This window comes from Ambystoma mexicanum, chromosome 12 (assembly GCF_040938575.1).
Source record: "Ambystoma mexicanum isolate Mex_15411 chromosome 12, UKY_AmexF1_1, whole genome shotgun sequence".
Lineage (NCBI taxonomy): Eukaryota > Metazoa > Chordata > Amphibia > Caudata > Ambystomatidae > Ambystoma > Ambystoma mexicanum.
In genome coordinates, this window is record NC_090936.1 from 835128745 (window position 1) to 835272923 (window position 144179).

Below are 144179 nucleotides of genomic sequence, written 5' to 3' on the forward strand. Positions count from 1 at the left end.
GGGGACATCAAGAGTGATCTTTGGGAAGACAACGAGAGTGGGGAAGGTGGGTTGACACTCAATTCCACAGGTGGTTAATTCCTCTTCTCCTTTGCAGAAGAATATTCCTGCGAGCCAGACAAACTAGGCTGAGTGGGCCAGTCCAGTCAGTCATCACGGCGCTACACGTCACGCTGGTGGAAACAACAGCGGCCCAGTTCCGGTCGACACCCCCGTGGGAACCAGGTGAGCGTAACATCATGGGAGGTGAAAGGGCATGTGGTGAGGCAGCCCATACCCAGCTTGTGGCAAATTACTTCACCTAAAATCCTACCCCTGCGGAGTGCACACAGCCCTGGCACATACCAGCTGACAATCATTGATGATGGCGAAAGGGACAGTCAACTGTCACAACCATACCAGCCTGAGATTGTTCACCTTGAAGTGTTACATTGTTTTCATCCCTAGCTACTTAAAGACACCCAATGCTGTGTTACAAAAAGACACACATTCATGCAGCATGAACGACTACCCCCTTGCTAAATACCACATCAAAATAGTGCCATGTCACCCTACCCCTCCCCATCTCACCTACCCAACACACCATGGCATGGCATGCAATGTGAAAGCAACCAAATGAATCCAAAACACATGACACAAGTGTCACAAAGTGCACTGTCCCTAATGGAAACAGGACACAGACAATATGCTCTCAGTAATCAATAAGAAACAGCACACATGAACAAATACTTACCAGCAACACAAAACATCAGTACAAGATGAAACAGTGCCAATATATGACAGTAAAAAATTAAAGTAGTGCAAGTGTCACAACCTGACTAAGGCAGCACATCGACCCCTTCCAACTGCAGAGTGTTGCTGTCAGGCAAATGTGTCAGTGTACTGCATACAACATGAACTGCATCTGCACAGGAGATGGGCTTATGAACACATGAAGAAGCTTCATATATATGAGGATAAACACATGGATGCACAAGCAAATATCAATCCACCATGCAGTGGACAATCGGACAACAATCCCCACTAGGGATGTACACACCGTTTTGACTATAGACTGGCCACACAACTCATAGGAGCCCAATGTCACTGTGTAAGTCACTGTCACTTGGTCACACCCTTTGCAAGCCCATGTAAAGGGGAAGCAGGAGGGGTGTGTGTGTCAGGAACCCAAGCATCTAATACAAAGACAGGACAAGCCTGCATGTTCCCAGCTGGAATACACAGTGGATGCCTATGGGAGCCACACAAAGCAACACACTGTAAAATGGCCATGTGTGGACCTAGGGGGGAGGCCACCCAGGAGGGATGAGGGACAGGGTGCACCCCAACACCCACATGCGTGGAAGTTGAGAGAAAAAAAAAACCTCCATGGGCTAATGGCCTGCACGGCTACACTACAGTGGGAGAACTGTCGTCGCTTTCATCACCCTCTGCTGCTATATCAGGAGGTGGCCGTGATATGGGAGGCAGACCACGCAAAGCCTGGTATGGTCCTCCATGGCAGCAAACATGCAGATCTGAAAGGTTTGGTTCTGGAGGATAATGCTACAGAGATCCCCATGCAGCACCTCACGGGTAGCACGCATTTCTGCCTGCATGGCCTCACATGATGCCCGGATCGCCTGACGGGTTGCCTGGAGCTCAGCTGACAGTGTACGTGTCAGATGCTCCAGCTGCTGTTCTGCCCTTGTACTCCGGGACACCTCAAGTTCACCCATAGTATCTCTGAGGGACCTGCGTTCTAACCTGAGGGCTTCCCTGTGGGCCTGTGACTCTACAGATATGGCTGTGCGCAGAGTCTCCAGTCCAGCCCATCGATCCCTGTCGGACACCATGTCCTCCCTGTCTGAGTGGCAAATTGAGTCTGTTGCCTGCTGCTGGAGCTCCATCTGCCTTTCAGGGGGGAGAATAGAAGTGGCCACCCTATCCATTGCCTGAGCCATCATTTCACACGATGCCCCCTGTTGTGCTGCTATACTGTACATGGAGTTCTCCCAAACAGTAGTGCCTGGTGGTGCACGGCCACCGCGTTGGTGGGCGCCACACCTGTTTGGGGCAAGGCAATGTGCACCTTGCTGTGCTGGCACTGCCTGAGGCTGGCCGACTGCATTCCTCCTTTGATCTGCTGGCCCAGGAACAGGAGCAAATATTGTGGAGTGTGACCCTGCATCCGTAACTGCCACAGGCGGAGTTACCAACACTGAAATCCCCATAGAGGGGTCTACCCCCAGTGCACATGGGTTGGACAGAACAGCATCCCTGCCAGAAACACTCACCTGCGACGGCACATATGTCTCAATGTCCGATTCAGCACCTGATTCATAGAGCTCTCCGGAGGTGTACCCAGAGACACCCATGGACAGCATGGTCTGTAGGAGAAATGAGTTTTCACCCACCACCACCCCACGTCCTCCACTGGTGCCTGGTTGTGGCTGTGATTCCTCCTGGGTCTGCACCACCTCCTCCTCCTCAACAGCATCAAGTGCCTCATCACCTGCAAAAACATGAAAGATAACAAATGGAAACAGGCATGAGCACCATAGCACACACACAAAGGCCTGACGAGGCAGAGATCCAGTACATAAATGACACATGTCCCACATGACAATAACCCTGGCATGCATGCACTGTCAATGAGTTGGAAGGGGAGGAAAAAGCAGACACTGAGGACTCCCAGATGGAAAAGCAACACATGTGCTGCAAGCTGGATAGCACTGGCATCACACATTAGCCTGTGAGTGGCATGTCCAATACACATACATGACACATGCCAGCACACAGATGGCACGTAGCATAGCCATGGTACATTTGACAAGTACAGCAATATGGTAGGAAATAAGTACTGTCACCCATCCATGTGAGATGGACATCATGAGATAAGACATGCAAAATAGTGTGACAAAACATGCATGTGCCACACGCTGCAACACATCCAGTGTTCACTGATGCAGTGATGTCAGGCACATGGATACATCAATGGTTGGTCACTTCAACATGACAACATGACAGAAGACAACAGTCATGTTGAACATTCAAACAGGGCCCAAAAATGATTGTGTGCATGCCATGTGTAGGTGCACATTACTCATTCAGCCTGAATGGTGAAATCATTCTCATAGCAAGGTAATACATGTGGCCCATTGTGGGGTGTAATGTATGACTGAAGTATGTTACATTTGTGGCAGTACGGCAAAAAAATGTGTGGTAAAAATGGCAAGGATTAAACCAATCAAGCTGAATGAACAGGAAAACATTTTGAACAATGTTGTTGCAAGATGACAGTTGAAGGGCAACTGCAGTAATCAGGTGCAAATTGGCAACTGTGGTCAGAAGGGATACTGTCATACCCAAACCCAAGGCCGGGGAATGGTTTGGAGGGACCACATGGGTGACCCATACCAATCATGACTACACAGCCTCACCTGGCACTCAATCAGAACACATCACCCAAGCAACATACACATGGATTCCACACACATGCATGGGCACTTACCGGACAATGCTTCAAGATCTGGTAGGTCTCCCACGCCTCGGATCTGATCCTCTGTGATGAAGCCTCCAGCGACAGACTCATGTTCAGTGAGTTGGTCGTCCTCTGGTGGAGACCCACCACCAGTCACCAGAGTAGAGGCATGATTGGAAGCCAGCTTGTTCTTTGCTCTGCTTTTCAGGTCATTCCACCACTTAGAGCAGTGAGCTTCACAAATCCAAGGGAACTAATGCGGTCCGCGATGGTCTGCCAGTGGGCCCTACATTGAGCAGGCGTAGTCTTGCACCCTGCAGTCACCACCATTTTGCGGCTATGTGCCAACAATTGGCCACAAGTGCATCTAGTTCGGCGTCATTGAAACTAGGCTTCCTTGACGTGCCGGAGTGTGTAGCCGTGTCTGGGGTCCCAGCCTGTACTGCAAGAGCACCCTTCTTCTTCTTGGAAGGTGGTGCGGACCCTGAGTGGCTTACGCCACTCTGGTTGGTAAGGGCAGAAGCGCAGGTGGACTGGGCACTGGAAGTTTCCAAAGACACGATGACCAAAGGTCTCACTGCAGGCATTGGCTGCAGGGTGATGTTGGCAGGACCAACCTCAGTGTGATGGACTTGGACCGACACTGTCCCGACTGGGAGACTCAGGGCTGGGGTGGATTGAGCTGCAGCTGCCCCTGCAGCCTCCTCACCCTGGCTACTTGGGGCAGCAGATGACATTGCTGCCCCTAATCCACGTGGCCGGGTGACAGCAACTTTCACTGCCACTCGTGGCTTAGACTTGGTGACATGGAAGTCAGCCTGGGAGTCATCCTGTGCCGGTTCTGTTGACAATATGGGCATGTTTAAGAAGGGCTGAGCTGGGATGGTGTCAGCTACATTTCCCGGAACCATTGGGGGGGGACATAGGTGTCCCTGATTGGTCCTCCACACACTGGCCTCTTGGGCCACCCTGTAAATCCTGGCCACATCCCCTACCGTGCCCACCTCTTTGACCTCGGCCACCTTTGCCTCCCTTACTGCTTGGTTGCCTCCCAACCATGGCACTGATGTTGTTGTGCATATGGGAGTTGAAGTAAACAATTGCCTGGGCAATTGGAGTGAAAGGGGTAGGGTCCTAGATGGAATTTGTACCCTAGTGCTCTAGCAAGGCTGTCTGTGACTCCTGGGGGAAGATGACTGGTCACACAATGCACAGGCACCCCGAAAACAATATTTAACGTGCATGCAACCCCTGGTAGACCACGTGCATGGAAAAATGACCCAGCAGTATGCTGTGGCACCCAGAAATACAAAATAAGCGTACGCGTGTTACATGCAGCCTACAATGACCTCTCAAGGGGTACGTGACACACCGGGCACCCACAGTTGGAATATACGTGTGCAACTCACCGTCTGTCTGGAAAAAGAACATGAAAAAGACACACGTGTGCACGTTGGCAACACCCCCGCCAAAAGAAGAATTGAACGCTGTCTGAGTAAACAGGGAGTACGAACTGGAACCGTTGTGAAGTAATCGCGTGTGAACCAACAAGAAGTATAAGAATCACCCGCTCGCTCTCCACAAAAAGCACGTACAAGAAAATGGCATCCTACGCGTACCTTTTGAGCCAGCCCACACGTGCAATGTCACTTACGCGTGTACCTGCTAAGGCCCTTTCGTCCAATTGCACGCAGTGACACCCGGACGTGCAGTTTTTCACGTGTACAATCAACATGCACGCGTGTTCAGGGGAATGCCCTTGCGCGTCACATCACAGAAAGACCACGCTTTTGCCCAAAAGGCCATTTACCTGCCCCCCAGAGCCCAGAGCACGCTCCCACCTGCCATCTGCTGCTGCCTGCCTGCCTGCTGCCCACGTGCCCTGCTATTTGGTGCCTGCACATCAGCCATCTGCAGGGGTCCAGTTCCTATGTCCACCCCTGCTGGAACAGAAGACTCCCGACTGGGATAACATCACTCCACAGCCCAGACCCAGGACGCAGTTGCCCACCCAAACCTGCCTTGGGGGTCACCATATCGGGTCAAACACCATCCGAGACCACTGGCGACCCCCAGCCAGAGAGGCAGAGGGCTACAAGCTTCACCGATGAGGAAGTTGGTATCTTGGTGGAGCAATTTCTGGGGCATTATGATGCCCTCTTCGAAACCATCGCACGCCAACAAGGAAGGATGGGAGAGGATCTGCGAGGAGGTAGTGGTTGCCATCAACGAGGAGGGGGTGGCAACCCATGACATCAAGCACATCCGGAAGTGCTGGGAGGACTTCAGGTCCAGGACCCTCAACAAGGCCTGGCGCCTCTTGAAGGCAGAGGATGCAGAGGGGTGTCGGGTCAGCCTGAGAAACATCCAGATGAGGGTCCTGGAGCGCATAAGCCCAGCGCTCCACGTCCAGATCCTTGAGAGGCAGCCCCATCTGGAGTTGAGCGGTAAGTGGCCATGCATTGCTGTGCGAAACAGGGCATGTTGCAGTGTGCTGGTAGTCAGCTACTTGCCTGTATGTTTGACATAGGCCATGTATGGATGTGTGTATGCAGGGACATCATGGTAATGCAGGTGAGACCAGTGATGCATGAACCACATGGATGGTGCATATGTTCCAATACGATATGGGGGGCAGCATGTGGAATGCACACATGAATGCATGGCTGTCTCTGTTCTTGGACATGGATGGGGTGTGAGAGATGGGTGCTGCTCTCATGTACATGTATGGTGTACATGTCTGTGTGTCTGAGTAGCGTGTGTGTGACTTTGAAATGCCATGGATACATGACACATGTCCGTGACGATGTGATGATTCACTTATGCAGTCTAGTCACCCTTGTATCCACTGTGCTGTGGTGTACAAGCCCTGATGCATGACCCTCCGGTGATCTGTGTGTATGGGATCAGTACGAGCCATGATGCATGTGAGTTTGAAGCCAACATTTATGTCAATAGAGGCCCTTGTACATGGATGCTGATGTTGATTGCATGCCCCGTGCCTGTTTCTGCATGTGTGTTGCCTACATTGACCCATGTGTTGTGGAGGGACAGGATGGAAGTGACATTTGACAGTGCCACTAATGTGTTATTGCTTCCTGTTTAGGGGACTATTGTACAATACCCTGATGCTTGTGTTCTATGTCTCCCTCTAGCAGCGTTGAGTGAAGAAGAGGGCAGAGACGGTGCTGTGGAGCAAAGCAGTGGGGATGCCTCCACTGGGTGGTGACGCAAGGCCCAGCCACCCTCCCAGGAATTGCCATCATCTGGGAGCGAGGGGACTGGTGACGTGTCTGCCACTACAGATGTAGCGGAAGGGCTGGCTGAGCCCCCACAGGGGCTTGTGATGGCGGAAGACGGTGCGGAGACATCCAGGTTGGTGGTCTCCACAGAGGAGGAGGAGGCCACTACTGAGCCGCACATGGGGCCTGGTGGGGTAGTATCACTGATGCAAGTGGTGCAGTCCAGGGCCAGGGGCAGGAGGCAGCACAGGTCGCCGTGGAGGGGCCTGTGCATGTCACTCTCCCTGACCTTGCGACTGCACCACCAAGCACCAGCAGAGATGCTCTGTCCCAGGCCCGTCTGCAGGTAGGGGGAGGCCCACATCATCTGGCACTCCACTATCTGTGGACGAGGAGACCCATGACCATATGGGGTCTGTCCTGATTGGTGTTGTGTTGCGCACGTGTGTCTTTCGTGATGACATGCGTGCTTCCTGGGGGGACCAGGCACTCCATCACAAAGAGCTGCGTGGCAACGTGGCACAGTTGGGAGGGGCCCTGGTCGGAGGGTTCCTACATGTGTCAAGCACTCTGGCGGCCCTCTCTTCCTCTGTGGAGACTCTGCACCAGTCATTCTCCCTGCCGTCTTCCGGCTCAGATTCCACTAGGGCCCCCTGTGGACCTGGCTCGACCAACACAGCCAGCCTGGTGAAGATCACATCCCTGCCACAGTTGGGAGTCGGAGGTCCAGCAGGGGTAGACACCCCACTAACTGGAGACCAGCAGATGGAGGATGTACCGGCATCATCGGGCAGGGCACATGGACAGCAGCAGCATGCTCAAGGTGGGAGCGATGATGGCTTGGGGCCATCTACATCAGAGGGGCAGGCATCGGCCGGAGGGTAGGATGACCCTGGAATGGGAGTGTCTTCCATGTGGCAGCAGTTGGGCCCACTGGCCCGGGACATCAGAGAGTGAGCCGTCGGACTTGCCCGCCGCCATTGTATATAGTTAGTTAGTGTTAGATTTCCTTTCTGCTTTTATTTCTGTTGGAGCGCTGGACAATGCCCCACCTTTTTGTATATAGTTCTTCATTAGGTAGTGTTTTTTGTAGGTTTCATTTGAATGATTGGGCTCATGGACCCTGGATTTGTACTTTGTAAATAGTTCTTCACTGGATTTCCCTTTTTATTTTTGATTTTTCCATGGAGAAATGGTTTTATCTTCTTTTTTCACTTTGCATTTGTTTTGCCGGACTGACACTTTGGACACATGCTTTTGGATTGATTTGAATTCTGCTTTCCTATATTTTTATTTTTTATTTTGGACATTTAGCTTTTTATTCATTATTTGCATTCTTGCGTGTTTAAATTAATTCCCTTGCTTTTGTATTTAATACATTTTTATTTCCTACTTCAATGTGTGGTATTCTCTCTTTGGTGTCATGCATGTCACAATGTGTGTTTTCTCAATCACATGCACCCATTGTGTGGGTGTGATGGAAATATGTTGATGTGCATACATGCCATTTGGGATGTATCATGTGATGGGGATTTCATGGTGGGGTGGATGTAATACCTGGTTGTGTGTTTGGACTGCGGTGGCATGGGGTGTGATTTGGGTGGCCATAAGGCCCATGTTTGTGGATCATGATGAGGTGTTGGGGGCATGAGTCTGGGCCTGCTGGCAGGTGCCTGTCACTGCTTGGTGGGTGGGTGAGTGGGTGGGGGGACATGAGTCGGGGCCTGCTGGCAGGTGCCTGTCACTGCTGGGTGGGTGAGTGGGTGGGGGGACATGAGTCGGGGCCTGCTAGCAGGTGCCTGTCACTGCTGGGTGGGTAAGTGGGTGAGTGGGTGGGGGGACATGAGTCGGGCCCTGCTGGCAGGTGCCTGTGACTGCTGGGTGGGTGAATGGGTGGGGTACATGAGTCAGGGCCTGCTGGCAGGTGCCTGTCACTGCTGGGTGGGTGAGTGGGTGGGGGACATGAGTCGGGGCCTGTTGGCAGGTGCCTGTCACTGCTGCGTGGGTGAGTGGGTGGGGGGACATGAGTCGGGCCCTGCTGGCAGGTGCCTGTCACTGGTGGGTGGGTGAGTGGGTGGGAGGACATGATTCGGGGCCTGCTGGCAGGTGCCTGTCACTGCTTGGTGGGTGGGTTGGTAGAGTGGGTGGGGGGACATGAATCGGGGCCTGCTGGCAGGTGCCTGTCACTGCTGGGTTTGGGTGGTTGAGTGGGTGGGGGGACATGAGTCGGGGCCTGCTGGCAGGTGCCTGTCACTGCTGGGTGGGTGGGTGGCTAGGGTGAGTGGGTTGGGGGACATGAGTCGGGGACTGCTGGCAGGTGCCTGTCACTGCTGGGTGGGTGAGTGGGTGGGGGACATGAGTCGGGGCCTGTTGGCAGGTGCCTGTCACTGCTGGGTTTGGGTGGTTGAGTGGGTGGGGGGACATGAGTCGGGGCCTGCTGGCAGGTGCCTGTCACTGCTGGGTGGGTGGGTGGCTAGGGTGAGTGGGTTGGGGGACATGAGTCGGGGACTGCTGGCAGGTGCCTGTCACTGCTGGGTGGGTGAGTGGGTGGGGGACATGATTCGGGGCCTGCTGGTAGGTGCCTGTCACTTCTTGGTGGGTGGGTTAGTAGAGTGGGTGGGGGGACATGAATCAGGGCCTGCTGGCAGGTGCCTGTCATTGCTGCGTTTGGGTGGTTGAGTGGGTGGGGGGACATGAGTCGGGGCCTGCTGGCAGGTGCCTGTCACTGCTGGGTGGGTGGGTGGCTAGGGTGAGTGGGTTGGGGGACATGAGTCGGGGACTGCTGGCAGGTGCCTGTCACTGCTGTGTGGGTGGGTGAGTGGGTGGGGGACTTGAGTCGGGGCCTGTTGGCAGGTGCCTGTCACAGCTTGGTGGGTGAGTGGGTGGGGGGACATGAGTCAGGTCCTGCTGGCAGGTGCCTGTCACTGCTGGGTGAGTACTGCTTGAGTGGGTGGGGTGGACATGAGTCGGGGCCTGCTGGCAGGTGCCTGTCACTGCTGGGTGGGTGGGAGTGCAGGGGGACATGTGTTGGTGCTCACTTGTGCATGGTGACATGTGGGGTGGCTGGGGGGCATGGCCAGGGTGGATGGGCTGCCTGCGGGGCATGGCTACGTGTGCAGGGAAGTCCCCTGTGTTGTGGGCTGCCTGCAGGGCCTGGGGAGGGGGGAGGGGGCACACCTGGGAGGACACACACTGCCAATTCGCATTGGGGCACACCAGGAATACACGCACCCCTCCCGTGGCAGCGAAAACGTGTGTAAAACTCCCCGCGCACCCCTCGGAATACACGTACCCCACTCGCCAAAGGCCTATTGCGTGTGATTCTCCCCGTGCACCCCCGAAATACACATACCCCGCTCACACAAGGCCTATCGCATGTGATTCTCCCCGTGCACCCCCGAAATACATGTACCCCGCTCGCACAAGGCCTATCGGTGTGTGATTCTCCCTGCGTACACCTCGGAATACACGTACCCCGCTCCCCAAGGCCTAACGCCTGTGATTCTCCCCGCGCACCCCTCGGAATACACGTACCCTGCTAGCCCAATCATTATCACGTGTGTTACTTCACGCGCACCCCCGAAATACATGTAGCCCGCTAGCACAAGGCCTATCGCATGTGATTCTCCCTGCGCACCCCTCGGAATACACGTACCCCGCTCCCCAAGGCCTATCGCATGTGATTCTATCTGAGCACCCCTCGGAATACAGTACCCCGCTAGCCCAAGCCCTATCGCGTGTGTTACTTCACGCGCACCCCCGAAATACACATACCCGCTAGCACAAGGCCTATCACGTGTGATTCTCCCCACGCACGCCTCGGAATACACGTACCCCGCTAGCACAAGGCCTATCGCGTGTGATACTTCACGCGTTCCGCCGAAATACACGTACCCCGCTCACCCAATGCCTATCACGTGTGAAACTACCCGCGCACCCCGCAAATGCATTGTCCCGGCCTTGTGAACTGGTGCAGGGCTAGCACGGCCCTTTGCGCTGCATTGGGGATTTCAATTCCTATTTCTTGCGCAAGGGGCATTCTTGGGGGCATAACTGGCACTGCGGGATGTTATCTGCGCGAGCGCTCAAAATGGCTTCGATATTCCATGAATACGCGGTGACCAGAATGCTGTTTAGCGCACATGGCTGGTGCACGCTGGCGAACGCTAGCTCTCTGCACTGCTTGCATGCTCTGCCTCTGTGTTGAAATCTATGAATTACCCTGAATGCCTGGCCTGTAAAAAGATCAGCCAGGGGAAACAAATATTTGTTAACAGTGGTTTGTTTAATGTCGAAATGGGTGGAGTGCATTCCAGCACCGGATTGCAGTGCACAAACCGCATGTTACGCTCACCTGGTACCCACAGGGCCGTCGATCGGACCCGGACAGCTGCGGTTTCCACCAACATGATGCGTAGTGAAGAGATGACAGCCTGGACTGGCCCGCCTAATCTTGTCTGATGGACTCGTAGAAGTATTCTCCTGCAAGTGGAGAAAGGGATTTAGCCACCCGTGGACTTTAGTGATGGCCCCCCCAACTGTTCTCGTTCTCCCCACTAATCACCTCCAATATCCCCTCTTGGTAACCTCACCTTATGTTTTTAAATGATGAGCTCTCCATCCTGCATGGCATGCAGGGGCGCGTAGATACCAGTTACTTCACTGGTTTGAAGGTACTTGAGGAGTTCCGGAGGAATATTGACTCCAGTGTCTATAAAGTTCAAAGAGTTCAATATGTCCGATGTTCACTCTTGTTCCATTCCCTCGTTAGGTTGCAGCTGGGTCCAAAAGAATATTGCCTGAAGGCAGCTGATGGCGTTCAGGTAAGAGTCTGTATTACCAAACACTGTCCGGTAAAAGTTGCATGAGTTTAACTTGCTGTTTTCTCTCCCTTTATAGGTGCGGCATAGAAAGATACAGCGAATTAAAGGATAATACCTCCGGTGGTAAAGCAGGTAAGCCTATGGTGGCAAAGAGATTGTCTTTGTCAGTTTTCTCAGCTCACCTTGTTATTCCTTTTGTTTTTCCCCCAGGTGCTGGGTTTCGACGAAGAAAATGATGGAGGCAGCGCCGAGATGAAAGATGCGGTGGACTAGTGAGTATAACGGGGCGCTGATGATGGCGAAGCAACGTGTGCTGAAATAACGTCCTTTCCAGGCTCGGAGATGTGCTGGGTCCGGAATCAGGTAAGGAATCAAATAATGTCCGTGAGCTAACCTCTTCTCCTTTCTTTTCCTTTTGTCTAGGAGCTCCGGATTCGAGGCGGGCGTGGCAGAAGACTGGATGCTGACTTGCAGACACAGTGAGCGTTACGCTGCTGGATGCAGAATAACACAAAGCATGAGCTGCTGTTCGGGCGTGGTTTTAATAGCCTGCAAAGTAGTCCTAGGTAAGAAGTTCCCCAGAGCCGCACCCGAGTAAAAAATAGTCCCTGTAATAAAATAGTCCCATCCAGGCCTCACGTTGGCTTGGACTCATTTGCAGCATGGTCTGCATAAGGTAAGTAAAGTCTATGAGCCTGGCGCCTATGGCACCAGGACTGATTTCTATGATGAGCCTGGCGCCTAAGGCGCCAGGACTGAATCCAAACAGCCCCCAGCCGGGGCTGTTGGGGTTTTAATGAGTATCTGGATGCCTGCTCCCGGGGCTGATGGACTCGATCCGGATGCCCGGGGGTAGGCATCATGACACCGCAGCCACGTTACTAGTGATTCATATTTTTTCAAGAATTGGGTTACCCCAAAGGATAGAGTCGACCAGGGAAGTCATTTCACTAGTGCATTAATGACCAAAATTTGGCAAATATTGGGTGTGAAAAGGAAACTACACATTTCATACCTGCCTGCTTCTTCATTTGGGGTGGAAAGGAACAACAGGTCAATTTTTGACATATTAAAGACATTTGTGGCTGAAGCAGGTTCTAGTTGGGACCTTCGGCGGCCTTTAGCGTTGATGGCCATTAGATGGACTCCCACTAAATCAACAAATCTCAGCCCTCAAGAAATACTCCCAGGAGGAAAAATGGTCTTGCCACAGCATCTACTGTACAGGACCCATGAGCAGACACTTGTAAATGCCTTCACAATTCACGAATATGTAGAAGGGTTGAGGAAGCACTTACAACATGCATTTGCATTTGTGCAGCAGAATCTGGAAAAGGCCGCTGATAGAGCAAAAACACATTATGACAGAAAGACATCTGTAAAGGAGTATGAAGTAGGAGATCAGGTTTACAAGTTCAACTTTGGAAAGGGCAAAAATAAAAACTCTCAATTTTTTGCAGCATGGCAAGGGCCCTTCAAAATAATAGACAAGGTTTCCCCTGTGCTATACAGGATAGTTAAAAAGGAGGGTGAAACGACAGTGGAACAGTTTGTCCATGTAAATCAAATAAAGCCTTTCCACCAGAAACATGAGGTGAGAAGGCTTGAGCACGTTAAGGATAGTCATGAAGAACATAATGAGTGCAGAGTGAAATGTTGCTCTAACCAGGAAAGGGAGGTCAAACTTATTTTCATGTGTCCCAGTCAAAGAGGGATGAAAATAGCATTGTACTGGGTACTTAATTTGTTTTTTTCTTTTTATTCTAGATAACTAATTGATTGTCCCGTCAGTGCCGGATTCTTGGGGCACGGGACCCCTGGAGGATGCCACGGGACCAGAGGCTCTGGGAAAGCCCCCTGACTGAAGAAAGGGGGTGAAGATAAGGAGCCTGAGATGCCATGAAGATGACACATTTGGTAAGGATCCCATGGAGTCCCTGACTGGCGAAATTCTGCCGATGACAATGTTATGTGCATTTGTGGTGCAAAGGTTGATGGACAGGATGTTCCGGAGGGGTGGTCCATTACATTCTGGCTACCAGGAACTGTCTTGCTAAAGAATACACAAAGCCTGCCTTTATTTTTGTTTTCTTTTTTCTTTTATTTTTTTTGCGTTAAATTGTATGTTGTCTGGAAATAGTAATGAGACATTTAAATATATATATATATATATATATTCAGTGAACAAACTTTGTTAAAGGGACGTTATGGTTCCAAGTAAAACCGAAAAACCCTTGAAATTCGCCAGTTATGGTAAGCTAAGCAACCATAACTCGTGCCACCACCGTTCACTGCTAAGACTAACACCCAGGACATCAAAGATGACATCACAAATGTCATTGATGACATCACTGATGACATCACATGTGTATGTACTTCTCATGAAATATGTGTAGAAGGGATTCTTATTATGTTGCGAAAAAAGTGTCAAGAATCATTGCAAGAAATATACCCTAATAAGTGCATTGAACGATGCATTGATATAAATAGCATCCTATTATCGGGTTCTATCTAGTATACTAAGCTACTCATACAGAAACATAACATTGTGTGCAGCGTACAAGATGAAGGTATGATATTCGTAATGTTAATATGTTGAATAATGAAATGATAATTGTTTTCTTAATAGATTTTTGTGTGCTGTGAAATATGTAATAAGTAGCTAATAAAACCCATGTATTACATAATTGCATTACTATAGACAAAACACAAAGACACAAGAACACATACCAATATGGGTATATACAGGGAAAGTGAAGTTAGCAAAAAAGCACAAGTAGTAGCAGAAACAATTCATAACTTAACTGATTCGTTTCATGCAAATAAATGTTTGCTCTGTTTCAAAGCTGCTATTTACCCTATGTATATGTATCACTTGATGTGATTGGACCCTAAGGAAAGTAGTGTGAGTACAATGTATACAAATATGACCATATACAGGGAAAGTACAGCCATAAAAAAAAACAACAGAACTATCAGAAAGTGCTCATAAGTCTAGTGATTATCTTTATGCACAAAAAGGATTGCTGTCTTTCAAGCTTGTGTTTTCCCATATGTATATGTTTCATATGATGTGACTGTACTCTAAGGGAATTACTGTAAGAACCTACTAGAAGGATATGTCTACAAATAAAATAACATTCTAAGTTTCTGACTGTTACTGAAGAAAACCATGTGGCCTAGATATGTCAGAAAAAGGAAAAATAGTGAGCCAGACATGTGATGTCATCAGTGATGTCATCAATGACATTTGTGATGTCATCTTTGATGTCCTGGGTGTTAGTCTTAGCAGTGCACGGTGGTGGCGCGGGTTATGGTTGCTTAGCTTACCATAACTGGCGAATTTCAAGGGTTTTTCGGTTTTATTTGGAACCATAACGTCCCTTTAAAAAAGTTTTTTCACTGAATTTCAATTGTATGTTGTCTGGAAATAGTAATGAGACATTTAAATATATATATATATATATATATTCAGTGAACAAACTTTGTTAAAGGGACGTTATGGTTCCAAGTAAAACCGAAAAACCCTTGAAATTCGCCAGTTATGGTAAGCTAAGCAACCATAACTCGCGCCACCACCGTTCACTGCTAAGACTAACACCCAGGACATCAAATATGACATCACAAATGTCATTGATGACATCACTGATGACATCACATGTGTATGTACTTCTCATGAAATATGTGTAGAAGGGATTCTTATTATGTTGCGAAAAAAGTGTCAAGAATCATTGCAAGAAATATACCCTAATAAGTGCATTGAACGATGCATTGATATAAATAGCATCCTATTATGGGGTTCTATCTAGTATACTAAGCTACTCATACAGAAACATAACATTGTGTGCAGCATACAAGATGAAGGTATGATATTTGTAATGTTAATATGTTGAATAATGAAATGATAATTGTTTTCTTAATAGATTTTTGTGTACTGTGAAATATGTAATAAGTAGCTAATAAAACCCATGTATTACATAATTGCATTACTATAGACAAAACACAAAGACACAAGAACACATACCAATATGGGTATATAAAGGGAAAGTGAAGTTAGCAAAAAAGCACAAGTAGTAGCAGAAACAATTCATAACTTAACTGATTAGTTTCATGCAAATAAATGATTGCTCTGTTTCAAAGCTGCTATTTACCCTATGTATATGTATCACTTGATGTGATTGGACCCTAAGGAAAGTAGTGTGAGTACAATGTATACAAATATGACCATATACAGGGAAAGTACAGCCATAAAAAAAAAACAACAGAACTATCAGAAAGTGCTCATAAGTCTAGTGATTATCTTTATGCACAAAAAGGATTCCTGTCTTTCAAGCTTGTGTTTTCCCATATGTATATGTTTCATATGATGTGACTGTACTCTAAGGGAATTACTGTAAGAACCTACTAGAAGGATATGTCTACAAATAAAATAACATTCTTAGTTTCTGACTGTTACTGAAGAAAACCATGTGGCCTAGATATGTCAGCAAAAGAAAAAATAGTGAGCCAGACATGTGATGTCATCAGTGATGTCATCAATGACATTTGTGATGTCATCTTTGATGTCCTGGGTGTTAGTCTTAGCAGTGCACGGTGGTGGCGCGGGTTATGGTTGCTTAGCTTACCATAACTGGCGAATTTCAAGGGTTTTTCGGTTTTACTTGGAACCATAACGTCCCTTTAAAAAAGTTTTTTCACTGAATTTCATAGGTTTTTAGTTGCGCAACTTAGCCATAACGTCCCTTTAACAAAGTTTTTTTCACTGAATTTCATAGGTTTTTAGTAGCGCAACTTAACCATAACGTCCCTTCAACAAAGTTTTTTCACTGAATTTCATAGTTTTTTAGTAGCACAACTTAACAATAATGACTTTGACTTTATATACATGTCATATGGAACTGACTAGATCTCTTCTTATGAACTTGATGTCCGCAAACTTATTTAATGTTCGCGGACATGTTCGGAGAACAGTACCACTACCTAAAAACTGTGGGGGGGGGTGGGGGGGTATGTTTGATTGTTATATCATAATATAGGAACATTTAACAAATTCAAAAAGCAGCACACAAACACATTATATATAGTTATACATAAGAAATGTAACCCATATATGTAACACACTAACCATTCATTTAAATACAATATGTTCTGAAATGGAATATACCACAAGAAGATAAATTGGCTTCCAACATAATTACCTCACAGACACAACAGAACTGAGAACAAGACCAGACCCACTGAATACATAGGACTTATTTTACCAGAAATAGTAAGTGTACTTCATTTTACTCATATATTTATAAACTTTCTGTATTAGATTAAAAAATATATTATCTTTTTTTTTTTTTCTCACAGAAATGTCTAGTACTCTGGAATGGCTAGAGGACAATATCCCACATGAAGAAATGTCACAAGATAGTGAAACTAATGGTAAACACTTTGTAATATAAACCATTTATTTATTATTTTTTTTATATACATTTAACATATATATTATTTTTTTGTACAGAGCATAGCAAAAAAGAAAAAAACTTCAGAAAACCCTGTTATGGATAACAGTCTTCACAATACAGAAGAAAAAATGGATGTATTGTTGGCTAATTTTAATAATTTAAAAACTTTTGTAGAAAATCATTTCAAACCAAAAACCTCGTACTATTGCCCCACATGTACTTGTCCAACCTCACCATATCCCAGTCAATTATCCCCAAACCCTCTCCATAATCCAAAACGTTTTGATGAGACTTCCATCCCTTCTTCACCTAATACCAATCATGTTGAAACCCCAAATTCTCCTGTTTTTTTTCTGTTTCTGCCTCACCTTCTGTCATAAATTATTACTATATGTTAAATAAAGTTTAATTTTTCTATTATTTTGTGAATAGTTTCAGTTTTTTTTTTAAAAAAAACAATAAAAGTGTCCGCGGACAGTGCGAGTGTTCTGAAATGTTCGTACATAAACGAAAATGGAGGTGTCCTGAAGAACACCACACCTGTTCGTACTGTTCGCTAGCAAGTTGAAACTGTTCTAAGAACACACGTGGTGTCCTGAAATGTTCGTAAAGAAACAAAAATTAAAGTGTTCTAAAGAACACTATATCTGTCCATAATGTTCACTATCAACTTAAAACTGTCCTAAGAACACAATTGGTGTCCTGAAATGTCCGTAAATAAACGACAATGATGTGTCCTGAACAACAGTACAACTGTTCGTAGTGTTCGCTAGCAACATGAAACTGTACTAAGAACACACGCGGTGTCCTGAATTATTCGTAAACAAACAAAAATTAAAGTGTCCTAAAGAACAGTATACCTGTCCGGTACTGTTCGCTAGCGAGTTCAAACTATTCTAAGAACGCTATTGGTGTCCTGAAATGTTCGTACGTAAACGAAAATGGAGGTGTCCTGAAGAACACTATACCTGTTCGTAGTGTTCACTACCCAATTGAAACTGTTCTAAGAACACAATTGGTGTCCTGAAATGTTCGTACATAAACGAAATTACACGTGTCCTGAAGAACACTATATCTGTCCTTACTGTTCGCTACCAAGTTTAAACTGTTCTAAGAACACACGCGGTGTCCTGAAATGTTCGTTTCACGTGTGACGCACTTTTAATTACTTCAGAACCCGAACAGTGTCCGTAGGACATCAATGCGCATGCGCTAACCAATCTCTGTGCACTTGGTGTCCTGCGGACAGGCGCTTCCTTCGCGGACTAGTTCGCAAACGGATCATATGACCGCGCCCACGCTCATCGTGTGTCCTGAAATGCAGACACTGTTCGTGTCCCCGAACAATTTAAAAGTACATTTTCAGTTAATTCATAATATTTTTCAATAAAATCTCACCATGGCACAAGTCCCACATAGAAATCTTGAGTTTCTATACACCTTTTGAAACTTTCCGATCCTTTTTTTGTGTTCGATCTGTCCACGGACAGTGCGCATGTCTGCGGACCACGCACAAGCACCCCTATAAAAGACCATGCCCAAGAGCTTATTCCCATTGTGTTTCTGGCTATTCTTCAGAACACAGTGATTTTTGCTGCCACCTGCAGACTACACCATCATCGAGATGGCATCCTTGGCTGCTGAACTGCCACTTGGTGCTGCACCTTCTTCAGCACCACCCCCACCCCCTCCACCACCACCACCTCCCCAAGGGCCTAAAGAGGGGAACAGGAGTGACGATGCGGAGGAGGAAGAAGAGGATGATGAGAATGAGGTAGAGGAAATCCCTACTACCCGCACTAGGCGTGAGTCTTGGGTGTGGCGGTTATTTACCATTCATGGTAATGTTCCTAAGGCTCGTGCGAACCGTGTTACCTGCAATGAGTGCAAAATGATACTCAGTCGCGGGAAGCACGGTAAGTACAGCATTGGGACCACTACTATGAAGCGACACCTGAGGTCATTTCACTCTGGGGCTATTCGTAGGGTTGTACCTTGCGAAGAACGTAGCAGGTTGATTTCCTCTACTTCATCCTCTGTTTCTGATCCTGTCACCACAAGAACCACCTCTGTGGGACAGCGACTTCCTCAAGCTGCCTCACAGGCCATACAGAATGCTGATGACCCTTACCTTTCGAAGGTCACAGTTGTATGTATGTACTGTGACACAGTACTCTGCAGGGGGGAGCAACTTCGGAGTGCTTTTGAGACTATCGTCTCAGAGCACGAGAAGACCTGCTCATTACCCAAATAAAACCCACTCTACATCTTCCTCTCTCAGCTCGACCTTTCTTATCCCTGTGGTTGGTGTCCCCCCTTTTCCCTCCTTTACCCTTCTCTCCTAGTGTGTTGTGTCTGAAAAACCAAAAACAATACAAAATTACAAAAATCAAAAAAAAATAAGGCTCTTTTCAGAGCCGCCTTTCCCAGTTAAAAAATAGAAGTGAAAATAAATGAAGCAGGGCTCTTTGTATTTTTTAGAAGTCCGCGGACAGTTCGCGAACATTAAAAAAATTGGGTTGCTACTCCATCAAAAACATTGTAATTTTCTCTGGAAAGAAGTGGTGGCTCTGAAAAGAGCCTTTGGGTGGTGTTTGTAAGTCAAAAATTGTAAATGCTTAACATCTACTTCAAAATCGTTGTTGTAATTCCAAAAAAGGTCGCAATGCATTTTGTACATTTCTCTGAAAAATCTGATTGCCAGCATAAGTAAGATGGACTCCATCTCTGCGAAAAATGTATGTACTACAAAACATAATATTTTCATTGTGAAAAGAAGACATGCCAAAATCTCTTAGAAAGGCACAAACAGCGTTATTAACATTGCGCCTTGCTTTTTCCATTTGTGGACCAAATGAAGAAGAACGAAGCCACATTTGTCTCTGCGCAATCCGTGAAAATATCACTTGAGAATTAGGAAACATGTCCATAACCTTCCTAAGTCCTTCTTTCATAGCAAATTGCAAAACAATTCCAGTCACATGTCCTAAACTGTTCCCTCCACAATGAATTACAATTATGTCTGGATGTTGCTCTGTCTCCAAAGTAGCACAGAGAGGTAGCAAGTCCAACCACTTCATTCCACGTACTCCACGTACTCCATGCCAGTGTACTTCCACATGTGGGAATCCAAGATCTACAGCTACTCCACAGCTTTCTGCATGCACCTTGAACCAATGTATCCACAAATCTCTTAAAATCCAAACAATCTGTTTTCTGAAACACACAGCCATAGCTATCTTTTGTTCTCTCAGCAAAAAGAGTATCTGAGAAAATCTCTCCTGGCACAACACACCCACCAAACTTTCCTCACCAATCCCTTTCAGTGCTTATTCTCATTTGCATGACTTCTGAACCCAAATCCCCGGATGTAACTCCCGATGTCCGCGAACTACCGCCATGTCCGCGGACATATCGTAACATGAACAGCCCTTCTACCATTTCCACTACTCTCTCTCTGCCATTCCCTCATTGCATGTACCTCAAAAATCACATGACCATGCACCAATCACATTCAAGACCTCTACATCTAACTGCATCATCATAGATCAGCAGTGCAAATGTACTCTGAATCTCTCTGAGTACAAGTGTCATATCATTGGCAAGCAGCATCTACCATAAATAATGTACAAGTCTTCAAGATTTCTACTTGCAGCTCCATGCATATCCGTATGCATGAACACAAACTTCAGGTATGCATATTTTCTGTATAGTAGATGAACACATTTTCAAACAGACTTTTACCTTGTAAAATCTGTAAAATGAATTTACTGCACTTTTTTCAATTTCCTAAAATCAACGATCACTTATAAACCTTAATACTTTTTACTTTCTTTATACACACACACTCAAATCATGTTAAACTAACATTTTTTAAATGAAATATATAGACTGCATATATTCAAGCAAAATTGCATTCAAACACAATCTATGTTTAAACCTTTATAAAAATACTTATACAATTTCATATTTTTTCTTTTTATTTATTTATTTACTTAATTACTTTAAATTAGACATGACATTGAGGCGCTATTACCTAGAACAGTTTACTTACAGAAATAGTGGTATTCACTAATATATTATAAATTTCACAAGACATAGTAAAGATGTTTTTTTTTGCTACAGCTAGTCATTCAATACAATTCGTTCATTAAGAACATATCATATTTACTGAACTGATGCAATGTATCTTATGTAAATAAATTAGTTTAATGGTTTTACAGAAGGCACTGAGGATTTCAATTAAAAAAATCAATATCTAAATTAAAAACAGTGCTATCTACAAACAAAGTTACTAATTTGAAGCTTTTACAATTGCAGTGAAGACCAGTTTCCTGAAAAGAAGCAGCCGAATTCGAAGAAGAAAGAAAAACTAAGAAGTTACCTGTTAATTAAAAAAAAAAAAGTAAGTAAAATATCACCATAATATTTGTATTATTAATCAAATATAATATAATGTTAATACAAGCTATTTCGGTTTCTAAAAAGATTTTGTACCATTTTGTCCAAAAATGTCCATGTCGTAAACAGCGATTTACAGCCAGAATGGCCCACAAATTTCTATTTTTGGACACACAAATTACCCAACTGAACCACTACAATTTTCATATTATAGAACAAACAACTGTTTTAATTGTATACATTTACTATTTGTACTTTTCCACACAACTAGCTTACTTTTTTTTTGTCATCTGAACCCCAGTTTAGTAACACATAAATTCAAGAATACCTATCCCTACTAGTTTTAGTTCCCAATGCACAATCACACACCATTACATACATCTTTATCATCTTACTCAAACACTCATGCACACAGCACACATACATTTCAGAACACCCCAACCCATATCTTCTTTATTTTTTTCAACAGACCCTAAAGAATGCCTACCAAAAGTCAAGTCCGTAGAAAGCAACGCAAAAGTAGAGCAAATGAAAATAAAGGTGTCCAACATAAGCATCCATCTCTAGCAGAATTTGTAAAAAAAGTTGAAACAAAACAGCTAATACAATCATTTAGTGAAAAACAAGAAGTTTCAAGTACAACAACTTCTCTTCCTCTATCAAAATGTAAAACAAACCAAAAGACAATTAACAGAAAATCAGCTATCAGTACAGATAAAACTACTTCTTCAAATTTTAATATAGTGCAAAGTAAGCATACCAAGAAAAGTATTTTAGCCAAAATATACCGTCACAAAGTCCTTCAAAATCTTATAAAAACAGGAGAAAAATCAGGTTCAAAGCTTAAAACCTATCGTAGGAAATTAATCTTAGAAGCATTGATGGACAGTGCAATTCTTCTCAAAAGAAATGTATTTATTTTACTGTTAAACAAAATGAAACCACTAACACAACTAATAACTAAATTACAAAAAAGACTTCTCAATAAGCGAAATATCAACAAAAAGAACTTCTTAAGTATCAGCGGAGGTGAATGGAATCACACTACAAGCACAGAACCATATTTTAATGAAGAAGCGTACAAACAAAAGCAAATGAATACAATTGCCATACATAGCAGTGGTCGAGGTTATGAAAAAGTGAATAATACCATAATGGAACAAGAAGTACTTCTTACAAAAATATGCCCTGAAAACTTAGAATTACCCCTCCATTCAACTGAATCAGACCGTCTAGTGTACAAATGGCCATGCACATCAATGTGTAACATTCCCAAACAATGTTTCAAATCTTTACGCCAATTCCTCAATAAATGTGTAAAAAGCAAAGACAAAATCAAAATTAAATTACTGCAAAATATAGATACCTGTCCAGTGCCAAGTACACATGACATTCATTGGCCTGCATTACAGGACCTACTTGTAAAACCACTTTCCATGATATCAAAAGGATATCAACACATCATTCAACTATAAGAAACCTAGTCTATAAACTGTACTATTCTAAAAGTCCTGCTTTAGCACTAGCAAAGTTAAATAACATCCGTCTACATGGTACAGCAAAAGACCTACTTGAAGAAATTCACTATATCCAGAAAAAATATTTTGGAAGTGAAAGCCATTTACAGAATGAAATAGCTTTAAACCAATTAAGCAACAATTCTACACATGGCAACCTTTTGCTAAACACATACAAAAAAGAAATAATAAAATTTAAAAGTACATCAGCTGAAGTACCAAACCATGTATGTGTATGTTGTCGTAGAATTTTTTATAAAAGTAACACAAAAACTGTGGACCTATCATACAAAATAGAAGACCACGAAGATTCTAAATGGTTTGAATTAGCGCTCTACCTTGTAGCAGAAAACAAATATGAAATAACTGAGCCCTTAATACTTTGCAGTTATTGCACTACAAAACTTGACAACAACCAAACTCCTTCACGTTCTATCACAAATGATTTGGAATTATACCCAGTACCAAAACCTCTACAACAATTTAATTTATATGAGAGCATCATAATTCAAACAGTACACCCATTTCAAGCAATAATACGTCTTCAACCAAAAACAGCAAAATTACCTCCCTCTGAATTGGTAAAAGGCATTCGTGGAAAAGTAGTTTATTTACCATTAAATCTAAAAGAAAATGTGCATACTCTGGAGTGCAACGTCCAATGCAGCAATCTGTAATTATATTATTAAATGGAGTACCTACAAAAGACAAAAAAATATGGCAACAGCTGGTAGATTTATATAAAGTTAGACAAGCCTTCCAATATCTTAAAGAGAATAATGAATATTACAAAGAAATTAATATTGAAGAAAACTTGAAAGATACAACTGAAATAATTCAAGAAACACAAAAAGCTGGTCAATTTGAGCTACTAGATCCTGCTACAATATCAAATACTTTAAACCATTATACAATTCATCCTTTGCACTGTAATGACACCGTACAAGATGTACTGGAAACTTACCAAATGCGTCAAACAAAAGGATCGCCAATCAGTATATGGGAAAAAAGTATAGAAGCACATGCTTTTCCTCTACTCTTTCCTACTGGCAAAGGAGGAAGGTATGATGATACACCTATTCAAATATCAACTTCAGAATACTGCTCATTACGGATGTATTCTGAAGATCCCAGATTTAGACAAAATGTGGAATACATATTCCACCTACTCTTTGAAAGTGAACTAGCAACTTTATGTTACGGAGTTGCACACATATTAAAATCAGGATCACACTTTCAAAATATGACAGCTACACAATTATTAGAGAAAGTGCAACAAAAGGATGAGGTTTTACAATCAAATATTACAAATCTATTAGCAAATATGTGTGCTACTAAAGAGTACTGGTTTCAAAGTCATGGAGATGTACGTTGTATGATCAGAAACCTTGGCCCACCCACTTGGTTTGTTACATTAAGTTGTGCAGAATATGCATGGGAAGATTTACATGATTTCCTACGCATATCAAATAAAAACAAAACAAACATAGATATTCTAACACCTGGAGAACTTTGTTCTTTGGATCCTGTTAATGTTTCAAGATATTTTCGCCATCGCTTCATTGCTATGCTACATTTTATTTGTAATAAAACTGTTCCTCCCCTTGGAGAAGTGCAACACTTCTTTTGGAGAAAAGAATACCAAGCCAGAGGAGCACCATATATCCACATGCTTTTATGGATTAAAGATGCTCCTAAATTTGGTCACAACAGTGATGCCACTGTTTTACAGTTTATTGAAAAATATGTCACTTGTGAAATTCCATCAGAAGCCACAAATAGTGATCTTCATGCACACATTTTACAATTTCAAAGACACCAATGTGGAAAATATTGTCGTCGCAAATACAAAAACAAAGGCAAATACTACACCAAATGCTGATTTGGTTTCCCTAGACCAGTTACAAATACAGGTCAAGTAAACAACCTCATGTCTTCAGTTAGACATAATATTAAAGGTAAGTCACCTAAAAATACATATTAGATAAAAAGAAAAGAAGAAGAAAAATATATCAATGATTATAATGCAATCATTGCCCACTTATTAATGCAAACATAGATGTGCAGTAAATTGCAGACAATCCTACTGCAGTTGCACGATATGTCACAACATACTTAACTAAAGCAGAAAAGACAGAGCTCCAAGACCTCTGGAATGACCTGTCATCAGATAAAACAGTATCTCAGAAATTTTACAGCTTGGGCATAAAAATGCTCACCCATAGAGAATGTGGATCTTATGAAGCAGCTGATCGTTTAACTGGTACTTCATTGTATGGTAAATCTGAAAATATAGTATGGCTAAGTCTTGGTCCAGCTAAATCTAGAAAAAGAGTTCTAAAATCATATGAAGATATAGAAACAATAGCCAAACATGATCCCAACAGCCAAGACATTTTAAAAAACAATTTATTGGACACATACTACCCAAACAGAAGTAATACTTTGGAAAACACGTGTCTATACCAAATAGCACAAAACTACACATACAAAAATAATATGAAACCTGATGAAAAAAAAGGTAAATATAGAGTGACAGACTGTGAAGGCAGCTTAGTTAAACTCACTGAACCAAATTTAATTAATCATATCAAATTGTCATTGAAGACTCCTCAACATGAAGAAGTATATTACATGTCCCTGCTACAACTCTTCAAACCATGGAGAAAAGAAGAACAATTACTAGATAACTATAACTCATATGAGGATGCGTTCAAAGCAAATGAAAGCACTATAACTGATGTAAACTTTACATAGTACAAAACAATGTTGCACAATGAACAGCAACATGAAGAAGAACTCCAAGCCCAACTAGATAAGGATACTCCTGACAGTAGTCAACCTTCTGTAACAGGAAGCCAAGAACCACTGGGAGAACCACTAATAACAAATGAGGCAGAATTAGCTATGATAGAAGTAGAAAACACCATGTGTCAGTATGAGGATAAGGAAGACTTAACTATACTACAATCAAAACTAAACAATGAGCAAAGTAGCATTTTTCAAGAAGTAACAAAACAAATTGCACATGGTGTAAAACATGAAAATAAAGAATTTTCCTGCCATAATTATAAACCTATACTACTGTACGTCAGTGGTGAAGCTGGTTCTGGCAAAACATTCCTAATCAAAATCATTAGTAAGTTCCTTCAACAATTGAAAAACAACAAACTGTCAGCTGTTGTCACTGCCCCCACAGGTTTAGCTGCCTACAACATAGGTGGTGTTACATTAGACCGATTACTACTATTACCAGTAGAACACCAGAACAAATTAGACTATTACAAACTTTCTGCAGAAGCTGCAATGGAATTACGCAGAGTATTGAAACAAATGAAAATGCTACTAATAGATGAAGTGAGCATGGTCTCCAACCTGATGTTAGCTTTGATTCACCTCAGATTACAAGAAGTACTCAAAACAGACTATGAAGAGCTCTTTGCAGGAAAACACATTATTGTTTTTGGAGATCTGCTTCAATTAACACCAGTAAAAGGTGAACCTATTTTTAAAACATTAGGGCACAAACTCTGCCGTAAAACTGTTGGCAGCATTGGAAATGTCAACATTTCCAATACAGAGAATTAACAGAAAACATGCGCCAATCTGCAGATCTAACTTATGCCAACATTTTAAAAAGTTTGAGAGTTGGTATACTTTCTAAAGAAGCAGAAGCAACATTTAAAACCCGGCACATTAATGCACTTTATGGCGATAATGCATGTGCTATAGATGTTATGGAACAATTAGCCCACAAAAATGTCAATTGTATGGCCTTAATGCCAACTCTTGCAAGCTGTCTCAAATTCAATGAAATAATGTTAAGTAAAGAAATGCAACCAATAATGGAAATTAGCGCCACAGACAAACTAGATGTACATGGTATGACACTACCCATGTGTGACCAAGCCACAACAAGACTAAATAATTTAGAAAAATCAATCTCAAACACAGCAGGCTTAGAAAAGATGTTAAACTTATCCTTAAATTGCAGAGTAATGCTTAAACGTAACCTTGACGTGGACCAAGGACTAGTTAATGGAGCACTGGGTACAGTTGTTGGCTTTCAAACATACCCACATGACAACAAAAATCAGTTTGTCAATATACTCTTTGACAAACTTTCAGAAGTAAAACGGATAGGACGCTCAACAGCTAGATTCCTTCTCTTCAAAGATATGTATGTACGCAGAGAACAATTTTCTCTAACTCTTGCATACGCAGTCACGATTCATAAATCACAAGGTCTTACCCTAGACAAAGCAATGATAGATATTGGTAACACAGTCTTTAAAGAAGGCATGAGCTACGTAGCACTATCGCGCTTACGTACACTTGACGGTCTATTTCTAATCAACTTTGATGCAAGTAAAGTAAACGCTGACATTCCTTGCATTTTAGAATATAATAGACTTCGCTCACTATACACTCCCCATCTAAACACATATTCTGTTCCACAAAAACTAAAACGTTGTAAAAGAAAACTAAATCAAACAGAAATGCAACAGGACGTCACTGCAAATCCTCCAAAGAGAGTAAAAGAAACTAATACTTCATCAAGTACCACAAACAAAAAAGAATCAATTAGAGAAAGTAAACCAGGTACTTCTTTAAAGAAGGAAGACAAACTCCAAAAAAAGCAGTTAGATACAGAACTACCTGGACCATTTAAATTCTCAAATATAGTTGGTGTAAGTTGCTATGCAAATGTAGCAATGAATATTCTATTTCAATTACCACCAATTGTTGACAACATTTACTTACACAGTACAGACCCATTGTGTTTGCAAATGTTAGTACTTCACAGAAATGCAGCAAACAATCCTGACAACACATATAGTGTTTTTGGAATAAGACGACAATTGGACTACTGTGCTGGAATGGTGAAATTCACTATAAACTCATAGGAAGATCCACAAGAATTTCGAATGTACTTACTACAAGTACTGGAAAACAAAAACATACCTATAAATGAAATCTTTCAGATTTCATACATGTGGAAACATACATGCACTCTCTGCAACCATGTGACACAAGAAGAAATCCCCAATGAACACTTCATATATATATCAATACCAAATTGTGAATCCATTCCATTTCAGCAACTTGTACAAAATGCAAACCATGGTAGATTATGCTCTACCTGCAATTCAGATAATCACTCCACGTTAGTAATACAAAAACATAGTAAATACGTAATACTAATGCTTCTACGTTACAACTCAGATGGTACCAAAAACAACTGCAAGCTGACTGGATTCACACATGGTCAAATATCACTTGGTAAGAAAACCTTCAATCTACCACGCAGGAGCCACAGCCAATTCAGGGAACTACACTGCATAAATAAAAAAGAAATGTGGATGGTTTGAATGTAATGATAGTACCATTACTCTAAAGCAGAGATTACCAGCAAATCTTACAAATGCTTATTTGATGTTCTTAAAACCAAAATTTGATAAATAACCTGTATTTAAACCTTTAAGTAAATTTGTGTTAAAAAAATATAAACTGTTAGAATACTCCAAAAGCTATCTAACTGCTCAAAGATTCTACAACAACTAATCAGATAAATGAATACCACTAAATTAGACCAAAAAATACACAGTTAGAATACGCCAATTAGTATCTAACTGTCCCAAAATTTAACAATATCCAAATAGATAAATCAAAACCACTAAAATATATTAAAAAAATAGACAGTTAGAATACGCCAATTGGTATCTAACTGCTCCAAAATTTTATAATATCAAAACAAATGAAGAATCTGTTACTGCTCCAAAAAAATACAACAAAGCAAAGTATAAAGCATTAGCCAGAAACAACAAGTGAACACTGAAAACAAACAAATAAACTGTAGCATAACAGAAAAAGTTTTTTTTTTAATCCAACATGGATTTTTTTTTTTCTCCCACAGACCCAATGATTTTAGCAACAAACACAGAAACTGAGCAAATTGCACAGTACTCTGATTTGTACTCTACTAAATATGAGGGTCTAAAAAAAATAAAAGTATATTGCTTATACAATGTAATAAGTCATTACAAAATACTAATACTAACATGCTATTTTCTTTTATTCCAGAAATGAAGAAGAAAAACATGGACTCCCATTACTAGACCAAACAGTAAGTGTACAATAATAAGGACAACCATAGCAGCATATCACATCCATAGTATCTAATACCTTTGTTCCTTATATATTTGTTTTTCAGCCAAAGTTATAAGCAAATATGAATGTGATACGCTGCGCTGGTTGTTACCAGGGCATACAGTCTTGGGTGCATGGCCAAATGGCCATGCACCCAAGACTCTATGCCCTGGCAACAACCACCGCAGCATATCACATCCATAGAGTCAAACATTTCAACTATGAGCTATGGGAAACTTTTAATGTCCGCGAACAATGTGAGTGTTCTTAGAACACTTTGAACTTGCCAGCGAACAATACGGACACCGTTTTCAGGACACCCCCTACGAACATTTCAGAACAACGCGATAGTTCTTAGAACACTTTCATCTTAACAACGAACAATACGGACAGTGTCCTAAGGACACTCCCTACGAACATTCCAGTACACCGGGAGTGTTCTCAAAAACATCGTCAGAACACCCCCATTTTGTTTATTTGCGAACATTTCAGGACACCACGAGTGTTCTTAGGACACATTCAACTTGACAGAGAACAATACGGACAGCGTCCTCAGGACACCCCCTACGAACATTCCAGGACACCAGGAGTGTTCTTAGAAGCTTCTTCAGAACACCACCATCTTGTTTATTTGCGAACATTTCAGGACACCGCGAGTGTTCTTAGGACACATTAAACTTGACAGAGAACAATACGGACAGCATCCTCAGGACACCCCCTACGAACACTCCCCGGACACCGCGAGTGTTTTTAGAAGCGTCTTCAGAACACCCCCATTTTGTTTATTTGCGAACATTTCAGGACACCGCGGGTGTTCTTAGAACACATTCAACTTGACAGAGAACAATACGGACAGCGTCCTCAGGACACCCCATACGAACATTCCAGGACACCGGGAGTGTTCTTAGAAGCGTCTTCAGAACACCACAATCTTGTTTATTTGCGAACATTTCAGGACACCGCGAGTGTTCTTAAGACACATTCAACTTGACAGAGAACAATACGGACAGCGTCCTCAGGACACCCCCTACGAACACTCCCCGGACACCAGGAGTGTTCTTAGAAGCGTCTTCAGAACACCCCCATTTTGTTTATTTGCGAACACTTCAGGACACCGCGAGTGTTCTTAGGACACATTCAACTTGACAGAGAACAATATGGACAGCGTCCTCAGAACACCCCCTACGAACACTCCCCGGACACCACGAGTGTTCTTAGAAGCGTCTTCAGAACACCCCCATTTTGTTTATTTGCGAACATTTCAGGACACCGCGGGTGTTCTTAGAACACATTCAACTTGACAGAGAACAATACGGACAGCGTCCTCAGGACACCCCCTACGAACATTTCAGGACACCGGGAGTGTTATCAAAAACGTCTTCAGAACACCCCCATTTTGTTTATTTGCGAACATTTCAGGACACCGCGGGTGTTCTTAGAACACATTCAACTTGACAGAGAACAATACGGACAGCGTCCTCAGGACACCCCCTATGAACACTCCCCGGACACCGCAAGTGTTCTTAGAACAGTTTCACTTTGCTTGCGAACAAAACGGACACATATTGAGTCCTTAGAACACCCCCCAGTCAGTTTATTTAGAACATTTCAGAACACCCGTGATGTCCGCAAACAAATCGAACACAAAAAGAATGTCTAACACATAAAAAACACAACTTTCATCCTATCTCATACACTCCCACCCTCCCCAAACACTCCTACACACCAACACACTCTACAAAATACACATTTTGAACAAAGTTTCACCGCGTTGTCCGCGGACCTCCGCGAATCCAAGATGGCGGGCGCTACTGAAAAATCTGACGCGCTTCACGCTCCACGCCGTCCAATCAGCGAACACGTTGCATGTCCGCGAACATCACGCAAGACGATTGGCCAATCAGGACACTGTCCGCGGAGCGAACAGGGAAGTGTTTCCGCGAACCGAACACAGATAACACTAATTTTTTTTTACCTACTTTTTGGTCATTTATAAAAAAACTACTGGACGGATTTTCACCAAATTTGCAAAAGCACACTTTCTGGACCAAGCCGCTGCTCCTGGTCCAAATTTGGTGGAAATCCGTCCAGCGGTTTGGGCTGTAGGTGCGAGCAACATTATTTTCTTATTCAGTCTATGGGAAAAAAAAAGTTTTGGGACCCCCCCTATAACTTTGCCCCCCCTGGACGAATCCTCACCAAACTTTGCAAAGAAATTCAGAGTGACCCAAACACGTTTTTTGCAAAGTTTGGTGTGGATCCGTCCAGGGTGAGCGAAGTTATAAGCCACCCAAAAAATGCTCTTCCTATGGAAACCGCAACTTAACCATAACTACATGGCCACTACCGTGGCCATGTTATATATATATATATATATATATATATATATATATATATATATATATATATATATATATATATATATATATATATATATATTGCAGGGCCCGCAGTATTAGGCATGTAGTTATGGTTAAGGTGCTAAGCCCATAGGAAGATCACTTTTTGGGTGGCTTATAACTTTGCTCCCCGTGGACAAATTCGGATAAAACTGTGCCAAAAAAGTATATGGGTGAGGTTTCATGGAGGGGGGCAAAGTTATAGCGGGGTCCCAAAAAATATATTTTTTCCATAGACTGAATGGGGAAACACTTGGTGCACGGCTAAAGCGCAAATGGCTGTATTCATTTTAACCAAATTTGCAGCAAGAGTGGGGGGTTGTTTCCAAGAGTGTGCCTTTGTGTGTTTGGTGGAAATCTAACCAGTACTTTTGTTGTGTCGGGGGGAAATTCTGCCGGGGTCGGCCGGGCCGTCCGCAGACCTCCAGGCAGGGAGGCCCCAACTCCTCCCGTGTGTATCCCAGATAAGATGAGATAGAGTATGAGACGCACACAAGGAGCAAGGTGACTCTGCTGTTTATTAGACAAAACGGCAGGGATGGGTCAAGGAGCGCACGCGTTCGTCCTGACACACACTCAATTGTGGGGCTCGCAGGCCCTTTTTACTGTAGTATGACGCGCTACTTGCGTCACTTCAGAAAGTTAACAAAAAACCTATCGCCACTCTTAATTGGGTGTTCGAGTGGTAGGGTTAGTATAGCACACATATAGAGAAAGATATTAGTGGACAAGGTGTAGTCAGGTGGTATATCTGGGTTGTCCCTACAATTAGATACATGAAAATTGTTACATGAAGGCTCCTGAGGATTGGCTAAATGTGCTGGCGTCAGTGATAAGAGGCCCAAGTTCTGATTGGTGCACCCGTGAGCTTCCCAGCCTGGGACCACCGTCGTTCCCAGCTCTCGGTGTACCTGTAAGTTGCAACAATGTTTCACTATGGGTACATGCAGACAATGTGAGGACTTATTCATAGCTAGACGGGGTACCGTTCCCACTGTTGCAGATGTCCATTGAGCCTTTCAAGTGTATCTGCCAGTGTCTCGTAGCGAGGGATCCAGACGCCTCTGTTCTCCAGGGTTTGGCATCTCGTCAGTTTTGGCTTGATCACGTGGGGAGGGACCGTGAAAGAGGCATAATTCTGCACAATTAATATTGTTTTTCTACTGTGCGTCTGGTTTAATTTGTCGGTGTGACTTTAACGTTGGTGCGCGGAGTGCGAGGTTGCAACATCGTGCCTTTGATGATTTGCTCTTGGAACGTGGGTTTGCAACATTGCGACCTTGGCTGGTTGCTTCGCCAAGCTCATTCTGTAGGATCAGCAACTGACTCTTGTCTTGTTGATGTCCACGGGAGCTCTTGTTTGAGGCCTACTTTGGCCCGGTGCATAAGTTGTCCGTTTGGTGCACAGGTGCTTTAAGTTATAGGAGCATATAATTCCATAATCGGTATTGTCTTTATTATATTTTCCATCGTTGTACCTGATTTCAAAGAGAAGCGTGAGCAAGCTAGTAAAAGTTCATGACGCGTCTTGCGTTTCTGCATTCTGAAAACCTATATAAAAATAATAAAGATGCACGTCCGTGAATATGCCTGTCGCCTACGTCATAGCACTGAGTATATTCTTCGTGTAGGTTGGTGTGGGAATGTCCAGTGTGTATATTTGTACAGATGTGCTTCCCGTTGTCTAGGTCGTCATGGCATCTCTAACGACGTGTAGATTTTAGTCTAGTTGATCCGTGCCGCAGGTGTCGGCATGGCCAGTTCGGGCTGCTGGGCAGGCAGATGGACACACCCGGGTTCCTGTACCAGGGTATCTGGTCGTCTGGTAAATGGGCAAACTCTTCTCGTGGCGGGTGTTTGGGTCGTGACCCTCTAGGCCAAGCGCGAGAGGTGAAGGACGGGAGCCTGGTTTTCCATTCTCCCACTTCAGTCCCCCCTCTGGTCGACTTGTCGACCACAAACATATCCTTCTCGTTATCTCCTCTTACTCGCCATATCTTAGTTATTCCTCCGAGATGTCCATAGTGGTTTACATGATCTTCAAATGACCAATACATATATTCACAGGTACCCCCAGGAGTACAGTATACCCATCTTCCTATGTAGCTCCTGGGGTTTCTTGGGTTCTCGGTCTTTACTGACGGTGGGTCTAGATGGTTGGTAATTATTTGGGTGCGCAGCTTCTCCCTTTCCTGTATAATTACACCTGTATGCTGGCCGTCATCTGCTGGCATCAAGGGGTGCATTCCCACCATTTCCAGCAATTCGTCAGTAGTGCGTGCCTTTCGTGCCTTCCAAAATCTAATTATGATCAGGGTAGCTCCAGCCAATATAGTACAGCCCACTATTATTTTCAGTCCATCTGACAGCCAGGATGGCATCCATGACCATAATAGTGAAAACCAGCTCTCATCCTTGTTCACACCATTGCTTTCATCCGTCATTTTGGAGTGCATCTGAGCTAATTGTGAAACTGCTTCTGTCAGTGTACCATTGTCAGCATCATTGGCAGGTATGAACGTGCAGCATGATTGTCCTATCTTTGCACAAACTCCTCCTTCCATTGCTGTGAGAAGGTCCAATACATATCTGTTCTGTAGTGCTACCATCCTTACAGCTCGCAGCTCCTCTTTTATTGCGTTGAACCCATTTACTGTAGAATTGATGGTCATCATTAGTTCCCATCTAGTTCTTTGGAGCCATTTTGCGTTTGCGTAAGCCTGTAATCCCGGGTGTATTATTGAGGAGAAGAACATTGCTGCTCTGCTGAATAGTCTGTGTTCTGGCGGTATTGATGTTAGTGCCGTTTCCGACCTTCCCCACAGGTAATTTCCTGTCAGCGGCTCTCCTTGTCTTTTTCTTCTATTTAGGACAGTGCCATTGCTGTTGGTCCTGTTCACTTGCTCCTCCTGGAGTGGTGCAGATCTCTTTCTTCTCTTATCCCCTTCATTCATTTTAGGAAATTTCGCCACATCAACGTGCTTCTTAGGTACCACTAATGATGGTACATTGACGTGTACCATTGTGCACACACCATTCCACAGGGGAGGCAGTGTATGGTATGCCTTTTCTCCACAGGCCCAATAATGATCCATTATTACTGCTGTTCCTGCTCCCCCCTCAGGTAACTCCGTCACACTTGCGCAATTGGTGTTATACCCTACGTCCACCTCTCCTTTATGCTGGTAACATACCTTGGGCGCAGTCAACGGTAGTATCGTTATTGGGTCTTCATCTTCTTCTACCCATGTGAGCATTGGTACATACTTGATCCATGTCGTCCAACATCGGTGATTGTGTGTCTCGATGGTTGAGATAGTTTCTTTTGTTACCATGTTGCTGCCAATCACTCCTATCTCCCAGCTGTTATCCAGATACACCTTTCCTGTTATCGTCAGTAGCGGCCTCTCCCAGCATCCTTGTTTACCCGGAATTTCAGTGGCGTACCAATCACATGGTAGATACTGCAGTGTTACTTTCTGTGTTTCTCCCTTTGCAGGGCCACTTGTTATATATTTGAATGCTTCAGCATGTAAACTGGTCTTGTGATAACTCAAGTAGGTCTTGAGGAAGTTGTTTTCATATGGGTATGAGTCTCGTGTTTTCCATGTCATGTGCACTACAGTTCCTTGAAATCTTCCTTTCGTCTGGAACAGTGCCAAGTATATTATGCACTGTGCTATCTTCTCATTTATTTCTGTGGCAACAAATGTTCGTGAAGCACTCATGGCGTATGGTATTAATGAGCAGACGTAGCAGCTATCCTCAGTTGTCTGCTTACCAATGCGGGTCATGTGTTGGTACCATATATTGTTTGTGACGTGTGCTGAATCTTGTACATAATTATCAATACCTTTATTGTCTGAGTATGTGCTGCGTTTAACTCTATTTTTCTTTGGTGCAATGTTACTACTACCACCTGACGTAACACCTGTTGCAGCAAGGAACGGGGGTATATTAGGTTTGGGTGCAGCAACAAAATTGATAGCACAGCTATACTGCCATACAGAAGCAGCCAAAAATCCGGTGATTATCAAAATCCCTATTATTTTTATTACAATTGCTAATCTCACCGGCATTTTGCTCTTACCTTGCTGCAGTCCTGGCAGCTTATTCTTGCGACGTTAAAGTTGCCCGCCTAAAAATTCTCAGAAATGCTCGTTTTAAATGTTAGTTTTGTTTTGTTTAAGCTCTCCCTATCAAATAGTCATTCAGTGCCCAGGCGAAGAGCTGCTCCCATGCTACTCATGAGTGATTGGTCTCTTAAGACCGGCAAGTATGGGCGGAGGTGGGGCATGTAATATTCTATGGCCAGGAGGAAGGCTGTGTAGTAAACACGTACCCTTCTTCTTTTTAGGTATGTTGGCCTTTTTATTTCGTATACAAATTGGTGTGACAATTCTTCTGGGTAGTTATCGTCTGGGAGTACCATCTACGCCTGGACAGTGGACTTTGTTAGTTAGCTTTCTACTTAATAATACAATAATACGCAGTTCCTGTATGTGCGAGAGAAAAAAGAGAACATTCACGTGTTTACATGTGTATTTGTGCGGCCAATGTCTTTCAGTTTATGTTACAACTGTCCTGGGGGGGGGATGGCGTAATTATTTTTACTCTTTGAACGTGTGACCATGGGGTGGGCAGTGTAGTGATCACCCCTTTCTTCGTCAGTTGTTGTCTCTGGGGTGTCTGGGTAGTGAGAAGGTAAGGGAACAATTGGGTCGTTGTCTGTGGTAGAACTTCCTTCCGCTGTCAGGGATGTTGTTGCTGTTGTTCCAATGGACCTGTCGTTGGCGCTGGGGCGGGTCTGCAGTTTGTATATCTTTACATCATGTAGGTGGTTCCAAGCACGCTTATCCTTTAGTTTTACTGCTCTTGTTGATACGTCTTCTACCAGATGTGGACCGGTGAACCTTTTGTCGTTCCACCTTCTATTGAAATTGCGAAGTAGCACGTGGTCACCTTTGGCAATTTTGCACAAGTTCTCTTTTTCTAATTCTGTACTGGCGCCTTCTTCTTTATCTCTGGTGGACCCGCCCCGCGTGCGCTCGAGCTGTTGAGACACAAACACAACACTAGTAATCAAAGATGACACATATTGATACATTTCATCACCTAGTATACTCGCTGAACTTTCGTGGTCAGTGAATGCCCTTGACGTTGGCGTTAGAGGAAGGCGCATTTGACGTCCAGTAACCACCTCGTGTGGGGTGAGGTGGTGGTCGGACCCTGGCCTGTTCCTCAGCTCGAACAATGCTAACGGAAGGCAATACAACCAACTTTTCTTTGTTGTTTGTTGTATCTTTGCAATTGCCTCCTTCAATAAGCCATTTAGGCGTTCACATACGCCGTTAGCCTGTGGGTGATATGCACATGCAAATTTGTGCTTTATGCTCAGCAGGGCTGTGATATGTTGGAACATTTCGTTTGCGAAATGTGGGCCATTATCTGATCTTAATACTTCGCACACTCCCCACCTGGGGAAGACCTCCCTTACTATGAATTTGGCTGCTCTAAATGCATCTGGGTGTGAACAGGGCCCTGCTTCAATCCACCTAGAAAATGGGCATACTACTACAATCATGTATCTATTACCTTGACATATGTTGATCATATCAACATAGTCAATGTGGAGGTGCCGAAAGGGTCCTTCTGGCCGGGGTATGGTACCTCTTATCACTTTTAGGGTATGACCGGCCGTAAACTGTTGGCATGTGAGACAATTGCTGATAAAATTTGAAACATGAGAATTTAACTCGGGACAGAACCAATCATCTCTAATTCGTGCTGCAATTATTTCCTTGCCTGTATGGGCTGGGTGATGTAATTGGCTCAGGGCGGTATTTAAAAGTGCCAATGGTATTACAACTTTCCCAGTACCACTCTGGCGCCATAGTGCGTCGGTTGGTGACATTGTACATCCTCTTTTTACCCATATTTCCTTTTCGGCCATTGGTGCTGCTGCTTGTAATTCCATAATCTGTGTGGCTGGGAGGTGGGTATACCCTTCTCTTATTAACATCTCCCTAGCCATTCCCCTCCCTCTCCCTCTCTGTGAGTCTGTGGGGTCCCATATCTCACCAAAGTATGCAGCATATTTCGCATGTGCGTCTGCTGCTGCATTCCCTTTTGATACATGGTCTTCACCATTGGTGTGTGCGGTGCATTTTACTAAGGCTAGCTCTTGGGGGTCGTTTATTACTTCAATTAATTCAGCCAACAAGAGGGCATGTTGCACTGGAGTGCCGTCAGCTCTCCTAAACCCTCTTCTCCTCCATTTTGTTAGCCCTGAATGGACAGTGGATGTAACATATGCACTGTCGGAATATATTGTTACACGTTTGTTAAAACTTTCTTTCAATGCCAATATTAGTGCAACTAGTTCAGCGGCTTGAGCAGAGTAATGCTGCGGTAACTGTACACATTTCATGGCCACACACACCGGAGCCTCCATCATTTTTACCACTGCTGCCCCAGTTCTCCGTATCCCATCTCCTTGATCAATAGTTGATGACCCATCAATAAACAAAAGCTCACCTCCCTCTAGTGCATTCTCTTCAACTTTTCTAGTACATGAATATATTTCATTTAGTTGGGTGCAGTCGTGGGCGTAATCTCCCTCCTCAATTATTTCTGCTAGAAATTTTGCAGGGTTAACAGTGCTACATCTAACAATCGCTAGTTCAGCCCTAGACAAAATGATCTCATAACCTGATGCCCTTTGTGTCGTTAGTGTGGACTTGGGTTTATTCAATATTGCAAATAATGCATGTTCCACAAATAGTGTAGTTGGACACCCCATGGTTATTGCTGATGCCTTTTCTACTGCAAAAGCAGCTGCAGCGAGGCCTTGTTCGCAAGGGAAGTGGCCTAACATCACGGGGTCTAAGTGACCGCTATAAAATGCTACTGGTTTATAGCCCATGCTTGTTTTTTGGGCCAATACTGCTTTCATTACTGCTGAGTCGCAATGTGAAAATATAAAAAATCGTCGCTCATAGTCTGGGGATGCCAGTACTGGAGCTGTTGATATCGTGTCCTTCAATTCGTCAAATGCCTCCCTCATTTCCATAGTCCACCCCAACCTTTTCTCCCCTTTATTTGCTTCCTTCAACCCCTCAAGCAGGGGTCCTATGTATGAGCTGTAATCAAATACCCATGCTCTACAGTAGTTGCATAGCCCCAAAAATTGCTGCAGTTCTCTCACAGTCTGTGGCATGGGAGTGCTTGAGATGGCCTGTGCTCTTTGTGGTGCAATCTTTCTTCCATATTGGGATATCAGTTGGCCAATGTAGAGTACCTGTTCCTGACAGTATTGTATTTTTTCCATGTCTACTTTATACCCTTTTTCAGCCAATATAGTCAACATTTTTAACGAGTCCTCTCTGCATTTACTTTCATTTATACTGCAAATTATTATGTCATCCACATATTGTAACACTGTGCTTTCCACCTCAACGTTACCCAAATCCATCTGTATCACTCTATTGAAAATTGAGGGTGATTCACAATACCCTTGTGGTAACCTGGTATGTTTCCATTTAGTATTTCGGTAAGTGAAACTTGTTAGGTCTTGTGAGTCGGGGTGTAATGGTATTGAGAAAAAAGCATTTTTAAGATCTATTACTGTAAATCGTGATGCCTCTGCTGGAATGCCACACAATATTGTGGCCGGGTTTGCTGTTACTGGATATTCTGCTTCCACTATGTTGTTCAAGGGCCTTAGGTCCTGTATGAAGCGCCAAGACCCCCCTTTAGCCTTGCGCACTGGGTACACAGCCGTGTTACATGGTGATTCTGAGGGGACCAATATGCCATTGTTTATAAGGGCCGTTATAGTTTCATATATGCCCTCATCTGCCTCTTTTGACAATGGGTACTGTTTTACTCTTGGTAGTATTGCACCTTTTTTCAATTTTATCCGTACACCCCCTATGCTTTTAATGCATCCTACGTCATAAGGGCTAATGGTCCATAATGATTTGGGCACCTTTGACATATCCTCCTTAAAGAAGGGGACTGGGGTGCATGCAGGTGCCTCAAGTGCCATAGCAATTTTCTGAGCTATATGTTTGTGAGCCACTCGTAACCATATTTCTACACTCATCATGAACACCATTTCCCCCTCCTCTTTTTCTTCTGAAAACAGTTCCTCATCTGACACCTGGGTCAACCTACATCCTTCTGCTAGTGCTATCACTGCCCTCCATGCTCTTCCTTCTTTGTCTTGGGCGTGCACAGCAATATACTCAGCTGTTGTAATAATGCTTTCAATGTCTATTGCAAACACCTTTCCTTCTTGTTCATTAACAGGTGTTTCTGGTCGGAACAGGTAAGCTGCTGGCCTCCTCCATATTTTCCCTTCTATCCCTGGCATCCATGCAATTGCCATGTCTGTCCCATACTGGAATATCTCGCCATCTACTGGTTCCGCCCTAATCGCTGTCTGCCCACAGTATGCTTGCATAATCTGTCGTGCTGCTAGCATGTTAATCCCTGGAGTAGAGCAAATTATACCATCCTCTGTAAAGGAGATTGTCATATTTAACCTATTCATTATGTCCCTCCCCAGTATATTTACTGGTGAGGCACTATAATACAAGAGTGGAACTGACAGATCGTAATCTCCGATAGATAAGGGAACGTTATCAGTAAAAGGAACCAATCCTTTAGCCCCAGAAAATCCTTGGGTGTTCATGGCTTCGCCTGACATCTTAAATTTACCTTCCCTTATGCAAGACCGGGTTGCCCCGGTGTCAACAAGGAAAGATAATTTTTTGTCACCTGTCGTTACCTCTATGCGTGGCTCCTCCGCACTATTAGGTGTTACTGACAGGATGGGACACACCAAGGCCGTCTGTGGGCTGTCCTATTGGGGGTACAATGATTGGCCATTTCCTGTGTAAGGGTTGTGTCCCAATACCGTCACCCTACCCAATTATGTTTGTTCATTTTGGGGTTGTTGTGTTATCACTACTTGTTGTTGTGGCAGTGGCTGTTGTTGTGTTAATTGCTGTTGCTGCAGTGGCTGTTGTTGTGTTAATTGCTGTTGCTGCAGTGGCTGTTGTTGTGTTAATTGCTGTTGTTGCAGTGGCTGTTGTTGTGTTAATTGCTGTTGCTGCATGCCCTGCTGTTCTTGTGGTGGCCTAGGTTGTGCCTGCTCATTCCATGCTGGTGTTCCTGGCCTGACCCTGCACGTGCGTGACATGTGTCCTAGTAGTCCACAACTCCAACACACGGGTGGTTCTCTGTTTTGCCATGGAAAGCTCCCTGTGTTGTCCTGGTATACCTGTTGCCCTGTGGGGTATGAACTTCCAACTCCCCCCACCTGATGTTGGGTATTATATCCGTATCCTCTCCCTCTCATAAATCCTCCTCTCCCTCTGTTATAACCATAATACCCAGCTCCTTGCATCTGGTACCCTCCTCCCATGTTTTGTGCGTGTAATTGTAGTGGCGGCATTTGCTGTATTATACTTTGTCGAGGTGCTATTAGAGCTGGGTCTTGTGCAGCCACTATTTGCGTGGGGCTTTGGGCCATTGTTGTGGGCGCAGTTATTAGTGCCCCCTCCATTGTATATTTAGTTAGTTTTTTCTGTACTAGTTTGGCCTCTTCCGTTTTCCTGTCCTCTTCCTTTTGTTTCATTTTTCCTTGCCATATCCTGCAGTGATGTACTATTGTCAGCTGTATTTCAGGCCATGGTTTTACTTCCATTCCCACTACTTTCTTTAGTTGTTTCTGTACTCCTTCTGGGAGCCCTTGTACTAGTATATGATAAAATATGGCTGGTGTTTTATCCCATTGTTCTCTCGTTTCCATGCGCCACTTCTCTTGAATATCCTGTATATAATCAACGGGATCTTCATTCTCACGCATCTTACGGGAAGTGATTGCTCCTATGTCTGATGTGTCTGGGTACTGCACTCTCAGTGCCTGCCATAGCGCATGTCTGCAGTTTGCAAATGGCGCCCCATCATGCGATGTGTTCGTTATTGTTATCCCATGGAATCCCGCTCTCTTCCAGATGTCGTCCGCTCTATCCCCTAATATTGATATTAACAGGCCTTTCACATCTCCTACTGCTAGTTTCTGCCCTGCGGTGTGTTTTTCCATTTCATATATCCACTTACCCGCACCTCCACTTAGTGATGGGAGCCTACATTTTATATTTTCTTTATCCGTATGCTTCCATGGTACATACTGCGGTCTAACCCCTCCTCTCTCCAACAGTGGCATTAAGTTGTGTCTTGTGTCACCCTTTATGTTCCATAATATTGAGTCCTCACACCCCTCCTCCTCCCCTTTTTCCCTTACCACTTCAAATTCTTCCTTGCTACCCCTCCTCCTACCTACCTCTCCTTCCCTTCCCCTTGTTTCGTCATCCTCTGTGTTTAATATGGGTATGCTTATCTGTCTGTCTTGCCTGCGGCTAGGGAGGTCTCTAAGCCGGCACGCATAGGGAGTCACTTCGTCCATGAATGGCGCAAGCTTTATTTTGCGCAGCGTGCGTGTGGTGGTTGAGCATGTAGGGTGCGATGGGGGAGGGCGTGATGGAGATGGCGATGGTGTGGCTTCATGGGTTTGTTTTTCCACTAGTTGTTGCACCCTCTCCTCACTTTGTTCCAGCTCCTCCCTTCTCTTACGGATCCATGGCGAGTCTATATTGGTTCTAGTGAGGTACAGCTTATCTAAGCTTTCCCTTTCACTCTTTCTTCCTACCCTTTCTACTCCTTCTTCCTCCTCACTGCAAAAATCAGTCATAGATGGTATCCCCCACTCTGTTCTTTTCCCCTTTACTGTTACTGTTTCTAAGTCTATTAGCTCCATTTCTCCTCTTCCTTTGTTACCAACTGTTCCCCCGGGTGTTGATGTTGTTGCTACTTCTCTACTTCTATATACATCCCCCCATTTTTCACTCTCCTTATTTCTCCCTCCTCTTTCCCCTTCACTCCTCTCCTCCACTTCCCTACTATTTTCCTCCCTTTTCCTTTTTAATTCCTCCATCACTTCGTTGCTCATCTGTTCCAATATTCTTTCATCTTCTTTCTTTCTTTCCCATTTCACCCTTTCTCTTTCTATTGCTTTCTCTTCTTCATATTTCTTAGCTGCCTCTGATACTACCCTCCTCCTCCATATTTCCAATTCCCTTTCCTTTTCCTCTTCTTCCTTCTTTTTTTCTCTCAATACTACTCTTGACACCCTTTCTGCTGCTGCTCTTACCCTTCCATCTTCTATCCTTTGCTCCTCATTTCGTTCCCTTAATTTGTCCAATTCGTTTTTACCCTCTTTCCTTTTCCTCACTCTCTCTTTTCCCCCTTCTCAAGCTGTGTTAGTAATTCATTCTGCTCATCCCTTAGTTTTGCCAATTTTTCCTCCAAAATCTCTTCTCTTTGTATTAGTAGCTCCTCCCCCTTCATCTCACTCTCCCTTCTACTATCCTCGCCTGTTCTCTTTACAGCCTCCCTTTCTTCTCCCGTTAGTGAACCCCGTAATTTTAATAATATCTGTGCAGCTACCCACTCATCATGTCCTATCTCTACAATCTGTTCTTCTCCAATCCTCCCCTCCCCCACTATCTTCCTGTGAGCCACATATGGTGGAGGGCTGTAAGCCGGGGTCGAGTATCCTTCAGCCGCCCTTAACTGTCCTTCCATTTCTCCTAGTTCTCTTAAAGGGTACAACCCTTCTCTCTCTGTTTTCACTCCCGGTGTTATGGGTATCTCGTTGCTCGGTTCCTTTTTTATGTCTTCTAAAGTGTCAATCTTTTCTCTTCCCTCTCCTTCATTCTCCGCGTTCTTTTTCCTTTCACACCCCTTTTCCCCATCCGTTCCCTCTTTCATAATCTCCTTTACTTCCGGTGTTTCTCCCACAGAAAACATTCCATTTGGTCCTGGTCGGGATCCCTGGAACATCCTCCATAAGTTAAACACCTCCATATGGCTCGCCAACTTCTTCCCCTTGTATGTATTGTGCAGATGGTTTAGCAATGAATGTTGGGCATATGGATCGAAACTACCATTAGGCGGCCATGGTGTTAACATTTTGTTATCCGTCCCCTGGGTCCACTCTATGCTGTACTTAATTAATTTCTCCCTATGGGGTGGCAGTGTTGTGCATATGTGTTGTAGTGGGGTAGTGAGGGTGTTCCCCCACCCTCCCGACCCTGTCCCATATGACATAGTTGTGCCCCACTTGTTACTCCTCCCTTCGCTATCAGTTTGCAATTTACAACCTTATATTGGTTACCTGGCCCCGTAAGTGTGGGGACTTACGACAATCCTTTACAAAGTATGCAATAATAATAAAAAACAAGAAATAATAAAACACAAATATGTATAATTTTGTATTGTATATTCTTTCCCCTACGGCCCCCTGCGGCCGAAGCGCACGCAGCCCCCTGTGACTGCGTACCCCTTACGACGATCTTATACAGTCGTCCTTATTCCTCGTTCTCCTCCCCCTTTTACATTTGCCGTTGCTGGCGTTCTCCGTGCTCAGCCACGCCCCTCTCCCCTTCTCCTCTTCCAATCCACTCGTTTATTGCTTATCTTCGTACCCGCTCCCTCATCATTTTCTCTTCCCCACCACTTTCAAAACTCAATGTTCCTTGTGCTCGTGATATCCTAAAAAATCCCTACTGGTGACGTCACCGATGTCTCTACGCTACTAGTACAGTCTCATTATTAGTTTCAAAATACACTTGCAATTTACCCCCGCTAACCCTACAGCTGTCTTCCTGTCTCTCCTGGAACAAGGTAATCTCATCAATAATATAATTGGACTGCACACGCTGCGTCGCCTCGCGTGTGATACGCCCCTCAACAGGAGGGCTTAACCAGCCAATTATCTTCCGTATTTGGCAACTATGCAACTAGCTACCCCCTACAGGGAAACGTCATCTACCTATCGAGTTTCTTGCTCGAACAATAGGAAACCTCATCTACCTATCGAGTTTCTTGCTCGAACAATAGGAAACCTCATCTACCTATCGAGTTTCTTGCTCGACCAATAGGAAACCTCATCTACTCATTGATCAATAAATGCCAAATAGTAGGAAACCACACACGCCCAACCCTATACGTTAGTCGCGATTTAGGCCAATCAGTGTCTACGAGCGGCCACACGTGATGTTTCGTGCTCCGCCCCCCTCTTTCACGTCACTGCTCTCGCACTCTTTTCACTCCCTTTCATTCCATTGCCAACACTATATTGTCAAACCTTCGCCGCGCACCTGTGTAACACCTCCCTCCTCCCTCATTTAATTCCTCCCCCCTCCCTCACAATTTCGCATTGCTCGTTGTGTGTGTCATGCTCACCAAGTTCTCTCGATGCAGGGCCGCTCGACTGCGTGCACCCCTCCAAGCGGCTCGCCACCTCCCCTCGTCTGGACCACGTCTGGACACTCGCCAACCGCGGGCGGGATACTTCTCAACCGGCTCCCGAGGGCCAATATCCGGATTGCGCTGTCCGGTCTTCTCGCAGCTCCGCGATGGTCCTGTAGTCCTCAGAAGGGGGCAACGGCAGAGGGGGCCGCGCCGCCGGGCCTCCTCGCAACGGGAGTGCCTGGAAAAAGTAAAAATAAAAGTCGATCTTAAACAGATCTCAGCAGTGCCTCCAACTTGTCGGGGGGAAATTCTGCCGGGGTCGGCCGGGCCGTCCGCAGACCTCCAGGCAGGGAGGCCCCAACTCCTCCCGTGTGTATCCCAGATAAGATGAGATAGAGTATGAGACGCACACAAGGAGCAAGGTGACTCTGCTGTTTATTAGACAAAACGGCAGGGATGGGTCAAGGAGCGCACGCGTTCGTCCTGACACACACTCAATTGTGGGGCTCGCAGGCCCTTTTTACTGTAGTATGACGCGCTACTTGCGTCACTTCAGAAAGTTAACAAAAAACCTATCGCCACTCTTAATTGGGTGTTCGAGTGGTAGGGTTAGTATAGCACACATATAGAGAAAGATATTAGTGGACAAGGTGTAGTCAGGTGGTATATCTGGGTTGTCCCTACAATTAGATACATGAAAATTGTTACATGAAGGCTCCTGAGGATTGGCTAAATGTGCTGGCGTCAGTGATAAGAGCCCCAAGTTCTGATTGGTGCACCCGTGAGCTTCCCAGCCTGGGACCACCGTCGTTCCCAGCTCTCGGTGTACCTGTAAGTTGCAATAATGTTTCACTATAGGTACATGCAGACAATGTGAGGACTTATTCATAGCTAGACGGGGTACCGTTCCCACTGTTGCAGATGTCCATTGAGCCTTTCAAGTGTATCTGCCAGTGTCTCGTAGCGAGGGATCCAGACGCCTCTGTTCTCCAGGGTTTGGCATCTCGTCAGTTTCGGCTTGATCACGTGGGGAGGGACCGTGAAAGAGGCATAATTCTGCACAATTAATATTGTTTTTCTACTGTGCGTCTGGTTTAATTTGTCGGTGTGACTTTAACGTTGGTGCGCGGAGTGCGAGGTTGCAACATCGTGCCTTTGATGATTTGCTCTTGGAACGTGGGTTTGCAACATTGCGACCTTGGCTGGTTGCTTCGCCAAGCTCATTCTGTAGGATCAGCAACTGACTCTTGTCTTGTTGATGTCCACGGGAGCTCTTGTTTGAGGCCTACTTTGGCCCGGTGCATAAGTTGTCCGTTTGGTGCACAGGTGCTTTAAGTTATAGGAGCATATAATTCCATAATCGGTATTGTCTTTATTATATTTTCCATCGTTGTACCTGATTTCAAAGAGAAGCGTGAGCAAGCTAGTAAAAGTTCATGACGCGTCTTGCGTTTCTGCATTCTGAAAACCTATATAAAAATAATAAAGATGCACGTCCGTGAATATGCCTGTCGCCTACGTCATAGCACTGAGTATATTCTTCGTGTAGGTTGGTGTGGGAATGTCCAGTGTCTATATTTGTACAGATGTGCTTCCCGTTGTCTAGGTCGTCATGGCATCTCTAACGACGTGTAGATTTTAGTCTAGTTGATCCGTGCCGCAGGTGTCGGCATGGCCAGTGCGGGCTGCTGGGCAGGCAGATGGACACACCCGTATGTTCCTGTACCAGGGTATCTGGTCGTCTGGTAAATGGGCAAACTCTTCTCGTGGCGGGTGTTTGGGTCGTGACCCTCTAGGCCAAGCGCGAGAGGTGAAGGACGGGAGCCTGGTTTTCCATTCTCCCACTTCAGTTGCAAAGAACTAAAATGTAAGTCGCAAAAAAGGAGTGATATCTGGCTCCGCTGAGCTACTTCCCTGTTCGCTCCGTAGACAAAAGTTTCATTGCCTTGCAGTACGCTGTGATATCAGCGAACATTGGACGTGGCCAGTGTTTGGCTGGAAGGAAGCGTGCTGCGGGTGAATATTTTTGGGAAACACCGCCATGGTGTATCGTCGGATGGTGCGGCACTGGAAGGGGTTCCAAAACATGGTTTGCAGGATCGGGTGGGTGAAAGAGGGGATGAAAAGTTTGGGGGAGTGAAAAGCTGAACGTATGATATATGTGTTTAGGTCAAAGAGGGCGGAGGTGTGCAAGTGGTGTCTGCAAGCACTGCAGCAATTTGCGGGTACCTCCTCAGGCGACTACCTTCTGTGGTGATTGCATGGATGCTCCATTGGGAATGGGGACAGCATTGCAGATGATACAAAGATATTGACAATGTGTTATGCTGTTGGCTAGGGGTGCCAGTGGTTATGTTGCCTTTGTAGGTTTCGATTGTGTTGTGGCATTGGGTAGGGGTGCCGGTGGCTTTGGTATGTTTGTTAGTTATGGCACGTGGCTACATGTTCCCATGCATGCCTTGATTGCCTTGTAGTGGTTGTGGGCAAGGCATAGGCTTTTGTAAGCAAGGGTGGAGTCTGCAGGCTTCTGCATGTACTCAAGAGTCTAGGCCTTGGGCACAAACCCTGCCAAGCAATGCGGCCATGCATGGGAGCAGTGTGATACTGGTATATGGATGGTACACATATGTATGCAGAGTGTATTCCCTTTTACTTCGCTCATTTGGGTAAGTTATTACAACCATATGTTGCTCCATCCCACACACTTTTAAATATGTAACTGTCCTAAGGTACTCACCTTAGCAGAATCACTGTGGAGGACATGTTAGACTGGTTGCAGCAGCAGTGAAGAGACATGCAACCGTTTGCGTTTGGAAAGGTGTCGCTGTGAACACAGCCTGGCTGCAGGGAGTGCAGCAAGACAGTACGATCACACTTTTGCGATATGGACCATTTACGCAGCTAATCACATATACTTCATTGTCCGGTAGCTGCACAGGCGAGTACCTTCTGTGGTGAGTGCAGGCAGAGCCTATTTGGGATGGGGAGTGCATTGCAGATGATATAAGGATATTTGCATTTGACGTTCAATGTTGTGTTGTGACTGGTAAGGCCCTACTACGTTGTGTGCATGGCTAGGGCCCTTGGACCTAACAGTCTGGTCTCTGGTTGCAAGTAGGTTTCAGATTGTTGCCTTGTTTGCCTCCGTTCCTATACCCATATGTAACTGCAGTCATTTACAGTAAGGGGCTACATGTTTCCATGCATGGCTCCATTGCCTTGTAGTGGGTGTGCCCAAGGAGTAGGCTCTTACCCAAGAGCCTAGGGCTTGGGCACAAACCCTGCAATGCAATACAGCCATGCATGGGATCACTGTGCTATTGGTATGTGGATGGCACACATACGTATACAGAGTGCATTCCCTTTGACGTCACTCCTTTCGAGAAGTTATTATAAGAATACCTTCTTCCATCCCACACACTTTTAAATATGTAAGTGTCCTAAGGTATTCACCTTTGTAGAATCATTACAGAGGACATGTTAGACTTGCTACAGCTGCAGTGCTGAGACATGCCACCATGTGAGTTTGGAATGGTGTGGCCGTGAACAGAGTCTTGCTTCAGGGAGTACAGTAAGACACTGCAACATGAAAGGATTTCTTTTTATCAACACACTTTTGCGATATGGACCATTTTTTAAAATGTTTACATTTGTATTTCACACAAACAGCCCATGGGCATTGTGGCGCTGATTTACGCAGCTACTCACGTATACTTCCTTGGCAGGTAGCTGAACAGGTGACTACCTTGTGTAGTGAGTGCAGGCAGAGCCTTTTGGGGATGGGGAGAGCATTGCAGATGATATCAAGATATTTCCATTTGGTGTACCATGTTGTGTGGTGAGTGGCAAGCCCCTACTGCCTTGTGTGCATGGCTACACCCCTTGGACATAACAGTCTGGCCACTGGTTGTAAGTAAGTTTCAGAATGTTGGCTTCTTTGGGTCCGGTCCTTTACTCATACATAACTCCAGCATACACTCTTCGAAATATGCATCTGTCCTGTGGGTGGTCATGAGTACGGAATGATTGTGGAGGACAGTTTATACTTGGTACACCACCAGAGGTGGCGAGAAGTGCCTGGACTTGCGTATGCTGTACGTCAATGGACTTGTTGCTTTTCACTGACTTTCATGCCTCCATTTGTGTTTGGTATGGTGTGCACCTGATCAAATCCTTTGCTTTGAGAGTGAAGGAAGAAATTGCGTCATGACACAACTTACTTAGCATCACACATGTAAAATATGGATAATGTACAGACCGACCTACATACATTTGCACCAGACAAAACCATCTACATAGTTAAGTTTCACCATATATAGGACGGCAGGCCATCTCATGTTAGCTTTCTTTTGAGTATTTTTTTAGATGGCCAACAAACGAGGTTGGCATTCCTATTTTGTGCAATTGTTATGTGTGCATCATTTGCATTACCTTTACGTGTGGGCACGACACACCACTGCAACACTCACTTGCATAGGGGACATTAGTTGTGGAAAGTTGTTGCTTACAGCATGCACTCCAGGTAATTTACTAACGTGCATGCTCAGCATAGCCCACTCCATCATGTGAGCACCTATGTCCGGAAATCAACAACATAAACAAAAGCGAAAGCAGACATGCGCACACAGAGCACACGGTTCCAGAACATTTCCATACTTTACAAACAACACAATGAATTGTTGCAAATGCTTTATTTTGCTACCGAATGTTCATGAGAAAGTCTAAGGTGGCTGCAATCACCGCTGTTTTATTTTGCGAACAAATTCAAGTGCCCAATGACATCTGTGCACTTCTGTACTTCTTTTGTCATCTGGCGAAGTGGAAAAAGGATTACTTTGTGGTCCTTGGTGGGCCATGTGGAAAAACAAATTTTCTTTGCAAGATTGCAAAGGTACCAGCTGTTGCCTTTGTGATGCCTTATAGCATAAAGGTTTGCAGTTTGGTTCTTATTGCCGGAAGCGAAATGGACATACAGGCCCATATCGGTCGGGCCAGATAACAACGACGGAAAAGACATTGCTTAGGGTAATCTTGCAATGATTGGGTCACCACCCGTCTGATGGATGTGGAAGGGGTGGCACATGCAGTAAGGTGCAAGGTATCTGAGAAGAAACAGGAATAAGAATACATGTAAGTAGCCCGTATTGGTGCAGCATACAGGATAACAGTTTACAGGGAGAGGATGTTGTAAATGGGCTGTAGGAGGCTGCCTTATGGACCTTTGGATGATCTATTGTGGGTGAATGAGTAGCGTTATGTGTTCACCCACTGCCTTGCTCTCTGCTTTGTAGATGACACCGTCTTTCTACAGCTCCACACATGTGAAATGTCTTTAAAACATTGCCAACAGACCGTCCTTTCATGTGTTTCCTTTTATTAAAAATGATAGTGCCAGCCAGTGTAGTTAGACCCACAGGACAATCTGTCTGTGTGTGTTGAAAGAAACATTTTAAAAATAAAATCTTCATGGGGGTCCGCTCCAGTTGCAGGAGAATGCAGGAGATGTTTTGAAAGAAATGGTACACTAAAATATCACCTGTCGAAGTTTGTGTTCCGGTCAAGTGTTACGTGCACCTCTGTCCGTTATTACTCTCAATACAATGAGGGTGCATAGAACTGGTAACTGTTTGAGAGGGCTTACTAAGGGCAAAACAGGCATTGTAGTAGTACACGATTGAGCATAAGGTGTGCTGTTTCACTGCACAAGTTGCGTTACTTTTCCATCTTGCCCTTTATATCTGGATTTGCAGGGGCTTGAGAAGCATGGCAACAAAATGACCTACAATCGTAGCTGCCATTTATGCTGGATGGGGGAGACATGGCACTGAAAAGGCATGTGACTACTGCCGTTACAAACCCCCGAACAATGCACACAGAACTGCAGCCTAATACATTTTAATCGTAATGCACATGTAATGTAACATACAAGGAGAGATGATGGTGCTGTACACATGCTGCAATGAATGCACAGATGACGACATACATTAAATGTGCATTTACAGGCCCTAAGGAACATTTATATGTGCAATGTGATACGAGGCAACAGTGTATGATGGCAGAATGTGTGTGCGATGGGTCATCATAAGTGGGTGGCAGGGCCATGGTACGCAGTTTGGTGTCTTGCAGCATGAAGATGGTTGGGGGCTCTCGTTGATCAAAGAAAAGGAATTACTTCATACCTCCTTCAAACACTGTAAGATGGGTATAGTTTTAAAATGGAGTTTTCATTACACATTAAGAAAGGGAATCAAAAGTTTGAAAGTTTTAGGAATAACGCAGAGTGTCAAATATGGCTGCCAAGCTATGTACCATGTGCTCCAGTTAAATCTGTGTTGTATACCTTCTTTTGAAATGGTGTAAATAACAATAAAGATGACCTAATACCCTAAACGGTGCCAGTTGCATGCCATGAGGCAAATGTTGCAGCACATACAACATTTATGTAAGCCAGATGGATGCATTGTTCAGTTTGCATTGTTGTGCTGGTACAGCTTATCGGGAAGGTTACTGTACTAGAGTGCATTCAATGTTTCCACTTATTATAGGCTTAGGTGAACAGTGTACGTAGTAAAGAGGTTATCCATTGGGTGGAAGAAATGTTATGCAATGGCAACAGCACTGGCTGAGGGGTCAGTGGCTGTGTTATATGTGGGGTTTGTGGTACGTGGATAGATATTTGTATGAATGGTTATACGTGGTGTAGTGAAGCGTGTAGGGCATAGGCACAAGCCGCGTAGTGTAATATTGGTGTACATTTTAAATTGTGGCATTGCTATTGGAATGCAGAAATATGTGTACACATTTCACTGTGGACATTACAGAGAAGTATGATACCACTAATGTCATACTTACTGTTTGGATTGGGGAAGGCCTGTGCTGTTTTGTGTGTATGGGATGTGAAATGTTGTAGTAATCGTTGCTGCATTATTTGTGTGAAAAGAGAACATAAGGTGTTAGAGCAGGTATTTCGTTACTTTGCAGTCCACTATACTGAATATATTTATTTACTTTGTGTACCCTCATAACTAATACTTCATAAGTACTATGCTATGAATATGTGCACTGTGCAATGTGCGCAGTTCCTGTATTTCTTTGCATAATCATTGGGTCTGTGGGGAAAATAATCCATGCCGGATTTAAAAAAAATAAAACATCAAAATGCCTTTGCTGCTATGGTGCACAATGAAATACAGTAGCATTTGCAGTGGTTATAGCAATTTTTAAGGTGTGGTCTTGAATTTGGAGGAAATGCAATGCTTTACGATTTCTGGTCTATACATGTTGGTAGTATGGGTGGTGTTGTATAGCAGTTGGTGTTTTATAAATGTTTACCTGCTTCCTTTTTGAAGCACTGTTTCTTTATGCTTTTGGTTGCTGCTGGTGTTGGAAGAATTGTGCCATTGTACTGTGCTACTGCAGAATTGTGAGGGTAGTTACGTAACTGTTGGCATACTGTAACGGTTCATATTTTTTAAGTGTTTGAGGATATGTTTGTCGCACAGTGGTTCTTGAAGGTTGAGTTGGATTGTTTTAATGCTGCAAGTAACATTTTAGCATTCTGGTTGCAGTTGGATACCAGGTGGCGTATTCTAACTGTTTACAGTGTCCCATTCCTATAGGGTACGTTTACGGGTTTGTGCATTCCTGTTGCTACTTTCACATCTGTGTAATTATGAAGTGGTGGTGTACCATTATGGGTTTATGTAGTGATAGCTGCATATGTATTGCATTTGTATGAGTATTCTTAGACAGATGGCAACTCATTTGAGTACTTGCTGCTTTCAGAGGTTACTACGGATAGTTTTGAAACCTCATGCTTAGTACGTTCCCTTTAATGTATCATGTGGAAAATACTGCTAGTGCCATTTCTGTACACATGTTGTTTGTCTGAGTGTACTCATTGGGTTCACTGGGGATAAAATTGTCCAACATACACTAAGTTGCTTTAGGTCCACAGTGTGGAAGATAATTCTTTTTTTGTTCAATTACGAAGGTACTGTTGGCTGCTGGGGAGTAGGTTAAAGCAGGTTTGTACATCAATGACTACATTTTGGCTTCAAGAATATTAAGTAGGCATTTGCAAGATTTGCAGGTAATCTCTGCTTTGGAAGGATGGACGTATCATTGCATTCCCACCATGACCATTTCTTTCTAATGTATGCGGTATAGTGGCCTGCACTGGTTGTGTCGCCCGTGTGGTAGGATATGGCTACTGTTGAGAAGGTTTTCTTGGCAAGTGAAACCTGCCCATGTGTGAAGGCAGTCAGTTTGCAGTTATTTTTTCCTCCATCGGGATTGTATTTTAAGAGCATTACAATTACATATTGACTATGTAAGTGTATATGTAGCATCAAACGATTATCTGAATTGCACGATGTACACAATATGCTACGGTTGCCATTTTGCACCAGTTGCTGAAATGGAATGGAGTCATAGTTAGGTATTGATAAATACACAAAGCATTTCTCAGGGACTTGTTCCTGAATGGCATGATTGCAGAGACTGCATGTATGTTTCCACATGTAGGAAATCTGAAAGATTTAATTTATTAGTATGTTTTTCCTTTCCAGTATTTGTAGTAAGAACATTAGAAATTACTGTGGATCTTCTTGTCTGCTTAACATGAATTTCACCATTCCAGCACAGTAGTCCAATTCTTGCATTAATCCTGAGACACTGTAGATGTTGTCAGGATTACTTATTGCATGTGTGTGAAGGACAAGCATTTTTAAACACAACTGGTCTGTACCATTTAAATAAATGTTTTCAACAATTGCTGGTGTTTGGAATAGAACATTCATTGTTACATTTGCAGAGCAATTAACAGCTGTTGTTTTAGAAAATTTGAATGGCCCAGGTTCTTCTGTGTCTGAGTACTTTGATGGAAGGACACGTGGTTTGTTTGAAGAGGCACTTTATTTTGTATGTGGAGATGAGTATGTCTTGTCTTGCTTATGGAAGCGTCTAGTATTGAGGGTAGACTGCGCCTCCTTTGATAGTACACCAATCTCTATGTTTTTTTAAATGTTGGCATAGGTGAGGTCTGCAGACTGACACATGTTTTGAGTTAGTTCTCTGTATTTGAAATGTTGCCAGAGATTTACATTCCTGATGCTTCCAAAACTTTTACGGTAGACTTTGTGTCATAAGGTTTTGAAGAAAGGTTCATAAGGTTTTGACTGGTGTTAATTTAAGGAGATCTCCGAAAACAAGGACATGTTTTCCTCCAAACAGTTCTTCATAGTCGGTTTGAGAGCCCCTTGCAATCTGAGGTGAATCAAAGCTAACATTAGGTTAGAAACCATGATCACTATCTATTAGGAGCATTTTCATTTGTTTCAAAACTCTGCGTGGCTCCAAAGTAGCTTCTGCTGAAAATGTATAGTATTCTAATTTGGTTTGGTGTTCTTGAAAGCACTAGCAATTGGTGTAGAGCAACTCCACCTATGTTGTAGGCAGCTAAACCTTTGGGGGCAGTTACAACAGCTGAAAGGTTGTTGTTTACTAATTTTTGGAGGTATTTACTGATCATTTTTATTAAGAATGTTTTGGCTGACCCATCTTCACCACTTACATGCAGCAGTACAGGTTTGTAGTTGTCACAGGTACAAGTTTTACTTTCATGTTCAATTTTTTCATTTACTTCTAGAAAAATAGTTTGCTGCTCATTGTTTAGTTGGGATTTCAGTACAGCCAACTCTTCTGCAGATTGCTCTTACTGAAACTTGGTGGTAGTTACTTCTGTCATGGCTAATTCTGCCTCATTTGCTAGGAGCGGCTGTCCAAGTGGTTCTTGGCTGACTGTTAGAGAAGGTTCACTGCTCACAGAAGTGTCTACATTTAGTTGTGCTTGAAGTTCTTCTTCTTGTTGGCATTCATTGTCCAATATGGTTGTGTACCGTGTAAAGTTTCCATCTGTAATTGTATTTTCACTTGCATTAAAAGAATCTTCATAGGAGCCGTCGGTGATTAATAAATCTTCTTCTTTTCTCCATGGTTTGAAAAATTGCAGTAGAGCCATGTAGTACAGTTCTTTGAGTTGAGGAGTTTTTAATGACAATTTCATATGATTAATTAGGCTGCGTTTGGTAAGTTTCACTAGTCTGCCTTCACAACTTTCCACTCTGTATCTATCTTTTTTCTCATCTGGTTTATTGTTATTTCTGTATGTGAGTTTTTGGGCTACCTGGTACAGGCACATGGCTTCTAAAGTAATACTCGTGTTCGGGTAGTATGTTGCCAATAAGTTGTTTTTCAAAATGTCTTGGCTGTTGGGATCGTTTTTGGCTATTGTTTGTATGTCTTTGTACGATTTCAGTATTCTTTTTCTGGATGCAGCAGGACCAAGGCTTAGCCACACTATATTTGCAGTTTTCCTATATAAGGCGGTGCCGGTTAATCGGTCTGCGACTTCGTAGCAGCTGCTTTCTCTATGGGACAGCATTTTTATGCCAAAGCTGTACAATTTCTGTGCCAGTGATTTGTCAGATGATATGTCATTCCAGAGGTCTTTCAGCTCTGTTTTCTCTGCTTTGGGTAAGTAGGCTGTGACATATCGTGCAACTGAAGTGGAATTGTCTGCAATGAACTGTAAATCAACATTAGCATTCCATAGGAGGGCAATTATTATTTTGTAATCATTGATATAATTTGATGCTTCGCTCCTTTTTATGCAGGATGTGTTCTTGGGAGATTTCCATTTCACGCTGTGTCGAACCAAAGACATGAAGCTGTTTACTTGCCCTGTTTCTGAAACTGGTCTAGGCAAACCAAAGAGGCATTTGGTGTAGTATTTGCCTCTGTTCTTAAATTTGCGCAGACAATACTTGCCACACATGTGTCTTTGGAATTGCAAAATATGTGCTTGTAGGTCACTATGTGTACTTTCTGAAGGGATTTCGCAAGTGACATATTTTTGAATGAACTGCAAAACAGTTTCATCACTCTCCTCACCATATTTAGGAGAATTTATAATCCACAAAAGCATGTGGATGTGTGGTGCTAGTCTGGCTTGATATTCTTTTCTCCAAAAGAAGTGTCCCAATACTCTGAGGCGAGGAAGTGCTTTATTGCAAATGAAGTGCAGCATGGCAAGGAAGTGATGATGGAAGTACCGTGAAACATTTACAGATCAAGAGACCAAAGTTCTCCTGGTATTTTCATGTCTACACCTGTTTTGTTTTTCTTTGCTATGCATAGTAAAGTGTGCAAGTCTTTGTCATGACCCTTGCCCCTGGCCCTCACTGGCAAGTCAGACTTCCAGTTAGGACCAGGTCAAAGGTCTTAAAACCTTATCAAAGACTCTCTTGGAGTCAGTCCTGGCGTCTTTGGTGCCAGGCTCAGAACCATCATGAAGACCAACATTACAATGGGACTATTTACTTGGGACTATTTAACTTGGGGGGTTCAGCCAACATGGAGGCACACACATAGCACAAGGAACTGAGCTATGCGGTCTAGTCTTTTGGGCGTGGCAGGCCTCGGGCTATTTTAGCTGGACTACTTTACCTGAGACTATTTAAACCACACGCAAACAGCAGAACATGCTTTGCGTTGTTCTGCTGTGGGTAGCGTAACGCTCACCGCGGCCAGTTCTTTGATGCCAGCTACCTGAAACCAAGGACCTGCAGAGAGAGAAAGAACACTAAGAAACTTACCTGGAACAGTATCCTGTCTTGTCCTGAAGGTACGAACTCCATCATCTGGCACCGCAAGCATCCTGGAATACCATAACCTGGAAAGAGGAGAAAGAAAGACAGCATTAGTAAGCGTTTACTCACGTTTCTTCCCGAATGAAGAAAGCCACACAATTCTTACCTGGGTAGTCATCTCCTGGTCAGTATCATTGCTGCAACATTACGGTGCTCGGCGAGGAACATCGCAACCTGCAAGAAGAGAAAAGACACAGGTTAGCAATATAAAAGGAGAAACATTGCGCATTACTCACCGGACAGCATCGCGCACATCGTGCTTTCGCCTACCGGCCCATGCTCATCTTCAAACTGCATGACAACACCAAAATACCTTTCCATACCTAAAAGGAAAGAAGCTGCATACCCTATGCCTTTGCGCTGCTTGTTTCAAAAGTACAGAGTTTGTACACCTACTGCATTTTCCCTTCCAATTCACGTACTTGCTGCTGTTTGTATATCTTTCTTGTCTTTGCTGCATGGTACCAGTATGTACGACCACCCCTCCCTTTCTCAGCAGGTTGGATGCTACCCGATGTCCGCGAACAGATGGACTGTTCGCAACCAATGTGACTATTAGCATGGAGCCCCCAGTTTCAGTATGCTGTACAGTACATCTATAGAAACGAACAGTATCCTGGTGTGATGTCATCTTTGATGTCATGGGTGTTAATGCTTGCAGTGCACAGGGGTAGCGCAAGTTATGGTTGCTTAGCTTACCATAACTGGCAAATTGCTGTGGTTTTTCGGTTTTACCTGTAACTGACGTATGTCCATTGAATTTCATAGGTTTTTACTAGTGCAACTTAACCATAACATTCCTTTAACAATGTTTTTTGTCAGTGAATATATTACATGGCCACGGTAGTGGCCATGTAGTTATGGTTAAGTTGGTGTTTCCATAGGAAGAGCACTTTTTGGGCGAGGATTCGTCCAGGGGGGGAAAAGTTATACGGGGGGTCCCAAAACTTTTTTTTTCCCCATAGACTGAATGGGAAAAAACTTTGCGCACGGCTACAGCCCGAACCGCTGGACGGATTTACACCAAATTTGCGGCAGGAGCGGCAGCCTGGTCCCGAAAGCGTGCTTTTGCAAATTTGGTGTAAATCTGTCTAGTATTTTTTTTTAAAAATGACCAAAATGTAAGGCAAAAAAATTAGTGATATCTGTGTTCGCTTTGCGGACGGACTTCCCTGTTCGCTCCGCGGACAGCACCCCGATTGGCCCATGGCCTTGCGTCATGTCCGCGGACATGCAACGTGTTCGCTGATTGGACGGCAAGGGGCGTGGAGCGCATCAGATTTTCTGTGGCGCCTGCCATCTTGTATTCGCCGTCGATCACGTACAGAGTGTTTGGGGAGGGTGGGGGAGGGTGGGGGAGTATGAGATAGGTTCAATGTTTTGTTTTTTTATGTGCTAGACGTTTTTGTTGCGTTCGATTTGTCTGCGGAGAACACGGCTGTTCTGACATTTTGTAAATAAACTAAATGGTGGGGTGTTTAGAGGACAGAGTATGTGTCATTTTTGTTCGCAAGGAAGGTAAAAATGAGCTATGAACACTTGCGGTGTACTTGTAAATACACTAAATACACAAACTGGGGGTGTCCTCAGGATGCTGTCCGTATTGTAATCTGTCTAGTTGAATGTGTTCTAAGAACACTCGCGGTGTCCCGAAATGGTTGCAATTACACAAAATGGGGGTGTTCTGAGAACGTTGTTTGTATTGTTCGTTGTCAGGGTGAAAGTGTTTTAAGACCACCTCTTTTGTCCGCTAATAGTACAATTTCCTATGGGCGTCAACCGACTTTTTGTCCACTTAAGAAACGATAAATCTGGCTGGTGTGCGCCGACATTATGTGATAATCCTATGACTGGCGCTATTGACCTGGCTGACTTGCTTTTGTGACACTAAATCATATCTCCCGCCCCTAAGCCTGATATTATCAAAGCATTCATATTCCCCGCCTCTCTCCGTGATGTTACAGGGTGCGTCATCAAACGCGCCCAGTTCTCTGCAGTCCTAAGTGACTTTACACAGAACCCGGAAGACAACACATATTATGTCACAACACAGCGCGCCACAATTCGGAATATGAAACAGTGATTTAAAAGCAAACAGCAAGATTGTAAATTTTGTAAAGTACATTTATTTGACATCAAATGTTTAGAGAATATTCAGCAATTTGCATTTGTCTTTGTTGTCGATCCGCAAAAGTTCATGTTGAGGCACGCGATGTTCCTTTGCGGTACAGATGGTGTTAGATCAGCTTACAACTCAGTGCGCCACAATTCGGAATATGAAACTGTGGTTTAAAAGTAAACAGCAGGATTGTACATTTGGTAAAGTACATTTATTTCACATGAAATGCTTAGTGAATATTCAGCGATTTGCGATTGTCTCTACTGTCAATCAGCAAAAGTTTATTTGGAGCCACGCGTTGTTCCTTTGCGGTAGATAGGCTGTTGGTTTATGATAAAAGCAGTAAATGGTCGCTCTGATAATCGGAAGGTTGCTCCAACAATGAGCCATTAGACAACCCTATTGGTTGGTATGTTGTTTGTAGCTGCGAGTACTGCGTAAGGGCATATTAGTCCATAAAATGGTGAGGGTCATGAAGTTGCATATTTGGACCTGCACCTGGCAGTTGAAGACCCCATCCGCTGGAGTCTGTAAATCGTGACATAGGCAAAATGGGGCCACATACCTGTTTTAAAAAACATAAATTAGTCTCACCAGCCGATCTTCATTAAAAATCATCATTTTATTTATTAGTGCGTGAAACTATTTGCTATCGAAGATAGTGCAACGGAGTATGTTAACAATAAAATAACAATATTTTCCCATTCATATAGCGCTAAGAACCGTGAGGTATCTAAGCGGTGCTTATTATTAACCACGGTGTGTGGTGCTCATTTATCGACCACGGAAGGATGAAAGGCTGAGTTTGGCCTTGCCGGGATTCGCACTTGCGTTAGCAAGCTGTGCACGGATGTCAAAGCGAGCGTTGTACTCGCTGTGCCACTTGACAGGCTACAGTGAAGTGGCACAGCGAGTAGAGCGCTTGACCGCCTATAGACCGATTAAATTATTTCTATGAATCCACCCTGTGTCGTCTGCCTTTTTCAGAGCCCTCTAAACGACAGGGGATCAATTCGGCGATGATAGTGCACGGTAGAAAACATTATGCCACTTTCAACGAACAAGTTCACCTTTTAACGGTCTTTAATGCTACGCTATTGTAATTATATTTGGTATAAAATAATCTAAAGGGTTACTTACAGTACAATTGCAATTTCCATTGTCTACGAGTGGTGCAGTCCCAAAATACGACTCCGCGTGTGCCAACGATCTTTCGCATAGTGATATAATATATAAAAGTGGTTTCGTTTCAGAAATTTCATCTTTATCTTTTCTTACGTTTTAGCAACACTCCTTCAAGAGAAGTCTTTCATCACAATCTCTGTCTGTCAAGGTCAAAACACAATCCAACCTTATAGTCCGCTTCGTGAGCCTCTCCGGGGCCTGAGAAAAAATGGAAGCAGCTGACCTTCACTGTGAACGAGCATAAATTCTTACTTTGCAACATTCTGTGTAAAGCCATCTGTAGAACACCATGTTTGTATATTGTTTGCGTGATATTAAAAAAAGTTTGTTTAAAGGACGTTATGGTTCTAAGTACAGCCGAAAGAACCCTGAAAATCGCAAGTTATGGTAAGCTATGAATAATAACTTGCGCCACCACCGTGCACTGCTAAGACTAAAACCAAAGACATCAAAGATGACATCGCAAATGTCATTGATGAAATCACTGATGACATCACATGTGTATGTACTTTTCATGGAATTTGTGTACTAGGGATTTTTATTATAATGTTGCGAAAAAAGTGTCAAGGATATTGCAATAAATATCATACAGTTATTAGTGCTTTGAACGAAGCATTGATATAAATAGCATTTTATTATGGGATTCTATCTAGTATACTGAGCTACTAATGGAGAAACATAGCATTGTGTGCAGAGTACAAGATGAAAGTATAATATTTGTAATGTTAATATGTTGAATAATGAAATGATAATTGTCCTGAAATGTTCGAAAATTCACAAAATGGGGGTGTTCTGAGGACATTATTCGTATTTTGTGATTGCTTAGCTGTATGCAATGAGGAAATGGCACAGAGAGTAAAGTGGACACCGTCTGCGGACACCGCGGCTGTTCGTGGACAGGGCGTGCTACATCCGGGTTTTTCCAGGAAATCCAACATGGAAAGAAGACTGTACGGATCAGCCAATCAGATATCGAGGTTGTGGATTTGTGTTGAAAGAGACTGTGTGTGGTGAAGATGGCAGAAGTGGAGAAAGTCAGGGTGTTGGTGCTCGGAGATATGTTTTTGCATGGTTTACAGCAGTACGCTGAATGCAGGCATGTTGCAAAGAACTTTGATGTGAAAGGAGTGGAGGTGGCGTGGAGCACTGTGCCTGATTGCAATGTACAGGGAATTGTACAAGTTTGTGAGGATATGGCCACGATGAACAGTCCGCATGTGGTAGTTTTGCACTATGGTGCTTTCTATTTGGGCAACGTCAGTGCCCCTACTTTGTTGGCTGATTTGGAACGCTTGGTTCAAGCCGTAATGAAGATCCTTCGAAATGTGAAAGTAAGTTTTTCTGGATTACTACCTAGGGTAATATGGGACAATAGTTCAGTTTTTTGTCCTCAGCAAAACATTGCTAGGTGTGTCATCAACCGAGGCATGTGTGCCTTCATGCTTAGAGCTGGTATGTTCTTCTGTAACAATGAGAATATTGATGCCAGTAACGCTGTTAATTTTAAAGAAGATGGCATTTCTTTATCTTTTATGGGAAATGCCTTTCTATTTTGGAATGTAAGGGTTGCTTTGGAGAAGGTTATGTGAAGATTTTAGGAGTAAAGTAAGAAAAAAACAAGAAAAAAAATACAAAATAACAGGTGTCTGTAAAGCATCTGTAAAAAAAAAAATGACTCTTTTCAGAGCTAACTTCAATGGGGAAATGGGGCACACTATTTAAATTTACATTCACCACACTCAGATTTTCGATGTGTCTGCGGACATGGCGGTAGTCCGCGGACATGAAAATCACTACGAGGGGGTTAGTATGTTCTATGTTACATGTATATGAAGTCAGGGATATTATGGTTAAGTTGTGCTACTAAAAACCTAACAAATTCAGTGAAAAAACTTTGTTAAAGGGACGTTATAATTCAAAGTAAAACCGAAAAACCTGTGAAATTCGGCAGTTATGGTAACATAAGCAACCATGACTCGCGCCACCTTGCACTGCTAACACTAACACCCAGGACATCAAAGATGACATCACAAATGTCATTGATGACATCACTGATGACATCACATGGCTGGCTCTCCCTTTTTATCCTTTACTGACATATCGAAGCCACATAGTTTTCTTCAGTAACAGTCAGGAAGTAACAATTGAAAAGGTACTATATTTGTAGACTTAGGGTCAAGTCACATCATATGAAACGTCCCTTTAACAACATTTTTCTTTACTGAATATATATATATTCAGTGAAAAAACGTTGTTAAAGGGACGTTATGGTTCCAAGTAAAACCGAAAAACACTTGAAATTCGCAACTTATGGTAAGCTAAGCAACCATAACTCGCACCACCATCGTGCACTGCGAAGCCTAACACCCAGGACATCAAAGATGACATCACAAATGTCATTGATGACATCACCAATGGTGGCGCGAGTTATGGTTGCTTAGCTTACCATAACTTGCAAATTTCAAGGGTTTTTTGGTTTTACTTGGAACCATAACGTCCCTTTAACAACGTTTTTTCACTGAATTTCATAGGTTTTTAGTAGCGCAACTTAACCATAACGTCCCTTTAAAAAAAATGTTTCGCTGAATTTCATTGGTTTTTATTAGTGCAACTTTACCATAACGTCCCTTTAAAAAAGTTTTTTCATTGAATTTCATAGGTTTTTATTAGTGCAAATTAACCATAATGTTCCTTTAACAAAGTTTTTTCATTGAATTTCATAGGTTTTTATTAGTGCAACGTAACCATAATGTCCTTTTCAATGAATGAAGACCATTAGCATCCAAGGTTCTCAAAGTGGGAACCCGGGGTGGGAAAAAAAGATTTTTCTTCCCAAACCGGAAGGCCTGTTGTGTCCTGATATAATAAGGAAAATCTTTTACCAAGATGGACACCATGGAAATGGAAGGCGGGGTGTATAAAGAGAACACAACAGGGCATCAGCGGGGGGACCAGGAGAGAGACACGGGGCATGAGCGGGGGGTGGGGGGGAACAGGGGAGACACGGGGCATGAGCGGGGTTGGGGGAACAGTGGAGAGACACTGGGCATGAGCAGGGGGTGGGGGGAACAGGGAAGAGACACAGGGCATGACCGGGGGGTGGAGGGAACAGGGGAGAGACACGGGGCATGACCGGGGGTGGGGGGAACAGGGGAGAGACACGGGGCATGACCGGGGGGTGGAGGGAACAGGAGGGAGACACGGGGCATGAGTGGGGGTGGGGGGAACAGGGAAGACATGGGGCATGAGCAGGGGGTGGGGGCAACAGGAGAGAGACACAGGGCATGAGCGGGGGTGGGGGGCAACACGAGGTAGCCACGGGGCATGAGCGAGGGGTGTGGGGTACAGGAGGGAGACACGGGGCATGAGCGAGGGGTGGGGGTAACACGAGGCATGAGCGGGGGGTGGGGGAACACAAGGCAGACACGGGGCATGAGCAGAGGGTGGGGGGAACACGAGGGGGACACGGGGCATGAGCGGGGTGTGGGGAGTAACATGAGGGATACACGGGGCATGAGCGAGGGGTGGGGGGAACAGGAGGGAGACACAGGGCATGAGCGGGGGTGGGGGGAAACACGAGGGAGACATGGGGCATGAGCAGGGGTGGGGGGTGCAGGAGGGAGACACAGGGCATGAGCGGGGGTGGGGGGTAACACAAGGGTGACACGGGACATGAGTGGGGGTGGGGGAACAGGAGAGAGACACGGGGCATGAGCAGGGGGTGGTGGGTACAGGAGGGAGATATGGGGCATGAGCGGGGGATGGAGGGAAAAAGAGAGAGACATGGAGCATGAGCGGGGGTGGGGGAACAGGAGGGAGACACGGGGCATGAGCAGGGGGTGGGGGGCAACACGAGGGAGACACGGGGCATGAGCGGGGGTACAGGGGGGAGACACGGGGCATGACGGGGGTGGGGGGTGACACGAGGGAAACACGGGGCATGAGCGGGTGGTGGGGGAACAGGAGGGAAACACGGGGCATGAGCGGGTGGTGGGGGGTAACACAAGGGAGACACTGGGCATGAGCGGGGGCTGGTGGGTAACAGGGAAGACACAGGGAATGAGCTGGGGTGGGGGGTACAGGAGGGAGACACAGTGCATGAGCGGGGGTGGGGGAACAAGAGAGAGACACGGGGCATGAGCGGGGGGTGGGGGGAACAGGAGGGAGACACGGGCCATGAGTGGGGGGTGGGGGGCAACACGAGGGAGACATGGGGCATGAGCAGGGGGTGGAGGGGTACAGGAGGGAAACACGGGGCCTGAGCGGGGGTGGGGGGTAACATGAGGGAGACACAGGGCATAAGAGGGGGTGGGGGGAACACAAGGGAGACATGGGGCATGAGTGGGGGGTGGAGGGCAACAGGAGAGAGACACGCGGCATGAGCAGGGGGGAAAACGAGGCAGACACGTGGCGTGAGCGGGAGTGGGGGGAACACGAGGGAGATACGGGGCATGAGCGGGGGTGGGGGTAACACAAGGGAGACACGGGGCATGAGCGGGGTGTGGGGGTAACACGAGGGAGACACGGGGCATGAGCAGGGGGTGGGGGGAACAGGGCAGACACGGGGCATGAGCAGGGGGTGGGGGTACAGGAGGGAGACACAGGGCATGAGCACATGAGCAGGGGGTGGGGGACCAGGGCAGACACTGGGCATGAGCGGGGGGTGGGGGTACAGGAGGGAGACACAGGGCATGAGTTGGGGGTGGGGGGAACAAGAGAGAGACATGGGGCATGAGCAGGGGGTGGGGGGTACAAGAGGGAGACACAGAGCATGTGCAGGGTCTGGGGGGGAACACGAGGGAGACACGGGGCATGAGCGGGGGGTGGGGGGCAACAGGAGAGAGACACAGGGCATGAGTGGGGTGTGGGGGGTACACGAGGTAGACACGGGGCATGAGCTGGGGTGGGGGGAACGGGAGAGAGACACGGGGCATGAGCGAGGGGTGGGGGAACGGGAGAGAGACACGGGCCATGAGCGGGGGGTGGGGGGGACGGGAGAGAGACACGGGGCATGAGCGGGGGGTGGAGGGAGCGGGAGGAAGACACAGAGCTTACTATGCAGCGATCTGATGCAAACGATAAACAAAGATGGCGGGTGTCTCTCACAATACGATGCACAGCACGCTTCACCACAGCCAATAGGAAAGCACGTCATATGTCCGCGGACATCACGCAAGCCGCTTGCCCAATCCCTGCCCTGTCCGTGGAGATATCACTAATTAAGGTAGTGTGTAATGGTACAGGTTTTCATAAGCATTATTTATTCTGGTCACTGTAGTTAGACAGTGTGTGAGTGTGTGGTATGTCATTTGGCATGTTTACAGCTGAATAGGACTGCTATCAAGGCATTTGCCCAGCCTCATAGATAAGTTGCTGGGAACAACACATGACACTGTAAAATTCCAACTGTAATAAGTCTGGTAACTTTCCTTTAGGGAGACCCTGGGATGAAATACAGGTTTTAGGGTATTCTGAGGGGAGCATTATCACTTTATATACGGCATTACCACAATAACACTACACCACTGTTTTACCATAATAAAAGAATACCACAAGATTAGGTGTATATCCCCAGACAAAATCTCTAACAGGTGTTAACAAAGGAAGGAGATTAGGTTTCTGAAGTAGGAGGATTAGGCAGAGTCCAGTGCAGGGGTTGGGAAGCAAAATAATTATTTAGGGGTACAACAAGGGCAGTTGTCTGTAATTGGAACCAGCATCATTAGTCACAGTGCATGTTGTGATTGCATGGTAATGGACGAACAGATCAAATCTAAAATGCAGAATGCACATTTAGTATGCATTCGTCATAGTAGATTAGAGCTTTTGCCCATAATACCAAACAGCGGTTGGGGGTTGTGGTGGTGTTCTGTATTATGGGTTGCCGGGTTCACGGCGGTGTCCCCCGCATCAATTAAAGGCAGTGGGGGGACAAACGGGTGAAATCCCAAAAGAACAACTTACAAAATACGGGCAATCGGGCTCCGTGATTTTGTAATTCCATCTTTTGGGAAACATTTTTTAACATACATCCTAACCGCACACTGAAAAAACCGAAAGAGGAACCCTAAAAAAAAAGAAATGACCTTGGACCAATTTCCCTTTTCATCCAAAACAGCCCCCAAACAGTGACACTCTTGTTTGATGGAAATGGTTATGATTTGGACTAATGGTTTACAGGGGTTGAACAAACTTGTTCTTGTCATTGTGGCATGGGTCACCCGACAGAGCATGTCTATTGTAAGGGATTTCAATCAGGCACACACCCAGGTCTCACCTAGCAATGTAGTGCGCAATTAAATCCTTATTTATTTTTGTCTATAAATTCAATATTCTGAATGAGATACCACTCATATCACACCCTTCTCAAAATACCCCCCAGGTTACACTGAACCAGGAATCAGGCTAGTTGTTAAAGGTATATATTTATTTATTTATTTTAATATTCGAATCACACATAAGTTTAATATAGATATGTATATGGGGCAGCAATCACCTAAAGGGTGACAATACAATTCAGAATATAAGTCAAGCAATTGAATTCACTTATAATGATGCAGCATATAAAACACAGGAAAAAAGAACAGTTTTGTTTTGTGCACAGATAGCGTTTAGGTTAATATTCCCCCTGAAACGTTTTCTTTAAATACAAATGCGCAATCCTACACCAATTTGAGTAATCAGCAGGTATTCAGGTAGGAAATACAATGTCTAGAGTTACAGGCAATCTTCCCTCCCTAAACAAGAGAGAAAACCGTTTTGCCAAATGACACTTTTAAACTGACAGATGAAAATGGCTTTGTAAAGTAATGCAAAAGGGTGCACAATGCTTAAATGGAGACAAGTGCTAAAGAAAGCAACACTAATCAGGTCCTAACATACATGAGCTATAATATGAACCACAATACACAATTCAGTTCAGGATGGGATGGAAAAATCACTTTAAAAAGGAGGAAATGACACGTGTAAACTTGTGAAATTTGCAAATTCGCGGCAAACTTTTACTATGTGATATTGAAGAAAAACGGGTCAAATACATTTTAGTTGTGGATGTAGCTAAGGATGTTAGGTATCAGTGAGAGTTGACATTTCGTTTCTATCTTTAAAACTGAAGGAGTTATAGAGGTTTTAGTGAGAGGCGTTTGTTTGTAAAATAGGCGCCAAAATGAAAATAGAAATGTGCTTTTAAAATCACAGATGGTTTTGATTACACTATATTACGACTATGAAAAAGAGAATGGATTTTACAGTGATGTGATCAGCGTAACCCATCCCGTTGGGGATACTCTTCTTCTTCCTGGGATTTACTTTAGTTATTCAGAATCACTAGGGAGTTATGGTTTTGGAACACAGATGAGACAATCAGCGGAAGAAGGATTCTAACAATACTGGAGTTCTGAATTAAAGATGGGATGGGTTGAGATAGGGATAATACAATGCAGATATATTATGGGTCACTGTTCTTCCCATTAATACTTACAGAAGGAGTTATTAAATTGGACCGTCAGCTCTGGTCAATGAATTGGATCAGGTCTACCGGCAGCAGGGCACCTTTAGCGAGATTGAATCAGCAAGGCGGTTCTGGCCAATTTGGACTGCACCTCAGACTGGATTTGGAAGGGCCTCTTCTGGTTACTGGACACGGTAGATAGCAGGATGCAAGTTTTCAGTGGAAAAGCCTTAATGGTAGCAAGCCAAGCTGAATCAGAATTAAATCCCTTCAAGTTTGGGATGTTTGCAATTGGGTCAGGCTTGCAATAATTTTACAATGCTAGAGTCTGGATTCTGGAAAGAAATCTGGATCTTTCAAAGAATTCTGGAGTCAGCTACAAGATGAGGATTTCTGCAATGAGGTGCTGAGTGCGGTACACCCCTTTTTGGCACTGCCATTCAGACATGGGCCGGTTTGGCACGACCGCTTCGGCGTAACGGCCAGTTCGGCGCACCCATTTTGCCGCAGAAGCCTTTCTGGCACCATCGATTTGGCACGAGGGGCGTTTGGATGTGGCTGACATTGCAGCCACGTCCAAACGTCCCTCGCGCCAAACTATGTGAGTGTGTTTCATTACCTTCTACTGGTGGCTGCACTCGCATGCAGCCTTGAATAATAACCGCAATGATATTTTGTAAAACTCTTTGTAGTGTCTGGACAGAGCGTCTGCCTGCACAGAGCGCCTGCCTGCACAGAACACCTACCCGGCCAGAGTTCCCTCCTGCAGAGAACACTTTCCTGCACAGAACACCCCTTCATGGAGCACATTCCTGCACAAAGCCCCTCCACGCACATAGCTCCTGCCTCCACTGAGATCCCCCTTCACAGCGGACCTGTCTGCACAACGCATCCCAGCACATCCTTGCATATAGCACCTCCCTGCACAGTGCACCTCCCTGCATAACGCATCTGCCTACACCGAGTTGAGCAGCAGGTGCTTTCACACAGCACAGGCCCCAAGATAACACCAGACTACCCAGATCACCTAATCTGCACGCGTAGAGCATCAGACTCCCGAAAGCCACCCAGCTGCATAGACTATCTACCTGGATATCTCACCTCAGGGGCTGACAGACACCTGTATTCTGAGTGCATTTGCCTCCATAGAGGACCCTCCATCCAGCGAATACCAGTTTCATTCGTCATTCAGTGGAACACCTGCCTCCACACAACACCTCAATGTTTAGAGCGCCTGCCTCCATAAGACACTTTCCCCATAGAGTTCCAGCCTGCACGGAAAACCTGCGAATGGCACCTGCCCTCACACACCATGTCTGCACTTAGAGCACCTGCCTCCGCAGGGAAACTACCCCAGCAGAGCACCTGACTCCACAGCACACCTGTCACTACTGAGCACATAGCTGTCGCCACACAGTGTGCCTGGATGTCCTGTGCACATTGGGAGCAAGACTGTCCCGTGTAGAGGGTGATTTCCTGTCCTCGTAACACCCAGCAGCAACGTGCACAGTGATTTTTTATTGCACCCAGTGTATCTGACAGTCTGTCAATGGTGTTGGAGATAGGGTCCTTTTTGGGCAAGATCACATGGTGCCTCGTAAAAGGAGAGATTGTTTTCACACCGACCACTGCCGCCGAGCTGGGGGGCGCGGGGGCGCGGAGCGAGGGGGGCGGTTGGTGGCCATCAGTCGATCGAGCCGCGATCCTGGCAGTCTGCTGAGAAAGGAGGATTTAAGCTGTGGAGGTTTTTGGTGAGCTGCCAGTGAACACAGTTTGCAATGAGGAACACGTTTGGTCTGCTGAGCTGCGAGGCGTTTAAAGAAGTGTGCATTGTACACAATAGTGACTGGCGAGGTGCCCTGCATGAACTCCATACACACAACACGTAAAGACGGGAATGGACAGCTACAAAAAAATTATGACACTACGTTTTTGGTGCAGTGCCGCCGAGGGTGTGCTCGCCTGGAGAGAGATGTCCCTTCTCAGAGATATGCTGGCTGACAGTTTCAGTGCCCAGGACTCCTCCGCGCTGCTGCTCTAAATGGCATCCACATGTGCCATGCCAGGATCTGTCTACTGAGTACATCACAGAGAAACCCTCACGCCAAAACATACCAGCGGCAAAATGTTCCTGCGCCGAACTGGGCGCGCCAAAATGGGCGCACCCTAATGTCTCCTGTGCCGAAGCGGTCGCGCCGAATCAGCCCGCGCCAAACTGGCCACGCCAAATCGTCCTGCTCCGGCTGAGTGGACATCTGGATGGGTTCTGGAAGCAGTGTGTCTGGAAGCGGCCTGTCTGTGTGTAGTGAAACTCCTATATTTATCCATTACACATTGTAGGGCATGGGCAGAACTTCAAAACACATCCCCATGGTTGTGAGTGGCTACAGGCATGTGCTTTGTTTTGGTTGGCAGCCTGAACAGAGCTGTCATCTTATGACCGGATTTAGGAACTCCCACCTAGATTTATACCCAAAACATACTTTTGCACAAATGTACATTTCTACCATTATATACCCTCATAAAATCGGACACATATTCTTTATATACCATTGTCTACAATCACATTCACTTCCTATCTTTGTGAGAGCTGTATTGGTCATTCTGTGGATTTTTATCAATTTTACCCATATCACTTTGGATTAATCATTTCTAATTTGATACATCTCTGGGTGCTTATCAGTGGATAGTGTACATACAATTGTAAGTTTGCAACATTAATAGTTTTGCCACAATCAGACATTTTTCATAATGTTGGGTCCTAAATGGTACGTGTTTCCTCAATGTTTTCAAATCACAAGGCTGAAATTAGTTTAATGTCTACCAAGTTTCAGATTTACCCCTCTTTAGGTTGCTCAGTTAAAGAGTTTTAAATTTTAATAAAAAATAAAGATTTCACACCAAAGTCATCTTGTGTAACCTCCCCATTTCAGGCAACAGCTGTCTAGACCTTTGAAGTTCACTGAGAAACCTCCTCCACATCCTGCCCCTCCTGGCATAGGTCAATCTCAGCCTGTCCTTTGTTCTTTGGATAGCCAGCAGACAAATGTCTAATCCGGCCCCATTGTGTGCTTGCTGGCATTATGTGGGAACCATTAACAGCCATTAGCCTTCCTGTTCTCAAGGGAGTGTCAGGCGGAGATGTCAGATTTCTCAGGCCAGGCTGTCAGATCAGAATTAAATAGTGGATTGCCCCAGACTGGGCTCCTTGACATTGAAGTCTTTTCATTTCAAATATAAAATATAAGTACAGTTTATAAACGATGTAAACATTATAAAAGAATTAGCCCTTCACAAACATGCTTGAAATAGTGGATTTTGCAATTTTTCCCGGAAAAAGAAAATATATTTAAACTGCGTTTGACAGCCAATTTCCTTAGGCAGCTGCCAGGCAGGGAGGCCTGGATTCCTCTGACTACCTGGAGAAACCATGATTTCAGCACACTCTCCTTTTCATAATTCTCTGGGAAAATGACAGCATTTTTAAGGGCATTTTCGGATTTTGTCCTTCTGTGGCCTTGTTTCATCTGAGAGATGACAGATGACAGATGACAGCATTGATTCCTGCTTTTACACCACTTTGCCTGTTTGTGTGGCAGGGTCTGCAGGCCTTTTGGTGGTTTATGAACTCTGCACAATTTTGCAGATTTAGTGCGCACAGGGGTTATTGCCTCCATTTTTGGCAGTTTTCTTTCCCCATTGGCAAAGGGGTGCAGTGTGGCACAGTGGCATGGATAAAAATACTCCACACTATACAAAACCCACCTGATGATTTCAAATTAACATAAACCTAAACATAGAGAAAATACTGTACAATTTAACTGGTATTTAATTTCCAAACAATGGGTATGTCATTAATGCTTCATAGAACCTTTGCTTTCTCTCCCAAAGCAGTGACCATGAACAAAGGAGGCACACATTGCATAGTGGTGGGCACCAGAGGCTCTATTCCAAGCTCTTTAGTTGCAATGTATGCACCACCTAACCAAGGGCAGGAACAATGCCTTATTGATTTTCTCTGACTCTTAAAATATAACACTGAAGGCAAGGTCAGATGCTCAGAGATTTTAATTTAGTTTTGGATCCTAGGAAAGATAGATCCACTAGATCAGTGTATGGTGGATGTGGTGCAATGTCTAACAAACTGAAAATAATATCTTAAAGCGATGGAAATGTTCGATGCATTGAGGTCCATAGAAACAACAGATGGAGGGTGGACTTTTTTCATCACATGTTTATAGATCCTAATCCCTGATCGACAATGCCTTTCTTTCTCTGATTCTTACTTAGGCAAACACATGAATGAAAACAGGTGTTATTTCTATATTGGATTATGCTCCACACACGATAGATCTGCAAATTGTGCCCCAGAGAAGGGAGATGGGTATGTGGTGATTCAAGGAATACCACCTAAGAGATTCTTTCAACAATGACCATATCCTGCAGTGAATAAAGGACTATCGGGCCTGCAATGAGACTTCAAAAGTCAAACTGCAGAATAAATGGGATGTGATGAAGGTGGCAATAAGGGAGCAGTTCATTCAATTAGCTGCAGATTAAAAACAGGTGAGGAAAGTTGCAGAATCCCAATTGTGCAAGGAGCTGAAGAGTCTTGAAAGGCAACATATGCGAGAGGGTTTAAGAGGTCAATACCGACAAATTGTGGCTATAAGTGGACAACTAACTACACTATTTGCTAACTGGGCTTAATGGATATTACTGAGAGCAAACACATCATTGTAGGAGTATGAGAATACATAGGACATCCTTCTATCTCATACAGTGAAGAAACAAGAAGATCATGCATTTTTCCACACTATTCAGGGCAGGGAGAAGATGGGAAGGACATTAAGATGGACAAAGAAGAAGAGAAAACGTTTTTACTCCTTTTGATGAAAGCTATATTGGCCAACCTCCTTAAAACAGACAGACTAAGAGCAATACTTGAGGGAGGTTGATTTGCCCAGGATAGCAGAGAGCAAAACAGCAGCTCGATAGGATGATAGAGACTGAAGGGACCGTAAAGGCTTTATTGCAGCTCAAGCTCAGGAAAGGTCTAGGTACAGACTTTGTTACTGCGTGCTTCTACAGGCTCTATTCCAACTATAAGTCCCGCTATTAACACATGTTAAATTCTTTATTAGAACAAGTAAGCATAGCAGATTTGATAAATCTATCAAACATCAGGAGTGTTCCTAAATCAGAAAGAGAGCCCCAAGCATGTTCATCTCACAGACGGTTAGCATTAATTAATGTACATGCTAACATCTATACAAAAATACTGGCCAATAGGATGGATACCATCCTGCCTGAATTGATTGATCCACATCAACCAGGATGTATTCATAACAGACGTTTCTTTGAAAACATCTGATAGCTTCTACGCATTGCCTGTAAAGTCCCACTAGCCGAAAAAGTCATACTGCATTTCTCACTTTAGGCGCAGAGAAGGCAGTTGGCTGGGTGGACTGGAAATATTTGGAGTTGGTGGCAAGGAGATGTGTGTTCAGGGAAACCTGAGATATAATTCTGCTGAATTATCAAAGACCCAGATCAAGAGTTGCAGTCAACGCAATTCTAACTGAACCCTCTGCAATATGCAGGGGTACCATTTAGAGATGTCCTTTGCCTCGATTGCCCTTTGCTTTGTCAGTGGAACCTTTGGTGCTAGAATAAGGATGAATGAACATAGATTGTCCATTTCCTGGGTTAAAGACATTCACAAGATCTGCTAATTTGCAGACAATATGATCTTAACACAAAATAATCCCTTCAGAGGTTGCTAAATAAATCAATATGTACTGGAAGGATTCAGGATTAAAAAATAATGAAGATACATCTGAAATACTTCACATCTGTCTGCCAGCAGCAATGGCAAAGACAGCACAGGAGAGATAGCCATACAAATGGAGATCAAAATCTATTAAATACTTAGGTAACCGTCTAACCCATAAATATATGTGTCTTTATAGAACCAATCATCCCAAACTGCTAGCATACATCAGTGGCGGCCTCTATCGTAGGGTGGCAGGGCACCGCCCCCACACCTAGGACCCCCCCACCAGGTGTAAGTGTTCCACTCCAGTATACAGATTCAGAAGAAGTTCAGAAGTTCTTCTGAATCTGTTTGTATTTGTCAGCAGCGTGGGGGTGCTGTGGGGACAATTCCTATTCATGAACCCATTGGGTCAACCGTAACAGCGGGGGGTGTCCCGTTTTACACCGCTATTTGCCCATAGTACAGTGCGTGGAGCTTGAGGGGTGGCCCCACTAGTATTAATATTTGCACAAACATTGCACCAAATTCTCTAAATCTCTCTCCCTGCATAAAGTAATGTCATTGGCTGTTTGCCAATGGCTGGCAAACAGCCAATTACAATACTCTATCTATGCAGGAGGCAGCTGATAACTTGAGTGTGGGGGTGGGGTCAGGGTCATGACATAGGGTGCATGAGCCAGCCACCCACACTTGTCGTTCTCTCTTCGGTCGTTGTTGTGGTGTAACGTGTTGTTACGGATAACAGTCAGCATGAGCAGAGCAGCAGGCCTTAGAAGTTTGCCCTTGACTTGGTCCGCCGGTAAGTACATTCAAGCACTGTTGTTGCTTCTTGCTTCCTGGCCATGGCAACTTACTTGGCCAGGCCTTAGTGCTCCATTAGAAGACAGTCGGAGTCGTTCACGGCACGAGAGAGGTGCCCAACAGCTTCTAAACTGTCTGTGTGTACCCCAAGGGGTCTACAGCACCGTCCTGTGCTGGAGACACCTTGGGGCCTGTGGGGCAGGCGGCAGCCCTGAGACCTGATAGTGCACCTCTGAACAGGCCCTGACAGGCCTGGGCCTGCTGCGTCGGTCCCTGGCAGGCCTGGGCCTGCCCTGCTGCATCGGCTCTCAGCTTGAAAATAATAATGATTTTTTATTTAGTTAAGTAACTTAATTTAAATGCCATTTAAATTAAGTTACATAACTGAATAGAAATCATCTATTTGTGTATGTGAGCCACGTGCACTGCAGCGGAATGCACGCAGCCAGGTCAGGCAGCAGGTTTTTCCCCATAATGAGTAGAAGCTGTGTTGAGGGATGCCGATGGTGTAGATGGACGGGGCGATGTCACCTACACAGCACGCTATGTCTGCCCCTGGTATTGAAGTAAGGTCGGCGATGGTTAGACGTGGACATTGAAGTCTTCATTGAATTTTTGAATTCCAGCCGACCTCGGGCATTGAACCATTTGCACACTGGACACTTCGCCATTGAACTTTATAACCTGATGAAAAATAACAAACAAAGATCCCATTTCGTTACTGCAAGTTCCAGGAAAACATTTGTATCAGTTCTTGGAGTTTAAAACGTGCACACCTTTTAACGTTTTCAAAAACGCTAGAAGAAAATATCCTCTCTTGCTTTTTTTTTGTGTGTGTGTGTGTGTTGATTTTATGAAAGGCAAATGCCGTTTTGGTGGTTATACAAAGCCACTTTAATGAAATTAGTATATTTCACCTTATCATGCTAATTTCTGGTGACGTCACATGAACCCATTGTGTTTGTTGATGAGTCTCCCCACTTCTATTTTTAGGACGTGACCCCTGCTATAATTTCTTGTACACAGGGAACTTCTAAAGCCATGTGGTGGGGGCAAAGGAATGCCTCCCAGTCATGGGCACTGCTGTCAGTGACCCGCCGCACACCACTCTGCCGAGAGGTGGGCCTTGGGAAGAGTGCCCATGACTGGGAGGCAGGCATAAAAGGGGAATTTGCTGAGACTCTCCCATCCGTCTTGTTACAGTACACGGGAAACCCCTACAGGTAAGAGACCTCCTTAAAGTATGCAAAACATAATTCAGCCATACGTAGACAATGACTCATGTCTGCTTGGCATATGCAGCATGATCCCTATTGTATGAACGTGTGGCCTTATTAGTTTGGGCTATTTGCACCACTATTAGGCAAAACATTTGCATTGGCGTACAGATAGGGAGAAATTACACATGTGGAGGGATACACAGCTTGTTGGTGCTGTTTGGTTATTTGCCCACCCATTGACTTCCCATGGCCATGCTAATTCCTATGGCCACTCCCTCGTAGAACCTTCCCTTCCCCGCCCATAACTCCTCTTCATGGGAACTCTATGAGCTTGATTGATTCAAGCCTTACCATTAAACTTTTCCCTGCAGGGCCTGCCAGTGTTTTTGAAAGCAGTCTTTTGAGAGTTAATGACTTGATGGAGCTGCAAACCTACTTCTGGTGTAATAAAAACGTCTTAACCAGGTTTGCCTTTCACCACTCAATTTGTAAGCGCTATACATGTCTTTCACTAAAGGACTGTTAAAAACAAGCATTGGCAAAGCCAACAGTTGTGGCTTGTGTATAATTATTAGGCATTTGCCAGACACTACTATTATATGTCGAGGCACTTGCACCATTTTGCAGCTGCTACCATCAATGGCCAATTAATACCACTAAGTCAGTGCCTGGCAAGTGCCTTTTTCGTGCCTAAATAAAAGGCAACTGTTGGCATTGCCAATACTTGTTTTTAATATAGACAGCAGCATGCAGGGCCGTGCACACAAGGTAATGACTGGTTGGGCACTCCCTTCTGCATTTAAAGGGCTCAGCTTTAATATGTTTATCCAATCCATGTACAATGTGCCGCTAGGGAGTGTGGAGCACTGTGCTAACCTTGTGCTATGCTGTTTGTGGCCTCTAGGGCCATTTGGTAATGTCACAAATGAGGCTCACGCGGACTTCTTCATATGATGCAGAATAATGGCCCCACAGACCAAGCTCACCCTATTCAGCATCATCATTCAGTGCACACCACACTAGAACAATGTCACAAAAGTGTGAGGAGACAGTGCACAGGACTCTCTCTGGGTGCACAGTGGGGGACACTTGAAGCAGTAAAGGGCAAGCAAGAGAACCCAACACATTGTATGCAGGTAACATATGAAAACAGCAGAGTATAGTAAACTGCCCCTTACTCGTCTTTGTCAGCATTATAGTACTTTCCAACAAAAAAGGGCACCCGGATAACCCCTGATTTCCCAGGTTTATAATCAACATAAACACTGACCAGGGTAACAGCCTTTGACAGTCACACTTAAAATCTATTGTTTCATTTCTGTTTACTGAAAATGCAATCATTGAAAAAAAATGTTTACTATATTTTAAAAATATTTAATCAACAGGTAATGCATACACAAAAATAGATTACCTATCTAAACACACACATCTTGCAAACTGCACATCAGTGCATTGGTCATATAAACAAGTGTACTTCGTAACAGTGAACATTCACACTTAATAATTTCTGCCTACCACTCTCACACACAGGAATGACTAGTTTGTTATTGTTTAGAGTCCATTTTGGAGCATTCCAATGTCCACTTTTAATTCTAAAGCGGAATCTAAACCGTTTATCTTTGGCTTCTTGGGCTCTAAATTGAGAAGGCCCATTGGTTGGGATGGGCAAGGGTGGGAGACATGGGCAGAGCTTGTGTTCAGGCGCCTATGGCTGAGCCTGGATGCACAGGACTACAGGCAGGAGCCTTTGTCTTTGTGTATTGGAGGGAGTGCTACAGGTCAGTGTTCCTCTGAACATGAGTAGCAGTGGCTCAGACAGTGCGCAAATAGCAAAAAAGTTGCCAATGCCTCTGCCTGGCCCAGACTAATAGGAATGCCATCTAGCCATGTTTGTATTTATCTGAGGAGACATGACGAGGCTTGTGACGGTTAGCCCACACTAACCGGAGATTAAAGGAGTGGGCTGATGGCATAGGACTTTTACCACCATTGCAGAACCCTTCCCAGCATATGTAATGCTTGTAAAAGCCTTGACTGTACCTAAGATTGTGGGCTCTTATTGGGAATGGGAAGTCTGATGTGGGTCAGTGCTGCACTGGCATAAGTAACATATCCTATTCTACTAATATGCCAATGCATTGGACTGAAATGCAAAGCATGACATGGCACCACCTAGTACACCATACCATAGCACATGGTAAAATACAGCCCAACCAAACATCATATACCGTAATCAAACATAGAATCAGGAAATGCAATACAACACACTGCAGCACAGCACAAATCAACAGTGGTCACTGCAGGGAGAAGCAGGCCTTACATCCTTTCAGAGAACATAGGCCCAATGTGTAAAAAATGGCGGTGTTCAGGATTATTCATGCATTTACGGTCCTGAGACAGCAGAAAAGATGTTTTCACTCTGACTTTCTTTTTGGATCCAGATAGTTGATGACTTGATGCAGGGTGGGGGAACAATTCAACAGAGAGACTCCCCAGCCTGTGCTCCTACCCAAAATGTGAGCATTGTGAAATGTGTCCCAGCGGCGGGCTACACGCCCCAGTCTTGGCCCTGAAGGGAAAAGAGGGTGGGATTTGCGTCACCTCTGATAATATTTATCACGTGCCACATATACGTGCCCCACAGACTGGATTGTTATCGCCCAACTATATATTACTCAATTGATCAACCTGATGAAAGGCTGGGTGAAATTTACAGAGATTTCAACAAATGGTGTGGCTTTTAAACAGTGTAAAGACAGGAGAGGGCCTCCATTACCTCCCTAGATTTAACCCTGCCAAGCCCTTTTCCTCCTAATCAGCTCAGTCTTTTGCAAGAGTTCCCACAAGGAGGGGTATTGGACAGGGAGGGACAGGAACTGGGTATGAGTGGTCCTAGGGCTAACCATGGCCTGCACAGTCAATGGTATGGCAAATAACCATAACATTTAAGTTGTTCTGTTATGTTTTTTTAGAAATAAGGCAACACATTTCGGTGGGGTGGAGGGGCTAACACTTCAAATTTACGGAGGGTAACTTCAATGATTTTGTGGAAGGTCAAAGTCACTTGAGTGGGGGCATCTAACTTCTTTACACATTGTAATGAGACTATTCTGGTGCAGCTTCAATGTTACAAGCAGTTAACTCTTTCATTCATGTCTGAAACCATTTTAATACTGCTCTGAGCCTATGTTGCCCTTTCTCAGACCAGACTCTTGCTTTCTCTTTACAGACCATCGAAACCACCTTGCATGAACAAATCCAACCAGTCCATGGTAATTGTGAAAGTAAAAATATCATACTTCAACCTCCATAGTGCACCTTCCAGGATTTGGTTTTCCCATAGTTTGGGAAGAAGTATATTGCAGTGACCATTCTCCAGAACAACAAAGCTAACATAAGTCTTTGGTAGGGTTTGGTGCTCAGGGCTCAGGGGACTCCAAATCTGTTTGGACTCTTTAGGAAAGAAGGCACACAGTTATGTTGGTTAAAAAAAAATAGAAAAGAAGCCCATGTTTGTGGATATCAAAAAGGTGGGGGAAATCAGATGAACAGTACAGACTAAGGAATGGTATCTATGGCTAGCTGAGAGGGTGGCATGTTGAAATGGAAAGTCATAAAATATATAATGCTAAAAAGCCTGCTTACGGGTCAACGGAAGGAAACTTATCATCCATTTGGAAACAGTTTTTCGAAGTTTAGGATTGGGTGATGGTTCCCACTTACCTCATTATATCTTGGTATATAAGCACTCATTTGCCAAACAAGCCGCAACACGTACTGTGTGGCTGGTGTCACAGTTTCTAATGGGCATGTATGTTAACTCATGCATAGATAACATTGACAATTATACCCAACTCAACTGCACTGGTCAATGACAAGTACAGCTGAGTTGGGTATAATTGCAGATGTTATCTATGCCTAGTACCAACAAGTGATACTTGTGTTATTAAAGAGCAGACCAATTACTACATGATCCTGCTGGAAATGAATTCATTGGATCAATTGCTCTCAAACCATTTTCTGGACTCGCACACAGTGAAAAACTGGATGTGAAAAGACTAGGGCCTGATAAGACAGATTTAAAAATTGAACGGTCCACAAAAGATAGGGGAAAGGCCTACACACGCACATTTTCAATGGTTTGTATAGAAAGAAGACATGGCTCACTGGTAGCGTTGATAAGTGGACTTTGTCCTGCTTCCCCTGGCTGCTGTTTGGAGGTGAAATGGCCTGGACGAAGAAAGGAGTCACTGACTTTAAGCATTTGTCCGAAAAATGCAAGATAAATGAGTCATGCAAATCTCATATTGAGAATATATTAAAACTGCCCATGTTTGGAAGTGTAAACATTGCAACACAGTTGGACAATGCCTATCGCCGGAGCTTGAAGAAGCATGATGAGGATGTGGATAAAAACCGATACATCTTGTCAAAGTTAATTCACTGTGTGCATTTTTGTGGTGAATTTGAATTGGCTTTACGTGGCCATGATGAAACTGAAGATTCTTTGAATCCTGGTGTATTTAGAGGCCTGGTGGATTTGTATCCAACATAGATAGTGCAGTGGAACTACATTTAAAGAATGCAACAGTATTCAAGGGCACTTCAAAAGCAATTCAGCATGAGCTGCTGGACTGCATGTTCATGGTCACTAGAGAGATCATTGTAGAGTAGTTAAAACACACAGATTATGTAGCTATTCAGGCAGATGATACAACTGAGGTTTCCCCTAAGATTCAGTCTGTGCTAGTCTATCGCTACATTCATGAACAATATAGAATTGTTGAAAGGTTTTATGGCTTGACTCACCTGAAAGACTCTAGTGCGCAGACCATTGCTACTGACATAATGGAAACATTGGACAAAGTATTCCCTGAAGATTGCCACAAAAATGTAATTGTGCGAACATGAGGGGGGTGCCTGGTGGATTCCAAACAAAGTACCTGAAGTGTATACAAATGCCAATTATATACATTGCTATGCACACCAGCTTAACCTCATCATGGAACAAACTGTTTTCAAAATATCAGAAGCTCGAATTTTCTTTTGATATCTCTGGCTTCTGGACATTTCTTTCTCGTTCTCCAAAAATAATTGATGTTCTGGATGAAGTATCAGATAAAAGACTTCCAAGACCATCTTGCACTCACTGGAGCTACCATATTTGGGTAGTAGAAGCCATATATCAGCATAGGCACACACTCCGTAGATGCTTTGAGATCACTAAAAAACAGGATGATTTTGAGGGAGTTACTGTGCATAAGACCCAGAGATTCATCCGAACTCTGAAAGAGAATGAGTTCATTTTCTTCTTTTTTTTATTCAATGGCATAATGCCCCATGTTGACATTTTATATAACAAGCTTCAGAAGTGAGATATTTATTCTGTGTAGGTGCAGAAAGCTACTGCAACTTTTATCAAGTGCATTAGCAGAGTACATGAAAGCACCGACAATGTGGAAGCTAAACTTCCACCACAGGGAACTTTTGCAAGTTACAATATAAATATGACCTTAAATCATTTGGCAAAAGAAGTATGTGATATCATAGTGTTGAAACAGAAAAATAATATGAGGCCGGGAAGCCCAAAAAGAAACACACCAACACAGGTAACAAAGAAACATACAAGTGCTTTATTTCAAGCTACAACAGTTACCAAGTCAATTGACAAACGGATAGCTATTCGTCTCTCAGTATAACATAACAAACTTCAACGAGGGTTCGATGTGTTAGTGAGAGACCGCATATTGGAATAACCAGGCCTTTTATACAATTTGTCCAGCCCTTGGCCAACCCTCTTGCGGGTTAACCATTCTGCGAAATATTTAATTCTGGTCTTAGGGTTCCTTGCCAGGTCAATCCTTTAATATATGCATTTTGATTAGTTTCGCTGATATAAGGAGTACATTTACATATAGGTCAACAGTAGGACAAGGTCTCTGTTCGCGACCCCGACAAGTGGCCTGCAGGCATATTAATTATTCAGTTGTACGGAGGTCACAATGGCCAGAATCTTACTCAGAATGTCATTTGGCCTCCATTTTGATGTTCAGGGTGACTTCTACATAACAAGAGAACCTAAAATGGCGGTTTAATCCAAGATGGCGGCTTACATTAATTTCTCTAAGGTCAAGACCTTGTCGTGGAGTTTGTTCGCGCATGATGTTTAGACAACTTGGCGTAGGCCAATACACATGCAATTATTACAATAGGAGGCATGATATTGTTTCTATTCCGGAAAACATACACCGACTATTGCTAGTCGGTAACCCTCTGCTGCACTCCTAATGGGAGCTAGTCCCAAGTGAAAGTTATACCTTGTATATGCTTAAGACTCCAAGTATGGAGAGTTAGATATACAGGGACAGAAATCAAATTGTTACAGAATTGTAATTGGTTTTGTCTAATATTCAAAAGATTAACAGTATATCAGGGGCTCTGTCAATCTGACAATCAACAGACAAGAAAACATCAAGCTGAGAGTGGACAGATATAAAGTAGACCCAGTAGGCAATATAACAGAACATAATCAATCTAATTGATAACATACAATTCCATTGGAGTGTGTTAATGCTAATCGCATTCACAGATAAATTTGTACATGTCAATGGTTCAAAAAAAACGAACAAAATTCAATTTGAGCTGGACAAAACCTGTTTGGTCAAGAAAAGAACACACCTATGTAGTGTACATTTACAGACTACCGGTTGTAGGGTAATTTATATGCAGGGTAATCACCACCTTGGTGTTGCTTCACTACTGAGTAGTTACATTCACTCTACTCAGGGTTCCTAAAGACACTCCTATTGGGTAATTAGTGCCTACGCGTTTCGGATTAGTAAAAATCCATCTTCATGGCAGGACGTGTTTTAGTTTCATCAGAGTTCAGTTGCAATTCCTACAAAGTATAAGGATACACTGATTAGGTCTGAAGCGTATTTAGCGGACTCTATCATTTAACTCACATAAATGGGAGTACACTAATCTGCTCTTCTTGTGACGCAGGATCGAATCATAATCACTTGTGTGGTTAAAATAGCAAAAAGTACAGCTTGTAAATGTTTGACCCTATACGTGAGACCATATTGAACCAATACTCAAACTGTAAAGGTAGTTACTCACCCAGTCACAAGACAGCAGGGTCTCGCCGGGTGCAAGGGTGGTGACAGGCTGTAACACGAGGATTAGGCAGCTGGAGGCATGGAAGAGAATCTAAGTTACTATCAACGAAAGACATGTAAATTTATGTTTTCTATGAGCGTAATAATCAAAAAACATCAAGGAAAACGTAAGTTAGCGTGAACTCTATATTCACCAGGACTTGAGGTCAACCATCTCAGATAGTCAGTAGCTCTAGTGGAGGGCGTTAATCGTAGTTACCGTACAACGTGCAATAAAGAAATGGAGGCTATTCGGGCTATTCAGGCTAGCTCCATGCATGTAAGTATATGGTGAGCATGGTAAACGTAAAACACTGCGGAATCCAAAGGTGTCATATCTGTGAAGTAGCGTAAAAACTGTATTCACTAAGACTTTAAAGTAACTGGAAAAAGTCTGTAACTCTAGAGGAGGGTGTTAACCATGGTGTCCGTACAAAATGCAGTGAAGAAATGGAGGCTGTTCACTGTGCTCATGCACCCATCGTGATTATCATACACCGAACATCAGGATCATGAATACTTACAACGAGCGGGTCGTCCACCATTCGCCAAAGTGAAACAGCAGCAGCTCACGCGGGCACGCTGCACGGCACTCCCCAGCTAAATGCGTTGCCATGGGAGCGGCGCGCAGACGCGTCCCCTTGCGGGGCGCCATCTTTGTGTGGGACAAGGGTCCCAGGTACGATCTAACTTGAATCGAGCTCCAAACTTGGTATTGAGGTAACTTACAAACCTTAAACCGTGCTAAAAATAGTGGCACAGTTAAAAGGACAACGTAAGTGAAAAAATGCCTTTGTGGTTTGTATACACAGAGTGTACCGTGTCACGCATGCGTGCTCTGTTTTCTGTTGCTAGGGACGCTTTACGTCTCTCCCTTGTAATCTATCTGGGTTCCAGCACAGAATAGACGAGGGGATTCCTCGACCAGTAATTGAGCGGGTGTATTGAGGTAGGCGCAACTATCGCATGCAGCCAATAATCTGCATGGTGATCAGATTCATACCACTCGATCCTAAAGTTAACCGGACAAACGTGCAGGTATCGAGACAAGTATCGTTGAGTGTTTGAGTTGCGGGGGGAGGGGCAAAGAGGCAGCGGGGAGCTGCCTGGTGCCCCTACCTCCCGCTATGTTTCTGCTGAATAACCAAAATCACAAGGCGGACAGCGACATGCCAACCGGCCAGGAGCTATCCAGTGTGACTGTTATTCCTGTTTTAGATTGAATTATACTGAACTCTGCCCTCTGGTGTCTTATATGGGTCACTGACCTCCATTCCTATTACCTTGAGGATTTTTAGGGCTCCCGGCTGTGGGGCCGTTCACAGTCTAATGTAGAGTCAAATCCATGATCAGATAGCAATCAATTTTGAGTAACAAGATGAACATTCCCAATGCAAATCCAGTACATATTCCGTATGTTCACTGCCACATATACCTAGTACTCCGTTGTTAATTACAGGGTCAACAAAAATTCCATCCAGTGACAGCTGTGTTCTGCAAATCACACATATAACACATATCTTATTAACCAGAGTGAGAGATCTGGTTCGGAAGTAAAAGCCGACCTTTTAGTTGGCATAACACTGTTAAAACACTGCTAAAAACACTAATGCAAGCACATGGGCTAATCACGTGGAAATCAGAGAAAACACATTAAATCAAATTCACAGTTCATGCCCCTTGGGCTAAGGCAATCCAACAAATCAATCCAAAAGACTTCCCTCTGGAGTAGTCTCTTTTGCACATCACCCCCTCTCTTGGACCTATTCTCACTTGTTCAAGGATCATGCATTTCAGTTGAGCAATTGAATGTCTTGCTTCCTCAAAATGCATTGCCACTGGTGATCTAGGACTTTTAGTTCGGATGTTGGACTCATGTTCCGTCCAACGCCGTTTCGCCTTCCTTATAGTGATCCCCACATAATAGTAGCCACAGGACACTTGAGAGCGTAAACTACATTGGTTGAATCACAGGTGCATGAATGTTTGAGTGAGATAGGTTTGCCAGTGTGGGGATGAAAGATTGTATTGCCTGGTTGATGTTACTGCAATGCTGGCAGTTATGACATGGTTGGGTTTCTTTGTGTTTAGTAAGTGCCTCATGAGTTGTGGGCAGATCTGCTCTGACTAAACTGTTCCTTAAAGCATTACTATTTCTGTAGGCAAAAATAGGAAGATTTTGAAAAAGTGGCTGTATTTGAGGGTCCATTTGCAACATGGGCCAGTTCCTTTGGATTATGTTCCTAATTCTCTGACTTTGTGCTGAGTATGTGGTAACATATACCATGGAGTCGTCTTTCTAGTGTATCCTTATACTTTGCAGGAATTGCAACTGCACTCGATGAAACTAAAACACGTCCTGCCCTGAAGATGGATTTTTACTAATCCGAAACACGTAGGCATTAATTACCCAATAGGAGTGTCTTTAGAAACCCTGAGTAGAGTGAATGTAACTACTCGGTAGTGGGGCAACACCGAGGTGGTGATTAACCCGCCATATAAATTACCCTACAACCGGCAGTCTGTAAATGTACACTACATAGGTGTGTTCTTTTCTTGACCAAACAGGTTTTGTCCAGCTCAAATTGAATTTTGTTTGTTGTTTTTTGAACCATTGACCTGTACAAATTTATCTGTGAATGCGATTAGCATTAACACACTCCAATGGAATTGTATGTTATCAATTAAATTGATTATGTTCTGTTATATTGCCTACTGGGTCTACTTTATATCTGTCCACTCTCAGCTTGATGTTTTCTTGTCTGTAGATTGTCAGATTGACAGAGCCCCTAATCTTTTGAATATTAGACAAAACCAATTACAATTCAGTAACAATTTGATTTCTGTCCCTGTATATCTAACTCTCCATACTTGGAGTCTTAAGCATATACAAGGTATAACTTTCACTTGGGACTAGCTCCCATTAGGAGTGCAGCAGAGGGTTACCGACTAGCAATAGTCATTGTATGTTTTCTGCTTTACTTTTGCTGAACCTCGAGTGGCCTCGAGTTTCTCCCTCCTGCACCTGAAATACAACGCTCTAAAATCACATACATGATTTAAGACCCCTTTCGGGCTACTTAACATTGTTTTGAATTCTTTATTTATTGGAGTGCCTCCCAACCTAGCTCTTTTTTCTCATTGTTTCTATTCCGACAATAGTTACAAAAGCCCAAGAACGCTTTGCATTTACTAAACACTTGAGGGGGCCAAATTGTTGCAGAGTGACCTATTTCAAACACATGGACAATGTTTTTCAATGATGCACTGACTGCAACTGTCCAAGCATACCCCATGTTAAACAAGGAAATACTGTGCACTGAGCTTTCAATTGTTTATGAGAGACTGGGAATTCTGTAAGGCAAGTGGGGCAATTTCTTTATTAAAATTGCTAATTGAAAACAATCTTGAAGAAGCATTTTGTGAGACAATGCAGTTATTAAGAATTCTGATTACTACACCCAAGACAACAGCTGAGTCTGAAGGTTGCATCTCCACCCTGAAGCGAGTTAAAACATTCTTGAGAAACACAATGACTGAGGATCATCTGCATGCTTTGGCCATGCTGTCCATGGAAGAAGAACTCATTCAAGAGATCACTGACTTTAATACACAGACTATTGGTAAATGTGCCTCTCTTAAAAAAAGAGATGTGCACAGTTTGTGTACAAACGTTCAAAATAATTGACAGGTGACTTTTCTGTTACAAGCTATTGCAGTTATTTTGTAGGTTATACCTTAATTGAATTATTTAATTGTTTCAATGAACTTACATGTTGGATTTTGTGTAAAGTTGCAGTGATCTATTCGACAGAATAGTGAGAAATGTGAAGTTTGTGTAGTTGTTGATCAGATTATGATGTTATGGTTGTTGGGTGTGATAAAAAAACACTGAAAATAATAAACTTAGTAAACTATTTCTGTTGCATTTTTCTCCATGCAATGTGTATGTGCTATTTCTGTGACCTGTACATTCCACGTGTTTCAACTTTGAGCAACTGAAGCAATGGCGACTCGGCGAGGTAAACAGCCATTAGAGGGAGGACAATTGTTGCATTAATTGAGTGGTTAAAAAGTAATATTTTGGCTCAGTTTCTACCCTTTCAGAAAATGCGTCAAATCCCACCTTAGTAAGAAGATGAACACATATGAATGTCAGTAACAGCATGACAATATGATAGTTTTCCATCATTACTGACTTTATAATGATTAATTTCTTTATGCAAACACCATAGAACTAGCTATTCTCAATACACGCTGCTGTAAAATACACCATCACACTTGCACACGTAAGAATAATATACCCCCATTAATATGTAAAACCTAATGCTTTTTATGTCATATTACGGTGGGTTTTGGACAGTAAATAGCACATTTTGGAGACCATTTTTAAAAAATGTTCACAGCGGGAGAACCCCCTGCCCCCCACACCCCTCTTGGGCCAAATTTCCCTTTAAGCCCTACCAGCTTACAAAGTCACCAGCCGCCACTGCATACATCCAAGATGATTCAAACAGATGGGGAGGATTAACCTGCTTTATGTGTTCCAGGCTCTCCCTGTAACAATATATTGAGATGACCTGAAACACTTACATAGTTTATTCAATTTTGTTCAGAAAGTGGCCCAGCCTAGGATAAACATGTCACTTCTTGCACAAACTAAAACACGAAGAGTAGCGGTATGCCCAAATATTAGCAGATACTGTTTTGTAGCCTACCTCAAAATTAAAATGAATAATAATAAATCTAAAATATTTCACATCTGTGTGCCAGCAGCAATTGTACTGATAGCATTGTGAAGATACCCCATACAAATAGAAAAAAAACATCTATTAAATACTTAAACCCAGACTTCACACCGAGATTAAGTATTTGAATATTTAACTCTTGGAAGCAAGGTGGATGTCAATTGGTGGGCGATCTGTTTCAGGGTTCATGGATCAAATCCTTTAAGGATTGTAAAAGGGACATTTGCATTAAAAAATAGGTAAATTTGAGTACTTTCAGATTAGGCATTGGTTGCTTCACAGTTTTATGAACAATGCTGCTGGAAGACCTCTTATGGAATTTAAGAAGATGGTCACCAACCGTAACTCCTGTAAGAGTTTAATAACCAAGAATTATAAACACTTGATGGATAACTCCGGCCCATAAGTATAAAGACTGAGACAGAGGTTTGGGTATGAGATGGAAATGCCAACTACTGAAGAGATGTGGAAAGAATCATGGCCGTGCACAGCAAGTGGCTGTTCAATACAACATTCTATATCGATGGCATTCCAATCTGGTCAGACTACACAGCAGGGATAAGTGCAGACCTGATGTTTGCTGGAGGAAAAAAGAAGATAAGGGTGGATTCATCCACATCCTATGGGGATTCCCACAACTGGGTAATTAATGGCTCATATTTAGACCTATGATCACCAGAAATATAGGGACATTGGGCCTCGAGTTGATGGTAAGTGGTAAAGTTGGCAGTAACGTTGTTACAGCCAACTTTACCACTGTGCCAAATTATGAATTTTGGCGGTAACACTGCAGACAGATTTACCAAAGGCACAATCACCACCAGTGGTAACCCCGACAAATCACCTGTATGGAATTACCTAAAAAAAAAAAGCCATTACTGCCATATTAAAAGTTGAAAAACTGGAGAATTGCCTCAGAAAATCAGAGGTAATTCTGTGAAAAACACATCACAATTCCCACCACCAAAAAGGTGGACGTAAATAGAAACACCCACCCCAACACACACCCAAGCAACATGCAGACACAGGCAGATGTATATTATGGGCTCCATAACCTGCTACTCTACATTGTGCTACAGCAGCATGCCGAACCACAGCAGGGAATGAGACAGGTGCAAACAAGGCGTAGGAGACGACTGCAGTGGAGAGCACCAATCCCATATGTCCGACCGTCCCCCATACACTGACGGACAGGCAACTAGTCACCTCATACAGACTAGACCGTCCAACCATCGCAGACCTGCTAACACAGGCACAACTACAGAGTGCCATTAAAATCAGAATAACCACCCATCCCCCCTGTTGAAGCTTGTGTCCATCCTACATTTCTGGGGCACAGGTGCCTTCCAGCACACAGTAGGGGCACTGCATGGCATGTCTCTGCCCACATTTTCTAAGCTGCTGGACCAAGTCATGGAAGCCCTAATGATGCATGCATCCCAGCACATCTCCATGCCTATCACCCAGGCACAGGTGCATGCAGCAAAGGCAAGGTTCTACAGAGTTGCATATTTGCCCAACACAATAGCGGCATTGGACTGCACCCATGTGGCCTGCGAACCACCCCAGGCAAATGAACAAGCATATAGTAACCCGGAAACAATATCACTCCATTAATGTGCAGATAACCTGTGATGCCAATCTCATCATCAGTCAGTTATATTTTTCCATATCCTGACTGTAAACTTTTTTAGTTAGTCACATGGGGTTTTTCCATCTCTCTAGAAAAGTCAAAAATTGGTGTTTTTGCATTTGTGGTGTGTTTGAAATTTGGCCTTTTACCTCTCTTTAGGAAAGTCAAATCTGTGTGTTTTTGCATTTGTGGTGTGTTTGAAATTTAGGGCCTGATTCATGGAAATGTGTGCAGAAATTCTGGAAGCGCCGCGCACTGAGAAAGACACTCAGGCCGATTCATGGAATTAATGTGCGCCGAAAATTTCGTCGCAGAGGTGCCAAAACGTGCGAATCGCAGTGCAACTATGGAAATCATGGAAGTCTGTGCGCAAGGTCATCCAACGGCGTGCACCACAGCCACAGCAAAATCGCACGTAGCGCAGCGCACATAACAAAAGTAGGTGGAACACGGGGCATAGCACTCGGAATGGGGAACAACGCGTGAAAATATGGGCGTCACGGTGGAAGCACAGGAGGCAAGTGCGCGGAACGCCCACACGCTCGCCTACAACTCGTATTCATGGAATCGAATAGGGCAAACCAAAGATGCGCACAGGGCCAAACAAGTCCGCCACAAGAAAGCAGGCGGTATCGTCCCTGCGCCTGAAATAAATGTGTGCCAAAATGTGCGCTAACAAAAAGCACCTATATACAGCTATGATGAATGATCCATACTGTGGCCCTCTAGGACAAATGAGGTGCAAAGGGGTACCGACAAACACGGACACCCGCTGTGTGAAAAATAGTGTGTGCGTGTATTTCGGGGTGCGCGGGAAGTTCCACACGCGATTGGCCTGGGTACGTGTATTTCGGGGTGCGCGGGAAGTTCCACATGCGATTGTCCTTGGTACGTGTATTTCGGGGTGTGCGTGAAGTTTCACACACGATTTCAGCAGGGTACGTGTATTCCAAGTTGCGCGGGAAGTTTCACATGTGAAATTGCAGGGTACGTGTATTTCGGGATGCGCGTGAAGTTGCACACGCGATTTCAGCAGGGTACGTGTACTCCGGGTGCGTGGAAAGTTCCACACGCGAATCCAGCAGCCTACATGTATTTCGGGGGTGCCGGGGAGTACTACACGTGAATTGGCCGTGTGGGTCCTCCCAGGTGTTCCCTCTACACCCTCCACGGCCCCTGCAGGCCTCCCACACCACAGGGGACTACCCTGCACCCCTGCACATGTCCCGCAGGCAGCCCATCCACCATGGCCATGCCCCCCAGCCAAGCCACATGTCACCTTGCACTACTGCCCACCAACGCATGTCTCCCACCCCCCCACCCCCCAGCAGTCAGGGGCCCCCTCCACCAGGCCCCCACTCATGTCTCCCAGCACCCCCACCCCCCAGCATCCAGGGGCACCCTCCACCAGGCCCCCACTCATGTCTCTCTGCACCCCCACCCCCCAGCAGTGTGATTGGCTTGGGTATGTGTATTTCAGGGGTGCGCGGGTAGTCTTACACGCAATTTCATCAGGGTACATGTATTATGGGTCCGCGTGAACTTCCCCACGCGATATCAGCAGGGTACGTGTATTACTGGTCCGCGTGAACTTCCACACGCGATATCAGCAGGGTACGTGTATTACGGGTCCGTGTGAAATTCCACACGTGATATCAGCAGGGTACGTGTATTACAGGGTTCGCGTATTCCTGGGGTGGGCGGGAATATTTACACGTGACTGGGCCTGGGAGAGCGTGTTACGTGTATTCCTGGGGTGGGCGGGAAGATTTACACGGACGCCTACAACGCGCCAAAAAAAAAGGGTCCAATCCGGAAACACATATGCCAACATGAAGCAGGCGCACGTCCCGCGCAGCATAAAAGTGTGCGCAAACAACAAACAAGCTCAGACGCCAGGATGAATATACCGTTCCTTGCAGCAGTGGCCGTGGTATAGCGCAGGAGGAGGAGAAGGATAGTCAGGGCCAGAATCTTTACACCCAGAACCAGCCTTTTTGGTATGCCTGATGACCAGGTGTATGGGAGGTACAGGTTTCCACCTCACATAATACTCGACCTGGTCAGTGAGTGGGAGGATGACCTCACATCACCCACCCTGTGCTCCCAAGCACTCAGCCCCCTGGAGAAGGTCCTCAATGTACTGCACTTCTTGGCTACCGGATCATTTCAGCGGACAAGTGCCATAGTGGGGGAGGGTGTCACAGGCCACGCAGTCACGGTGCCTACACCAGGTGTTGGCCATCATCACTGCATGCCCATCAGTCTGCAGGCACATATACCTGCCCAGAACACCTGCAGAAAGGCAGGCTGTCAGCCAGGATTTCTACAGGGTGGCACAATTCCCCAAAGTGCTAGGTGCCATTGATTGCACCCATGTGGCTCTACGTCCCCCCAGGGCATCTGAGCACATCTATAGAAACCACAAGCACTGCCATTCCATCAACGTCCAGGTAGCATGTGATGACAAGGGAATCATCACCTCAGCATATGCCAACTATCCAGGGTCCAGCCACGACAGCTTCATTTACAGGATGTCAACCCTAAACCGGGACATGGAAGTTGGGCGGCATGGCGATGCATTGCTGCTTGGTGAGTATAAATGCCACAGCACACACATGCATGACAGATACAGAGTAATGTCACTACCCCACTAATGATCCCCATCACCACCTCCCCAGGGGACAGTGCCTTCCCTCTGAGCACCCACATGATGACACCAATTCGGAACCCCATCACGCCTCCCGAGGTAATATACAACACAGCCCATATTGCAACCCGGGGCAAAGTGGAGCGCACATTCAGAGTGCTCAAGTCACGCTTTCGCTCCCTTGACCGTTCTGGCGAGCAGCTGTTATACGCTCCCCCAGTAGTGTGCAGGATCATAGTGGCAGCATGTGTCCTGCAAAATGTTGCAACACGCCGGGACCTGGCTGTGGACATGGTGGTGCCCCCACATCCCCAACCACATGCACGCCCGCTGCACATGGGAGGGGAAAGGGCATGGGGTGAGGCAGCCCGTATGCAGCTGGTGGCTAATTACTTCACATAGAAATCACACCCCTGTGGAGTGCACACAGCCCTGGCACATACCATCTGACAATCAATGATAACTCAATCTGACAATTCTGATGAATTAAGGGACAGTCAACTGTCAGAACCATAGCAGCCTGAGATTGTTCACCTGGAAGTGTCACATTGTGTGCATCCCTACCTACACAAACACCAGCAATGCAGTGTCATCAAAAGACACACTTCTATGCAGCAAAAATGAATACCCACTTGCAAAATACAACATGAGAACAGTGCCATGTCACCCAACCCCTCCCCGGCACCGCCACACAACACACCATGGCATGTCATGCTATGTGAGAGCAAAAAAATTAATCCCCACAACATGACACAAGTGTCACAAAGTACAGTGTCCCTAATGGTAACTGACCACACAGGAAATGCTCACAGTAATGCAGGACCAACAACACACATTACCAAATATTTAGCAATAATACTAATCACCTACACAACCTCCAACCTACCATAAACATGAGAGTACGGATTTAAAAATTTGGTAGTCTCACTACCTGATAATGCCAGCACTTCGACCACTTCCAACTGTACAGTGTTAGCGCCACGCAAAAGTGTAGGTGCACTGCTTACAACATGGACTCCAGTTCCAAAGTAGGCCGCCTTGTGAAGACATGAGGAATGGACCTGCAAATTTGGAGGATGAGATGGATGCAGAGGCACATATCAATACACCATGCAGTGTACAATACAACAACAATATGCACTAGGAATGTATAAACAGTATTGACTACAGACTGCCCACACATCAAATGGGAGTCCAACGTCACTGTGTAAGTCAATGTCACTTGGGCACACCCTTTGCAAGCCCATGGAAACGGGAAGCAGGAGGGGTGTGTGTCACACAAACCCAAGCATCTAACCCAAATTCAGGACAAGCCTGCATGTTCCCAGCCACAATACAGTGTATGCCCAAGGGAGCCACACAAGGCAACACACTGTAAAAAAAAAAATCATAAATCAAAAAATCAAAAATCAAAAATCAAAAATCAAAAATCAAAAATGGCCATGTATGGGCCAGGGCGGTTGGGGGAGGCCACCCAGGAGGTCCGAGGACAGGGTGCACACCAAAACCCACCTGTGTGGATTTTGGGAAAAAAAACACCTCCATGGGCTCATGGCCTGCACGGCTACCCTATTGTGAGAGAATCGCTGCTGTCGCTCCCCTCACCCTCTGCAGCTGCATCAGGAGGTAGTGGCACTATGGGAGGCAGCTCAAGCAAAGCCCTAGTCTGGTCCTCCTTGGCAGAAAGCATGCGGGTGTGGAAGGTCTGGTTCTGGAGGATAATCATGTGGAGGTCCCCATGCAACAACTCACGGGATGCCCGGACCTCCTCCGTAGTTGCCTGCATCTCAGCTGAGAGCGTACGTGTGAGCCGCTCCAGCTGCTGTTCTGTCCTTGTGTCAGTTGAAGCCTCAAGCTCAACAAGAGTCACCCTAAGCTGACGGAGTTCCACCCTCAGGGCTTCCCTGTGGCCCTGGGACTCAATAGAAATGGCTTCCCGCAGAGTCTCCAGTGCCGCCCGTCTGTCCCTGTTGGACGCCAGCATGTCCTCCCTGTGTGACTGGCAAATGGAGTCTGTTGCCTGCTGTAGTTGTTCCATCAGCCTTTCTTGGGAGACAATGGAAGTGGCCACCCTATCTATGGCCTGAGCCATCATCTGAGATGATGCTGCCTGTTGGTTTGCCATACCGTATATGGATTGCTCCCATGGGGTATTGCCAGGTGGCGTACGGCCACCGCATCGGCGGGCACCACACCTGTCTGGGGCAAGGCGAACTGCGCCTTGCTCTGCCTGCACTGCCTGAGGCTGCAGGACTGCATTCCCCCTCTGATCTGCTGGCCCAGGAACAGGATCAGATATTGCGGAGTGTGACTCTGCATCCGTAACCACCAAAGGCGGACCTACCAACACTGACATCCCCATTGAGGGTTCTACCCCTGGAGCAGGTGGGTTGGACAGTACAGAATCCCTCCCAGAAACACTTACCTGCGACCGCACATAGGTCTCATCATCCGAATTGACACCGAATAGTGCTCGGGGGAGGTCCACCCAGAGACACCCCTTGAGATAATGGTCTGCAGCAAGTGTGGGTTCTCACCCACCACCACACCATGTCCCTCACTGGTGCCCGGTCGGGCCTGAGACCCTTCCTGGGTCTGCACCATCTCCACAACCCCATCAGTATCAAGGGCGTCATCCCCTGCAAAGACATGAAAGAAAAGAAATGCGAACAAGCATTAGCACCAGGGCACACAATTAGGGCTGAGAAGCAACAGAACCAGTACTTCATTGACACATGTCCCACATGACTATAACCCTCCCATGCATGCACCGTCACTGCGTATGAAGGGGAGGCAAATGGCACACATTGATGACTTGATGACACCAAGATGGAAGACCAACACATTTGCTGCATGCAGGCTAGCAGTGCCATCACACATTGGCCTGTGATTGGCATGTCCAATACATATACATGACACATGCCATCACACAGATGGCATGTACCATAGCCATGTCACACATGTTACAATAGGACTGAGAAATGCCTAGTGAAAGTGGTGGAATGCAAACAATCAGCCTGAATGAACACAGAATAATATGCAACAATTTTGTGGCAAGATGACACTTCAAGGGTAACTGGCGTGAGGTTGGGCTAAATGTCTACTGTTGCCAGAAGGGATACTGCAATACCCAAATCCTGGTGCGCAGAATGTATTGGATGAAGCACATGGGTGACCCAAACCACTCAGGCACACAGCCCCTCACCTGACACTCAATCAGAAGCCCTCTCACACACACAATGCACATGGTTGACACACACATGCATGTGCACTCACCGGACAATGCCTCGTAATCTGGCAGGCCTCCCATGCCTTGGATCTGTCCCTCCGTGACGTAGGTCCCAAAAACATACTCATGTGGAGTGAGTTCAATGTCCTCTGCTGGAGACCCACCTCCAGTCACTAGAGTAGCGGCATGACTTGAGGCCAGCTTTTTCTTTGCCCTGCGCTTCAGGTCATTCCAGCGCTTGTAGCAATCATTAGCTATGCGCCTCACGAATCCAAGGGCACTTATGATGTCTGCGATGGTCTGCCAGTGTGCCAGACGTTGTGCAGTTGTGGTCTTGCATCCTGCAGTAATCACCATTTCGCTGTCATGTGCGGACACATACTCCACAAGTGCATCAAGTTCGGCCTGATTGCAGCTGGGCTTCCTTGGTGGGCCGGACTGTGTAGCCGTGTCTGAGGCATCAGCCTGTACTGGACGAGCACTCTTCCTCTTCCGCTTGGAAGGTGGTGAGGATCCTGAGTGTCCTACGCTGCTCTGGACACTAGGGGCAGGAGCCCCGGTGGACTGTGGACTAGGAGTGTGGGAATGAACACTCACCATGGGACTTGGTGCAGGCATTAGCTGAAGTGTGATCTAGTCAGGGGGAACGTCAGCAGGATGGACTGGGACCAACACTGTCCTGGCTGGGAGACTGCTGGGGTGGATGGAGCTGCAGCTGCCCCTGAAGCCTCCCCACCCTGCCTACTCGGGGCAGCAGATGACATAGCTGCCCCTGATCCACGTGGCCTGGTGACACCAACGTGCACCGCCACACGTGGCCTAGACCTGCTGACCTGGAAGTCAACCATGGAGTCACCCTGTGCCAGGTCTGGTGCCACAATGGGCTGGTCCAACAAGGGCTGAGCAGGGATGGTGTCAGCCATGTTACCCTCAACCGGGGGTGGCATGGGTGTCCCTGACTGGTGACCCACACATGGGGGGCTAGGGGCACCCTGCAAGTCCCGGCCACATCCCCTACCGTATCCACCACGGCCACCTCTTGAGGCTCATCCACCTTTGCCACCCTTACCGCATGCTCGCCTCCCAACCATGGCAGTGATGTTGTTGTGCATATGGGAGTTGCAGTAAACTATTGTCCTGGGCAATTGGGGGTAGGGTACTAGATGGAATTCGTACCCTAGTGCTCTAGCAAGGCTGTATGTGACCCCTGGGGGAAGATGACGGGTCAAGCAACGCACAGGAACCCCAAAAAAGGGAGATAATGTGCACGCAACCCCTCCTAGACCACGTGCATGGAAAAATAAACCTGCACTACGCTGTGGCACCCAGAAACACAAAAATGAACGTATGCGTGTCACACGCAGCCTAGAATGACCTCTGAAGGGGTACGCGACACACGGGGCAAGCACAGATGTTAAATACGTGCGCGACTCACCGTCTGCCTGGAAAAATAGCATGAAAAAGGCACGCATTGGCAACACCCCCACCAAAAGAAGAATTGTACGCTGTCTGAGGAGACAGGGCAACAGAAGAAGTGAACGCTGTTTGAGGAAACAGGCCCAGGAAAAAGACAAAAAGAAAAAAAGCTGTCAGAGGTAACAGGGAGTACGAACTTGGAACGCTGTGAAGTAAATCGCGTGTGAACCGACAAGAAGTACAGATTTCACCCACTCGCTCTCCACGAAAAGCATGTACAAGGAAATGGCGTTCTACACGTACCTTTTAAACATGCCCACACGTCCAGTGTCATTTCCGCGTGTACGCGCTAAGGCCCTATCCTCCAATTACACGAGCTGACACTCCGACGTGCAGTCATTGGACGTGTAACATGCACCTGTGTACAGGGAAACACTCGCGCACACACGTCACAGACGCGCATACGCGCTGAGGCCCTTTCCACCAATTACACGCTATGACACTCTGACATGCTTATTTTTTCTAGGCGCCATGGAAAACGCACATGCGCGTAACCGCATAGATGCGCCTACACTCTGGGGGCCTTTGGGCCAATGAATTTGCGTACGTGTGCTGACGCGCTTACGCGCTAAGGCCCTTTCCTCGAATTACACGCAGACGTGCTGGATTTTCATGTGCCAAATCAAGCTGGCCACACGTAAGCACACGGAAGACCACGCTCCTGCCCAGAAGGCCGAATTACTGCCCCCCAGAGCCCCGAGCACGCTCCCACCTGCCATCTGCTGCTGCCTGATTGCCTACTGCCCACATGCCCTGCCATTTGCTGCATGCACATCAGCCAGGGGTGCTGTTGCTGTGACCACCACTGCTGGAACTGAAGACTCCCGACTGGGATTCCATCGCTCCACAGACCAGCCCCAGGACCCAGTTGCCCACCCATTCCTGCCTCTGGGGTTGTCATGTCGGGCACTGCAACATCTGGCACCACTGGCAAGCCCTGGCCAGAGAGGCAGAGGGGCACCAGTTTCACTGCCACCGAAGTTGGTGTCCTGGTGGAGCAAGTCCTGGGGCAGTATGATGCCCTCTTCGGAAGTTTGCGCACCGACAAGGAAGGACAGACTCGGATCTGGACGGACATCGTGACTGCCATCAACGCGGAGGGGGTGGCAGTCCGACTACTCCATCATGTCAAGAAGCGCTGGGAGTACTTCAGGTCCAGGACCCTCAACAAGGCCCAGCGCCTCTTGAAGGCAGCGGATGCTAAGGGGCGCCGGGGCCACTTGTCGGAAAATCAGATGAGGGCCCTGGAACGCATATCCCCAGCGCTCCACGTCCAGGTCCTTGAGAGGCAGACCCGTCTGGAGTCGAGCGGTAAGTGTACATGCATCCTGATTGTAAGCTGTGCGTGTGGTGGTGTGCCAGTAGTGTGCAGGTTGCAAATGTGTTTTAATGGGTCCAAGTAGGGGGGGTATACAGGGCCGTGAGGCTAACACATGCGAGGGCTCTCATGTGTGAGACATGGATGGTGCTTGTGTGTGTAGGCTTGCATGCCAAATGCAGATGTGTGGGCACACATGTTTGAATGAATGTGTATGTAAGTAGGCATGTTTGTGATGTCACACATGGATGTTGGTTTCAGCTACATGTATCTGCACTGTGTACATGTGCATGTGTGTGTATTTGACAAGGGGGGAACAGTGATGCAACATGGATGAATGTGACACTGGGATGTGGAAGACTGATTGGCAGATGTGACATGGATACCGATCCCAACACTGCAACAGTTGGCAGAGGTGTACACATGCATGCAAGTGTGGTGGTGTGTGTGCATGTCTAGTGCACTCCCCGTGTTGCATGTGATGTCTGGCTCACCTTTGCCTGCTCATGCTGTTGTATGTGTATGGATGGTGCTGGCTGTTGCAATATGGCTGTGGTATGGCTCATGTGTGCGAGTTGAAATGACGTGTGTTGGCGATTGTGATGCCATGTCTGAGGTTTGCCAATGCCACTCATGCACAACTGTCATGTGTGTATGTGTCCATTGTTCAGTGCCCTTATGCCTGTGTTTTATTTCTCCCTGTCTACAGCGTCAACTGATGAAGAGGGCGGAGAAGGTGCTGTGGAGCACAGCGGCAGCGATTGCACCATCAGCCGGAGACGCAAGGCCCGGCTCCCCTCCCAGGTTGTCATCTCGTCGGGGAGTGAGGAGTCCGGTGCTGCGTCCCAGGCCGCAGCTGCCGGGGGGAGGTCCAAGAGGCGGAGGTCGGAGTTGGACTCCTCAGCAGTAGAAGGGGCAGCTGGGACCCCACAGGGCCCAACGGGGGAAGATGGCACAAAGTCATCCAGGTTGGTGGGGGGGTTTGGTGGAGGAGGAGGCCATGCAAGCGACAGAGACGGAGTCTGGAAGTGGGGATTCCACTCGTGCTAGTGGTGCAGTGCAGGACCAGGGACAGGAGGCAGCACAGGCCGCCGCGGAGGTGCCTGTGTGCAATCCTGTCCCTGATCCTGTCACTGCATCATCTTGCACCAGCAGGGATGCCTACGTCCAGACCCGTTTTCAGGCAGGGGGTGAGCTTACAACAACTGGCCTTTCTCTGCCTGCGGACGTGGCTATCCAGGTGTGGGTTGAGCCTGTCCTGACTGGTGTGGCGTTGCGCCAACGGGCCATGCGAGGTGACCTGCAGTCTTTTCATGGGGAGACTGCACGTCATCTCGAATGGCTCGTTGACCGCGTCAGCCTACTGGGACAGGTCACCCAGGCCGGATTCCTCCGTTTGCTGGAGCTTGTTCCGACTGTTAGGGATAATTCTCTGTTTAGGCTGAATTTCCTAACCTAGTGAGTCCCCCAGCAGCTTTGCTGGATTTCTGGAGTTTGTTTTTTTCCATCCTGCCAAGAGTGAGACTCTTTTTCTCCCACTCTTGGACATGAATGTGTGTAATTCCTTTGAATGTCAATGTGTTCTATGGGCTATGGGGTCTTTTACTCCATGTTTTGCTATGTGTGTTACACCGCACCCTCCGTGCCGTAACACTGGGGCGTCCTAGAGGATCCCCACCATAGACTCCATACCCTGGGACCGACTACTGTCTCCCAGGGCATGTAAAGTCACCATTGGCTTTACTAGACCTAAATTTACTAACAGAACTAGTACAAACCATCCTATTGTGGACGTACTAGGAGGGGTAATTCGATTACTCCTGGGTCTGTTATTCGAGGGGGCACTGTCCCGTCCCCCTCGCCGAGTTTTGGCTGGTGGCAGTGGAAACTACTTGTTATATTCGACCCCGAATATAACCCTATGGGATTCTTCCCATTGTTGGAGGTTAATACTTTTTCTCGTTAATCTCTAACATACCACTGGTTTATTTATCTTCAATAAATCTATCGGTTGGTACTTTCTGTGTTCGTCTCTGTGACTCCTAAACCAAAGGTTGAGCCCTTTGTTCCACTTTTGGCGGGCTTCTGCACAGAGGCCCTCCAAAGTGGTGCCATTCTGTCTGGGTACCACAGGGGGTGTGGAAGGGGGTTTAGGCGCCCTGGACTGAGTTGCCGTGCCAACTCAAGTCACACTCTGGTGTGATTGGCCCAAGTGGTGAGCCACCCCGCTCACCACTTAGCATGTTTTGATTGACAGCTAGGCTTAATGAATGGGGGTTTTCTGCATAAAATCAGGGCTTTTGGGACTGGATCTTCAGAAGTCGCCACAGGACCTATGAATCCGACGAGGGTAAAGCTGAGCCGACCTGCAACGACGACACCTCCGGTGGAGCCCTGCTGAACCGACTCACCACTTCCCAACAACAGAGGAGATCTCCCGGCTGGAGAGTCTCTTCCCCTGACTGGTGGGAACAACCAGTCCCCTTTGCTTTTTCTTCGTTCCAGGACGTAGTGGTCGAATTGCCAGTGCTGAGCACCCCAGCAACCGGATAGCCACTACCCACTGTACCGCGACCAAAAGGTGGTGCCTTGTGACAGAGCACTCTGCGGCTGGTCTCTTCCCTGGTGGTGCAACGATCTTCAACTTTCCTTCGACGACGAGATCATCCCTTCTCTTGGCAAAGCCCCGACTTGCATCCACCACCAGGAACAACTGCCCCCGCCGGAGCTGTCTCTCCACATACAAGGTACCGTGTCCGCCTGGCTTCCCTTTCTGACGGTTAGTGTGAGGTGTCTTAATCCTCGCCTCTCCTTTGGGTCGTCTCCAAGCTTTCTTAACTTTCTGTGACAATTTGCCCCAAAGACTCTAAGTGCATTTCCACTGTGATACTTTTTGGAACATTTCGCCTTGCCTCTCTCCGAGTGGGCCTGGCCTCTGAACTTTGCGATCTACAGTAGACCGTGCCTTACTTGCCTTGCATTTGTTCGTAAAAGTGTTGGTACCGAGTTGATTTCATACCCTGCCTTTTCTCTCCCGTCCTAAGGAATATTAGAGTGCCATCTAGGTTAAAGCATTTTCCTCTGTCTGCAAATATGTGGTGCCGTTGAACCTAGTCTTGTCGAACTATTGTTAGGGGGATTGATTTACTTATAGAAATTGTGATTGAAGTTGTTTACCGTATTAGTGCCAGTGTGTTTTCCATAGATGTTTTGTTATAAATAAATACCTATATATCTTTACACCGAAGCTCTGTTCCGTGTTTGCTTGTTCTACTGTGTAGATTGCCCTATTTTGTATACTCCACATACTGCCTAACTCTTCCTGAGGGAAGTCTGACTGCTCAGCCACAGCTACCAAGTGAATCTGTGTGGTACAGACTGCTACCAAGTGGGTTTACTGCCAAACACCTGTAGTCCTAAATCTTTTGCAGTGGTCCCAGAGGAAACTGCACAGGTTTCTGCCTAACACCAACGCCCTCCTCAACTGAACACCCTATGCGCCAGTCGTCCTCCGTGCCATCTTTCCACCCATTTATCACCTGAGTGCCATGTGGAGCTGCCTCTGACGTTGCGGCCAGGCTGGTGGAGGACACATCCCTGCCACAGTCGGGAGTCGGACGTCCAGCAGGGGTGGCCACATCAACAACTGCACCCCGGCCGGTGGAGGATGTGCAGGCAGCAGGAGCCAGGGCACGGGCACAGGCACAGCAGCAGCAGAAACGAGGTGGGAGCCATGATGGCTCGGGGCTTTCGACATCGGAGGGGCAGGCATCGGCCGGAGGGAAGGAGGACCCAGGACGGGAAGTGTCTTCCGTGTGGCAGCGGTTGGGCCATGCCATAGATGCGGAGCAGCAGCGGGCAGAAGAGGCATGGCTCACGATGGTCAGGGCAGAGAACTCCATGCAGATTGCCCTGAGGTGGGCCGAGTGCCTCGAGGCAATTCCCAGGCTGTTGGAGGAGACCATGTCGTCATCCCTGTGGACCCTTGGGTCCATGGAAGAGGACCGCCTCCGGGATATTGAGCAGGAGGTCGATGATGCCCTGGCCCGGAACATCCAGAAGTGAGCCGTCGGACTAGCCCGCTGCCCTTTTAAATAGTTCTTTAGTGTTAAGTTTCCTTTCGGTTTTGTTTTGTTTTTGGGCAATGCCCCAACTTCTTGTATATATTTCTTCATTAGGTAGGATTTTATTTCATACGTTTCATTTAAAGGATTGGGCACATGGACCCTGGATGTTCACTTTGTACATAGTTTGACAATGGATTTGGATTGTTGATTTTTTTTTCCCATGGATCAATTTATTTTAATTATTTTGGCAACTTGGATTTATTTTCTCAGACTGACACTTTGGAGACTTGCTTTTGGATTGCTTTTCATTTGATTTTCAAGCGTCTTTTTCATTTATTGGACATGCTGGATTTCTTTTTTAATTTCCATTTTCTTCTGTTCCATTTCATTGCCTTGCTTTTCTGTTTCATACATTATCATTTGGTACTTCAATATGTGGTATTCTCTCTTTGGTTTCATGCATGTCGCAATGTTTGTTTTTTCATTCACATGCTGTCATTGTGTGGGTTTGACGGATATATGTTGATGTGCAGACTAGCCATTTGGGCTGCATCATGTGCTGGTGATTTCTTTGTGGTGTGGATGTCATACCTGGTGGTGTGTTCGGACTGGGGTGGTGTGGGCCGTGTCTTGAGGGGGCCATGATTATGGATCGTCATGAGGTGTTGGGGGGACATGTATGGGGGCCTGCTGGCAGCTGTCCTGTACTGCTGGGGGGTGGGGGTGCAGGGGTACATGAGTTGGACATGAGTGGGGGCCTGCTGGCAGGTGCCCCACAGTGCTGGGCGGTGGAGGTGCAGGGAGGCATGTGTGGGGGCCTGGTGAAGGGTGCCCTGCACTGCTGGGGGGTGGGGGTGCAGGGGGACATGAGTGGGGGCCTGGGGGAGGGTGCCCCTGGATGCTGGGGGGGGTGGTGCAGGGGGACATGAGTGGGGGCCTGCTGGCAGGTGCCCCACAGTGCTGGGGGGTGGGGGTGCTGAGAGACATGCGTTGTTGATCAGTAGTGCAAGGTGACATGTGGCTTGGCTGGGGGGCATGCCCATGGTGGATGGGCTGCCTGCGGGACATGAGCAGGGGTGCAGGGTAGTCCCCTGTGGTGTGGGCTGCCTGCAGGGGACGTGGAGGGTGTAGAGGGAACACCTGGGAGGACACACACGGCCAATTCACGTGTAGTACTCCCCGGAATCTCTGAAATACACGTACCCTGCTGAATTTGCATGTGAAACTTCCCACGCACCCCTAAATGACGTGCAAAGGGGTACGCGACAAACACGGACACCCGCTGTGTGAATAATAGTGTGTGCGTGTATTTTGTGGGTGCGCGGGAAGTTTAACAGGCGATCTGGCCTGGGGGAACAGGGTACGTGTATTTCAGGGGCTTGCGGGAAGTTTAACATGCGATTGGGACTGGGGGAGCGGGGTACATGTATTTCAGGGGCTCGTGGGAACTTTAACACACGATCGGGCCTGGGGGAGCGGGGTACGTGTATTTCAGGGGCTCGTAGGAAGTTTAACACGCGATCGGGCCTGCGGGAGAGGGGTACGTGTATTTCAGGGGCTCGCGGGAAGTTTAACACGCGATCAGGCCTGGGGGAGCGGGGTACGTGTATTTCAGGGGCTCGGGGGAAGTTTAACACACGATCGGGCCTGGGAGAGCGGGGTACGTGTATTTCAGGGGCTCGCGGGAAGTTTAACACGCGATCGGGGATGGGGGAGTGGGGTACTTGTATTTCAGGGGCTCGCGGGAAGTTTAACACACGATCGGGCCTTGGGAGCAGGGTACCACTCACCGTCTGCCTTGCGTGTAGAAGAACGCATAGCCAACACCCACCCGCTGTGAAGTAATAGCGTATGAACCCCAACGCCTGCAGAACACATGCACCGCACCCCACAAAAAGCACGTACAGAGCAATGGACATCCACGTGGGATCTTCAAGCCCTGCCAGGGCAACGCCCGTGCGCGATACGTCACAGACGGGCTTACCCGCTATGGGCCTTTGGTCCAATGGAATCGCGTATGCGTGCTGACGCGCTTACGCGCTAAGGGCCTTTCCTCGAATTACACGCTGACATGCAGAATTTTCAAGTGCCAAATCACTCCATAGCAAGCTGGCCAGGCATAAGCACATGGAAGACCACGCTCCTGCCCAAAAGGCCGAATTACTGCCCCCCAGAACCCTGAGCAGCCTCCCACGAGCCATCTGCTGCTGCCTGCCTGCCTGCTTGCCTGCTGCCACCTTGCCCTGCCATTTGGTGCCTGAACATCAGCCATCTGCAGGGGTCCAGTTGCTGTGTCCACCCCTGCTGGAACAGAAGACTCCCGACTGGGATACCATCGCCCCACAGCCCAGCCCCAGGACCCAGTTGCCCACCCACGCCTGCCTCGGGGGTCGTCATGTCGGTGCAAACACCATCCGAGACCACTGGCGAGCCCCAGCCAGAGGGGCAGAGGGCCACCAGCTTCAGTCAGAAGGAAGTTGGTGTCCTGGTGGAGCTTGTCCTGGGGCATTATGATGCCCTCTTCGGATCATCACGCGCCGACAAGGAAGGACGGGACAGGATCTGGGACGACTTTGTGGTTGCCATCTACGCAGAGGGGGTGGCAACCCGCAACATCAAGCAAGTCAAGAAGCGCTGGGAGGACTTGAGGTCCAGGACCCTCATGAAGGCCCGGCGCCTCGTGGAGGGAGGCCGGGGCAGCATGAGTACCATCCAACTGAGGGTCCTGGAACGCATACGCCCAGCGCTCCATGCCCAGATGCTTGAGAGGCAGATCCGTCTGGAGTCGAGCGGTAAGTGGCCAAGCATTGCTTTGTGAGACAGGGCATGTTGCAGTGTGTTGGTTGTCTGATACTTGCCTGTATGTGTGACATAGGCCATGTACACGTGTGTGTGTGCAGGGACATCATGGTCATGCATGTGAGACCAGTAATGTGTGAAGCACACGGTTGGTGTATGTGTTTAAATGCAACATGGGGAGCCCTATGCAGAATGCACACATGAGAGCATGCCAGTCTCTGTTCCTGGACATGGGTGGGGGTGAGGGATTGGTGCTGATGCCATGTACATGTATGGTGTCTATGTCTGTGTGTCTGACCTGTGTGTCTGTGACTTGTGAATGCCATGGATGCATGACACATGTCTGTGACAATGTTCAGAATCACTGATGCAGCCTAGTTATCCTTGCATCCACTATGTCTGGGGTGGACAAGTCCAGATGGATGAAAGTACGGTGAAGTGTGTGCATGATGCATGTGAGTTCAAAAACAACATTGTATGTTTCAAGAGTCCCTTGGACATGTTTGGTAATGTCCATAGCATGCGCCATGCCTGTTACTGCATGTGTTTTGCCTGCACTGGCCCATGTGTTGTGGAGGGACATGATGGAAGTGATCTTTGACAGTGCCACTCATCTGCTATTGCTTCCTGTCTAGAGGACCATTGTACAGTACCCTGATGCTTGTGTTCTATGTCTCCCTCTACACAGCGCAAAGTGAAGAAGAGGGCGGAGACAGTGCTGTGGAGCAAAGCGGCGGGGATGGCCCCATGGCTGCAGCGGAAGGGGTGGGTGAGCCCCCACAGGGGCTTGCAACGGCGGAAGACGGGGTGAAGCCATCCAGGTTGGTGGTTTCCACAGAGGAGGAGGTGGCCGCTACTGAGCTGCACATGGGGCCTGGTGGGGGCATCCCTGCTGGTGCAAGTGGTGCAGTCAAGGGGCAGGGGCAGGAGGCAGCACAGGTCGCCGTGGAGGTGCCTGTGCATGTCACTGTCCCTGACACTGTGACTGCACCACCATTCACCAGCAGGGATGCCCCATCCCAGGCCCGACCGCAGGTAGGGGGGATGTCCATGTCATCTGACTCCCCTCCACCTGCGGACAAGGGGACCCCTGGCCATATGGAGAAGGTCCTGATTGGTGTTGCGTTGCGCACGGGTGTCATTCGTGATGAGGTGCGTGCTTCCCGGGGGGATGTCATCGTGCTGGCACAGGCAGTTGCGTCGGAGGCAGCGGCAGGCTCGACGTGGGAGGCATCATGACTCGGGCCATCAACATCAGGGGGGCAGGCATCGGCCGGAGGGCAGGAGAACCCTGGAATGGGAGTGTCTTCCGTGTGGGAGCGGTTGTGCCAGAAGATAGGTGCGGAGCGGCAGCGGGCAGAGGAGGAACGGCTCTCAATGGTCAGAGCGGAGAACTCCATGCGGAGGGCGCTGAGGCGGGCTGAGTGCCTCGAGGGTATTCGCAGGGAGTTGGAGCTGGACACTGCATTATACCTGCGAGACCTCAGGGCCAGGGAACATGCCCGCCTCCGAGCCATTGAACAGGAGTTCGATGATGCCCTGGCCCATGACAACAACCAGTGAGCCGTCTGACTAGCCCGCTGCCCTTGTAAATAGTTATGTAGTTAGTGTTAGGTTTCCTTTGCTGTTTTATTTTTTTTGGACCTTTTGGACAATGGACCACATTTTTGTATATCGTTTTTTTATTAGGTAGTATTATTAGATAGGTTTAATTTCTTCCATTGGGATCATGGACCCTGGATTGTTTATCTGTATATAGCTGACAGTTGGATTTTATTTTTTTATTTGGAATTTACCCATGGAGCAACGGTTTTCGGTTTTGATTTTCCATTGGATTTACTTTTTTGAACTGTGACTTTGGACATGTTTCCTTTGGATTATGATTTGTGGTTTTACATTATTTTACGTACATGCTGCTTTTGGTTTTTAATTCCTATTGTCGTTTGTTTATTTTTGATTCCATTTATGTTGGTTTTAATACATTTTCTTCATCAAACTTCAATGTGTAGTATCATATCATTGGTTTCATGCATATCATGATATGGGTTTTGACATTCACTGACACCCATTGTGTGTATGTGAGGGACATGTGTTCATTTACATACTTGCCATTGGGGTTGTATAATGTATTTGGCATTTCTAAGTGGGTGGATGCAATACTTGGGTGGGTGTTTGGCATGTGGAGGCAGCCCATAAGGGCCAGGGATCTAGATTGTGATGACGTGTTGGCTGGGGGACATGAGTCGGGCCTGCTGGCAAGTGCCCCGCAATACTGGGGGGTGGGGGTGCAGGGGGACATGAGTCAGACATGAGTGGGGGCCTGCTGGCAGGTGCCCCGCAATGCTGGGGGGTGGGGGTGCAGGGGGACATGAGTTGGACATGAGTGGGGGCCTGGTGGAGGGTGCCCCTGGATGCTGGGGGATGGGGGTGCTGGGAGACATGTGTGGGGGCCTGGTGGAGGGTGCCCCTGACTGCTGGGGGGTGCGGGTGCAGGGGGACATGAGTTGGACATGAGTGGGGGCCTGGTGGAGGGTGCCCCTGGATGCTGGGGGGTGGGGGTGCTGGGAGACATGAGTGGGGGCCTGGTGGAGGATGCCCCTAACTGCTGGGGTGTGGGGGTGCAGGGGACATGAGTTGGACATGAGTGGGGGCCTGGTGGAGGGTGCCCCTGGATGCTGGGGGGTTGGGGGTGCTGGGAGACATGTGTGGGGGCCTGGTGGAGGGTGCCCTGCACTGCTGGGGGGTGGGGGTGCTGGGAGACATGTGTGGGGGCCTGGTGGAGGGTGCCCCTGGATGCTGGGGGGTGGGGGTGCTGGGAGACATGAGTGGGGGCCTGGTGGAGGGTGCCCCTGACTGCTGGGGGCAGCGGGTGCAGGGGGACATGAGTTGGACATGAGTGGGGGCCTGGTGGAGGGTGCCCCTGTATGCTGGGGGGTGGGGGTGCTGGGAGACATGAGTGGGGGCCTGGTGGAAGGTGCCCCTGACTGCTGGGGGGTGGGGGTGCAGGGGGACATGAGTTGGACATGAGTGGGGGCCTGCTGGCAGGTGCCCCACAGTGCTGGGGGGTGGGGGTGCTGGGAGACATGCGTTGTTGATCAGTAGTGCAAGGTGACATGTGGCTTGGCTGGGGGGCATGCCCATGGTGGATGGGCTGCCTGCGGGACATGAGCAGGGGTCCAGGGTAGTCCCCTGTGGTGTGGGCTGCCTGCAGGGGCCGTGGAGGGTGTAGAGGGAACACCTGGGAGGACCCACACGGGCAATTCACGTGTAGTACTCCCGGAACCCCTGAAATACACGTACCCTGCTGAAATCGTGTGTGAGTCTTCCCGCGCACCCCGAAATACACGTATCCAGGACATTCGCGTGTGGAACTTCCCGCGCACCCCTGAAATACATGTACCCTGCTGAATTTGCGTGTGAAACTTCCCGCGCACCCTGAAATACACGTACCCGGGACATTCGCATGTGGAACTTCACGCGCACCCCTAAAATACATGTGCCCTGATGGAATCGCGTGTGATACTTCCCGCGCACCCCTGAAATACACGTACCCTGCTGAATTTGCGTGGGAAACTTCCCGCGCGCCCCAGGAATACACGTACCCAGGACAATCGTGTGTGGAACTTCCCACGCACCCCTGAAATGCGCGTACCTGCTGAATTTGCGTGTGAAACTTCCCGCGCACCCCTGAAATACACATGCCCTGATGGAATCGCGTGTGAAACTTCACGCGCACCCCTGAAATACACGTACCCTCCTGAATTCACGTGTGAAACTTCTCGCGCACCCCTGGAACACACCTACCCTGCTGAATTTGTGTGTGAAACTTCCTGCGCACCCCTGGAATACACGTACCCTGCTGAATTCGCGTGTGAAATTTCCTGCGCACCCCTGAAATACACGTGCCCTGATGGAATCGCGTGTGAAACTTCACGCGCACCCCTGAAAAACACATACCCTGCTGAATTCGCGTGTGAAACTTCCCGCGCACCCTTGGAATACACGTACCCAGGACAATTGCGTGTGGAACTTCCCGCGCACCCCTGAAATACACGTACCCTGCTGATTTTGCGTGTGAAACTTCCCGCGCACCCCTGAAATACACGTGCCCTGATGGAATCGCATGTGAAACTTCAAGCGCACCCCTGAAATACACGTACCCAGGACAATCGCGTGTGAAACTTCCCACGAACCCCTGAAATACACGTTCCCCGCTTGGCGTTTGCTGTTTGGCAGCCCTGTGAACTGGTGCAGGGTTAGTGCAGACATTTGCGATGAATTGGGGATTTTGATGGCTTTTCCTTGCACAAGGGCGTTCTTGGGGGTCTAACTGGTGCTGCTGCAGGGTCGCTGCGCCACTCTGCGCCACGGCTGGTTTTGGAGGCTAAAATCCATGAATACGCTGTGCGATTAAATGGATTTTATCGCACGCGGCTGGCGCAGTGTATCGCACGGGGCACTGTGCTCCAGCTGCGTGCGCCACTTTTGTGCGAAATTCTATGAATTACCATGACTGTGTGAGCCTGCATGCAGAAAGAAAAATTTAATTTAAAGAAGAAAGTAACCATATCCGCAAGTCGCATACAGAAAGCCCTTGACACTTACACACTCAAAGCATATACAGCCTGAAAACATACCTTTGCGCGGTCCCCGGGCACGAATGCACGCACCCTTCAAACAGTGCATGTGGTCCCTGTAAGCAGGCCTGCAACTCAGTGACATGCGTATTAATAATCTTAACTCAGCATGTGTACCCCTGTAAAACATTCTGTACCCCGCTACAATGACTATGTGCACTGCTAAGTAACCTTGTAACCCTGATTGAGTACACCCTCCCTGAAACCTGACATGCAACCCAACCTGTGCACTATAAATCCTATGTGAAAATGTACTTATGCCTGCCTTCGGGTGGCGGATCGTATGAAGGACTTGCCTGGTCGTTTCCCAGTCGAGATGTTGCGTAATTGAATCCATGAAAAGGTCTCATGCCACGCTGTTGTGGGTGTGCGAGGGACTGCCTGCAGGTCGTTTCTTGGAACGCCCACTTTTATGCAAGTTCTTCCCCATTTTTGGTGTACCGCCCCCTTCCCAGCCCTCTACGCAAACCATGCACACACTCTCCTTGGAGTCTCGTGCAAGGCCCGTGATGGCGCTCACAGATGTGCTGAGCCAGCACAAACTCCACGCAAGTCCAGGAAAAGTACCACACATTCGTTTCCATGAATCAATGAAGATGGATTTGCATGCAGTTGCGCTCGCAAGTACACTGTTTTGTGCAAGCAAGTACCCTATTTTCTGCGCATATAATTCCATGAACTGGGCCCTTTGACTTTTTTCCCTCTCTCTCTAGGATATTCAAATCTTGGTGATTCTGAAGTCATTCCTTCTCACCTACTCCCTCTATGCTTCTCTTCTAGCACCCCCTTGTGCACCCTCTCCTCTAAGTGCAAGTCCAGGAAAAGTACCACACATTCGTTTCCATGAATCAATGAAGATGGATTTGCATGCAGTTGTGCTCGCAAGTACACTGTTTTGTGCAAGCAAGTACCCTATTTTCTGCGCATATAATTCCATGAACTGGGCCCTTAGACTTTTTTCCCTCTCTCTCTAGGATATTCAAATCTTGGTGATTCTGAAGTCATTCCTTCTCACCTACTCCCTCTATGCTTCTCTTCTAGCACCCCCTTGTGCACCCTCTCCTCTAAGTGCAAGTGAACCTGTTTACCTGCATGTATTGCTCCCTTCTCCCCCTCCTGTCCTCTCTACCTCCCCATCCTGCACTCCTCCTCCTTCCCCTCTCTCCCTTCATTTCTGTTACTGAACTTGCATGCTCTGAATTGTCCGAAGACTTAGTAGGAACATTATTGTTTGTCTTTCCCTGTTCATCACATTGTGTTCCTTGTTCATCACAACCTCACTTTGTCCCCCTCTCACCTTTTTATTTTACTGCACTTGCACTCTCCGAATTGTCTCATGACTTTGTATGAATGTTACTGTTTTGTCTTCCCTGCCCATCCCATCCTTCACCTCCCCTCCCCAACCTCCCCTGTTTTCTTGCTACTGCACTTGCACAGTCGAAATGCCTCAAGACCTAGTAGGAACGATATTATTTAGTTTTTTCCCCCTACCTTTTTTTGATGTGCTTTGAAACACTTTTTGCTGTATTGGCACATTATAAATAATAAATAAATAAATGATTGATAATTGATTCACTGTAGGAAATGTGGTGCAAATCCCATACCCCCTAGCACTGCCCAGACAAATTCCCAGTAAATGGAATCAAATGTTTTTTTTCGAAATCAATGCCCACTATTGCCAATGGGTCTGAAATCTCCCCAACTTTATCCTAGGCCACATGAAAACTTGGAATATTCTTGTGAGTTGCCCTATTCGGTAAGAACCCATTTTTATCTGGATGGATCTGTTCAGGCAGGAACTTAATTAATCCTGTTGTTAAGACTTAGCAAGACCAATATTTTAGATTATATTTTGAGGAGTGAAATGGGACGATAGGACACGCATTCAGTTAGTGGTTTATCCTTCTTAGGTATCACAATAACTGTCGTGTGTATTTCCTACTGTGGATCAAATATTATCTTTCCTACTACTTTGGAACATTGACAGCATAGGATCAGCTATCAGTTCAGTAAGCCTTTGCAACAGTTTGGCTGGGAATGCATTAGGTCCAGATGCCCTCCCTGGCCGTAGTTCTGATATCGATGCCACCACCTCTTCCCTTGTAATGTCGACTCCAGAGCCTCAGCGTGTAGCTCCGTTAGCCATGGGAGGGGGTCTCCTTCAAGAGATCGGCAAGCACAGACCTCTCATATCCCTTTCGTTCTGCATCCATTTTTTTTTTCAATATTCCAAGAACACCTTACAGATCTCATCCACCCCTTGGTATCTCCCCTATACCCTGTGAGTATGCCTTGCACATGGTGGGGGGTTCATCCCACTGCTCCAGCCATGCCAACATCTTCTCAGCCTTGTCCCTGACCTCATAGACTCTGGCACTGGAAGCCAAATAGGCCTGCTTGGCTGCCTCAGTAGCAAGTGTACGATACGAGTCCCTCATTTGCAGCAGCCGACGTTGGTTTGCCTGAGAATGGTCGCTAAGAAATTACTATTCCAAACGCATCAGTTTCAGTTCATTGTCTGACATTTTTGCTGATCATTCCTTATCCCTGGCTGATCTTTGGAAGGAAATGAACCTATCCCATCCTCCTAGGCGCCAGGGATGTCATTTCACCAGCTTGCATGTATCTTTGGTAAATGGCTTTTTTGTTTTACATTAAATAAGTCTGGTATTTCATTTATCTCTCCCAATGTTATGTCATATGGCCTAACTTTCTCTCTACATCTGTCTTTGTGCTATATACTGTTAAGAGGGGACACATCCACTGGCCCCCAGCCCAAAGGAACAGCCCAAGTGAAGTGGATGCCATAGGCAAGGGTAGATGTAGCTGGTAGGGCCTGCCCCACTCTTGTTTATCACCATTAGCAATCTGCTAAAATGTCTGGGATGCTAAAGGATTTGGTTTCTAAATCTTCCCCTTCAAAAAGAACACACTTGGAGCATGCCATATTCTAAAACAACTAGGTTATAACATGGCTTACAGCAAAAATAAAGAATATGTAGAGAATTGTTTTATGTTGTAAAGCGGGTGTGTTTTATGAGGGAAATGTGAGGTGAGGGTGTGAGCAGTTCACAGACATCTCAGAAAATCGACTTTGAGGGTGCTCTCCTGATCCCATCCCACCTTGTTGTTTGCTGTGATTGCAAAAACGATGTGTGTCGAAAGCAACAATGTTAGGATTTACACATAATTGTCTGAGACTAGATGAACCAAGCCATGGAGCAAGTCATCTATACAAAGCAGTGCATATTTATATGACGGTTCAGCAATAATACACCACCCACACAGAACATTCAATAAACCCAAGGTTACAAAAGAAAGCACAGATACATAATTTTACTTTACCAGAACAATGGCAGGTCTTTCACAGCAAGAAGCAATATTAGTAAATATAATGTGAACCCAACCATGTAAACACTATTCAAAACACTTGTGATTGCTTGGCAGTTAAGCCCATTGGTACCTTGCGTGTTCTCTACGCATAACCTGTGAATATATCCAGACACAGACAAAGCATTATTTCAGAAGGACTCGAACATATCTGACTGCTCTGCCCAAATGAACAAGACAATATTTCACATGTGGCTCCTCTGAGATTTGGGCCTGGGGGCTTGCATCACGAGACATTTCAGTCCCACAGCCCTGCAGCAGTTATTAGGCACGTTTGCCTAGCCGCCTGGATCTTCATTACTTACATGTTCCCGGCAGATGTCCCTTATACAATAAAAGACATCCAGCCAGTAATCACGCCTCCTGTCATCTGTGCAAGAGTTTACTACATAAATTGGCGACGAGGATCACCACTGCAACCCACGTGGGAACATGCAAGGAGCGACGCAGCCACCCCCCTTCCTGCAAACTCCAGGTAGACCTGCCATCCCGTGGCCGCAATGGCAACCCCTTTTCACGACGTATGTAGAGGCGCTAGGAGGGGCAGGATTTTCAGCGGCACGGCGTAGGGCTATGTTACTTAATGCCCTAGGAGTGGAAGGGCAGAGGGTGTTTGAGAGTCTCACCCCGATCCCGGTGGCAGGGGACAACGATGACGTCTGTAAGGAGGCAGTTAGGAGAATAGTGAAGAGATTTGCCAGTAAAGAAAACACAGTGTTGCATAGAATACGCTTTTACACCCGCAGACAAGAAATATCTGAACCAGTCGACGACTACGTTACCAAGCTGCGGGAACTGGCGGCGCTGTGCAGTTTCGGCAACAATGCTGAGAGCCTCATCTGCGATATGTTGACAGTCCACACCAACATCAGAAAAGTACAAGATAAATTCATTGTGGAGAAAGAATTACAACTAGAGAAGGCGATCGAAATTGCCAGAGCGGTTGAAGAAACAGCGGGAAGACGAAAAGAACTCATGGGAACCCAGAGTTCTGCTGAAATCCAAGCAGCCACATTTCACTCAAAGAAAGAAAGACAGACACCAGACACGAGAGAGGGGAGAGGAGGTAAGAAAGAACCTCTGAAATGCCACAGGTGCACCAGCACGAAACACCTGGCGTTCGATAGGGAGTGCCCAGCCAGAGACAAAGAGTGCTCCATCTGCAAACGCATTGGCCATTTCTCGTTGGTGCGTCGGTGGCGAAACAAGAAAGTTACCAGTGTAAATACGGATCACAACAGGGAGCGAGAATCGTCCTCAGAAGATGAGGGGAGACCCACAGTCATTATGGTAAACAGCACAAGGGCAAGAAGAGAAAAGCCCCATTGCACAATCAAAATTGACGGTCGAGAAACAAGAGTTATGGCGGACTCTGGTTCGGACCTCACCATAATACCCCTAAGGACATACAAGGAAATGGTGGGAAAAGAAAAGGTCCAAGTTCTCACCACACGACACAAACCCACAGTTTTTGGTGGGGCGTCAGTTGAACTACTGGGATATATCAAAGGGAAGGTGGAGTTTAAAGGAAGAGAAACCACCACCAGAGTTTATTTCAGCCACGAAGGCGCAGCAGTACTGGGATGGGATGACCAAGACAAGCTAAAAATCAAACTGGATCCCAGCACAGAAGACCAGGTACTGTCTGTCTGTGCGAGGAATGTGCCCATTGTCAAGAGTGACTACCCAACACTTTTCTCGGAGGAGCCGGGTCACATCAAGGGCTTTGTCCATAAAATAATGCTAAAAAAGAATGCCGTCCCAGTCAAACATCGAGTGAGGCCCTTGCCAGCAACCGCAAGAGACACTCTCAGGAATCAATTGGACAAAATGAGAGCCGAGGGCGTCATTGAAGAAGTTGAAGTGTCAGAATGGCTGAGCCCAGTAGTGCTTATAAAGAAACCGAACTCACAAGAGCTAAGGGTGTGTATCGACCTTCGCAGTTTAAACTTAGAGGTCATCACCGACAACTACCCACTACCGAGCATAAATGAACTCATTCTGTTGATGAAGGAAGCCAAAATTTTCTCAAAACTGGATATGAGAAACGCATATCACCAAATACAATTGCATGAAGAGTCGAAACCCCTCACAGCATTCATCACACCATTTGGCACCTATCAGTTCACCAAGATGCCATTTGGCTTATCGTCGGCAGCATCAGCTTTTCAACGCATGATGGATGTCTTGCTACGAAAGGTCAAAAATGTCGCGTATTTCCAGGACGACATCCTTGTGTACGCAGGGGATGAACAAACGCATGATGCCACATTGAAAACTGTCCTGATCAAGCTGCAAGAAGCAGGGGTGAGGCTACGCCATGAAAAATGCGTATTCAAAGCGAAAGAAGTCGAATACTTGGGGTACAAAATCTCAGAAAAAGGGATCAGTCGTAAACAAAATTTGATGCATGCAATCATAAAAGCACCGGAACCCACCAGCAAAGACGAAGTAAGATCATTTCTTGGACTGGCGGAGTATTACGCCAAATTCATCCCCAAGTTCTCCGAAACCTCAGCACCACTCCGTGACCTACTCAAAAAAGGTTCGGTATTTGTGTGGCAAGAACCCCAGAAGAAGGCTGTTGAAAGTATAAAACGGCACATCATGGAAGCGCCGTGTTTACAGCCATTTAACCCAGAGTGGGATACAGTCATCACCACGGATGCCAGTGCATACGGACTAGGAGCAGTTCTTACGCAGAAGAAGGGGGACACGGAGCATGTGGTAGCCTTTTCCTCGAAGGCCTTGTCCTCGGCAGAACAGAACTACTCTACCATAGAAAAGGAAATGTTGGCATGTGCATGGGCGGTAGAACATTTTAGAACATATGTGTGGGGAACGAAGTTCAAATTGGTGACAGACCACAAACCCTTCATCCACATGCTCAGCCCAGGAGGTACTAAAGTGTCCACACCCAGATTGGCACGCATTGCAGCAAAACTGCAGGAGTACACGTTTGAAGTGCAGCACATCTCAGGATGGAAGAATTCGCAGGCAGACTGCATGTCAAGATTGCCAGAAAGTAAAGACAAGGCCACCACGTTTCTACAAGGAGAATGCATCGTGGCATCCATCACCGATATAAAAGCACCTTGTTATATGGAACTCAGCGAGAAACATTGGCTGGAAGAAGACGAAAAGACCCGGCCATGGCGAAAATCTGTGAGTGGATCAAGGAAGGGTGGCCAGGTGAAAAAACAATGCCAGAAGGTATGAGATCCTATTGGAAGGTGGCCGAAGAGATATCTGAAACGGCCAGAATAATAATGAAGACGGACCAGATAATCCCACCCGTAGGCATGAGGAGCACAATTCTATGCAGAGCCCACGCTGGTCACCTGGGAAACACGATGACCCGGCGCAGAATCCGGGAGGCCTACTGGTGGCCGTCCATGGACCAAGAGATTCGCACCATGATAGAGCAGTGTCATGAGTGCCTCAATAGCGACAAAAGATTGAAACTCAGACAGGCACCCCTAATTCCCACAGAAGTACCAGAAGCGGTGTGGTCAAAAGTGGGCATAGACTTTATAGGACCCCTGGAAGCGATGGCACCAGAACATCGGTACGGCATAGTGCTAGTTTATTACCTATCCAAGTGGGTCGAGGCTGAGTTCGTCCCAAACATTACCACAACGACGGTAATTGAAGTTCTCACTGACATTTTTCAAAGAGAAGGCCTCCCCAAGGAAGTAGTAACGGACAATGGGGTACAACTGATCTCACGGGACATGGAACAATTCCTGAGAAAGCACAATATAGGCCAAAAGAAGGCGGCCTTGTATCATCCCCAAGCCAATGGGCTTGTTGAAAGGGCCAACAGGTTCATTTAGGGAGCAATCCAACTAGCCACGGCTTCTGGAATGGACCCCCTAAAAACCACCAAGGAGGCCATAGCGGCCCACAGACTCACTCCAAACGGAATCACGCAAATATCCACGTTTCGAATGTTGAGAGGGAGGAGTGCAGCCTCCACGCTCATACAACCATGGTTATCCAAAGTAAGAGAAGATGAAGCAGTGGACATGTCAGAAGTGGTGTGGAGAATTGAAAACAGCAAGGCACGCATGAAAACGTGGAGTGACCAAAGAAGAAGAACCAAGCAAGCGTCAGACATTGGAGGGGGAGATTGGGTCAAAATAAGACTACTGAAAAAAGACCAAATCACGGGCTCTCGGTTCAGCAGACCCACCAAAGTGATTCACAGGGGAACAAACCATGTCCGCACCGAGGACGGGCGCACATGGAATCTGGAAAGAGTAGCCCTATATCAGAAGAGACAAGAAAGAGCAAGAACCCCGGAGAGACCACATGCTGAAGAAGGAATAGACAATGAGCGAAGGGAAGAACGGGAGCCCGAGAGAAACGACAAAGAAAGGGAAGAAACAGAGATGGAACCGGAATCACCCATGCCAGAACCAGAACAGGAGCAACAGGAAGATCGCACTGGAAAGGGTGACCGACCTAGAGGAGAGCACAGAAGACCGGTGAGATACAGTGACTATGTTTGGAATGAACTTCCTTTTTCTCACCAAAGGGAGGAGTTACCAACTCTCGCGAGATCTCGCCACGGCAGCGAGGACCGCCCCCGCGCGCTTCGCGCGGATTACGGGAGCATCAGAGGACGCGGCAAGACGCGTCCTGCCGGCTCCTCCGAGATTGGGGCCTGGGGGCTTGCATCACGAGACATTTCAGTCCCACAGCCCTGCAGCAGTTATTAGGCACGTTTGCCTAGCCGCCTGGCTCTTCATTACTTACATGTTCCCGGCAGGTGTCCCTTATACAATAAAAGACATCCAGCCAGTAATCACGCCTCCTGTCATCTGTGCAAGAGTTTACTACAATGATATATCAAGCTACATTTTATTACAGCCTGAATCTCCCCAAGCACATTTCTTTATATTATATCATTGTGTTTCTCACAGAGACTTAAAGACACAACTAACATTCTGGGAACAAGCAATGCTTCAGTTGTCTTAATCCGCACGCCCTTATCGAGAATCAACCTACGAGTCCATTCTGCACACCCAACCACAGAAATTAACTTTTCATTCAAATCGTTTCTAAGGTTGCATTTAATTCAGTAGTCACATAATTATTACAGCTATCTTTACCGTGCACTGCAAAGGCAGATATCCCTGACCCGAGCAACCTGATGAAATGATTTGGATTTCTGAGTTACAAACAAGAATACGCAACCGTTCAGTTTATACGACCCATTCGCATAAGTAGTTACAAGTATCATGTCAATATGCACTTCCTGAAACCACCATTTTAGATAATTCACCATCTCCCCGTCTGGAACTCGACTTAGTGCCCTGAAGGAAAACAACAGCTTCCATTTTAAGCTTTGCCTTTTGTATCGGTGTCAATCATGTCAAGAAATCCAACAGTTCTCTCACACAAGGGAGTGTATGCCGTGTGTTTTTAGTTTGGGTATCATGGTGACAATTGCACCACTTATAAGCCAAAACTATTGCATTGGAGTACAGATAGGGATAAATGACATATGAGGAGGGACACCCAGGCTGTAGGGGTTGTTTGACTATTTGCCCACCAATTGACTGTCCATGACCATGCTAAAATGTATGCATGGTCCTTCCCACCAAGTTCCTGCCCCTCCTGCAAAAAACACCACTCCAAGGGAACTCTTTAAACTTGCTTCAAACAAGCCTTGCCATCAAACCGTTCACTAGAAGTGCTAGCTCATGTTTTTTCAAAGCAGTCTTTTCAGAGTTAATGACTTTTTTGGAGCTCTAAACCAACTACTGGTGTAATAAAAATGTGTTACCCAGATTTGCCTTAAGCCACTCGATTTACAAGCAACACGCGTGCCCTTCACTGATGTCCTGTTAAAAACAAAAGCATTGGCAAAGCCAAAAGCTTTGGCTTGCGTCTAAGTATTAGGAATTTGCCAGGCACTGCTTTAGATGCTCAGGTACATCACTCTGCACCTGCCACCATCAACAGCAGTGCCTTGCAAGAGCCTTTGACATGCCTACACAAAAGCCCACACTGTTGGCCTTGACAATTCTGTTTTTGAATTGCTTCTTGGCTTGTGTGTTTGATTTCTGAATAGACCAACCCTCTGCCTAGCCCATCTCCGTCAGAAACCTACAAGGCAGGGCCCAAAGAGAGAAAGCCACTGAGTCAGAAAATCAAGAACCGCCAAAGAGCCCCTCTTTCTTAGTCCTACCCTGTAGCCTCTGTTTCCAATAGCGTCATGAAAACCACATCCTAGGACTGTCTCTTTGATCACATACTAAACACACGATTCTCCTTCGCGAGTCCCCTCGTGCTATTGCTTCAATATAGTGTGTACATGTAATGTAACATTATTCCACTACTGGCCTGCTTAAACTGTGTCAAAAGATTACCTACAATCTGCGCATGGAAATTGGAATGCTTTGCCTCTTTTCTATTTCAATAGCACGTCTACCACTGCCAAGGCCTTTTCATCTTTTATATTTGTGTTCTCTAATTGAACCCATGCTAGCACTTTCAAGACGACCTCTTCTGTTTGGGAGGCCTTTACTCAGTTTAAATGCATTCACTTGGTGCAAACAGTATACCCCTCTCACCTTTGCAGAACCACTGCCATCTATGCATGCATATGTCACCACTGGAAAACAATTGTCTCGCCTGTTGCCCCTTGCGTTTTCACTGTGATCAATGCCAGAGATGGGCCCTGGACCCATTATGGACATGACGGAGGTCCTGAACGAGCTTCAGTCCGGGGGAATGCATACCCCAAACACAAACAGCCTGCACCAGCCAATCATCTGGTATCCTGTCTATGCCATCTAACCAGTACACCTTTGTACCTCAAACTGCGTTGTTCGTGTGCTGATGCTTCCGGTTAATTTTGCACAATGCCTAGTTATGAAGTTTGGCCAAGAAATCCCATAAGAACAAGCGTCCGCGTGTGCTTCCTGCAGCCCCCATCCATTTTCCTTTAGGCTAGTGCATCATGTTCACCAGCTAACTAGAACTATGCTTGTAAAATGCAGATGTGGCTATTGTTCCATATGATTGGACTATTTACTAAGTGCGGAATCTGAATGTGACTTGAATGGTCACCATACCCGCAGTTAGCATGGTTAGTATTTGCTGGTTTGTATTTTTTAGACCGTCCTCCCTCTTTTCTCAGAAATGCAGCAAAGCAAGTGGTTCTGAAAAAAGTAGTCCCTTAATTTGTGTGCATTTCTTTAGTCACAGGTCATCTTCAGACGGTCCCCTTTGGGATCTTTTAGCACTGTCCGGGTAGCTGCATTCAACCCGCAGCAGTGTAACTTGTAAAGCTCTTAACCAGAATATGACTGCATTTAATACATATTGCCAATAATATTAATTCATTTTCCGTCCAATGCAAATCTGAAAAAAATACATTCTCTGTGTTCCCTTGATAGGCACACATCTTCCGTATAATATTGCCTCTTGGAATATTAGATGTGATGGTGTATACGTCCTTGTGCATCAATAGATATTCAAGATTAGGGATAATAGGGAAGTCGTGTGTCTAAAATGCATCACTCATTTCAACTGTTCCCTCTATACGGTCGTTGACAACATTAAATGATGAAAATGCAAATATGATTATTGTTTCCTTGGGGGATGTTACAAATCATACAGTGTCCTGTAGTGGCTTATCCTCAAATGTCCCATAAATGTGACTGTGTAATGTGTCACACAGGAGCTAACCAACCATCTCTCCTTTAGCAAACAGGCATGTGTTAGGAAGCAGGTCTTTGACATGCTAACAGACATTTCACATCATTCTCTGCCCTGCTGCGTGTATCATATTCCATATTAAGTGTGGGTTGCATCTGGAAAGAAATAATGCTCCCCAGGACGTTGATCTTTAACCTTCACGCACTTATATTCTCTAATAATAGTACTAAGTAAAGACCCATTACCCACGATTGAACTACTACCATCTCAGGTGACTTTACATGTTGCTGTGATCCTAGCTTGTAAACCACCCTTGTTTGACAGATTAACTCTTGGGTAACATATGGGGTACTTACTAGAACTTAAGTCTTCATGTGCTCCAATTTGATATTCAGTGGCACTGCAGTTACCATCTCAAAGACCACATTTCCTGGAATAGGTTCTACCTTTTGCTCTGTGAGCCTTGCAAATATATTTGGGATCAAGACGTAAATATAACAGAAAACATCCCTTCATCGTTTGGGAAATCCCCTCCTATATCGCTCACAAAAGGCGTGTAATACTAAAAGGTATCATGTCAATATTATCTCTAATACTCATTCATCAGGGGATTGTGATTTTTAATGACATCTATGGTCCGCACTGTCAGCAATGTTTATGTACGTTTTGATTCCCAGTATAAAATACCTTATTTTTTTCTACCCCTCCCCCCCGTCTTTGTTGCAACGGTTTAAGGTCCTAATTCACTTTTCATGCCTTCTTGTGCAGCATTCCAAGTAACACCACATTTGGACCTGACAGCGTAGTCGGGATTTAGGCATAAAACGTCTTTCTAATTGTGGGAGCATATCCTCTATCACGGCCTTTGCCCTCTCTTTGATTTTATGGCAGTTCCATTATATTGTCCCTCAAAAAAATACACGTGGGTTCACACTTGTGCAGACATTTCAGTGCAGCATTCTTCTCTATTCCATGATACATATAGGTGCATCCGGTAGTGCCATATCCAGTGTCATATGGTGCTCTCCCTTCCCCTTGCATTTTGTGTTATCACACTTGCACGATCTTAATGGCACAAGGCCTAGAAAGATTGTTTGTCTTGTCCTCCCAATGTCTTGCCTCCCTTGTCTTGTCACGCCTAGAAACACTTGTGTACAGGCACGTTATAAAATCCATATCATATCATACCAGGCACAATGGCATTCTAAGCATCTTTGTTAAGGGAAGGCAAATAATCAATTTAGATAGGGTTCATATTGTTTGATGAGTAGACTGTCTACTTATTTTTTTGCATAGAAGCTGCCATCTGACTGCGGTTTCCTGCCATGTTAACTTCTCAATGCTCTTTTCTTTGCATCCATTGGACTCCATCTGCATCCGGATTCTGCATACTCCGTGGGGTGAAAAAGCCCCTGGATACTAGAAATAAATACCAGGCCTGCATAAAAATGAGTTCTGAAATAAAGGGCCTCATTACACGGATGGCGGTAAGGGTTTACCGGTACCGGTATTTTACCGGTACCGGTAAATCCTTACCGCCTTACTACGAGGTCCCTTTGCGGGTTGGGGAATTTAACACCTGTTTTTTGCAGGCGTTAAAAACCAACCCGCAAAGGGACCAGGGAGCTAATTACGGTACCACAATTTGCGGTACCGTAATTAGCGCCTTCCCCATTCCCATAGAGCCCTATGGGGCAAAAATGGGAATGGGGAAGGGCAATGGTGGAAGGGGGAATTACCGCCCCGCCAACCTTGGAATAGGGCGGTAATTCCCCTTTCCACCAAGGCGGTGCTGGTATTTTACCGGCATGAACCATGGCGCTAATAGCGCCATGGTTCACCGCCATCCGTGTAATGAGGCCCAAAGCCTTGTGAACTCAACTCAAAGGAAAGAAAATGTGCTAAATGGCAAAATATGGAGAGGTGCGCAACACTTCTCATGAAAGAAAAACATGTGGAAATAACAGTTGGGCAAATCCATGGAAAGCTGCACTGATATCTCAAGAAAACCACAGTGCACAGTATTTTAAATGAAACACCAGAATTGTGGGTTCAAGCAGCTGCAGTGAAACTGAGTTCATTTCATGTGCACATTAAGTAAAATGTAAATTAGTTTTTTCCCCAAAGTGACAATCTGCAAACCAAAATGTTCATCAAAACCACTAAAAGTGTGAATATGGTGTTCTTATCTAACAGCTGACCGCCAGACACACTTGTGCCTTCTAAGAGCGTATTTAAAAGTAAAATGTGAATTTAAAGGCAATTTGCAGCTGAGTGCATTAAGGTTCAGTTTCTTTAATAATGTAACTGATCCCAGCATTCTTATCCCCTTTGCTGCACTGAGGACAGGCCTCAGTGTCATCATCAATCAGCATTATGTCTTAAAAATACAAACCTAATAAAATAAATAATATTCTCTAAAATGGGAAAAACAGGTCCAAACAGATAACATTGGGTCTGTTCTGCCTCACTGGTGACCTCCAGGTCACAATTCAAATAAAAAGTCCATTAGCTTGCTCATTAGCTCTTGAACGGCTGAGCTAATGTAAAAACAGATCCCTCTACTGATGTCATGCCTGAACAAATCAGACGTGAAACTTAAAAAAGGTAGAAGGTCTGAGCAAATGAGTGGCAGAGCTACCCATTGTTTATAAGGGGAGAAATGCATTGTATTTTGTATATTGGACAGTGTGCATCGCAAAATAGTAATTCTAAGCTTTTATTAAAGGTGAAAGTTAACCCCTTCTCATCTTATAAGCTCTATTTTGGTGGAATAAGCACAACTGAAGTTGTTCATGAAAATGTGATGTGGCCCTGCTTGTGTTTACCAGCGATGCAAACCATTGATAAAGTATGCCAAGTATGATTTACGTAACACTCATAAAAGGCCATGTTTCTCATCAATATAGTTCTGGAGTAAATTGAGAAAAACTGTATCTCTGCACAGGGATAACATACAGACACCTGACTAGTCTTATGTGATTTGCTGTACAACATCGTTTTCAAAAATATATTCATATATGTCAAAACATGGAGATTAAAGGTACTTATCATGTGGTGAGATTTTCAAGCCCCAGAAGAAGACCGAGCCCCTGGTCGAAGTGAGATGATAAAGTGCTCTCCTCCACTAGTGTCCAAAGCACTCCCACATTCCCATGTCCTATCAAAACACAGGGGGGGTGAGGTAGTGGGAAGTAACCAATCCCATCTGCAAGAATTATGACAAGTTAATAATGTCATTTGCACTATAAGTTAGTCTGGCCTCAGAGCTGGACTTTTCTCACTAATTCCATGAAGTGACCTACTGCCAAAATCTGGTGAAACATCCCAGAAGAGGGAGGCATGATCTTGGAGTGGAGACAGGAGCCAGGAGACATAAAAACTGCTTGGGGCCCCTTGGAAGGAAAGATTGGAGACCCTTGATCGAACCATTTTCCTGTCCCAGCAGTGGTGCCCTGACACTCTCTGATGTCCAGTCCAGACCTCTCCTGTATGTAGAAATACCCCAAGCCATAGATTGTGTATGTCCCATATTCCTTCAGCATTGTCTTCATATTTCCCCATTGAAAAATCCCCTGCTTGCCTGTGTATTTTAGTTTTTGTTCCCTTGAAAAATCCCCCATTCACCTGTGTAGATCATTAGCATATTGATCAAAGTAAACTCACGGGATCTGTATTGTTGGCATTCAAAACCAACAATCTTTTCCCAGTGTGTTGTGAGCTGGCCAAAAGAACTAACTTCAAAAAGCCCTGTTTCCATGTGCGTCCCATTGTAAGGTGCAAAACAAAATTGTCCCTGTGTTCCCATTGAAATGTAAACACGAATTCCCATTTGCATTTTCTTCCTCCCATTGCAATTGTGCTAAACCTAATTGAAACCAATTTTCCCATTCTGGTCTGACCATAATCCTAAAAGTCCTATTTGTTCCTGTTAGGTATAGAAAAACAAATTCCCCATTTCTTTCAATTCTTCCCCATAGCATTTGTTCTAAACAATTCAAACCGATTTTACCTTTGTGCTCTGCAAAAGAAATGTTTCCATTCCCTTTCTGTTCCCCATAATAATCATGTGAGCACTACCCAAAAACCGATTTTCCCACTGTGTTCCCACTCCCTACCACTGCCTTCCATTCAAAATAGTCAAGCCTAGTGGATGTTCAGAGGGTGAGGGTTGCTGGGAGAAAGGTATAATTCTGTTCATTTTCCTTTTGTGCTTTGAATTGTTCTTTGCTTGTACTGGGGGTGATGTAAAAGGTAGCTATTGTAACTGCATAGTCTGGTGTCAGCTCTGTGGTGGTACTTTACAAAAAAGGATATTTTGTCTTTGTGTTGCCACAACATTGGTGGCTGATGTCATCTGTTTGTTCGAATTTGCCTAGATAAATCAATTAACATGTATATACTTAATACACAAAGGCCTGTTTCCTAGTCCATTGTGGCAGAGGGTATTTGTTGAGATTGTGTGCAAGACAGGTTGGAGGCCTTATCAAAAAGGACCTGAATGTCATAAACAAAAGCGTTATTATTGTGCAACACAATGATTGTAGGGGAAGGAGATCCCTGACTTGCGCGTGACTGTATAATAAACTGCGACAAAACTGGGGGCTCTTGCCATGATTGATTAAGGGTTTTTACTCGTGACAGTGCATCATAGCAGACTATTCATTGAAGGTATTGTTACATTTAGTGGGTAGAAAGCTGTGTTGCATTGTGAAGGCACCATCCAAACCTGTACCCTGGGTTTCAGGGCTGTGTGTATAAATAAAAGTAATGATTATTATGAATACAAAATAGCAGGAGCAGGGTTGAGATGCTGCCCTTGCAGAGAGACAATTGTAGGTGCAGAACACATTTCAAAATGAGCACCATAGAAATTAGTCTGGCCAGGAAGCACCTTCTGTTCAAATTGTTTATTAAAGGGGGATGGATAGAACAGGGGGATGAAATGGGGCAATCAAAAATGATGCAGGAGGTTACCTCTGTAAATATGGATATGTGGCAAGATAATGGCCTGTTCCATCAGACCCTGACAGACACTTACATGACACAGACCATCAAAGATGAGCACATTAAAATGCACCAGCATATGTGTACTTCTTTATGGTGATCTTAGAAGAAAGATACCAGGAGAGAGCAGCTTCTGTCCAAACCCAATCTGAGCTGTTGGATCAAGCACAGAGAGAGTTGAGGCAACTAGAAGAAAAAGTACAATAGAGTCAGAAGTCTGAGTTAATATTAGAAAACATGATTCAACAGTTGAAAGATGAGTTAGTGGCACAGCAGCAAACACATTTAGAGCGAGAGTCCCAATTTTCTGCACTGAAAATGGAATATGAAGAAAGTGTGGAAAACCTGGGAGAGAGTCAACAAAAATTGAGTGAGCAAGTGGTGCACGATAGAGCCTGTTAGGTGGAAATGTGTACATTTCAAATGAAAATGAAACAAATGAAAAATTAAAATAACAGGTTGATCATAAGGGAGGTTGATTCCCAGGCGTAATTTGATCAGGAGTGCCAGAATCTGACCGCTCTGAAATGAAAGCGAGATCACCTCAGTGAGGAGAATAGTAAATTGCGTCAAGAGAAAAGTGCCCTGTGTCAGGAAATATATCAGTTAAGGAAGGACGTGGAGAAAAGCGAGTCATGTCCTCAGGAACTGACTGACATGAGGGTAGAAAATGAAAAATTAATGGGACTTGTGAGGCAAGCAGACTTTGATCTAGAGCAGGCAACACAGGTCCAAAATCACAAAGTGAGGACATTAGTCTCCTGCAAAGGAAGAGGTCTGAGTATGCCGCGATAATACTGACCTCGCAGAAGGAAAATGAGTTCCTTTGTGAGGAGAACAAGGGACTCAGTTGCCAAGTGGTGGCACAAAACAAAGTAATAGAAGCTACTCAAGCCCTCATAGCAGAGCACAACACTCAGGCCTCTATATATTACCACGAGATAGGGGCTGAGAAAGATAAATATGAGAGATTTGAGAAGGAAATGGCTAGATACAAACAGGCTTTGAGGCACCCCGGACAGTAAGAGTATGGAAGGGCACCCCCCGACCCCGGTCTGATGACCTCCTTAGCACGGACCTCAAGCCAACTCAAAACATTCTATGCACAGGATGCTGCCAACTTCATGCCTACAGGTTTGCAAGAACAGGAAAACATGAGGCAACGGGACTCAATCAGTCCTAGTATAACTGAACTGGAAGGCCAGGCCCTATCAGATATTGACAGATATTGATCTTTATCCAGATTTAAAATTACACTAGCAGACACTTCTGACCAGGAGGGCTCCTATAATGAGAAGTTCAGGGAGTTAGACTGGCAGAAACATAAGTTACAAAGGGACCACCTGGTGTGCTTTGCAGACACAGAAGAACTAGTGTCCATGCCTCAAAAGAGCATCTTGAAAATCTTCACCCATTCAGGGAGGTGGGGGGGGCTTCACCACACCCATAATAAGGGATGATGAATGTGCTTACTCCCCTTTGCGAAAGGGGGTGCCCAAGGGAAGTGACTGAGAAAGCCCACAGTGCAACAGGGGAGAAGAGACCAGACCCCGTCATTCTTGGATGGAATCCCAGTCTCAGAGAGGCAGGGAGTGCCTAGAGGACAGGGAATGGACCACCAATAGTAGCAACTCTGCGTCAGAGGGTGAGTGGACTCAGGTGCAGCGGAAAAAAACGTCTGCCAAACAGACCCAATTTGGCAAATAAAAGCCATCAGAAGCTTATGACACCCTATCACAAAAATGCAAAATGCTCAGCATGGGAGCATATTGAGCTGTATGACCAGATGACAACTTCATTTGGCATCAGAACATTTTTTCACAATTCCATGGAGTTTATCAAATGGACATTCTCCCCGGAATACTCCAGCTTTTTTGCTGGAGGATCAAGACCACCAAAAATGGTCGACCTAAAAGGCGGCCATCTTAAAGCTCTTTTCTGTGTACAGGAACCCTCAGGAGGCACGCAAAGTGGTCTACAACCTGTAGTACAGAGAAGACCAGGTACCTACTGAGTTTGTGCAAGAACTGATGCAGGCATTTGCCCAAACCGCTAGACGGGTGCGCACAAACACCCAGGAGTTCATCAATACTTATTTCCATTCACTCCCAAAATATATAATGACCCAATTGGTTAGGGACTTCCATGAGCGTAGAACCCTGGATTGGGTAAGAGAACATGCTACCTGGATTTATGAAGTCCAAAAGCCAGTGGAAAAAAAAAATAACCACACAAATTCCAAACACTCTAACACACCCGCTGCTGCAAAGGTAGCAGAGGTGAACAATACCCCCATTTTGAATTTAGAAATGGGGGGACTAAAAATACTCCTCCCTCTAATAAGCAGAATGAGAGGAAGAGGAGACCCTCAGATTCATCACAATTGGATGGTAGCCAGCCATGGTATCCAACCAACTCTTCATCTTATCCTGCCACCTATATCAGCTCGAGTTACAATGGTAACAGACCCATCTTGGGGTATGTTTGGACTCCCCCGACACACGGGAGGGGGTATGTTTGGACTCCCCCGACACACGGGAGGGGGTCCAATCAGGTAAGTATGGGTCCCAGGAAACCTCCCTCTAAACTTCCCTCAAAACTTCCCTGAGGGGGAAGAAATACTCCACCCTCCAACTTAAGCTTCTTTTCCAGATACCCTCCAAGCCCCAACTTCCAGAACAATCCTTCTCTCTCTCCCCGCTTTCAGGACAATAGAGCCCCAAATCAGGGCGAATGGAGAATAAGGATGGGGGTTATCAGGGAAACCCTCAATCCCCGAGCTACTCTGGGAGAAGGGACAGCTACCCTTCCAGAGAGCAGAAAAGGTATGACTCCAGACCCCCATACCAACCCAAAAGGTTGTCGCAACTGGAGCACCAGGTCCAAAGTCTGATACAAGACATGGGTTGCATGTTGAGGACTCAGCAGAGCTCTCAAATGAACATGGCTGCCCCGAACAGACAGCTCAGCACAAATGATGCTGCTCTGGACAAATGATGTGGAGAAAATCCAGACAACCAACATGTTCCAGAGGAGAAGGCCCGGGGGAAGGAAGATGAAAAGCCATAGAGGAAACTTCCTTTCACACCCGAGAAAACCCCAGAGAAACCTCTGAACCTGAACCGAAATCTCCTACCCCCGAAAAACTGGAACCCAGGGTACAGAGGGTAAGTAGGAGAAACCAAAGAACAAAGAAAACCCATTTCGTGGAGGAGGTCTGCATCATCCCGTTTGAAGGGGAAGAATCTGTGGAGGATTCAGGAAAGAAAATCTTCTCTTTCAGGATGGAGGGATCCCTCCCAAGGAAAAATAGGTCCCAAAAGACCATAACTTAGACTGGGTAAGTATGGAGACCTAGCCAGAACCACCAATTCCTGAACCCAACAATGTCATCCAGAGAACTCTGAAAGAAATTAGGGATCCTCCCCCAAACCGGTTCAAACGACTGTTTCCAGGAAAAGGAAAAAGGGGGAAAGCAGAGAATCTGGGGAAAAGTGGGATTTCACAATCCCACAGATATCTAGGTGCCACATTTTCTTTACAGATTCCCGAACTCCGACACAGAAAACTGCCCAAGATCACACAGTGTCGGATAAAGAAATAAAGAAACTAACTGCCAAGCTTGCCCCAAATGCACATTTTCTTTGCCCCTTTGAGGAGAGACAAATGAGATTGTATTCTTCCGTCAAGGTACAGGGTCAATGTGCATTTTCCGTGCCGGTGGATACTGGATCCCAAGCCACTATTCTGTCCAAAAAAGCCTTTGACCAAAAGAATACAGAAAGGGGGGAGAGTCACCAAAGTCCCCTCACAACTCTTCATGGACAACTCCAGAACTTCGATGGAAATTATATTTCCATCAAAGGGACTCCAGATCTGGAGATCAAAATTGGGCGTTAGGATGAAACACCCGGTGATAGTCATCACTCCACAGGGCACACCTTGTCTACTGGGGAATTACCTCCTCTGGAGGTTATCACCCCTGATTGGCTGCATGAACGCGGTCCTCTGGACTCAGACTAACCAGACAATCAAACAGCAACAATGCACAAATAATGTGAGTTTAAATGGCACATGCCACGTGATTAAACAATGGTCAGACCAAATCGAATTTCACTTTAGGAACAATCAAGTCCCAGACATTACTGTCATCTCTGTAGGAGAGTAAACTGGTGATGGGAACCCTTCTCCATTTTTGAAAATCAACCTTCCTCCCAGTTTTAAGTGACATGTCACACTGGAAGGAAATACCCTGACATTTATACCGATCCACAATTTGAAGAAAACCCAACTCCCATGACGAAAGATGATGAAAAACCAGCTCAAAGTTTGGCTGATATCCAGAAAAAGGATGAACAGTTATTGCTCCTCATTCAGGTAAATGAGGGGGGGGCTGTTCTCGCCAGAGTATTTGTGAATAACAGAAGAAGCTTCATCAGCAACACATTATTCAGGAAACACCAAAAAGAGCAAACCATTCCCACATTTAAGTTGATTGGAAAGTGGGAAATGGGCCTGAAAACTCCAAATTCAAAACATCTCCTGCCTAGCAGGTGCATGCTAAAAATGTCCATTGGCAACAAAAGCATAGAACATAATTGTTGGGTTGTGCGGGATGTCCCCTCTGCATTTTACTTAGACAGAGACATTCTTAATATTTGGACCTAATTAATTACCAATCCTGTTCCCAACTGGGGGGTAGCCCCATGGGCTTTGACAACACTGAGAAGGCATTTTGGTCAGCTCAATTGCTGCCGTACTCAGTTGAAGTTCAAATGGGAGAATAGGTTACCATCCCACGACAGGTGCAACAATTTACAATTCCCCTAATAATTAAGCGAGGACAGAACCTCAAAAAAAAATATCACCTACATTTTAATGGGTTGTATTTGAACCCAAGGACAGAACCTCAAAAAGAATTATCACCTACAACAGTGAGGGTTGTATTTGAACCCAACACAGCTAGTTGACCTAGAACACAACACCATTCAAGTATTGGTGGATAACAGCGACCATAGAAGTATTACTTTGGCCTCAGACACCTTCATTGGAATGGCAGTTGATGCCCAACAATTCCAAATGACTGTTACCACTGTGACGACGATATACCTCCGGAAAAGATTTTCATCCGGCAAGAAGGGAATTTCCTGGTGTACTCCTCCTGCCCTTATGGTGGGGAAGAGATAACGTGTGACATGAGGAAGGATGAGGTGGTATTTCAAGTCAACAGTGACTACCTCCCCTCCTTGAAACCACATGTCCAAGCAAACACCATAACAAGAGATCTCTCCACGCAACTGGAGGATACCACAGAAATTACAAAACCTGAGGTATTTCCAGGATTCAGGGAGATGGTTGAGGAACGCACCAAACTTGCAGATGCCTGTGAGACAGAGGAGCAAAAGCAAAAGATGAAACCAGTGTTTCGGGATTTTCAGGAGATCTTTGCCGTGGCCTTGTACGACTGTGGTTGCACCAAGATACATTCCACCTCCATATCAACACACCCTGGGATGGCCCCCATATTTGTAAAGCAATACTGGTTGCCTCTTGCATCTATGGAGTCACTCACAGGTATTATAAAGAACTAAGAATCCCATGGGATAATTCATCCAGTCCAAAGTACCTTTAATAACTCGGTTCTGGGGATACTGAAACCCAATGGCCAATGGAGACTTTGCACAGACCTTAGTGAGTTAAACAGACAGGTTCACGTGTCAAGGTGACCTCTTCCCTGCATCGATCACGAAATGGCCCAAATCCAAGGATCAAAGATATATACCGCCATTGACCTGACCAACGGTTACTGGACAGTACCAGTTAGTAGGAAAGACCAGTACAAGCTTAGCTTTACCTTCAGGGGGCAGCAATACAACCCCCTTTGGATACATAAATTCTGGCACTGAATTTAACATCTTTCTGCATAAGGCCATGCCCGACTTGGGTGAAAGGCGAAACCTAGCCTATGTAGATGATGTATTAATCAAGAGCTCAACTGTGGAGGAACATATAGCTGAAATATGCTATGTTCTGACCCAGTCGCAAAAAGCCAGAGCAAATCTGTAATTTCAGAAGTTTAAGACCCGTGTGAACTTCCTAGGGCATGAAATCACCCCTGAGGGTGTCAGTCCTCAGGCAAAAAGGTGGTTATTGAAATTAAAAGACCCTACGACTCTGCATGAACTAAGAAGACTTATTGGACTTACTAATTATAGTAGAAAGTTTATAGAGGTCACAAGACCCTTGGTCCATTTACTAAAGGCCGGGGTCAAGTGAGAGTGGGGTCCAGAGCAAACTGAAGCAGTAAAACAATTCAAGAGAAGCCTTTCCTAATTGCCTTGTTTGGCTTTCCCCATAAAAAACAAGTTCTTCTTCTTGGAGACGGGGTTCTCAAATACTTGCTTAACATCAGTATTACATCAAAAGCATGACAAGGTCAACAAAGTCATCTCATATGAGAGCAAGTCTTTGTCCTTTGTGGAGGAAAAATTCAATGATTGTGAAAAGACACTCCTGGCAATGGTGTGGGGATTGAAGAATTATGGCTCGTTCATCCAAGGGGTGCACATCATTGTCGAGACTCCTCACAAGTCCCTCCAAAGTGACCGAATCCGAACAGGGAATGTGAGTAATTCCAGAATTACTGCCTGGATTCTGTCCATGAAAGGCTTTCCTATGGAGGTCAGATATGGCGAAAACAAGAAGGGTCCCTTAGCGCAAGGTTTGGCTGACTTGCATGACTGTGCTCAAGAGAACTGTCTCGAGGATGAAAGTCTAAAAATGAAAGACAACATAGAGGTGCACCTTAGTTCCCTGCACAAAGTCTATGAGGAAGACAAGTGCCAGGGTATACCCACAGTTTATGTCGATGGGTGCTACTATCATGTTGATAATTATGGGGAAAAATAACTGGTGGCTGGCATTGGGAATGCCTGTGTGAATGATGCTCCAGAGCCCTCCGCTGGGTACAAGACCGGTCCCCCAAGTAGTCAGGTGGCAGAGTTGATGGTGGTACATCAAGCTATCCTCACTGTCGTACAATGCCAACTCCAAGAACTGGTCATAATCACTGATTCAGATCATGTCAGGAATGGGTTCTTGGAGCACCTGAATAAATGGAAAAATCGAGGCCTGCTGTTTGCAAATATCACACAGCTCAAGCATGGGAAATTAATACAAACCATTGATGATCTGGTCACCTCTAATGGGATGACTATATACTGGAAAAAGATCAAAGGTCACTCCAAAGTAGAGGGACCAGACAAAACTGGAAATTACTTGGCTGACCAGTTGGCCAAAATCAGAGCCATCCACAGGGATCTCATAGAAACAGAATCCATGTTGGATGAAATACAGGTTGCTGCTGTCACCAGGTCCCAAACACTTGCCGAAAATGAACTCTCAACTGCCCAGTGGAGTAAGGAAACCCCAGATGCTGATTTAATTATGGCACAAAAAGGGGATCCGATTATTGTGAAATGTTATCAATCCATTGAAGACCCCGTGAATTTTCCTCTGACTGAATCCAATTATGTCGGCAAAGAGGATCTCCGGGTGTTGATGTAGTTCTTCAAAATGTTCTGAATCCTAGATGGTTTGTTGGTACGGAGATCCATCTCTGGATGTGACCAGTGGGAGATACTTACCTCATTCCGAGCCTGATATTAAGTCATGCCTATGACGTGGCCACAGCCAGTCATAAGGGGTTTCATACAACTTTGGAAATCTTGCGAGAGCTCTCATACTAGCCGCACATGGGTCAGGACCTTGACCAATACTTGAAGGGTGTCTTGTGTGTGCTCAATTTCAGCCAAGTTCCCTACACACAGAGCTTCCCTACATAAAAGGGGAATGGCACTCCCTTGTTCAAATTTGCAAGTAGATTTCATCGGGTGCCTGATTCACTCCTCTAGGGGAAACAAGTACATGTTAACCATGACATGCTTGTTTACCAAGTGGGTGGAATGTCTCCCGGCCCCAAATTGCAAGGCATAAACACCTGCTGCCCTAATTATCAATCACATCTTCTCATGTTTCGCCCTTCCCCAAAGGGTAGAGTCAGACCGAGGAAGTCATTTTACCAGTGAGGTGCTGATAAAGATGTGGGAGATACTCGGGGTAAAGAGAAAGCTCCACATTGCTTACCATCCAGCCTAGATTGGGAGAGTTGACAGGTATAATAAAACAATTGTGGGCATTCTAAAGAAGTTTGTGGCAGACTCTGGGCCTAGTTGGGACATCTGACTACCGCTTGTCCTGATGGCCATCAGGTCTACACCATCTTCTGTGACAAAAATGTCACTAATCAAGCTCATGACTGGACGAAAAATGGTACTACCTCAGCATCTGCTCTAGAGGACTCAAGAGCAGACCCTGATCAACACATCCATGATTCATGAGTACAAGAAAGAGTACCAAATAGGAGACAGGGTCTACCTGTACAATTTTCAAAGGAGCAAGACCAAAGAGCTGAAGTTCCTCCCCTCCACGCGCGGCGCCTTTGAAATTGTAGATAAATTCTCACTGTCGCCTAAAAAATACACATCCCTAAAGAAGACCAGACGGAAAAAGCAATGGATTCACATCAACCAGTTAAAGAGCTGTCATCCCAGACAGAACTTGTGACTGATTGAAAAACCCAGTGAGGGTAGAGCCCAGGAACCATTTGAAGAGTAAAGGTACAGAATGGCAACCCGGATAAAGAAAATCACACATTTGCAGGGAGTAGAACAACTTATACTCATGTTGAAGTTATTATAAACAATAAGTGTAATGTCAAATTGTATCATAAAATGTTATGTGTATCTTGTTGTTTTGTTGTCAGTTTCCACACCTCTACCTAGGAAAATAGTATTGTATTAAGTACATAATATCTACTTTCTTCTTGGCAGATTAAATAACTCCTTGCCTCTACAGTCCAGAGGTGGAGCAGCCGGAAAGGGAGGGGTCCAGGACCACAAAACAAAAAAAAATAAAAAGAATCCGAAAAGTGTGGGGGACAGACCAGAACACCAGTCCATCAGGACCAGGAAAAGAGCAGACACACTCTAATGGAGATCCCTGGGACAAACCCAGGCCACAGTGAAATGGACACCCCACTCTCTCCTTGCTCTTCTCTCTGTGAAAGAAATCAAAGAGCAGAAGGGGGGATTCTATGAGGTGAACTAGGCCATGGATGTGAGAAGTAAATACCAGGCCTGCATTGAAATGAGGTACGACACAAGGCCTTGTGAACTCAACTCTAAAGGAAAGAAAATGTGCTAAATGCAAAGTATGGAGAGGTGCGCAATACTTGTCATGAATGAAAGACATGTGGAAATAACAGTTGGACAAATCCATGGAAAGCTGCACTGAAATCTCAAGAAAATTGCAGTGCACAGTATTTTAAATCAAACACCAGAATTGTGGGTTCAAGCAGCTGCAGTGAAACAGTGTTCATTTCATGTGCAAATTAAATAAAATGTAATTTTGTTTTTCCTCTAAAGTGACAATCTGCAAACCAACATTTTCACCAAAACCACTAAGAGTGTGAATATGATGTTCTTATCTAATAGATGCATGCAAGGGACAACTGAGTAGTGACACTTGTATATGTATGCTGAAACTGTGTGCCTTCTCAGGGCTTATTTAAAAGTAAAATGTGAGTTTAAAGGCAATTTGTGGCTGGGTGCATGAAAGTTCAGTTTCTTCAGTAATGAAATTGACCCCAGCATTATTTTCCCCTTTGCTGTCAAGCCTCATTGTCATCATCAATCAGTACTATGTCTTAAACATACAAGTCTAATACAAGAAATACTATACTCTTTGATGAGAAAAGCAGGGCCAACTAGATACGATTGGGTCTGTTTTGCCGCACTGGTGACCTCCAGGTCACAATTCACATAAAAAGAGCATTAGCTTGGTCATTAGCTCTTGAAGGGGTGAGCTAATGTAAACAGAGAATCTCTGCTGATGTCATGCCTGAACAGAGCAGAACTTAAATTTTAAAAAACAGTGGGGGGTCTGAGCAAATGATTGGTGGAGCTGCCCATTGAAAGGGGAGAAATGCCTTTTATCATGTAAATTGGACAGTGTACATTGCAAAATAGTCATTCTAAGCTGTTATGAAAGATGAACGTTAAACCATGTTTATTTTGGTGGGATAAACACAACTGAAGTTATTCACAGAAAGCAGAGGGAGGCCTAATCTTGGAGTGGAGACAGGAGCCAGGAGACATAGAAACTGCTTGGGGCCCCTTGGAAGGAAAGATTGGAGACCCTTGACTGACCCCTTTGGCTGTCCCAGCAGTGGTGCCCTGACGCTCTCTGATATCCAGTCCAGACTTCTCCTATGAGTAGAAATACCCCAAGCAATAGATTGTGTATCCCCTGTATTCTTTCAGCATTGTTTTAGTATTTCCCCATTGGAAAGTCCCTTGTTTGCCTGTGTATTTTAGTTATTGTCCCCTTGAAAAATCCCCCATTTGCCTGTGTAGATCCATAGCATATTGATCAAAGTAAATCATTGAATTCCCCCATTTAATTCACAGGATCTGTATTGTTGGCATTCAAAACAAACAATAGTTTCCCAGTGTGTTGTGAGCCGGTTTAGTCATAAAGAATTCACTTCAAAAAGCCCTGTTTCCTTGTGTGTTCCATTCAGGTATAGAATAACAAATTCCCCATTTCTTTCCATTCTTCCCCATAGCAGTTGTGCTAAAGCATTCAAACCGATTTTACCTTTGTGCTCTGCAAAACAAATGTTTCCATTCCATTTCTGTTATGTTCTCCATAGGTTTTCTGTAAGCACAGCCCAAAATACGATTTTCCCACTGTGTTCCCACTCCCTGCCTCCCTGCCTGGCTCCTGCCTTCCATTAAAAAGAGTCAAGCCTAGTGAATGTTTGGAGGGTGAGGGCTGCTGGGAGAAAAGTATAATTTTGTTAAATTGTGCTTTGAATTTGTCTTTGCTTTTATTGAGGGGTGATGTAAAAGGTAGCTATTGTACCTGCACAGTCTGTTGTCAGCTCTGTGGTGGTACTTTACTAAAAAGGATAGTTTGTCTTTGTGCTGCCACAACATTGGTGGATAATGTAATCTGTTTGTTCTATTTTGCTGGAATAAATTAATGAATAAATCTCTTATTAATACACACCAGCCCGGTTACTAGTCCATTGTGGCATGGGATATTTGTTAAGATTGTGTGACAGACAAGTTTGAGGCCTTATCAAAAAGGACCTGAATGACATAAACAAAAGTGCTTTTATTGTGCACCACACTCATTGTAGGGGAAGGAGATCCCTGACTTGTGTGTGACCATATAATAAACCGCGACAACGCATAGGCTCCAACTCGAGTGTGAAGTCAGGATACATCTTTATTGAGGGAACCGAGTTATTCACTTTTCTAGAATAAATGAGAAAGAGAAGATTATTATATATCATGCAATCTTCAAAACATCCATTCCTCTATTGATATGTGTTTTATTATTTCTTCCACACATATACATACCAATTTACCTGCTATAACAAATTCATTAATGACTACATCTGTGCAAATCTGTGTTCACTTACTTAACACAATTATTCTTTGTGTCCATATCCACGTGTCTCTTCTGATGATTACTTCCTCACTTTACACTAAGGTTAATGAATTCCTTGATCCTCTTTATTTCATGTTTTCCATGCCAGAGCTTCAGTTGATTCAAATGCGTGATTACCCTCCTTAACTACAATCTTGTATAGCACTGGGGATAACTTGTTTGCATTAGTTAAAAGGCCACCTAAAGATGCAAGGAATGTAGAATGTTTTCCTTTAATCATCATAAAATTGAACGTTTATACCCTGTAACCTGCTTTATATTCTCTCACGTTTGATTTCTTGTCATAAGTCATTTTATCTGCCCGTTCCATGTTCCTTTATTCAAATGCAAATGTGTGGTGCAAATGTTTCCTCAGACTACCCACTTATTCAGGAATTGTAGATGCATATGTTAGTGTTTGTTCATTTGTCCTGTACAATATGTGTTGTGGGACCATCATCTTTCTGCCAGTGATCAGCCCATGCCCCATGAACTTCATCATTAATGGTAGACACAAGTGCCAACTAGGCACTGCCTCACCCACATATGTTTTAGTATTTCAACAAGGATTCGATTGTATCTTCCCACTCCACCACTCAATGATGGTTGGAAGCAATGTAGATTTATTTTACACACCAGGATTAGCCGCACTTTGGACATCCCTGCCTTGGTGAAGTGAGCCCCATGGACTGACTGTTTTCTTTGGGATAAGCCAAATCTGCAGAATATAAGCTCAATAATGAGTGTGGCTGCTGTTTCTGCTCTGGAGTTAGGAGCTGGAAAACATTGAACCTCCTTGATAACAAACTTGTAACAGTGAGCGTGTACTTATACCCATGTGATGACGTTCGAACTGTTCCAATGAAATCAACTTGTAGAGCCAACAATCGTATGGTCAGACATCTCTTAATAGTGACACTGTGTGCTGGTGAACTCGGTTAGATTAAGTATAAGTGTCATGGTTACTGTTAATATGACACCTCTGGCTTCCATTTAATTCCAGTGTCAGCAGTGGGGTCAACGGGGAACTGCCCAACACCCCAAAGTGCCTTGACTATGACAGTCACACAACTCTTTGGACCATGTACTGGGTTATGTCAGTAATTATTTTGACAGTTATAACTTTGATGCCGATTTGGCTCCTGAGACCTACTTGTTTATCTCGGACCATGATGATTGTCTGGCCCTGATGTCATATAAATAGGTTCAGGTTTGCTTCTAGTGACCAGCTCTTGATAACTTTCAAACAGTATATAGTTCATAGGAGTTCTCTGTTCAAATGGACCATGGCAAAACCTAGGAATCTACTAGCATCCGTGATATTTGGGAGGCATATAAAATGCCCTTTGAATAGGATCAAATCTCTGAAATGTCAGCTCTGGGGGCACTTTTTGTCATGGTAAGTTATATTTCTAGCTTTGGGCACACTATAATTTACCTTTCTGCTCTCAATGCTAGAATCTTCCCAGCCGTAATGTCAGTTACCTTGTTTCTGGATGATGATTCTTCATTTTTGATCGTTCTCATTTGGGTTGCCACTGCCCGAATCTCCCAACCCTTGGTAACTTGAGCCACAATACATTGATGAGGCTTCTCATCAGAAAGGTTGCTTGCTATCTTTGCAATGATCTGGGGTTCAGTACGTATAGATATGCATTCTTAAAGTATTTGTATTCAGTATTAAACTCAGGATTATTTCTGAGGAATGCTCACTTAATGTTTGTTTAAATTGCCTAAGGGATTCAACAGGCTCAGGAGGTAGGGAGAAGGATTCATGTTTTGCTTACTCCACTGACCGATAATGTGAAACATATTTCCAGACTTCATCTTTGTACTTACTCCCTCTTGTTCAGTCAAGCTAAAGAAGAAATGGCCATTGCAAGATTCTTCTGTTCATGGGAAGAGTCTCATCGAATATTGTTTACATTCAACCCAGGCCATATTACTTTGTACACCACCCCCCACCCCTTACCACAATCACCAAAATGAAAAATAAAAATATACCCTAACACATCCCCTCTGCTAAAAATCCTAATATAAAAATGCGGAAAATGGCTGCAAACAGTCCCTACGATTTTGGCTGTTATATTCTTATGTGAGTACCATGTTGGAAGTGCAAAATTGTGGATCCAGTGTAACTCCGTACGATACCTAAAGTGATCACAGTCATGCTCAGATTTGCTTTGGTGCCAACGCACCCCTTTTGTTTGTTGGGTATGCAGAAGTGATTTGTATCTAAATCGACAACCCTGGGTTTTACACATGATTATGAAAGCCCATTATCATGAAAACAAATCCGATTTTGTTCTGGTCATAACTTTCCTAGTATTTTCTATCACTTTATGAGCCAGGCCAGTGAGCCAGTCTGTTATATTTCACAATGCATTCAATATGACGGTTCTACAATGATACACAACCCAATATGACTATGCAATTATCCAAGTAGAAAAAGGAAACACAGTTATTTTGCTCCAATTATATATCAAGGGAATACCAAACGCCAGGCTATCACGACAAGCACCAATTTTCACAAATGCAATTCAAATGAAAACAGAACACCACTTTGTGGTGAACATTCATGTGATTAAAAGTCGGTTCAGAACGTTGAAACCCTGTGTGGACTCTGTGAATAACATGGGTATAAATTCAGACAATGAAAACGTATTTCTTTTTCAGAAAGACTTGATGATGACCCACCACTAAGACCAAAGGAGCAGGACAATATTTCAAATGTACCCATAATGCAGCAAATGATATTTTTTAATCTTTTTTCAACGCAACAGGATTGACATATCAAGCTACATTTTATCAGACAATAAATCTACCCAAACACATTTATTTTTTATTAATCTCACTTTATTTTGCCAATACACGACCAACATTGTTGGAAAGAGCAATGCGTCTATGTTCTTCTAATCTGTGTGGCCTTGGAAATAAGTTGAATACTCATTCCATTCTTCACAGGGAACTACAGTAAGTATCTTTTCATTCATGGTTTTCTCAATATTGCTAATATCAAATCTGTCTTCCCCAGGCCTTGTAAAGACAGATGCACTTTTTCCATGCAACCGGAGTAAAGTTAATTACAATGTGCAACACACACAATCCTCTTCTTTGACTAGGTCTACAGACTAATATAGTGACATTGTAATATCAATTCCCAGTTCCTGAATCCTCAATGTCTGATAACTTGCTCTCTCCCTTTTGGAATCTGACCTGGCTCTCATGGGAAACAATCCCTTTCTGCCACTTCCTGTTGTATCTCCGCCATTCATCGCGAAGTCGGCAACATTTCTCTCATCCACTGGAGTCTGCCCCTCATCTTCTGTTTGTTTTTGTATTCCGATCTGCTTGTGCGTCTGTTCTCTGCATACAAAAAAAACTCTTTCTAGCCCTTCCTTGTAGAGGTTTGCCAGTCAGGTCGCAAAAGTCCAAAGCCACAGCGCCAGAAAAATCAGAACCCCTCAAAAATAATTCCAATCTCTCGTGTCTCTTTTTAAAATGTTTCCATTTTCCATATGGTTGGTGAACATCGAAATAAACCTAATTTAAAACAATTCACATCATTTCTACAATTGACGATTAGTTTCCATAATCAATAATGAGCAATGCTTACTTTGGAATATCTTTTCCTCTACCGCCTGCTTCAGCTGTGTCATTGTATAAGACATTGGGCCTGATTTACAAAAGCGTTTTATAATGGCACAAACCCTCTGAAAAACGTGTTGTAAATCAGGTCCATTATCTCTGCACACTAAGCTGAAATGTGTCCCCTTTCTTTACCCAAAGAGCACATCTACCACAGATGGGGCCTTCCCTTCTTTACTGCGGTTTTCTCCCCATTTAACCCATACAGGCACTTGCAGGATAACATGGATTGGTAGCAGCTTTAATGCAAACAGTACCTCTCTCTCTCTCCTGTCCATATGCAGGACCAATGCCATTTGTGTATGCAGACATCACTTTCGAAAATACAACTTCCTCTACTGGAGACCGCTGCGTGCATCCTTTCACTTTTTTTTACGCTCTGCCTACGTATTCATTTTAACCAATAATCCCATTGGTAAACGTTAGTCTCTCTGTGTTTTCAACAAGCCCATTTCTTGTGCTTTCAGCGAATGCCTCATGTTCATACGGCTACTCGAAACTACAGTTGCAAAATTCACACGCCCCTAAAATCATGCATGCTTCCATATTTTTAAAGTGAAATGTGATTTCCACAGCCATGGATAGCAAGAGTCAACACACCCACGATTAGAAGGGTTAGTATGTGTAGGTGTATGTGCATTAGAACCTTCTAGAACTTATATTGATAAATACAAACCCCTTTTCAAGCAAACTAACTAGCTGCCCATAAAGTCATAGGTGTATTATGTTTCATTCCCAATGCCATGTACTGCAGTCTTTCTAAGCAAAGAATGTTATTGTCCTCACTACTCGCTTTTATCTAATTTCTCTTCATTCTTTTCTCTGATTAGCACAGCCAGACACTTGCCTCTCAACTCATCACCAGACAGTAGAGAGTCTTCTGCATTGTAGACATGTGTACGTCAAACACCCGAATAGTCAAAACCTTTTAAGTTTGTCCAAATTGATTTGCTCAGGATAGATCCCCCACGTTCCATCCTTCCTGTCATGTGTGTCTATTCTTTTATCGTTATCTTTGCCTGCTCCACTCATGTGTTCTTTGATTTCTTAATTCTGTCATCTATGCATTGTTCTGAAATTGTGTACACACTGGGTGTACAAGTAAATCTAAACTATCCTGATATAGTGTAAGGTGACTAGTTCCTCACTTTCATGCATTCCATCCTCACAAGTCAAGTCTCTGTTAAAATTATTTTTAAAAGAGCTCTTTTTTTCTCGACACTTCTTTCCTGCAAAAGAATGCAGTACCTTTAGGGGCTGTAACCAAGGTATCAGTTTCCCTTGACAATGATTTCTCCCAGTTCACCTTGCTATGTTTTGGTGCGACTATGCAACATTGTTAGGTAAGCTTATAACGTTTAACATACACACAAGTATGGAATCTTGGTGCTTGCTCTCAGAACTATGATTGTACAAGTGTGAATATTAGGCACAATAAACTGGGTGGTGCCTTTGAAGCATAGAGTTGTGGATTTTTACACATGGAATCTACCAGTGATGAAATTTGGGTCTAGCCTCTGGACGGATTTATGTAGTGCCCATATACTCGAGCACCTACAATGCAATTCTCCGATCAACAACCATCTATGGACAAAAGTCTAACGCTCTTCATGGCAGAATTGATGGAAATTAGTCAGTAGGCATGCCAGAGAATATTTTGTAAGGCAGCAAGATATGCATAGCATTGTAGAGGCAGAAATCACATTTTCCTATATTATGGTGGTATTGTGATAGGTTCAGATAGAAAGTATGTCACAATATATGTCCTTCCTTGTATTTGCTTTGCACATGATGCATCCTTATTATACTCTTATTTCAACAGTAGTTAATTTCATCTTCCCTTTCTTTTGCCTAACTTCAGCAATTTGCAAAGCATCACTGTTAAGTTGTGTTTCACTATTCTTACAGCTTCATCGAAGGAGGATGGGAGTTGGAGGGGATTATTTTGTGCCTCAATCAGATCTTGGTCTGGTGTATCATAATTCCACTGTACCACTGGTTGATCTGTCTCCTTTGGTGCTTTAGAACGTGTTACTGCATCAATTTGATTTTCACCCAGTAAATGTTCAATAGGTAGCAATCCTCCCATCACAGCCCCAATTTTAGCTAAATGATCTGCCTTATCATTTCCCTCCTTATCCTCTCCTGGAGTTTTCAAATGCCCACGAATTTTCCTCCAGTATATTGTTAAATCATTTTCTGACACCAATTTGTCTATGGCTTGTATAATTTTTCGGTGTTTAAGTGGCTTTTTATTGTATGTAATCATGCCTCTCACTTTCCAGCCAGGTAAATATTCCACAAAGCTATTTTTTGCGTAATCAGAATCAGTCACCAGGACAATTTCACTGAATTTATTATCAACTGCAGTAGCAATTGCTTTATAAATGGCTGCCAATTCCGCTACCTGACTGCTCCTAGCACCAATTCTCATCCCTATACTCGGGACACTTCACACTTCAACCAGACATTCCCTATTCCTGACACTAATTGTTTACCACTGTCATTTTCAATGTGAAAGGCACAACCATCAACATATACAGTTGGCAAGTCTTTGCATGTTTTTTCACCAAAAGCTTTATGTGGTGATTGTTCAAATTCCTGCCAATTAGGTTCCACTTCTATTTCATTTGATACTGGTTCAGCTGCACAGTCATGTAAATCTGCTAAACCATGAGCAATTGGGCTTTTTTTTTATTTTGGCCATATCTCACTTCTACAGGAAAACCCTGTGATGCTAGCGTCCATGAAGTGATTCTGGACTGCGCTAAATTACCTGACCTAATTCTTTTACTCTCTAAAAATTGCAAAGGTTGATGATTTGTCTCAATAATCACCTTTTCTCCCTGAACAATGGGGCGGAAATGTTGTAGCGCCCACACAGTTGCTAATAGGGCCTTTTCACATTCATTGAACTTAATTTCAACTTGGGAAAATGCCTTACTTGCATATGCAATGGTTTTGTGATTCGAATCATAACACTGCTGACATACAATGTTCAGAGAAACCTAATTCTATAAAGAAATCCCTGTCCTTTATGGGATATGCTAAACATGGTGCCTTTACAAGATATTCCTTTAATTTAGCCACTGCTTCAGACTGCTCTTTTTCCCATTTCCAGGGTGTATTCAGTTTAAGCAATTTAGTCAATGGTTGAGTGATTTCAGCATCATTTTCAATGAACTTTCTGTTATAGCCTGTCATTCCTAATAAACTTTTTACCCCTTTCACATTTTTAGGATCTTTTACTTTCTGAATGGCCTCTATTTTCTTCTTTTGTGGATTTAGTCCATGTTCAGTCACTTCATGGCCTAGAAAATTCACCTTTTTCTTGCACCATTGTGCTTTTTGTAAAGATACTTTGGCGCCTGCTTTCTACAATTGGCCAAGAACATGTCTTATTTCATCAAAATGGCTTTTCAAGCTTTCATTTTTTATCAGGACATCATCCAAATAAATTATGGTTCCTCTTTCTGCTGCATCAGGCATAGCCTTTCTCAAAAATATGCCAAATTCACTCCCACTATTGACATACCCGAATGGAGTTCTAACCCATGCGTATTGAGTCTTATCAAATGAAAAGGAAAATAAATTCTGTATCTCCTCTGCTAATGGCACACACCAATATCCAGAGGTGAGATCTAATGTGGTGAACACTTTTGAACCATGTACTTTAGCTAATCTCTGATCAATGAATGGCAGTGGCCATCTGGATACTGGCCCTCTTTTGTTTAACTCTCTCAAATCTGCACACAGTCACCATTGTCCCTTTGGTTTTAACACACCAAATATAGGTGTATTGGATGTGCTATGAATGGACCTGATGATTCCCTGCAACTCCAAATTTTTAATAATCTCTGCCAATGATTCTAAACATGCCAGCGGTAGTCTATACTGGCGTACAAAAACTGGGCTTCTGCTACACCCTTCCGGAAGTGTGGCCACATGTAAATTAGTTAGCCCACAATCATAAGCATCTTTTGAAAATACATCTTTAAACTCCATAAATATCTTCCTCAATCAATTCCTATCCTCCTCGTTGTCACATGCATCCGCTAACAAAATCTGCTCCTCTACCATTTTGGGGAATTCTGGAAAATATTCTGGCATGGGAATCTCGGCGCTTTCCTCTAATTGTGTGGCTG